At 38.8% G+C, this 144,179-nt stretch overlaps 5 protein-coding genes and 1 non-coding gene across 9 annotated transcripts; 3 read left to right on the forward strand and 3 right to left on the reverse strand.

Moving 5' to 3' along the window:
• Positions 1-4,300: 4,300 nt before the first annotated feature.
• LOC115731148 (autophagy-related protein 9) lies at positions 4,301-12,959 on the forward strand. Of its 2 annotated transcripts, none has more exons than XM_048280388.1 (11): positions 4,301-4,669; positions 5,087-5,169; positions 6,999-7,647; positions 7,742-8,062; positions 9,041-9,263; positions 9,996-10,175; positions 10,265-10,471; positions 10,848-10,925; positions 11,002-11,072; positions 11,240-11,350; positions 11,900-12,959. In XM_048280388.1, exons 3-11 carry the CDS (start codon positions 7,073-7,075, stop codon positions 12,744-12,746), a joined length of 2,613 nt encoding a protein of 870 aa, XP_048136345.1. In that variant the 5' UTR covers positions 4,301-4,669; positions 5,087-5,169; positions 6,999-7,072; the 3' UTR covers positions 12,747-12,959. The 2 variants fall into 2 exon arrangements, with proteins under 2 accessions (XP_048136345.1, XP_048136344.1); XM_048280387.1 differs by having other exon boundaries at positions 4,301-4,657.
• A 17,782-nt stretch (positions 12,960-30,741) lies between these two features.
• On the reverse strand, positions 30,742-37,358 carry LOC115730324 (putative lysine-specific demethylase JMJ16). The gene is made up of 8 exons (XM_048280968.1): positions 37,345-37,358; positions 36,931-37,167; positions 35,451-35,528; positions 34,819-35,310; positions 34,557-34,745; positions 34,163-34,297; positions 32,602-32,970; positions 30,742-31,798 (listed from the first exon to the last, which is right to left on the reverse strand). The coding sequence occupies exons 2-8, from the start codon at positions 37,165-37,167 to the stop codon at positions 30,971-30,973; spliced, it is 2,328 nt and encodes a 775-aa protein (XP_048136925.1). The 5' UTR covers positions 37,345-37,358; the 3' UTR covers positions 30,742-30,970.
• A 9,579-nt stretch (positions 37,359-46,937) lies between these two features.
• Positions 46,938-47,027, reverse strand: LOC115727502. The gene has a single exon (XR_004013691.1). It is a non-coding gene; the product is annotated as a small nucleolar RNA Z102/R77 (small nucleolar RNA).
• Positions 47,028-47,562: 535 nt separating this feature from the next.
• On the forward strand, positions 47,563-55,573 carry LOC115727500. Of its 3 annotated transcripts, XR_007198904.1 has the most exons (9): positions 47,563-47,701; positions 47,929-48,231; positions 48,608-48,813; positions 48,951-49,301; positions 49,406-49,606; positions 49,752-49,822; positions 52,356-52,495; positions 54,255-54,870; positions 55,508-55,573. XR_007198904.1 is itself a non-coding variant. In XM_048281225.1 (8 exons), exons 1-8 carry the CDS (start codon positions 47,662-47,664, stop codon positions 54,593-54,595), a joined length of 1,653 nt encoding a protein of 550 aa, XP_048137182.1. In that variant the 5' UTR covers positions 47,563-47,661; the 3' UTR covers positions 54,596-55,573. The 3 variants fall into 3 exon arrangements, 2 of the variants coding, with proteins under 2 accessions (XP_048137182.1, XP_048137183.1); XM_048281225.1 differs by having other exon boundaries at positions 54,255-55,573; XM_048281226.1 differs by having other exon boundaries at positions 48,617-48,813; positions 54,255-55,573.
• Positions 55,574-88,053: 32,480 nt separating this feature from the next.
• On the forward strand, positions 88,054-90,475 carry LOC115728230 (LOB domain-containing protein 29-like). Its single transcript, XM_030658570.2, has 3 exons — positions 88,054-88,417; positions 88,530-88,982; positions 90,180-90,475. The coding sequence occupies exons 1-2, from the start codon at positions 88,139-88,141 to the stop codon at positions 88,959-88,961; spliced, it is 711 nt and encodes a 236-aa protein (XP_030514430.1). The 5' UTR covers positions 88,054-88,138; the 3' UTR covers positions 88,962-88,982; positions 90,180-90,475.
• Positions 90,476-126,065: 35,590 nt separating this feature from the next.
• On the reverse strand, positions 126,066-127,932 carry LOC115731461 (cytochrome P450 94A2-like). Its single transcript, XM_030662129.2, has 2 exons — positions 127,102-127,932; positions 126,066-126,934 (listed from the first exon to the last, which is right to left on the reverse strand). The coding sequence occupies exons 1-2, from the start codon at positions 127,876-127,878 to the stop codon at positions 126,158-126,160; spliced, it is 1,554 nt and encodes a 517-aa protein (XP_030517989.1). The 5' UTR covers positions 127,879-127,932; the 3' UTR covers positions 126,066-126,157.
• Positions 127,933-144,179: the final 16,247 nt, after the last annotated feature.

Raw genomic sequence — 144,179 nt, forward strand, 5'->3', positions numbered from 1 at the left:
GAGGGAGTCACGTGGGGGTCCGTTGCAGGGGGGAAAGAGAAAAAGAGAGTGAGAGAGAGAGAGAGAGGAAAGAGAAAGAGAGAGAATGAGTTAACAGAGGGGAGGGGGGAAAAGAGAGTGTCACGTGGGGTGGGGGAGAGGGGACCGGCGGGAAAGAGAGGAGAGAGAGAAGAGTGATGTGAGTGGTTGGTGGTGATGTGAAGGCTGGTGGGGCCCCCTCAAATTCAATGCTTTGGCATTTTGTGAATAAAGGAGGGGCAAAAGGGTAATTTAATAAATCGGGACCGAGCAAATTTTTGGCGCTCCGAATTGAAGTCATTTTGATCTTTTCACCGTCTAGGCTCGGTCAAGAAAAGGCTCGGGCGCGAGGCAAAAAAATCCTAAATTGCGACGACTAAGATTTTCGAGACCTAATCGAAATCGAGCGGCAAATCGGGACTCGTCCAAAATTCGTCATTTACGTCCTTACGATTCAAATTTTGCATCGATTAAAATCCATTAATAGTCCTTTTTATTGAACCCGATCTCTGCACGGAGGGTCTAATTTCCAGGGCGTCACGGTTCGTCCCTTCGACTTGCTCGTGCAACCCCCACAACGGCACCAACATCTCCTACGCCAACACCACCTACACCATCTGCTCCGGCGACACCTTCTACCGCGTCTCCACTAGGGCCTTCGAGAACCTCACCTCGTACCGGTCGGTCGAGCTCGTGAACCCCGACCTGGTTCCCACGAACCTGACCATTGGGGTCAACGTGGTGTTCCCGATCTTCTACAAGTGCCCCAACGAGACCCGGGTCGGGGATGGGGTCAATTTCCTGGTCTCGTACGTGCTTGAGCCCAGCGACAACCTACGAAGCGTCACGACGAGATTTGGGATCCAAGAACAAAGCATAGTGGGCTATATGGCGACAACACCAAACCTACCGAGACAATCTTCCTGCCCGTCTCTAAGCTTCTAAATCTAACCCAGCCCATCATCTCCGCCTCCATACCATCGGCGAGAAAAGAAAGAACATGGCTTATCGGGGGGTTGTCAATCGGGGTCGAAGTCCTCCGGGCATTCTTGATTCTGGGGATCGCGCTCTAGCTCCACAGAGAAAGATCGAACAAGAAGAGGGGTCCGAGGCCGGGGGTGGCCAAACTGGAGGGAGATGGAGAGAAGAGGATGGCACACGGCGAGAAAGGGTCGAGGGAGATGAAGGTGAATCTGATGGAAGACGTGTCGAACCGCTTGGACAAGTACAAGGTGTTCGGGATCAACAAGCTCAAGGAAGCAATCGACGGGTTCAGTTCGAGGTGTCTCATCCAGGGTTCGGTGTACAAGGGTTATCTGGATGGCGAAGTGTTCGCGATCAAGAAGATGAAGTGGAACGCCTACGAGGAACTCCTTGTACTCGGTCTCAAGCCGCTCCGATCCGAGCAAACCCCCATTGGCGGCCAAGCCGTTGCTAGGAAGCTGCGAAAGGTTGCGAGACGAGGCGGGCATCATGATGGAGTCCAAGCCGTTGAGATCCTATGACTTGAGTCGGCGGTTCTCGATGTTGGTGAGGGCGGTGTTGAGCCAAGTCTGGACCTCCACTTTTGCTCTACCTGCGGCGAAGTGCATCGCCCGGCCGCGGCAACAGTTGGACGGTAAGGGCCAACATGCTCAGGGAGGTGGGCCTGCTCCTGGAGCCGTGGTGGCCAGCGGCGGCGCCGGAGGGAGGGGGATGCGTGACTTGCGGGTGCGGTGGTGATGGCGGTGTTGACTAGCGAGGGAGAAGGGGGGGGAAAGGATGAAGAAAAAGAAAGAAGATAAAAGTAAAAAACAAAAAAAAAATAGCAAAAGAAAGTAAAATGACAAAAATGCCCTTTGGTCGGGCCCTCTTTTGAAATGATTTAAGCACTTCAGTTTGTTGTTTGAAACAAAGTCTACTTCGGACTCTTATTTGAGAAAATGAGGATATTTCAGGCCTTTTTTTGAAATTTTCCCTTTTTATTATATGTATGAAATTAAATTATCACACCTTGGGAATACAAATAATTTTTAATAGGTTACATTAACAATTGACTCAAGGAAAAGACACAAAATAAGTCTACAGTTGAAGTATTTTTCCACGAAGATGATATGTCTTGTTTTTAACAAACGAACAAAGAAGTTCCGTGGAAGAAAAAGACGATGACTTTTTAGGAACCACTTTATAGGCGCGAAGATTTGCAAACTCAAATTTCTACCGTCCTATTTGAGATCAATTACTTAGGCACTCAGAATCAATTTTCATGTCACTTTTGTAGAAAAAAATCGGGGGATCCAACTTTTTCCCTGTAAAAATATTGAATTGGAGATTATCTTGCTAAATATGTCTCGAGTTTGAACTCACGATAAAAACCCGATTGGACACCTAGCCAAATGATTTTAATTAAGAAAATTTTGATTGGACTTTTGGTGGATGGAACATGTGAAGCAACAATAAATCCTTGTTGGAGTTGAATGCCTAATTTGAGTCGGCTAAAAGAGGTTTCTTGTGTTGGATACAAACATATATAGGAGGTGCATCATGGCTTTAGCCATTGGAGTAAGGGATAATTATAAAAAAAAGTCTTAAATTTATTGTACAAATAACAATTTAATCCTAAACCTTTTAATTTTATCAATTAGATCTCAACAATTTGATAACTTGTCAATGTAATCCTTTCGCCTAATTTTGATTGAAAATCGCTGTTGTGGAATGTCGATCTCCCTACCGACATGGCTGATGTTGACAATTTGAATTTATTTAAATTTTTGGAACTTTATTTGAATCTTGTTTTCATACTTTCTTTTTCTTTTATTTTTCCTTTTTCTACCAAGTCCGATGAGGGCCGGCTAGCGACCCTCGCAAGACTTGAAAGAAAAAAAAAGAAAGAAAGAAAGAAAATAAAGACAAGAAAAAAAATCCAAAAAAATTCATAAAAAGAAGTCAAAATATTTTTGAAAAATGAAAAAAGTGCCAATGTCCAAACCGCCCATGCTACATACAACCGGGATTCATGTCGGCGGTTTCTAGTCAAAATTAGTCTAAAAGACTATATTGTTAAAATGTTTAAGATTAAATAGAAACGTTTATAATAGAATTGGCAAACGCATAATAGATGTAAGATTTTTTTTTTGTAATTGTCCCCAAAATAGGACTACTATATATATTTTTTTTTTTGTGAGTTTTCAAAAAGGATGTGAAAGATTATAAGAGAACCCTTGTTGGTTTGCCTTTGCTATAATTTAGGATTAGTAAACACCTAAACCCTTGAGTGATTGTGAAACTCTATATTCTTAGTGAATTTCTTGGTGGTCGGTTCTCCTTTTGTAGTCGGTATTAAGTAAGTTTTATTAGCATTCAAATCGTACCACGTAAACCTCCGGTGTTTTTGAGCATTTCTCGCTGATTTCTCTAGTAATTTCTTCTTTAAGCTTTAACCTTGAAATACAAGATCCGTTAGCTTCCGCGTTATTCCGCAACATCCACCGTTTGTTTGTGAAATTAATACAATAGGACACCATTTTTCTTGATTATGTTAGGCCCGAAATTTGATTGTGTACTAAGTGTATCTCGAGATGACTTTGCACCGTGAAATAGCAGCCCTGGTTTTATAATTTCCAGTCCCAATCCGACGATAGCCCAAACGAGAACGCAGCAACCAAGTCGAGCCTCTTCGTTTTGAGGTTGCCTGTTTTTCCTCTTCAGCAGAAGGTAGAACGGTCCAGTTGAGCCCATTTGCACATCCCTATATTGAGGCCCACCTATGCCACGGAGGTCGCCTCTCGATCAAAGTACTTTTGCCGTTTTGCGCGACTATTTTTCCTTAACATTTGCGGTAACTCAGCTATTTCATTCAATATATTCGTAATTGCGAAATCGAGATTCACTAAATACATATATTTGTTACATGTACATCAATTTGAGGTTTTGTGATGGTCAAAATATTAGCTTGGGGTTAATTTATAATAAGTGTATAAATTTTGAATTTTTAGCCATTTTAACAATGGCATAAGGTGAAATATTTGCGCATTTTACAGTATATATATAAAAAAATAATCTACAACTCTCTTTAAATTATGTCGGGCCACAGGAAGTTGGAAACGAGAAGCAAAGGAAACAGAGAAACGACAGCAAAGAGGTTTCGTCTGACCCATCGTCACGTCTCCTTCTTCAATTAAAAGGCGGTCGATCGCTTCTAGGAGACGGAGAGGACACACGGACAAATGGGGAAGTAAAAACCCAAAACGTTCGAAACATAGGCAAATCCAAAAAAATAAAAAATAAAATAAAACCCCCCTTCCATCCTTTTGTTCCTCTGCTGCATCTTCTGATTTTTTCTCAGTTTAATTATTCGTCCGAAAAATTCCGCTTCGTTCCACGCAACCGTGCCTCTGCCCCCTTCCCCTTCGGTCTGTCTCGTCTTCTTCCTCCGTCTCCCTTCTTCTTCGATCAAATCCGATTCAGTTTCTTGCTTCGATCCCCCTCGAATCCAGCCTCAGTCCCCCTTTTGTCTGCCGTGTTTTTGATTGATTTGGACTTGCCTTTTTGCCGGTGATCTTCGAGGGGGTTTTCGGCTCTTGGGCATTCGCTAGAATCTCAGCTGAAACCGACCTCTGGGTTCGTCGACTTCGATTGACTGGGAAAGGACTAGTCTTTTGTGGGTTCACAGGTAATTTTTTTTTTTTTTTTGGCTTTTGTTGCCCTTTTTTTTTTTTTTTTTTTTTTTGCTTCGATATCTGAATCTATAGTCGGAAATATGGGAACCCTTTAGTTTATTTCAATCTTTCTTAGTTAAATCTGCGATTCTTATAAGCTATTTTCAGTATCTGATGTTTAGTTATGTGCGGCGTGTGCTGTATTTGACTCCTGTGTCGGCAGAGTTCACCTATGTTGTTGAATGGTCTTGTGTGTGTGGGTGCTTCAGACAGTTACATGGGATTCTGCTAAATTTTTCTGAGACTAAAGTTGTGGTTTATGTACTTGACTGATGTACCAAAGGTTATGCATGAATCTCTGGAGTTGCATCTATCCCAATGAATTGGTTTCAATCTGATAATTTGAATGTGCGTTTTTAATGGTTGGACAGGATGTGATTGTGTTCGAGGGTCCTGCTGTTGGAGGATATTGTGATTTCTTGTTCCATCAAATTTCTATTGCATGTTGGCCAAGGTTAGCTTAAAAAGAACCTTTTAGCTTTATAGCTCTTCCTTGTTGAGATGGGCTTTCCTCTACCCCCTTTGATTATCAAAGAAGTCGCAATTTCTTTTTGCGCTGCGTTATTTTGTTGGCCAGAAAGTAACTAATTCAATGTGCCTAAGTAAATTAACTGTGCCTCTGATCACTAGCACTATAGTTAAATATTCGTTTTTTTGTCTTGGAGATGCCTCAGCATCTTCCATGGCCTTTCATAACATTTTGATCTAGTTGAGAACTTTGGTATTGTCACTGCAATGCCAAAACATCGTCATATTGCAAACTGTTAGGCACACACCAATGAAGGCATGTAGGCGAGCGATTTTATGTCTCGTCATGAAATTAAGGATAGCAAATATTCCCAAAGCTGGCCAAAAGGTTTTATCTTTCTTTTTCTCAGAAAATAGGGACTGACATATTGTGTGCAGTCATTTGTAGATAGGCATTTACTGGATTTCTGTTCCTAAATCATGGTTTAGACTTTAGTGAAAGGACATCTTTTGGAAAAATGGAAATGTTTGCTTTTGACTGACTAATTAAGTGCCACGTCTCTGTATCTTTGGAAACTCTTACAGCGGGAACTAAAGATACACGGCTCTCTTACTTGATGGATTCCAGAGAAATGGAGGGAGAAAATCGAATGCCATTTTAGCAGAAAGAAAATAAAGAGAATTGGAACCTAACAGATATTTAGGAGATATTGTTCTGGGGTTTGTGATTCTCTGCCAATCGCCAATGATCATACCTGTTTTTGTTCTGGGAAAAACGAATACTCATGGTGACCAAGAAGCCTTTATGTTGTGCCATTTTATCTATAGAGACCAAAAATTTTGGTTAATATAAAGGGATTGAAAATTTTTATGTACAAGTTCTAGCATTTGCATAACGATAGATTTGCTTCCCTTTTGCTGAGATAATTCATCACAGCTCGTAGACCACTCAAGGGGCGAAATGCTGATGTCTAGCTTTTTCTACGCATTGGCAGAATAAACTCAAAAGTGAACTACCTCTAATTACAATACACATGAGAAAGCCTTTTCTGTTCTCATATGATCTTACTCACGTAGAAAAGCCCCTTGGGAGCCTAGTGCACTGTTGGACTATTTCACAGTTTTGTTGCAAAATTTGAGTGCCAAAGATTGATTTTTCCTTCTAAAATTTTCAGAATTGAGATCCTTGAGTAGGATCATTTTAACTTCATCGAAAAGCGGGTTGTAAGATCAGATCGAGGATTGTAAGATCCTTCTGAAAATTTCAAATTATTTTTCATTTTATACTTCTAACGATAGAAAATATATTTCATCCATTCACCTACATATCAACTCTAAATTAACTGCGAATGAAGCTCAAAGATAGAGATCTCATTTAAAAGAAGTCTAGGAGATGACGGACAAAAAGTAATATTCAAAAGCAGCACCAGTGGACATTCCATTGTAATTGTGTTCAGCCATGTTCTGCATGTTAAGAAATCGTGATACTGTGCAATTTACATTACTGGTGCATTCGCTCATCGTTTGAGAAAAGTAGAGGTTCTTTTAGTTGTTTGTTTTTCATCCCAAGTTATCCATCTTGTGTCATCCTTACATCCTTATAATTGTTAGCGATTTTCTTTTGTTAGTTTTAATTGTTTACCTTTCTCTCTTGTACGTTCTGTCATCCTTTCTCTCTTATACTCTCTGTCATGTTTTCTCTTTCAATTTTTGTCATCCTGCACTGATTGTTCTGGTTTAAGTTTGAACGACCATATGAGTTACTAATTGAACAACTGACATGTTTTTCTTTTTCTTGTTTCCTTTTTCTTTTAGACCCTTATCTCAACCATCTGATTCGTTTGGGGAATGGATTGGCTGTGTTTGCCTACTGGTAGTGCTTGTTAATAATGTTCGGTAGTCGAAAGGGCGGAAATGCTCTGGGCAGATTTAAATTGAAGTGGCAGCGTGAATCTTCTCTTACTACAGGCTTGCTTGAGGATGTGCCTCCTGAGATTGAATTGTCTGAATATGGAAGAGTGCCGAGTCCTGGCAGTGAGAGTCCATCAGCCCTTTTGAATGGAGAAAGTCGGAATTTGGAACCAATTACTGATTTAGACCTGTTTTTCGAGAGACTTTACAGTTACTACTGTGAAAAAGGCCTCTGGTGCATCATCATAAAATGGATAGTTGAGCTCTTGAGCTTGGGCTTTACGATATGTTTCTCAGGATTTTTCCTATTATTTGTCGATTGGAATGGACTTCGGAATGCCAAGTGTGGGATGGATGCTGTGGAATCCGGAATTAAGCCCTGTGATCTAGCTAAGGAAGCTCTGCACGAACACCCGTTAACTCCATTAACGGTTTCTAAAGCTGTAATTGTTGGATATCTAGGAATATTTTCCATCTATTGGATTTTCTGCTTTTTACGGTTTTTTGCTCAACTTAAAGACATCCTTGCGACCCGCCATTTCTATTATGACAGGTAAGTTCAGATTTATCTGGTCATATTCCTTTTCTTTATGTATGGCATGGTTGTATCACACAGTGAACAAGGTGTGACTGTCTCCATTCTGCAGCCTTCATGTCACGGACAATGAACTTCAGACCATCCCTTGGGCAACTATTCTTGAGAAAGTTGTCCAGTTGCAGAATTCTCAACAACTGTGCATTGTTAAGTATCTTTCTGCTCATGACATCGTGATGCGACTAATGCGGAAGGAGAACTACTTGATTGGAATGCTCAATAAAGGAGTCCTTTCTTTCCCAATCTCTATGTGGGTTCCGGGTGCAGGTCCGGTTGTCAAAATAGGCACGGGCCTTGTACAACATCGTCTTATCCTCACTAAGACCCTTGAATGGACCTTGAATTGGTGTATTCTCCAGAGCATGTTCGACAGGTATTCTGTTCATGCATGAAAATCTGATCAGGTTCTGGTTTACTTCTTCAGTGTGGTTTAAGGGCTTGTCTGTTTACACTTTTTAAATGCACCAAAATTAACAATATTATCCAAATTTCTAAAATTTATGGAAAGATTATATGTGAATCTACGTGCCAACATTTGCATATTCTGAAAATTTTGGGTTTTTTGGGCCATGAAAAAGTCAAAGTGCGTCCACCGCAAGATTTAAATTAAGTAAAAGGTAAAATGTAAAAGTCTATCCAAGACGCCCAAAACTGGACTGTCAATACTTTCAAAACATCTCTTGAGCCCAGAATTTGTGGATTCTTCAAAGCTTGACACCATGCATTTGCAAGGGTTATTATGAGATCGATAATTAGAAAGTGACAATCTTGATGGTACTTGTCCTTATTTATTGGTCATTTTGTTGTTTGGCTTTCTTTGAATATTGGATTGCTGTCCCTTTTGTGGTGATAGATCAGCAATTGGATTTTAATGCTTTGCACTTCGCTTATAAAGCTCTATTTCTTGATTCATCTCAGTTGGTTCTAATTTCGAAACAACCTTTTAGCCGTTTTTAAATGGTTGAAGCTGTCATCTGATAATCTCAGTTTTTAAATGGGCTTTGAATCTACTTATATGAATATCTTGGGCTAGACTATTTTTGAGTTGGCTAATCATGTTACTTTTCTTATGTCATTCACATGCATGCTTTCAAGCTTATATCAAAGTGTTATGATCGGTAGAATCCTTAAGCATAGTAGATCGATCTTAACTTTTTTGTAGTTCTTTTGTTGGGTATTACTATCCCCCTTTGTTTGCGTCAGGTGGAGGATTCTGGTGCTATTCATTTATTTCGTAATTGCCTAGTTGAATGATGTAATAAAATTGTTCTACTCCATGACGATTTGGAGCAATGTTGGCTGTCTACTGCCAGACTTGTGATCTTCTGAAATGAATGTATTTTTTATGCAGAAACTTTTGTGTTAAAAGGGACTTTATCTCTGCCCCTACGACACTAAAGAGGAGGCTGATGCTAGTTGGGCTTGTGATGCTCCTTCTTTCTCCTTTCCTTGTCATATTCATGCTGGTCTACCTCTTTCTGAGGCACGCTGAGCAGTTCTACAATCATCCAAGCACGGCATCATCACGGAGATGGTCAAATTTGTCTAAATGGATTTTTAGGGAGTACAATGAGGTATTTCTAAGATACTTGCGCTGTACAATTTAGTTCAGCTGGAGTTTTGGTGGAGAAAGAGATTTGTATAAGCTTGGATTGATTTTGTCTTATTTTAGTCTTCACTTAATTCCGAGCAAAGTGGAAAACTGTTTAGGAAATGTCCTGGTTTTCGCAACATCCTCTTACGTATTAAATAATAGAAGCTGACATTTCATCCATGGCTGCGGTAATTATGCACCCTCTCCATAGGCTTATAGCCTTTCACAGATGGAGTCAGAATTACTAGGAATTTAGTCAAATTGTGAGTTCTTAATGCAATTTTTCTATGCTTTTTTTTTTTATGTAAATGATCAAACGTTGTACGTGAAGTTCGAGGATTGGACAGAATCATAATAGTCAAATCCAAATTTCGTTGGGTAATTCGTGGTTCAGTTTGTTTCAGTGAGATAATCAGTGCGTATATAGAGATCTAGTATGTAAAAGTAGTGGCTAGGGGCCTTACGACCTTTCGCTCGGGGAAAGGGTTTTTCTATCTCTTGTTTGTTGAAGCAGCCTTTTTTAGAGCTTACAGAGCATCTAATAGAGAGAGACTTGTTCAATGCCGTAGTAAGATTCATATAGGCAAAAAACCTTAGTGGGATAAGATTAGTTTATGGGTATGTTAGTTGTACTATTTAGCCCCTTTTATGCTTTGTAATAACGTATTTACCTAAATGTGAAGGCTTCACAGTATTACTGTTTGTGTGTCAGGTTGACCATTTGTTCAAGCATCGGATAAATAGCAGCATAATACATGCTTCTGATTATCTAAGACAATTCCCATGTCCTATAATTTCGATCATCGCAAAATTTATTTCCTTTGTGTCTGGTGGATTTGCTGCTGTTCTCCTGATAATTGCATTTCTTGAAGAGTCTCTGCTGGAGGGCCATGTGAGACCTCTTACTCTGTTCTACTTCAGTTTTTTTTTTTTAATCAGTGTTATTTCCTTTATGCTTATTTTTCATCTTTCCATGCGCAGATATTTGGACGCAATTTATTATGGTATGCTGCTGTTTTTGGCACAATTACTGCTATTAGCCGTGCTGCAATTGCAGATGAGCTTCTGGTTCTTGATCCAGAGGGAACGATGGCTATGGTGGTCCAGCATACTCATTACATGCCAAAAAGATGGCGTGGAAAAGAAAATACCGAGGTAGTTAGGTTAGAGTTTGCAACCCTTTTCCAGGTAATCCTGAAAATGTCATTGCATTTGCTCCTTTGGTTACATAATTGACAGCATCTGAACAATGCAATGAGAAAAAGTGATGGATAATGTAGTGTTTGTTTTATTGAATTATTTGGGGAATTTCCCCAATTAACGGCTTCTTCTTCTTCTTTTTCTCCATCTTCTTCTTCATCTTTTTGCACTTTTTGAAAGTTTTAGGACTCAATTGCACTTTCCTGACAAGTTGTAGGACTTGATTGGACTTTTAAAAGTTTTAGGACCCTATTGTACTTTTGTGATTTTACACTTCCAATGTATTTATCCCTTCTATTTTTGAGTCCCATAATATTAGAAATTTCTTTGCGTCCCTGATGAGGGCCTTTCTTTTTGTGTGCAGTATACTGGAATGATGTTACTGGAAGAGATGGCTTCGATATTCCTAACTCCATATTTACTTCTGTTCATTGTCCCAAAGGTACCGGTTTCATTTTGGTTGCTCTCTCATGCTATTGTATGATCTCACGCTGGTAAACCTTCTTGAAATTTGGCAGCGCGTGGATGACATCTTGCAGTTTATTGCTGATTTCACAGTTCATGTTGAAGGTGTTGGTCACGTTTGCAGGTCACTACGTTCACTTCTATTTTTATGAAGCACAACTTAGCTGGTTTTTGCTTGTTTTTCGTTAAACCTGTACAGCAGTAAATATATTCCTAAGTTTGGCCATTGGCAATCTTCAAATTGGTTTGTCCTCTTGACTTTTTGTGTGCTTCTGCTTTATGTTCTGGCAGTTTTAGTGTGTTTGATTTTCAAAACCATGGAAATACCAATTATGGCTCGCCAGACAACGCGCCTCGCACTAAGAGGAGCTCTCAGGGTAAAATGGAGAAATCATTTTTGAGGTATGATGCTGATTTGTTGGTTGGGTCTCTTTTCACATTTATCTTGACATGAAAGTAGCTGTCCTTTCCAGACCCACCATACTAAATAAATACTGCTTATGGACATAGGCTGTCTAATGTTTCTTTTGGGTGATTCATCTGCAAGAAGGCAGAGTCTTTTGTGTGTAGAATCAATGGAAGCATTCCACTCGAGATGAAGTAGGAAGAATACTGCAGTTTATGATCAATACGAATGTATCATTGAGGGTGCTGGTTCAGAATGAGCTGATTTCCTAGTGAAACCTTAGAGATTGTAAGCATTGAGCATTGTGATATTGTAATTTGAAGGAGATAGTCCTCCTGCAGACGAATTTAGATCGAAATTAAGTAATGAAAATGATGGGCAGCATATCTTTGACACAAGGAAAGGCCATAACAAAGTTACTGAAGGAGTACCAGTTCTGGTTTAGTGGAAATAAAATATAATTTACATTAGATGGACGTGGATCAGCTGTATTTATTGTATCATATTGCTTCTCAGTTCTTGGGTTGACTCTATTATTTGTTCAGCTTCCAAAGCAGCTATCCTTCGTGGGAGCCTGATACCAAGGGGAAGCAGTTCATTTCGAATCTCAGAACCTTCAGGGACCGGATGTGGCGAGGAGAGGAGGCCCGACATGCTAATTCGCCTAACCGGACGTGGCGAGCGAACCCCTATGTCGGAATACATGGAGGAGACAGGAACAGCTTTGTCTCCAGGGAAATGCCGTACGCATTGACAGGTTATGGCTTCAATTTGGGCTGTCACTGGTTGATTGACGAAGACCAGAGGAACCATCCATATATTCTTGATTGCTATTACATCCTCCATCGGTGCAGCACAAGCTTTGCCGGGTTTGGCGAAGATGGCCCTGCAGTCACTTCTGAGGTGCGCTTGCAGATGCCTGGAGATATCTGGGCCCCGTTTAGCTTCGGGCGGCATGAGGGTAGACAGGAACACAGCTGGGAGCATCATGATTACGGAGGCCGATCAAATTCCCATCTCGGGGCGTCCACCTCCACTCCTCTATTTCGAGAAAGCGTGTTTAATCCTCATGACTCTGGAAACAACTCAGGGCCCAACGTTAGGAGTCACTGGTGGGCCAGAAGTGGCCCACACGATACTCAGGTTCAGGCGAGTTTTATAGATCCTCCCGATTTCCACCGTTATGTGCATGACAATCATCAGGATGGTTACTCAGACCGAAGTTTGGATCTGGAGGAAGGCTTGGACTGGAGGATACCTCGTAGGTTGGACCGCACGACTTACGGGGATGACTTCGAGGAAGCAGGAGATGTCAGTCTTCATTTTGATGACATTTATAGCAGACCTCCCGATACTCCACCGGGGAACTTAGAGCGGACGAGTTTTATGTGAAGCTTTTCCATACCCGGTGGGGGTAGTTATTCAACTGTGAATAGATGTGGGTTTCCACAATGTATTGACATTTACTTCGACGGCAGGAGTCTTCTATTCTTTGCTGTACATACCATTCTGAATTTCCTCCACTTGATTTTAGGAGAAGGTGGATGACTGTCCGAGGAGAAGGGAAAACCCATATCAGTTGACCGTATGAATATTTGATAGCTACTCATGATTTTAGATTTGTTCATATGAATCCATAATCGTATAAAGCAGGGAGATAGTCTCGCAATGGTGCTGCTGAGATGCGTACTCTGCGGATAATCCTTAAAAGACAATCTAGCGGTTGATGTCGAGGGAGGCTCTAACCTTTATATATGTCGATCATGATTATATGGGCTATTGCGTCTGTAGCAAAATGGTATCAACTATCATTGAGTAAGGTGAATAATCCTTCTCTTCATTATTTCAGTGTGTCTAGTTGGTTCAGTTCCAACTGAGCTAATCGTCTTCCTATTAGTGTTGGATTCAAGTTTCTCGCAGTAAATTTATGTCAAGTCCGAGTGCGGTTTCGCATCACTAGGAGCAATGTTTGTTAAGTAAGATCTCCACAGGATACACGCTTCAAGAATTCATTATCTTCTTGTTGGGAGAAGATATCAATCCATGGTTCAATTTTCTCAAGAGTAGTCCTCAAACTTGCACGTTGTACTCGTCTCTTATGTTCTGCGACTTGGTGAGTGTCGTACAGGGCATTAAACTGTGGGCGGTCATCCTCGGACATCTTGGCCTGAAGCCTCTTTGCCATGTAGTCTTCGGGGCGTACATTTGCAACGTTTCGTCTCTTTTTCGGGGTTCTTGCAGCTCCCCAATCTACAGACTCTTACTTTAGTAGCATGGACTGCTGCTCCTCATTTTTAGTAAAGTCGGCTGCTTCGAAGCTTGTGCTTCTCTTGGAACTCGTTGTCGAAAAGCGAAATCCCAACAAAGTGATCCTTGGGTGCATTTGGTTCAACCTTTTTTCAAGGGGCTTTGGGCATATAAAGCTTCTTGGGAAAAAGTTAGCCGTTTGGCAATTTTTTTGGACCGCTCTATTTCGGGTTTTTTTTCAAATTAATTTAAAAAAAAATATTTATAAAAATATTTTTTAAAAATAAATAATTACAAATTTGGGCCTCGCTCGGCGGTTGGACTGCCGAGCAAGGCCTATATCGGGCCTTGTTTTTTTTTAAAAAAAATTTCGTATTTTTTTAATTATTGATACTTATAATATTTATTTTATTTATATTTTTTTTTCTTGTGAAGCTTATCTTTATAACATAATTAGTAATAATTAATGTAAAAATTTATTAAGATCTATAATTAATAAATAATGTTGTAATGATGTAATTAATTTAAAATATTCATAAAATAAAATTGGTAAGATATATGAAAAAAATGAGATTTTCATAATATATACGGTGATGTGTCAAGAATCGACGGAACGGATCGACGACATCGGATTGGGCTCAAATTCGGTCGGCTGAAGTGAAACGGCGTTCTAATCAATTCGATCGACCGAATTTGAGCCCAATCTGATGTCATCGAACCAATCCGCCGGTTCTTGACATATCACCGTTTCGCCTTCCGGTTGGATTTATGCCTGTCTAATAAATGAATATATTATGAAAATCTTATTTTTTTTTTCATATATCTTACCAATTTTATTTTATGAATATTTTAAATTAATTACATAATTACAACATTATTTATTAATTATAGATCTTAATAAATGTTTACATTAATTATTACTAATTATGTTATAAAGATAAGCTTCACAAGAAAAAAAATTATAAATAAAATAAATATTATAAGTATCAATAATTAAAAACATACGAAATTTTTTTTTAAAAAAAAGGCCCGGTATGAGCCTTGCTCGGCGGTTGGGCTACCGAGCAGCTCTTGCTCGACATATCAACTGCCGAGCGAGGCCCAAATTTCCAATTATTTATTTTTTTAAAAATAATTTTGTAAATAATTTTTGTAAACAAATTAATTTGGAAAAAAACCCATCTATTTCCACCTCAGTTTTAACTTTCACACTCCCAAAAATAACTCTTTCTTCCTTTCCATTTATGCAGAATCTTGGACAACGAAACACTAGCTCCCACTTGCATTCACTTTTGTTTTCTCCTTCTTCTTTTCTTCACACTCAGGGTCATCCGCAACTAAAATCGACAAACTAGACAACACCTTACACCCAACCACAGCATGATGCAATCCCCATGGTAACCGTACCCACGTGACAATTTCTTCACTATCTCACTGACACTCAACATGTCCTTACAAATCGCACACACCAAGGTTTTGTCCTTGTATCTGATCTCCACAGTTGACAGCTCCAAAACCGCTGATTTTGTGGCCGGCATAGCTCCTCTTCTTCCATGGAAAAAGAACAATATAAGTGCCAAAAATTATGTACATCGCTAATTTTGGTACAGAAAGTTTTATCCAGATCATTTAAGTGTCAATGTTTTTGAAAAATGATTGTTTTAGTGTCATCTACAATATGCTTTGCCGAAAATCCGACATGGCCTTATTTTATTAATAAGTGAAGTCAACGTGAGTCGACGTAGAGTCAATTCAGCATCTAAAGCTTGGACGACGTCGTTGAGTCCCTTTCCCTTCAAATAAGAACCATAAATTGGCCAATTGAAGAGAACCCCAATTTCAAGCACTAACTACAGTTCTACACCCTATTTCAGTTTGCCTAAAAAAATTCACATTTTTATTTCGAAAAACTAAAATAACCGTCGCTTGGCTGATGTGGTTGCCATGTGGCGCTACATTAGTGCCACGAAGGAGTTGATCGGTCAACGTCTTCTCAAGGAAGATGGCCAACGGATGGCCGTCATTCCTCGACCCACTGGTCGACGACGAAACCACCACCTCTGGCCGTGATCTTTCCACCATTTGAATCTACAGAACCTAAGCTTCAACATATGTGAATTCTAGCCTGATCCAACGGTGAAACCTAAGCTAACTCGAGCTCCATTGCCTCGGCCATGGCGGAAGTTCAACTATTATTCTATGCAAAATCGAACTAAACCAAGCAATCAAGAAGCTTCTATGGAGTTCAGAGATACTTATCTAAGGTCCTGATCGGCTAGGCGGTCTCTGGTTTGAGCTTGCAAGCTTGCGGTAAGTTCATGGAGGTTCGGGGGTCAATACCGATTTATATGCAAAATCGTGGCAAAACAATTGTAGGATCGCAATCAATGTGAGCTTAGGGGAAGATCAAACTAAGTTTCAAGCCAAATGATGCAAAGAATTGAAGTCCACCATTAACGGAACTTCGAACTGACGAAAATGACATTCACCTTTCTAGAGATGCTCCGGCTGAACGAAGGGATCAGCAATGTTCCTTGGAGTCTTTGGAACCTCGGAGGTGAGATCCGGAGCTTCGATTTTGCCTAGAACATCACGGCCAAGCTCTGAAAATCTCGGCAAGATCAGGAGTCAATGGCGATCCAAAGAGAGTTTTTTTTTCTCTCTCTATTTTGTTACTCCTCTTGCATGAATAAGCCTCTCTCTTTTCATCAAAACCGCATTGAATCTGTTATAGAGGATTCAAATTTTTTTTGCGCTCAGGAGGTCTCCACCGACTTATTCTTGCACGTGTGGGTTACACGCAAAATTAGGTCCAATCGGTGCCGAAGCTTGTGGGGAATTCAGGCAACTCAGTTTGGTACTCCGGCGTGCACAAATTGGGTCCAAATTGGCTTGATCTTTGCTCGGGTCTATTTGGGCAACGTCGTGGCTAAGGATCTACTGGGCCGTCCTTCTTCCGAGGAGCTCTGGTCACGAAACTTGGCTTAATGGGATAAGAAGCCCGAGGGCTACAAAGCCCACCCCATGGCATCTCCGATTGTGGTGGATCAAGGCTCCAATTTGGCGTTCAATTCTCAACCTTCCATGGGTGTCCTACACGCGAAAATTCAAGGAGGACGAAGGTGGGGGGTGGTCCGATTTTTCGGGTCAAATCAGTCCCACCTAACTGACCCGGATATTCAAATTTCGCCTAATTGACTCGTAAAATGTCTAATTTTTTTCAAATTAAACATCAAAATTGAATTCTACTGGTTTCATCTAGAAATGACAAGCTTAGGCAAAATTGGTCCAGTTTAGGGCAAAACTCCAAATCTCAAGTTTGACCTGAATTAGAAAAATGGCAAATCAAGAACCCTAATGACCAAATTAGTCGACTTTGACCTACCAATGTGTTTAGGATGATAAAAACCATAAGGATATGGGTTTAGAACTGAAAAAAAATGGCTCGAGAGCGATCAATTGCACTTAATTCGAAAATCAGGGACAAATTTGAAAACATTTTAATCCCTTTTTCCCAAATTGCCCAATCTACAAAATAATTGGACTAAAATGCAATTAAAGGTGTTAGGGACAAATGTCGTTATGGGACCAAAGTGAAAATAAGACTATAAGGGACTCAATTTGAGATTTTTGTTCTTTTAGGGACTTGAATGCAAAATTTTGGAAATTAGGGTTCCTGATCGAATTTTTGAGATTTAAAGTCACCAAAATGCAATTAGAATTAAAAGAAGACTAATGATTTTTTTTTTTTTATCGGAAAGGTTATTTTTCCTATTTTTGGGGTATTTTTAATGAAAGAAATGCAAAAAAATCTGAAAAGTTTCAGAAAAATATATATTTTTGTTCAAAATTGGTTCCCTAGGCTTGCCCAAAGTCCCAAAAATTTATTTTCAAATTTTACAAATTTTTATTGACTTTTTATTTATTTTTCAAAATGCAAAGACTAAAAATCAAGTGTCAATAGCTAGCGAATCAAACCCTAACTCCAATTCTTCTCAAGGCCAAGAAGAAGGTGAGTGTTATTGTTATTGTGGATTATCGAGTTCAACAAGAACATCGTGGACTTAGTTGAATCCAAGGAGACGATTCAATGGATACTCCAAGTATAGAGAAGGCTCGAAGTGCAAATATTTTCAAATGGGCCGATGTGAAATTCTTTGTACGAGCAACGCGAGTAATATTGGAGCTTCTTGAAGGACGACATCAACCTCCACCTACATTAGTAGACGAGTCGCAGGATGTTGACTCAATGCAAGCCGAAAGGAACGCTTGAGGATCTTTGGCCAAGCATTTGAAGAAGGAAGTTTCAAGCATGAAAATTGAAAGAAAGTGTTCTCGACCATTGATTGTCTTGTTGTTCTATTGTGTAGCCAATTTTATGAGCAAATGTAAAGGGACTAATGAGAATAGGTTTCTCACTCTACCATAGTTGAAGATGAGTGAAATATGTACTTGTGAAGGATAATTTGTAGTTGTGTTATTGGTTTGATGCAATTATTGTATGGAACAATAGCTTGATACAATATGCGGTTGGAATTCATTGGTTGGGCACATTTACAAGTTCTGTTGCTTAGTTGTTGTGTATTGTCAACTTAGTTTGCTTTGTTTCTGAATAAGATGTTAGTTGTTGCTGATCTGCTATTGACTTGCTGGTTTGTTGCAATTTTTGCTACAAACACTGGTTAAATGAAAGAGTAGTGATTTGTTGAAAGTGATCAATTCGTGTCGGGTCGTGCTTAAAACATGAACACTTCGGTGCCAAGCTTTCGTCAAAATGATCACTTCAGTGTAACTCGTACTAACAATGCATTAGAACCACTCGTGGTGAGTTCTATTCTCAACATCAGTTTAGAGAGACCATAGAGCTTACCCAAACTTACCATGAGGCCAATGACCATTTTCATGAAAATATTTTTGGTTTTTCTTCTTTTTATGGATGTAAAACATTGAACTTTGTACTTACATGGGTGATTTAGAAGAAAGTATTTATAAAAATAAATTAACATGTAATAATGCAAAATTTGGAACACGTGGCATGTCTAAAATAAATAAGCAAATTCAAACCAACGATTACATTTTTGTAGATCGAGATGGAAAGGATTACCTTCTATTACACAAAATCTTCCGGTGCGTTATAGTTCCTCAAAGCTACAGGCGTCGAAAATGGCAAGCCATCAATGTGCTCGGGACTCGTCAAGATGATGCTCGACTAAAACTTTTTCTTCACTTTGGTTTGAACTCTCTTTTTCCTCTCTAAAAATCTTTCTAAAAACTCTTCAAAAACACCTCGAACTAACCAAAAAATATCTACTCTCCTCTCATCTTCCTCTAAAATTTCTTCTTTCCCTTCTCAAACTCTCTCATTTTTTTTTTAGAAAAATTTTCCCCTTCTTTTTTCCCCCCCTTTTTTTCCTTCCCTCTTTTCCTTTTTTTTTTCTCCTTTTTTTTTTCCCCCCTTTTTTTTTCTTTTCTTTTTCTTTTTCTTCCCCTTTTTTTTCTTCCTTTTTTCTTCCTCCTCTCTTTCTTTTTTTTTTTTTTTTCTTCTTTTTTTTTTTTTTTTTTTTTTTTTTTTAAAACCCAAAATTAAAAAAAAAACAAAAATTAAAAATAATTAAAAAAAATCAAATATTTTAAAATTTTATATTTTTTTTTTCTTCCCCTAAAAAAAAAAAAATTTAATTTTTTAAAAAAAAAAAAAAAAAAAAAAAAAAAAAAAAAAAAAAAATTTTTTTAATTTTTATAAAAAAAAAAAAAAAAAAAAAAAAAAAAAAAAAAAAAAAAAAAAAAAATAAATAAAAACCAAAAAAAAAAAAAAAAAAAAAAAAAAAAAACATCACTACACAACATAAGCACCACAAAACATCAACACCATACAATATCCCATCCATCACCAGCAACATCATAATAGCCCAACAGAAATATGAGAACTTGCAGCCAAAAACGACACAACAAAAAAATTGGTACTTTACAAACAAAAATATCCATCGGTCATGATTCCCCCATCGGTCAAGGTTCACCTCCCACCAAACATGTGAAATTATAAAAAAAAAATCAACAACAACCCCATTAGTGAAGCGTGTCATCCAAACAAAACAAATAAATGCTACATCTAGCACACTAAACTCGGTCAATTTGTATTCCCCCCTCCCCCTTTTTTCCTTTTGATGGCTTTTTGGCCTCACACTATTCATCTTCTCCTTGCAGATCAAAAAGCAGAAAAGACAACTCAAGTGACAATATTTGTCTACGGCACTCACTTTTATATCAAAATTTTTTTCGGATCACTTGAGTGTCAATTTCAACCACATATTGCCAAATTTGGTACTGAAAAATATTATTTCGGTGCCAACTTCGGTGAACCCGATCGAAAATCATACGTAGCAATTTTTTTATTACTTCACTAATCCTACGCAGCTCACCGAAGATCCTAGTATGCTTATAAAGCACAAACGTTGTCGTTTAGCCAATTTCCCAAAGTGACTTTCAATGCTATAAGTTGTATATTATGATCGTTTGAGTGTCAATTTTTTCTGAAAATGATCACTTAAGTGCCATAAGTTGTAAAATACGATAACTTAAGTGTCAATTTTTTTAAAAGCATTATTTCAATGCCAACTTCGATGAACCCGACCGAAAATTATACGTGGCAATTTTTTATTACTTCACTAATCCTACGCAGCTCGCTGAAGATCTTGGTTAGCTTCTAAAGCACAAACGTCGTTGTTTAGCCAATTTCTCAGAGTGACTTTCAGTGCCATAAGTTGTGAATTATGATCGTTTAAGTGTCAAGTTTTTTTGAAAATGATCACTTAAGTGCTGTGAGTTGTAAAATGTGATCACTTAAGTGCTATAACTTTAAGACATCTCAGCCACGTCGACCGAGCGACGTCATTCTCTTTGCACATGTGGAATTGATTTTTTATTTAAAAAAGCTATGTTACTAAATTGTTTGAATTAAAAATGGTATGTCACTAAATTATTTTAAATAGAAATGCCATGTATTTATTTTGACCGGAATCTCATGCCGTTAGCACTTAAGTGATTTTTTTTTCTACGATTTGACACTTAAGTGAGCCGGCGAAAAATTATGGTACCAAAGTGAGCGTCGTATGCAAATATTAGCACTTAAGATATCATTCTGCCCAAATCGGGGAGTTGCAGAGGAGATGGATAGATGCCAACGAGAAGTCGCATCGTCGGGGTCGCACGGCCTTAATTGTCTATTGCCTAGCTCATGCGATAGTCCTGAGAAGCATGCCTAAGGTTGGGCCAAAGTTTGAAGGCAAGATTGAGGAGAGACCGTGGTTGGTCACAAGGCTCCAGATTTGAGGGCGACGAACTTTGTTTAGCTTTGACCTGCTAGATTTGCTTCGACAAGGATCACCGGTCAAAGCTCGCCTTAGCATTGGTTGCCTCTAGTCGCTGCGAACACTTGCCGGTGGTTGCTGAGGAAAGCTTGCTCATTCCCTATCTTCTCTACCAATGCTCCGGCTACGTCGACTTGATAAGATGGGAACTAAAGCTATTCACGAGTTCAACATCGGTGGTGGGGGAGAGAGACAAACATGAAGTCTTTTTAAGAAGCGAGGGATGAGACTTGGAGGTTTACAAGTTGAAGGAAGGGGTCTCACATTAGTTGCTTAGTGAGGATAACAAGTAAGATGGCTTTTTAAGATGCCAAGGATGAAACACATAGGTTTACGTCTCTCGGCTATTTGGCTAAGATGAAGTGTAGTTTAAATTAATTTTTTTTAGTAGAAAAGCTCTTTAACATGTCCTACGTGCATTGACCGCGTGTCAGTATCAACACCGACTTGCACACCCCCCTAGCATGTTGGCTTCTTAGCTTATGACAATAATTAAAAGGGTGATTAAAGGAAGTTCCCCTTGACCAAGACCGGAAGAAAATGGCTGTGTCCTCAGCTCTAAGACAAGTAATTATCTTATCGAAAAAGCGATAATTGGTAATGGATTAGGAAACTAGGACCTTGCCAAAAAAAATAATCATATCTTTTGCTTAGGGTTAAAGTACACTATAAGTACCAAAATTTGTGTGCGATGCTCATTTTAGTGCCAATTTTTTTTAAAAATGCTCACTTCAGTACTAACTTCGATTTGAGCTGACGTGGTTCGTCGAAAATTAGACGGGGCCCATCTTTTTATTAATATTTGAGGTGACGTGGCTCGCGGGAGTTGGCACTAAAGCAAGCATTTTAAAAAAAATTTGACACTTCGGTGATCGTTTTGAAATTTTTGCATTAAAGTAAGCGCTATACACAATTTTTGACACTTGTAGTGTACTTAAGCCCTTTCTTTGGAGATGCATTCATAGGGGCCATTTCGACTTTAAGGAAAGGTTAGAGCAGTAGTGCATCTTGTGACCATTACAGGGAAGAGGAAGCAATTATCAATGGCTTGAGGGAGTGTATGAAAGCCGTGGAGTTGTGGCGTAAAGAAAAAATTCTAACCAAGCTCATAATGGATCGTCTCGAAAAATGTGGAAACATCGTGGAAGTGCGATAATCTATGTAGCATGGACGGTCCTTCGAGGGAAAATTTTGCATGTCGGATATGTGTCGATGTCCAACACGTCCGAACACATCCGGACATGGTCCTACACGCGGTCAACGCGTGTCCGAGCATCGACACGGGGTTAACCTCAGCGACACGTGAGGGACTCGCATGGCCATGAGTTAAGATGGTCAAATTCAGAAAGACCAAAATGTGACCTAATTTTCGTCCTCTCCAATCTATCTCTGCTCTTGTTGAGCATCTCCTTCGAGTCCTTTTTGTCTCTCGCTCTGTTGCCTTGCCTCCCCTCAATATCGCTTGCCACCTGGTGGCCACCTGTAGTCATGGCCACGAGCCGGAACCGGACGGTTCCGATTCATGAACCAGCGATTCCGGTTCGTGGCCATGGGGAAACCGAAACCTTAAGGGGCGGTTTCGGCTCATGGCCATGGGGGAACCAAAACCTTAAGGGGCGGTTCCAGTTTTGAACCGGTGGTTCTAGACCGGTTCACGGCCCAGTTCTAATTCAAAATCGAAAATGGAAGCCTCGATTCTGGTTCCGGTTACCGTTTTTAAATTTAATTTGTAAATAATGAATTATGAAATTATGAAATAATAAATTATCAAATACAAATTGTAATCAAATTGTAAATTGTAATCAAATTTATGGGGGAAAAAGGGATGGGGAAGGGGATTGAACTTAATGAATTATCATTAAGCGCTTAGATATCTTCTTGGAGATAGAAGAATCAAAACTCATGTAGTTCTTTTACCTTTGATAACCCCATACTTACCTCATCATCAATCGTTACTACCCGTTTCGATGCTGGTACCGGTGGCGGTGGTGTCTCCATCATCGAAGAATTCGGCTTCATTGCTGCGATTCATCTCTTGTTGTTGATATTGAGCCTTTGTCCAATCATTTATACAAGCTTGAGCCTCCACCAAATCTGGAGCTAATCTTGAACATCGATCGTCCAAAATGTTGCCTCCAGCGCTAAATGCTTGTTCAACCGCAACCGATGAATAAAGGGTTGCTAAAACATGTCTTGCAATGAGAGTAAGAATTGGGAATTGGGTTTAATGCCTCTTCCACCAATCTAAAATTGTGAAATCTATCCTGCCTTTGGATTCACTAAACTCAAAAGAAATGGTTAAATATGTCTCTATTTCAAAAATATTTTCTATTACTCCTTTTTATATTTTTTGCCCATTCATCATAGTTTGTGCCCTCTACAAATTTTACCTAGGTTCTCGATTTGTACGTTACTAGGTTGAGAAGATCCACTATCACATTGATTATATTTACTACAAAATTCATTATATAATTTTACTATTACATTTTTAACCACTGTTTGTATAGCTCTAATATTTACCATTTCAATTAAATGGAAAATTTCATAATACATAGTCAAATAATCACCTAAACCATCTAATTTGATAGGCGGATCAAAAACAGAAGCAACCAAATAAATAAGAGGAATTTCGGTATAATAATATGGCCATTTTGTTCGCATTACTATAATAGTCTAATCTAATTGATCATCTTTTTCATTTTCTTAAAAAACACTAGCAATATTAATACACTCTATTAAAAATAAATGCGTGGTAGGATAATAAACACCAGATAAAGTATAAGTTGCATCATTAAAAGCTTTTAAAAAATCTAATTGTTTTTTTTTCTTTTGCAAATATTCCACTCTAGTGGGTATAAATTAATTTGAGAAACATTATCCAAAATAAATGCACATAATAAATCTTTATATGCAAAAGATTGATTAAGCAACTCGATGAAGAATTTCAATGAGTTGGAGCATCTCTTGAAAACTTTTTTCCTTTTCTTCTATGCATTTTACAAAACATGCCCCATTCTTTCACAATATGGGGATGTTTCCATAAAAATTGAATTGCTATTTTTATTGGGTTGAGAAAAACATCAAGAGTTTTTAAACCATCTTGCACACATAAATTTAAAATGGCAAGTATATCTAATGTGAAAAAATTATCTATCAAAAGCGGGTTTACAAATCTTTTCTAACTTGGGAATTGAAGCGGTATTTGCCGCAACATTATCAAAATCAACTGAAAAAATTTATTAAACAAATAATATTCTTCTAAAACTTGCCTAATTATTTTATAAATATTATTTTCCATATGCCTATCATTAAAAACTTTAAATACAATAACTCTTTTTTGAATGTTCCAATCATCATCTATCCAATAACACGTAACACCCATATAAAAATGAGTTTGCCAAGGATCACTCCAAATATCTCTACCTAAATACACACGTCCATTAAAATTCATACAAAAGTTTTATAAATCTTTTTTTCCTCTTTTATAAAAATCAAAAACTTGGCATTTAAGTATATTTTTCGAAACAGGTTTTGCTTGTGGAGTACATGTAATTTGTATAAAATGATTAAAATAAAAATTTCACCAAAATTAAATGATAAACGTTCAACGGCAATACATCTAGCTAATTCTTCTTTTCATTATAATGAAATAAAGGAGGAGTGTTAGGATTAGCGTACCCGGAAATTTGTTGTTGCCTGATGTTAATTCTTGCTTCGGTTGGATGTTTCGCCCTAAGATGCCGTTTCAATGTTCCATAGCCTTGTTCACCTGTATATTTGTATGTTGCCCCACAATGTTTACAAGTTACCTCATACTTTTTAAGCCTAAATCAAATCTTTCCTTCTTTGTGAAGTGCTCCCATATGTCGGATGTAACCTCCCATTTCGGCGCCTTTGTTGTTGACATTTCTTCCATACCAATAGGAGGATGAATACTTTCTTGCGTTGGGACGTGCTTCATATTGGGAATAATGTTGATATTATCAACATTGAATCCCCAATCTGTAAAATCACGAGGATCATGAGAATAATTAGATTCCCACATCTTGTTCTTTCATATGTCACTAGTTCTGCTTCCACTTGCCCTTTTTTGAGAGAATTGAGCGAAAAATGGATTCAGAAAATTGAGAGAATTGAGCTAATTGAGAGAATTGAGAGAATTTGAGAGAAATTGTGAGAAAAAATGAAAGATGGAAAGGGGTATTTATAATAGTTAGATAGAATTTATAAATTAAATAAGAAAGAAAAAAAAAGGAGGGGAGGAGGAAGTATGACCGTTACCGTTGCAAGACAACGGTTACAATTTGGGGAAAGAGCCACGGTTCTTTCCCCTTTTTTATTTTATTTTTATTTTTTTTGGTATTGTATCGGCTAGTTTGCCGGTTCAATGAAATGGGGACCCGTAACCGGCCCCTATGGCATGGGTCGGTTCCAATTTGGAATCGGCAGGCCCGGTCAATGAACCGATTACGGGTTTGACCCAGGTTGGTTCCGGGCCCAAACCGGCCCGTGGCCTCCTCTAGCCACCAGCCTCCCCTCGGCTCTCCTCCTCGCTTGCCTTCCCTCGTCTCGCCACCTCAACTCGCCTCCTTCAAGCTCTCTAGCGTTTGCCGCTCGATCTCGCTCGCTGCCGACTACTCGATTGTGGTGTTGTATGTCCGCTCTGCTGCACACAAAACCAAGTAATTTCTTGGTTTTTTTGTTCACATTTCCTTTTGTACTAGTTGTGGGCCTAGGATATGAGGCTGAGTGTGGTGTTGTGGTGTTTTGGATCTTGGGCTTTTCGGTTATAGTGATCAATGGAAATGTCACAATTGGACAAGTCTACTTTGTCAGTCAATTCTCTAAGCTTAAGTTTTTCATTTATTGTTAAATGTTGAATTTAATAATGAAATGTGGATTGTGAATTGTTTATTTTTTTTCTCCAAGATTTATAGATTATTGGAATGAAATGTAATTGATTTTTCCAATTCGAAATGTTGATATTAACAAATGGTGAATTATTGTTTTTAGTGTAAATTCATTATAGAGTTTTTTTATTTATTTATTTATTTATAGAATCATAAAGATGAAAATTTATCATGCATATATAAAAAAAATTATATTTAATATACTACGTATCCCAACATGTCGGAATTCTCTATTTTTTTTTTTATAAATCACTTATCGGCATGTTGTGTCGTGTGCGTGCTACATAGGTGATAATGCCGATAAAACGATTCCTTCGAGGATTACGTACCTCATGGCAATCCAAAGCTTCTGGCTTCGGAGGAATAAGATGCTTAAAGCTTCTTCCATGTCATATCTCGAATCCATCAAGAATGGGGGAAATGACATGGCCGGCCTTCCGTACTAAAGTTGAAGCCTCAAACCGAACAAAATCCCAACGCTCAAAAGTCCCCATTGTATCACTCTCGCTCAATTGGCTGCTAACTGGGAAGCTTGGAAAAATTAGAATAAAAGGAGGGGTGAGCAACTACAGCTCGGTGAGTAGCACGTATATCTTCTAAGCATATCGAGCACCCACAATGCATATTTATAAACTATAATGAAACTCAATATCCCGATTCATTATATGAGTATGACTCCGAATATAAATTATTCACTTCCAACAAATATTTGTACACATGTGATCAAAATGAACAATGAATTACACAATAAAGAAAGTGGTCACGTGAGTGGTAAAATACTATAGTACTCATTATACTCGGATACCGCAGTTCGTATACATACAAGGCTAAATACATGTTATATCTTTCCACAAAACTATATACATACTAGAAATTCTCAATATAGCATATGTACTAGGTCAAAAACATGTTTTTATCTTTACAACAAACTAATTTCCTCAATAATATCAACACAAAATATCAATGGTTTATTCCATTGATTAATCTCATATATAATCGCACTTTGATGGTCCATTTTATTGACTAATCTAAAAAACACATGTCAATGGTCCATTCCATTGATCAATCTCATCAAAAACACATGTCAATGATCTATCCATTAACCAATCTCGTGCTCAAGAATCCAACCATGGTCATGCATAATGCCCGTGACAAAAGGCTACCAAGATTCCTCCTTTGGTAAGGCCTCTACTTATAATGCTGATGGCTCGGCCCACAAGGATATATCCTAAAATCGATATCCATACCCGCAAACCCTTCAATGGGTTCACAGCAATATTGAGCACCAACAAACTAACAACAACATCCTCCAAAATCATAAAGCCAAAGCAAATGTATATCATCAATTGGGTTCACAAACCAAGACTCATAATCCTTCCATAAACATAACTCATCCACTAGAAATACTTACGATAAAGCATTTCTCAAATCATTTTATAGAATCAGTCATATAATCTACCATAACGTTTTTCTTTCTTTTCACAAAACATTTCTCAAATCATCTTAGAACTCATTCCACAAACTAGTCCGCAAAGCGGTACACACACACACACACACACACACATATATATATATATATATATATTTCCTCGTAATATGTTGCATAACACATTTTCTAAAACATTCATAAATAGCCAAGTAGTAAATGCTCAATCCATATTTCTATGCAACAAAAATGCTACTTTATAACTCATAATTTATGTAATCCATATTGCTTTTGAAATATGAGTTTACAAACTCAAAGAAGAGATAGCACCATTCACTTGACACTTGATGGCGGTAAGTACATCACAAGTGCCACAACTTTTGTACGGCACTCACTTGAGTGCCGTAGCTTTCAAAAATCGATCACTTGAGTGTTACTCGCGGCAAAAATCATTCACTTAAATGCCACTTGTGGTAAATCGTCCGACGTGGACTTTTTATTATTATTTTATTTATTTTTTAATGACATGTGGATTTTTTTAAATTTTTTAAATATTTTTTGGAATTTTTTCTTATTTATTATTTATTATCATATTTTTGTTTTTTTTGGTTTTTTTGTTTAGGCCTTTTTCCCCTAGGCCGGTGAGGGTCATCGGAGACCCTCGCAGGCCACCATAAGGCGGCCTAGGGGCTGGGGCCGCCTTGCCCTGAGCCGGCGGGGCCGCGACAGCCATGGGTGATAACTATTGCGACCTCGCCGATCGTAGGCGAGGGCGCAAAGCCCCAGCTAGATCCGGGCGAGAGCCCCGTAACCCCGCCGGCCACTAGCAAGGGGGCCCTCGCGATGGCCATCATGGCCTCGGTGGCCGCCGGCGAGGGCCCTTGCCCGGATCCGGCGAGGGCCTTCACGCCCTTGCCTGCTGTCATCAAGGCCGCAACTATCATCACCCAAGGCCGTCATGGCCTAGCCGGCCCAGGGTGAGCTAGCCCCAACCCCTAGGCTGCTCGGTGGTGGCCGGCGAGGGTCACCAATGGCCCTCGCTGGCTAAAGGCGGAAAAACAGTAAAGAAACAGCAAAGTAACTCTAATTCACAATTTTCACAATTTTCGTGAACTCTTAAAGCTCAACAACTCAAAAATCAAATTTCGTAACTCTAATTTCACCAAACTTTGAATTGGAGCCCTGAAAACTTTACCAATTGGGAGAATGAGGGTGCAGAACCTTACCATGCGTTATGATCGAAACAAATCTAGCTTGGCAAGATCCCCATGGCGTGTAGTCCTCTCCTTTCTCCTTCCCTTCTTCCTATCTCTTCTTATTTTTTTCCCTTTTCTTTTCCGTCTTTCCTGTTTTCGTGCGACTCTCGGGCTCTTTATTGAGCTGAAGCTCCACTGTTCCCTTTTCTTTTTATTTGACCGAGACTTTTTTTTTTTTTTTTTTTTTAACCATTTGACCTTTGACTTGGTTAGACTCCGGAATATTACATTCCAGGCTGCAGGTTTTGTCGCCATCACGGACAGGAAGAAAAGAAGAAGAAGACGACCTCAGCAGTTACAGTACCGGTTGTAAGAAACCGCCTTCTGACCGTCGCGAATCGAATGTGGATGGTACCGTTGATGAAGATCGTGGAAGAGCTGGAAGTGGTGGTGCGATCTGCGATTGCCGCAGAAACTGGGTTTAGGGGGTCAAGCTTCTACGGCCCTTGCAGATGCTTCTGCGCCGAGGGATGGATTTAGAATTGCCTTAAGATTGTAATACAAGTTTGCTTCAGATAGAAACTGACTCGATTGTTCTCGCAATGTCCTGGAAGAATATCACTCGTCCCATGATCTTAAATATCCGAGTAGAACACAGCTTGAATTCTTAGGACACCGTAAGCCTAATTTAGGAAAGGTCCCCACATACGTGACCGCGGTTAAATGAGATTCCTAAGGATCAGATTGGAATCTTACACACATGCATACACTAAAAAAATATGTCTGGACGTGAAGCGGTTAAATATAATAGAGATCCTCTTTCTCGTTCTTGTCACGCTTAATAGATGGAAGCACCAGAGTTTCGGTTATCTTGCAATTTTCATGCAAGTTCTTTAGCATATTTCTCTTGATAAGTCATGAGTGTGTCACTTGAAGTTTGTTTCACGTGTAATACTAAAAGGAAATTCAGCTCACCCATGATGCTTATTTCAAATGCTGTCCGCATGACTTTGGCAAATTCCTTGCACATTTGTTGATTAGATGATTCAAAAGCAAAAGATTTCGTCTGCATAAACTTGAATAAATAAAATATCTTTACCTTTTTGTGAAGAAATAGAGCTGTATTAACTTTACCCTTTTTAAATCACTTATCAATTAGGAATTTGCCAAGTCAAAGTGTACCAAGCTCTTGGAGCTTGCTTGTCCATATAGAACCTTTTGATGATATACGTGTTTGCTTCTACCAAGATCTTCAAAACCTGGATGCTGCTCTACATACAATCTTTTCTTGATGCACCTATACAAGAATTCATTCTTTATATGCATTTGATATATTGTGAGTCATAGTAACGAGCATAGACAAGTAATAATCTGAAACATTTGGGTTTGACTTGTATTGCCAAAATCCCTTGGTAGGTTAGAATTAGGAGTGTTAATGATTCGGACTCTAGTGATACCCGATTCAAACCGAAACATTTGAGTATGTTTATCTTTCGACCTGAACCAAATCTGACCAGAACCGCAAATACGGTTTGGTCCTTATGTTATGTATATGACAAAACAAAAAAAAAAAAAAAACAGTTAATCCAACCTATCGTATACTTCGATCGATCATCACAAAATAGGCAAGAATCGAAAGACTTCACACATAAGCAACAACTAACCATGCACAAATCAACATCGAAGCCTCTTCAGCATCACAAGGCCCTAAACTCGCAGATTTCACACGAATTCCGACAAATTTCCTTCCCTTTTTCTCATACGCTCCCTCGGAAATTTCACTTCCTTCATAGCTCGGGCTTGGGCTCTGCATAGTTTGATGGAGAGAACGTATTGCCAGGAACAAGTCCCAACTCGCAGTTGTCTTTTTGTCGTTTAGATTGGCTCTGTTTCTCATTTTCAAGCATGTGAGGAAATGAGAAAGGTGTGGAAACTTTACATGTTTCGATTGGGTTGGGGTCTTTCGGGTTGTGACCCGAACCAAAACCACAACAATATTCGAATGACTGTCATTACCTTGCAACTTTCAGTTTGGGTCGAGTCGGTTCGGGCTTTTTCTTTTTTTTACAACCCTTGCGGGTATAGCCTTTCTTGGCATGAACTTCCTCAATCTTGATCACATCCAGAATTCCTGTGGGCGAATACCACAATCCAAGTATGATATCAACCTATTCTTCCAAAAAAGAAGAGTATGATATCAACCTTACATTTTGATGAACAGTGGACGTTACCAGAAATTCAGAATACACAATTAAATGTGGGATTATAAAGCATGAGTATTCCAGACAAACGAAGAAAAATGTAAGGCATAAGCATTCTTCAGGGATTATGGGGTGAAAATAAAAAACTTCAGAACAAAAAGCCTTGAGCATTCTATAATTACAGATTCGTACTTAGTCGCTGACTATAAACAAGATTAGCAGAAACATTTCTTACTAGACTTCGTTTGGCATGATCTACCAAAGATGTGTTAGTCATTGTCATCATCACTTAGCACAATGACATTGGGTGGTGAACAAGATTTAGCATCCTTTGCCATTAATTTCCCATGTGCTGGTCTGCCAAAAGAAGGTGATTTCTTCACAGTTGAAGTGGGACTGTCAACAATGCTTTGTTTGGTGGATGCCATCTCATTATTTGATTCTGCAGCTTTTACCACAGAATGGGATACAAAATTAGTTATCTCCACTTCAGAGTCTGAGGAGACTGATGCACTTTCAGATAGAACACCGATAATATGTCTGTGAGAATGCGATGAGCTTTCTGCTTTCCCAGGATCATTGTTTACTTCACCCCTCAATCCATCAGAAGACATATTTTTAATCAAACGTTCCTTCAGTTCAGCCTTGATGTGAGCTCCAGAGGTGATGCTTGCACTTGTGCTAACCTTTTGTCCCGAATCAGTTGGTTCAGCATCTGAGGTGGACTTGCTTGCAAGAACAGAATTCGCCGGTAGATCTTCAGTGGAAGACTTAAAATCAAGCCCAAAAACTTTGGCCCATTCGTACACGGCACTGAGATTCCCTTCCAAAGCTTCAACAAGGAGGTTCAGCTCACTAACTTCATAGCGGAACAGGAAAACTTTATCGGTCCAAGCACAAGAGCAAATTTGTGTAGCATGATCTAGACATGAATATTTGTCCCTCGAACATTTGCAGAAAACTGCAGAAAGATGCAAATCGAAGTGACATATGCTGCATTCTCTCTTACTAGAAGCATCAAAGTTCTGGCCCATTTTCTTTGACTGTGAAGAGTTGCAAAGATATTGTCTCCTTAGACTCTCCCATTTAATTCGTGACTAGGGAAAAGAAAGAAAAAGATAAATTAAAAGCTGATAAGCAAAATCAAAAGCACATTGTCTTTGCTAAAAAATAAATCAAGTGCACCATAGAAGTTAAGACAAAAGGAGTTGGTTACTTCCTAGACAAACAAATGCCCACACAACCCTTGAGAATTAATAATTTTTACATTCCACAGGTAGCTCTTAATTCTTGGTATGTGATGTTTTCTTCCAAGTTGACCTGTGTTCCTAATTCTTGGTAGGTAATTTTCTAATTTCAGTTGACTTCCCACGGTGCTATTAGCGCAATCTCAGGTAGTAAAGACTCCAGAGTAATGGCCCCATTAGCATTGGAGTGGCCCCATTAGCATTGTCTTCAATATTCCTCCTCATTCATAATACTTTCAAATAAGCTGGATATGCTTCAGTTTTGACGAAAAGCATCGAAGAGTATTTAGTGCTATTGAAATATTTTTTATTAGTTGAATAAGTTCAAGGTATTGTACTTAGAAATTTAGGTATGAAGTAGATTGTCTCTCTGTGTTTTTATATACAGAGCATCTATGCAATCGTAAACTATGCTAGTGGAATAAAGATATTGCCTTTTGGGTTTTGTCTTTCCCTCCCTCTTGTGATCCCCTAAATTTTCTTTATAGTCCACTTCCCTTATACAAGAGGGGTTGAACCACTCATTATTAGGAATTCGTACGAAGAATGATAACTTCTGGTCCATATCACAATCCATTTATTACATAATAATCAAGGCTAGCATAGTGAAATGAACCTTCAGACTTATGTAGCAACAATTCCAGTAACTATACCTTGAGTGCTTTGACAAGGATCCCATCTTTTCCACATGCATGTTTCCACCTCAAGTTATCTGCAGTCTCCTTTTTCAACAGTAAAAGCTCCCATTGTGCCCTCAAAGCTTCCCTAGCTCCTCCAAGCAACAGTTTATCATGGGAAATCATTGTCTTTCTCCTTTTCTCATGATAAAGTTCAACAACATTCTGTCCATGAGATAACCAATCAAAGGGAGCAACATTAACGAATTCCACACAGTTAAATCCACAGGCAAATCCTGATTTATATGCCCCCGGAAAAATAACAACAAACTCTCCTGGATTCTGAACACAACGGTAGACAGGTATACCCTGGCTTTTCAGCGTTGATGGGGATAAATGAGAAAACTGCATCCAATATTACAAATTTACACATCAATCAAACACTTTGTTAGGTTGTAGGATTGTAACTACACACATCTCTCCAACGTAGAACCAACATTTTGAAGAATGAAAGAAATGTTAAAGAAAATAGCAAAATATTCACTCTAACTTCCCACAAGCATAATTAGGATAAAAACTTTAACACCACAAAATGTTTTCCGAGAGTCACTTCACTATTTTTGTGAAGTTCTTTACAATTTCATGACAATATCAAAACGAGCAGCACATGAAATTTTTAATTGATAAGTCATTGTTCTGATGCTAAAAGGTTTTCAGAGTAGATGAAAGCATGTCACAACATTGAGAGAACATACATAGCGCAAAAGAAGTGGATGTGGAGGACTTAAAAAATAGATCAAAAAATAATAGCAAGATTCAAAAATCAAGAGAGCTTAAAACTCTTGAAGAGTAGATGAGATCTTCAACCCGATTTTGATGAACTGGTAAAAATATAGGAGCTAAGCAATCTTATTACAGTTGCTCATTCATAGGCGAAACTTTAGCCAAAAAGTCGAGAGGTATTGGGTGGAAATAGAACCACAGTATCTACAATATTAAGTACACAGTTACTTCCATAATAGGTCATTCAACTTTAGGTCACCGTGGAATTCAATTGCATGGCAGCAATCATCTTATTTTGCTCATTCAGAGGCAAAAGTTTAGCCAAAAAGTCAAGAGGTATTGGCCGGTGGTGGAAAGAGAAGAACAGTATCTACAATACAAATACCCAGTAACTTCCATGATAGGGCATTCAACTTCAGGTCATTTTTTCTTGTCACCATGGAATTCAATTGTAGGGCAGCGATCATCACCATACATTCGAAAATCATTGAATCGTCACCAATCTGTTGTGTAAGATAGCGATCACCACTCTTTGTGTTTTTTTTTTTTTTTAAAGTTATCTTTTTTAGGTATGAGGCAGATGAAGCGCCATTTGACAACAACAGCAGCACCACATATTGTCTACAAAGAAAATATCTGTAGGTGGACATGTCAGCATTTAGCTGGAAACTAAACCAAAGAGAGACCTAAGGGCATCAATTGAAAATCATTTCGATATTTATATTCACTGGACAGCGATATTAGTGACCCCAGTGATACTGGTTACCAAACATACGAAATAACCACCAATTTATAATACTTATTAGGTACTTACCATGTTCAACTCATGCCGATACTTCTCAACGACAGCTTCAAACTTAACACGATATCTGCCCGGGATGCAGTACCAAATTGTGCGAGCACCAATATGCGAATAGCATACCGAATATAAGCAGTGTGCTTCACAATTCTGCTTCCAACATTAGCAGCGAAGTCAGGCCATAAACAAATCATTAAAGAAATGGATAAATTAGCATGAAAGAGGAGTCAACAATAAGATTAGCTGAGAAAAAAACGTGCAAAACCAAGCAACACAAACCAAGAAAGCAATACCTATGACTAGAAAAATCCATATAAGTTTAGAAGCTATAATATAACTAAACAAGTATTGCATAAGCAAGAATGAACAAAAATGAATTAACATGCACTAAGATACTTTAAAATCTTACCCAGAGACGTGTTGCAAAGCACATACCCACATGTAGCTTAGGTGCCAAAATACTACATGTACTGAAGCTCTCGAAAGAAAGAAGTGAACCAGAGAGCCTTGGTAAATCATTCAGATTCCACCCTGAATTAAATGTAGAAGAGAATCCACTGCCAAAAGTTCTAGAATCCAAATCATCGCTGCATAACACCTACAAGAGCATAAGAGACCAGTTTGTGGCAAGCGAAACAAATAAGTTAACAGAATCACCATCTCCCCTTTACCTCAATTTCATCAGTAGGATTCTCACAGATCCGTCTATATTCACGCTCAATATTCTGCACACTATCATCTGACTTCACATTATAATCTTTTTTCAAGAAATAGTTTTCCTGAAAATCATCGGCATATTTCTTGAAGGTTTCAAGAGTATATTCTGGACCACGTTCCCAGTGAATGCCTTCAAGACCAAGGCACCCATCTTCACAAAGGTAAAAGTTGCATTTTTTCTGGACCCCATCATCAGAGGCCAATGTCAAGATATTTTGGTTTTTACAGTCTGCACTTCCATTACATTTAATTGTTTCCCTTAGCAAACAGGTATTTAGCAAATCAATTCGTTGCATTTGAGTCCTGAATGTTGCACTTCCCCATATGTTTTCCTCAGTTAATTGGCACGAAGGCTTCCAAGAGGGGGGAGGAACAACACGACAGATGCCATACGCTTCTGCTCTCTGGCGTAAGCTTGTCAGGTACTCAAGGGGGTCACCGAATTCCTGGCAATCAAATTCCAAAAAATCTAAATTGGCCTGAATTTCACATTGGGTTAAACAGGGGAACCTAGTGGTCCCCTAGACTATAATTGTTTACACAGACATTTCCTGTAATCAACCTAGAAGTTTATTATAAGGATTACCTTATCAGTTGGTTGAAAAACAGGAGTATCCTCAAGGATACAAGTTATTGCATTTTCAGAATTCCCTCCCGCTTGTACCTGTTCTAGAAAAGCAAGACAGGAAACTAAACTAGTTTCAGACTCTCCAAGTCAACTAGTGCAAAGTAAGCAAACATGCAGAAAAATAGCCAAACTCGTAAATGCATTCAATTGAAGAAACTAAAGGGTGAGATGAAAAGAATATGAAGACAGAAATCCATTGTTCTCAGAAGAAAACACCAAGCGAATTAGAGGGAATTTTTCTATCTGCGTGATTGAATTCGAATGTGCATCGACTCCCGAAAAGATCCACAACCTAGCATCATATCAACTTCTCTAGAGTCTGGCCTATTGAAAAGTCAATATTCAAATTTGAATGGTAACACTTTACTTGAAAATCACCTTCTGAGAGAAAGCAAACAGGTTCAAATATTCAGCGGCCTTAACTTCAAATGGAAGTCAGTAAACATCCAGAATCTGAAACCTGTAACAGATTACAGGTTTCCAAGAATGAAAAAGAACCAGCCAGAGCAAAGGCCTCAAGGCTGGTGCTACAGTTTCCTCATTTGAACCACACAAGTAGTGAACCTCTAGATTCACGTTGATCAAAATTACATGACAATTCATAGTCCATGAGGTTTTACAGTAGCTTATTCAGGTAAAATAGCAACAAGACAGCTTTACGGCAACCTTGCTTCATCGAGATATATGTGAACAACTTCTTTCCACACCAAGTACCTCTACTATTTTGAGACCAGTATAATTAGTCAAAGGTGAATGGTATGATGCCTCAACCGAAAGAAAGTCCTTGTTGGTTCACTTCGGAAATGGCTGATATACCATACTTCTATTTGGCAACATTTTTATATTACGAACAAGATTACTAAAGAAATAAGGTTTCAAAAAGCCCCGGAATCCCATTACCTAGCCAACGGAGGTAATCAAATTATTTTTCCCAACTTATCATCTATGTCACTTCTTCTGCCTCAGCAAATGAGCTCTTTCCGAGTTTCCATCATTGCTCATGCCCTCATTATGAGGGAAATCTCTCTCTCTCTCTCTCTCTCTCTCTCTCTCTCCTATCAAAAAAGAGAAATACACACTGACGCGCACGACATCCCAGAGAGGCTTACTTGCACGGCAAATTCTGCATATCAAGACGGCTAATTTGTTGTAATCACAGTAGTGTTCTGCGATTGCATCATCTACAGCCAGATACATACAAATTTATGTTGGGGAAGCCATTCCACTTTACTTGAATGTTACGCCAAGTACGAGTAGGCAATGACATGCTAAACTTACTTGAGCATTGCACTCCAGGTGCTTGACAAAATGTTCCAGTGGTCTACGAAAGTAAAACAGACTACAATGCGAAGGGGATCCGACCACGTGAAATGCGATTGCCCTATCCACACCCCGTTCCATTCCGAGCACAAGGCCTAAGGGGCAAACGAAAAGTTACCGCATCCGCATCGCGCTTTGCCGAGTCGGAATCTGATGCGCTGTAACCGGCTCCGCTTTCGCGGTGAAGCACCCAAGGCCTGCGATCGACGGAGAAGTCTGCGACGGCAGGCTCAGCATTCGCCTCTTCGACTCTCTTGAGAATGAAGGAGGTGAGAGACGCGAAACCCGGCGGAACGGACGGGTCCTTCGTTGTCCCTTCCTCTGCCACTTCGGGTTTCGGACGTTTCGTTCCCATCTGCCATTGATGCGGATCTCAATCTCAGACCCACAAGGAAAAAAAAACCAAAATTCACCACACGAACCAGCACAAATTCGCGAACTAGCTAAAATGTGTACTCAAAAACTTGAAAACAGTACAGACAGGAGCACAGCTCGCGATTACGAGCTTCCAAATGATGAAAGTGTGACATACCGCGAGTCCAGAGGCTTCCCCTGCCTGCTGGAGAAAGGGAGACTCTCAAAAGAAAAGTAGCAAAAAGAAGGCGCTAACGGAAATCACGGAGACGCCCCCGTTACCGTAACGGAAATGACGTGAAGTTCGCTATATGTATAAATAAATATATATATATATATATATATATTTTGTCAGACGCGAAAAATAATTTGAAAATTATTTTTTTTTTAAATTCGATAATAATTAATTAGTTAATGAATAATATTTTTATCATCGATAATGAAAATATTTTGAGTTCATTTATTTTTATAAGCAGTATAAGTGATCATTATATGAAAAATATTTTTCGAATCTATTATTTTTTTCACGAAACAAACGGAACCTAACTTTCTAAGTTTTGCATAAAATTAGAATTAATCCTAAACTAGATCAAGATCAATTCCTCACGTAATCAAGTGCAAACAATTTTATGTGTGAATCATTCATTTAGATTTGATCACGTCTTACTTGATTCACCAGGTTGGCGCAATTATATTATGAGTTGAGATTTTTTTTTTCTTCCTATTTGGAAGGATTTTCTCGTCATCAAAGGAAAACAAAAATCGAGAGGAGAGGGAAGATTGCATGGGCTAGGAAAAAGCACAACTGATATGTGGTTATAAGTAGAAAATGAAAAAGAAATAGAAGAACACCCCTTTCGAATTTTGCGATGGGTGCTCCATTTTAGGAAACTTGCGGTAGCCAGAGAAAGCGATCGCAGGAGCGGTCCTCATTATGTCTAAAGTGTCCAATGTGACAACCTGAAAATTTGAGTTGCTTGTTCACAAATATTATTGGACAATTATAAAGCGAAAATGAGACAAGGAATATTTTTGGATAATTATGGGCTGAAAATAAGGCGACAAGCCGACATGGTATAATTTATTTTGGACACGGTAAGGCTGAATACATGTGAAATTGGGACCGAGCAAGTACACGGGGACGAGGTGACAACGTGGGGGCTACATGGCCAAATTTGGTGGGGGCGGGTAAGGCGATTGGCCACGTGTCATCGCCCGACACATAGCAACCGCAGGTCACAACTTTCAACTATTTAAAATAGAAACAGGTCGGTGCTTGACTGTTTATGATCATTTGGCATGAAATTTGAAATTCGGCCAATGTAAGCACGATAAAGCGATCAAGCACAATAAAGCGACTGTACGATAAATCGGAAGCCGTTGTCAAGGTCTCGACTCTAAGCATGACACGTCATAAGCTAACTCTACTGTAAGTAGCCGATTAAGCACGACAAATCATAAGTCGTTGATTGTATGCTATTGACTACAAGCCGATTGGACTAAGGCGACTAAGCTATTACATATAGAAATTGATATCAGTTCATTCAGCGGCTTTTATTAGAAATCCTGTCGATACCCTGCCCGATCGCCGCCACATGCCACACGCCACACGCCGTCCACCGATCCGAGCCATATGCGGACCGCCCGTGACCCGCACCGCCCTAGCCGTCGTTGCCGTTGAAGTCGTGCACCGCCGTCCTTTGCCATTACCCATCGTCCGTTCATCATTTTGAAAATTGAGGGTATATATGGTAACGTTTACGTTCCTGGGAACATATTTGGAACAGAAACATTTTTTTGTGTTTCTGTTCCCGACTACGATTTTCGAGAACAGAAACACATTTGGCGAGTACAAAAAAAAAAAACACATTTTTCACCAAAAGGAATGATCTACAATCGGCGGCCGGCGGCAACGGGGGTCATGCGGCGGAGGCGGGCAGCGACCGGCGGCGGCAACCGGCGGCGGCGGCGGCGACCGCCGATGCCACCGCCTATTCTCGACTCGTGACGGGCGGCGGGGGCCGCTTCAACTCCTCGCCGACGATGGTGAGCGTTGATGGCTTACACAAGCTCGCCCTCAAGTTGTTTCTAAAAAGTGTTCCAAAACCCGGAAATAAGTTTTTTTTTTTTTCTCATTTTTGCTCCAAAAGTGTTTTTGTTTCTCAAAAGTGTTTTGGAACACTTTTGGAACAATTTTTTACCATACGCATTTCTGTTCCCAAAGTGTTATGGGAACACTTTATGAACGTAAACACTTTTTCTGAAGTGTTACCATACAAACCCTCCCGAATCCAAGCGAGTGGATTTCTAACCTTTATGGTTTGTTTGAATTGGCATTAGAATCATTCGTCAATAGTTTGAAAACTAGATTGTATTCTTGAAAATTTGCTTGATATGCTTGATTTACGCATCATTGGGTTTTTTGCAAAGAATACGATCATGGATACGAATGATTCATTCATTTTATAAAGCTTTTAAACACCGATGACAACAAGATTTCAATGTGTGTGCATGGCATGGCATTTCATGGTGAAACAAGTGAAACAATTGTCGTGAGGTTTATCCGACGTTATACCACCATGAGGTTTATCGGGCGATGCCCCGTGAGAGCTGGATGGAATTCGGGATGTCCTTTGACACTTTCCGTAGGTCGGGGATGCCTCCGCCCTTGTGAACTTGAGATGCCTCTAGAATGAGATACCAGGTGAGGTTTATCCCCGAGGACGGCACATCTGCATGAGGTTTATCTGCGAAGGAGCCGGAGACATTGCATATAAATTCACGAGATTTTGAAAAGAAACATGACTGGAAATGCACGAGATGTGTGCATTGAATTTATGAATTATTGAGATGGCATTCTGATTTCAATGCATACATTCCATTGTGTTAGACGTTCATTCGTGGGGCATTAGCTCACTGTTGTTAAATTGTGATTTCCCGGATACTAAGAATGCCACAAATTATTCATGCATCACTAGTTACGTGTTGTAGAGTCCCCCGGGAACGTATCTCATCCTGGGAGGATTATGTGGATATGGACCACTATGATGTGAAGTTAAGAAATTGAGTAGTACCCTAACAATCGAAGTAGGACTAATGTTTGCCCCAATCTTGTATTGTTTTGTAGCACTGTGTATGGTTGGTGAGGACGATGTATTTACGGGTCCTCTCCTGTTCGTAGAGGATGATGATGATGCTAGTGATGGGTAAGTAAGGAGAAGGAGTAGTTGTGGGAAACGTGATAGTTTGCTCATGTGTATAGCGGTGTCGTGGTTGTGAGCAGTTGATCATTTTTGGTTGTATATAGCTGTTGACTAGCTTGAATGGGTGTCTTTTGATTTCGCTTCCCAAATGTTTGATTATGATTGTAAACTAAATCAAACTCCTTGTAAATATATTTAATGAAACAAAGGGTTGACTTTTGTTGTATGTAATTTGGTTAGTGAACCAAGAATAGGCCATACCCTTGGATTAGGTATGCCTACTATTGGTGTTTGAAGTTTTATTATGCGCTTGTTATGTATAGTCGACTAATCGATTGAATAAAGCTTCTACATGTGCCAAATTTATTATGAAAGATTAAAACAGAGAACTTAAGTCTCAAGGCTATGACCTGTCCGGGACGTTACAGCCAAGCTTGGTATCAGAGTGGGATGCCTTTGGAGTGATAAGGTGCGCTCATGGGTGAAGTGTTTGGTAGGCACGTACGTTTAAAGTATATGTACATGTGATTATGATTGTTTGACCGGCAGTAACAAATGCTACTTATTCTTTTGGCAAGAGCGAATGCTACTTATTTTGATGACTAGAAATTGAAATTATTTCTCAGAGAAAGGTAACCCATTGAGTTCTACTGATCGTTATGCAGAAGAGTCGAAATTATGGTGAGACCAATTGAAACCCAAAGGATAACTAATGAGGCTGCATATAATGATCCTTGAGTGGAAGGAATTTTGCAAGCCCTCGATACTGTAGGAGACCTAATGCAAGAGCAAGCCCTACAAGCTACCGCAAATGCCGAGAAACATGGACGTTATATTCGGGAACTACTGGAAAGATTCTTGAAGTTGAACCAAGTTTGCTGGGTTAGGAAGACCAGACGAGACTGAAAAATGGGTTAAAGGTATGGAAAGAATCTTTAAAGTGTCGAACTACTGTGAGGCTAAAAAAGTTACTTTGGTTGAATACCAATTGGAGGAAAATATTTAACATTGGTGGGGAGCCATGAGGGCAACAATAGTTCCCCCCGATGTAGAAATTACTTGGAATATATTTTTGGAAGCATTTAATGGAAAATATTTCTTAGATGTTGCTCTTAAACATAAAATGGAAGAATTCATAAAGTAAGTTCAAGGAAGCATGTACGTGAACGAGTATGAGGCTAAGTTTTCGGAATTATCTAGGTATGCACCTAGATTGGTTGAGAATGGGAAAGACAATGCAAGATGATTCATTGATGGATTGAGGAATGATATCAAGAGCCAACTAGTACCTCTTGCTATAAGATATTATACTTCCCTATATGGACGAGCTTGATTGGTTAAGTAGGCATTAGCAAAAGAAGGGAAAGAAATAGAGTCATAGGATAGAATGAATTGTTATATTCCTCCAAATAATTTTCGGAATGACGGGAGACCCAACCGTTTTGGAATCGTTCATTTGTTCCATACAAAAGAAGTACTAATGTAGGGCCAAGAGCGAGGAACCTTGGACAATTTGGGGAATGGAGACCATACTCGAACCAATTTTGTCGTAATTGTGGTAAGGAACATGGGAATGCACCATGTCCAAGGTGGCAAAGATGTTATGAATGTGGACAAACAAGTCACAAGTGTCCAGACTGTCCCCTAAATGTCCAACTGCAAAGAAATAGTCAACCACAACAAATCTCAACTGCATCTTCTCAAGGGAGAATCAATCAACAACCACCAACTCAACAAGGGTTCATGCAGTTACCCAAGAAGAAGTAGAGATCTACGAGACAATAATTACATGTATGATCCCGCAAATAACTGCAAAGCCTATGCATTTTTTTATACGGGTGCAACACATTCATTTATTTCGTTAAGATTGGTATGGATGAGTAACTTAAGTACTAGATCTATGGAAGTACCTCTTAATGTTGTTACACCCTTGAAAGATGTTATCTTATCCATAATGATATGTGAGGATATCATAATAGAGATAACTAGACAAGAATTGACTGGAGATCTAGTGATCTTAGCTATGTATGATTTTGGTATCATCCTAGGTATGGATTGGTTTCATAGACAAAGAGCAAAGGTGGATTGTTATAGAAAGACAACACGGTCTAACCACAGGCTAATCTAGTTTTGAATTTATTGGAAATCATGCCAGTTGCACAAAAATATTGATATTGGTTTTAGAAGCCTATCAATTACTTTGGGCATAGATGTATGGGTTATTTGGCAGTTGTAAAGGACGAAGGAAAAGAAAGTGCGAAATTCAATGAGATACCCATTGTAAGAGAATTTCCCGATGTATTTTTAGATGAATTTTTTGGGATTATCTCTCAAGCATGAGATTGAATTTGTGATTGAACTAGCCCCGGGAACGGAACCAATCTCAAAAGCGCCATATAGAATGACATTGATAGAGCTAAAGGAATTAAAAGTTCAATTACAAGAATTGTTGGATAGAGGATTTATAAGACCAAGTGTATCACCATGGGGTGCACCGGTGTTATCCGTATATAATGGCATTGACAGAGCTAAAGGAATTAAAATCCTTCTCACTTTTGTGTGGACATACTTTAAAGCTCTCTCTATGCTCCCTTCTCCCTCTAGACCTCACCGGACGAAGAGCTCTCGGAACCCTACCCCCCCACCACCCCCCCTCTCTCTCTCTTAGCTTCTCACCTTTATCTGTTTGTGTCGTGCATCAACGAATGGCCTCCCCCTGTGTCGGACCCTTGAAGAGTCTTCTTATAGACTTGAGTTGATCTGTTTTAGCCTAAGAATCCCCGCAGAATATCACGCCCGATAATCCTCAACCCCCATGATTCGACCAGGTTGATATTCTTTTTGTTGGGATTTTGAACGTAAGAAAACCGCCCCTCCACATTCCTCGTGGTTATACCAAATTGCTTCTCATAATTCGTCCAAGTTCAGCACCCCACGTGGAAAGTTTTGACCATGTTGAATGATTAAAGAACCTTGCCGTATTTTCAATTTGTGAAGTTGAGAAACCACATTGCCTAAGTTCCTCTACGATCGGTCCAATTTAAATGCAAGTGCAATGTGAATATTTCATACGTAACTAAAAATGAGAATTTTTTTTATAGGGACTAAAGTTAGTCCCTAATTTTTATGCAAAAAAATTAAAATTAAAATTTAGGTGTCAACACCCTACCTAATCTTTTTTCTTTTATTTTGGGTTTGAGGATTGACGAATGTAAGGTTTGTCAAACATCATATTTACTACATTTGTTTTGATATTTTACTCTTGATCAAATTTATACTCTCGCTAATGATTTTTCATAGAAGAAGATGCATGGAACAACAAGGATAGTTGAAATACCTGGACCAATTGAAGAACCTACACGTGACGATGATGAAGAGCTTGCAAGCCCAGCTGAAGAACCAAGACAATGAGCTAGAAAGAGTGTAAGGATCATGAATCAAGTCAAAAAAGTCATCGAAAGAAAAAAAAATCTAGGGGGTGGTAGACATTGACTAAGTTGTTGATGCTGCTGCTATGTTATGTCTTTTTTTGTTGCTATTTCATATTTTTGGTGGGAGGTGAACCTTGAATGAAGGTGGAAAGCATGACTGATGGATGGTTTTTGCTTGTGAAGCATCAGTTGGCATGATTGATGGATATATTTGTTTGTGAATTATTAATTGAATGTCAATGGCAATGAAGGTTTTATCAATAGCTTATTTTTTTTTATTATTGTTTTGTTGTTCTGGACTGATGTGAGGTTGCTGGTGTTATGTCGCTAATGTGATGTTGATGGAGTTTTTGTCTATGCGGGTTGGGTTATACTTGCTCTAGGTAGCTGCTAGTGCATCTACGACTTCGAACAGCCCACCAACAGCACTTGCAACTGCCGCTGAAGTGCGAATTAAATTGGTTCATTAAGGGTTAAGGGCTCGAGTGGAGCAAAAGTGGGTTTGAGCGGCGGGATGATTGGAGCTCCAAGTTGTTGCTGCTATAGCAGGTTCGAATGGCACCGAATTGGTCATTATGTAACCATCACTAACACTAAAATGACCATTTTCACTAAAACTTGGCAATGAAGTGATTTTTTGACAAAAATTCGGCACTTAAATGATCACTTCAGTAAAAAATTGGCACTGAAATATTAAATTTTTAAGCACGATGGGCACTAAAGTGATTACCTTCAGCAAACCACTACTCTTTCATTTGACCAACGTTTGCAGCAAAAATTGCAGCAAATCAACAAATCACTAACAACTAACATCTCATTAAAAAACAAAGTAAAGGAAGTTAACAATGTACAACAACTAATCTCAATAAAACTTGAAAATATGCATACCCAATAAATTCCAACATCGATTTCAACTAAAAGTAGATAGCAAACTCTTTTTTCATACAACAATTAGGGAAACAATCAAACCAATTACACAACTATAAATTACCCTTCACAACTACATGTTTCATTCATCTTCAACTGTGGTAGACCGGGAAATCTATTCTCATCGGTCCCTTTACATTTGCTCATGAAATAAGCTACACAACAAAACAATAAGACAATCAACGCTCGAGAACAAATTTTTTCAATTTTCATGCTTGAAATTTCCTTCTTCAAATGGTTGGGCAAGACGCCTTATTTTTCAGCTTGCATTGACCGAACATCAACATCTTCCAACTCGTTCAGTAATGTAGGTAAAGGTTGATGTCGTCCTTCAAGAAGCTCCAATATCACTATAGTCGCTCGTTCGAAGAATTTCACATCGACCCATTTAAAATATTTGTATTTCAAGTTTTCTCTATACCGAGTGCATCTATTGAATAGTCTCTATAGATTTAACCGAGTTCAAGATATTCTTATTGAACTTGGTAACCACAATAACAATAACACTCACCTTCTTCGCTTTGAGAATAATGGAGGTTAAGGTTTGAGGCGCTATTGAAGTTGCTGGAGTTGATCGTGACGCCCTCCATTTTCAAGTTTGAGTTGTTATCTTTTTTTTTGGCAAACTGAAATTGTGGTTAGACTTTGAAAATGAGGATTTTCTTGAATCGACTAATTTAGGATTTGAGGCGCTGCTGAAGCCGTTCGCGACACCCTCCATCCACAAGTTTGAGCTGTGATTTCTTTGGGGGAACCGAAATTGGGGCTAGGTTTTGAAATTGGATATTTTTTTTTTATTGAAATCATTGATTAGGGTTCTTAATTGAATAACCATGTCCAAAACGACATCGTGAAAGCTTCAGCTGCTGACTAGACTTTTCGACGGCCACATGGACTTCATTTATTAATAAAACAAGGTCACGTCAGAATTCCGGCGGAGCAAAACGAAATTGTTATCGAAAATATTATTTTTCAAAAAACTTAGCGCTTAAGTGATCCGATTGAAACTTTTAGCACAAAAGTGATCTTCGTACGCAACTTTTGGCATCAATAGTGTCCAAATCGGACTTGGCACCAAAAATACTGTTTTTCAAAAAACTTAGTATTAAGTGATCCAATTGAAACTTTTTGGCAATGATCTTTGTACATAACTTTTGGTACCAACAGTATCCTTTTTCCCCTCGTTTGACATATTCATAAAGAATTAACCATCCTTCCTTTCCTTTTGGTAAAAAAACAATACTACTTGACAAATTAGAATTTAAATAGAAATCACCTTTCTAATTAGAAATGATCAATCTGGAAAAATCTTAATCTCTAGTAGGGCTAAGTATAACTGCTCCGTATCGAGCCGGCCATGCTCGCTTGAGCTCTCCTACCAATCAGTTTTGGGAAATCCTTATCACGAGACAAATCTTGTACAAGCCTGCCCCTTCGGATATTTGGTATTGTATGTAATTCCTTGGTAAAGATTTCATCTTGGCAAGGTAATATTTCATCTTTATTTATTTACTAAGATTTGTAGACACTGTAGCCAAAGTTCCACTTAGACCGTCTGGAAACCGAACAATACTGTACGGCCTAGAATCTTCAGTCAAGTAATCATTCAACACAAAATAATCTAATCAAAAGAGAGAATTAGTAGAAAAGCCAATGATTAGCATGGCAATGGAACATTTTAATATTTGAGCACCAGAGAATTAAGCTTGATAACAGCAAATTATCTTTTGCAGTTGCCAAATTTTAATATTTAGAACATATGTGTTCGAAAAAAAATTAATAATTTGCAAAATATATTTTTGTAAAAAATGTTGATTCAGTGAAAATGATTAGCCATAATAATTATTTCGAAAAGCATGTTTAAAATAATTAGCCTTAATTAAAACGATGCATTGATGTAATAATGTACATGCCATACTGGACAATGGACATGACATGTATATCCGCATAAAAATGAAACAGAAAAAATTCGAACAAATTAGTTTCGAAAAGGAAGTAAAACCTTCCAGGGCAACGGCCGCCGGCCGTAGCTTTCCGGCGAACGGTGGTGGCCGCATCCACCGCCCCGTGAAAGCGCACTTGGAAAAGCAAGCAACCAGATAATCAAATCTCCGCCATTCGAGTTGCAAATCTTTCCCAAAAACCAAAATAAAAAACATGAACTGGAAAAAATTGCAGGGAAGACGAGAGAGAAGGGAGACGAAGATGGAGAATGATCAGATAGAGCTAATACAAAGGTCGGACGCCATCATCCCGGCGAGTCAAACCAATAGGGAAACATCAAGATCATCACCTCATTCTCCACCAAATCCGAGCGACGCAAAAGTTAAAACCGAGATCGTGAAGAATCAAAAACGAAAACCATGGACGAAGAAGTTCGAAGAGAGAAAATAACTCGGGAAACGCCATGGATGACTGGCGATGAGTTCGTCGAAGCTTTGCGGAGGGTGACCCTCCGACTTCGGCTGGCTACTGAATCCGTGGAAGCAATGCACACGGGTGAGCGGAAAAACCCTAATTGCTGGCTCCTATTTATAGAGGGAAAAGCTCAGCGAACTGTTGATTGTGACGACGTCGCTTCAAGGAGGGAAGTCTGTCATGTGGTCCGCCGTCATGCGGTGTCGTTTCAAGTTGGTCCGACGCTTGAGGCGGAAATCGTCGCAATGGCTGATCGGGGACGACGTCGCTTCAAGGAGGGGGTCCTCCCATCTTACGGTGTCGTTTCAAGTGGGTCCGACCCTTTTCGGCTTTTACCACCAACACCATCGGACGCGGAAATTCTCGAATCCGCTCGGAATGGCGAAAATGCCCTCACCGTTCTTGCTGAATTCCCGAGATTATTCTAATTCCACCGGCTTCGAGCCGAAGCGGCGAAACCGCCATAGCCATTTAAAAAAGCTTCTCTCTGTGTCTCTCTCGTGCTCTCGATCGAGAATGGCTCGTCAATCCATAAGGCGTTTTCTCCAGAACATGCGTGAGTTCTCTGTCGATGTAAATTCCGCTGTTTATCTTTCGTAAATCCTAGAATCAGGAATTGATTTTCTTCCCCCTCATTTGCAAGTGTCTAGATTTGACGAGTTTGATTTTTTTCAGGTTAATACTGTCCCATGTAGGAGCCGTGTGTTTACGAATTCTATTCATCTGTGAATGAGCTCATATAGGGATTGGTTCCCGCTCTTGTTGTTCTGCCTAATCGTACAGGTCTCGCTAATGATGTGTTGAAGGGACAGGAGTCCCCTAGAAGTTTAGTGTTTGCTGTGCTTAGTAGACATCGGTCGCAAGTTTCGAAGGCCGAGGAGCTCGAACCCGATGAGGCGAAGAAGAATGGGGGTCGAGTTTCTCCGGAGTCCGAAGTGCAGAGGAAGATGCTTCATGGTTCTGGGATGAGCAGGCATAGCTCTGACGATGAGGATTTGGGCGATAGTAAATGGAAAATCGAACTAGCTTGGCTCCCGAAGGCTTTGGAGCCGGCGCTGCAGATGTGCAGGTGGGCTTTGCCGACAGGTATTTTAATTGCAATCTGTGTTCCTCCGCGGATAGTTTTACAACCTGGTGATAATGAGGAGTTTTGACAGTTTTACAACCTTCTCTTGTTACAATCACAATTGCTGGTTCATTTGCTACGAGTATAATGCCATGTTTACAACTTTATAGCAAGCTTTGGATGATGTGCATCCATTTCTGGTCACAGGAAAGGAGAAAGCTCTTTGTAACATTTCAGCTTGTTCAAATAAAGAGTTCATGTAATAGAGTATTAAGATGCATGTTCGGTGTCGCCTTTTCATTTAAGAGCAGAAGGTTTCTGGGCAGGGCCATATTGGTATCTATGCAATTCAGCATCTACCATGTGAAGTCATTGACATTGTAACTAAATTTCCAGGAAACGGAGGTCAAGGCGTAAGCTGTTCGCCACCAACTGCTAGGTCTGTTTCGGAGATCATTGCAAGCATCCAAAGGAGTAAAATGGGAGTCCAAGACTGGAGCCTAGGTGATCTTACTGTGGGCTTGTATCTTATTTATCTTCGTCAATCATCTGCAAATCCTTTCGAGGATATAAATGGCATTTTGATATCTTCTGATGCGATAGTAAGTATCAACCCGAGTTAGCTGCATATTGAGTAAATACATGTTTCTTTCATCTTCTGACTGAAAGTACAAATGAAGAGTTATGAGTTTCATATCCACTGAACTTTGTCTTTCATTTTGTGGATCCACTTTTTAAGGTCCAAGATCTCATGTATCACATTGAATTGGCAAAAGGTTGTTATAAGGATAGTGCTGCTGGTATTGCCAGAAACAGCATGCTTCGAGAAAGCGATGTGTTGAAATTTGTGAAGAACTCTAGCATCTTGAGGCCTGGTTACTACATAGGGATCGATTATCGCAAGAAACTTGTAATATTGGGAATTCGAGGTACACACTCTGTGTATGACCTGATCACTAATGTTGCCTCTTCAAGCCATGAAGAAGTCACATTTGAGGGGTACTCAACCCATTTCGGTACTGCTGAAGCTGCGCGTTGGTTTCTTGCTCATGAGATTGGAACCATCAAGCAGTGCTTAGATAAGCATGAGGTAATATTAGGTTCTTTTGTAACACAAAAAATATATGTCTTTTTAGAGTAATTTTCTGTTTCAGAGGTTTCATGACAAGTTTGTTTAACAAAGTTTATTGTCAGGGGTTTAGGTTAAGGCTAGTTGGTCATTCTCTTGGTGGTGCTATAGCTTCTTTACTTGCAATAATGCTGCGCAAGAAATCAAAAACGGAGTTGGGCTTCAGTCCAGAACTTGTTTCTGCTGTTGGATATGCAACACCGCCTTGTGTTTCCAGAGAACTAGCTGAAAGCTGCTCTGATTTTGTAACAAATGTCGTTATGCAGGTAGAAATACATTCTTTTTTGTGTTATCTTCTTATCTGGATAGCACAGCAGTTGGGTGGTGATAGTGGTGTTGATTTGCTGCAGTATTTTGGTGATTGACTTATTTGCAGCTCATCTTACTATTCTTACTTGAGATTATATACAGGATGACATAGTACCAAGATTAAGTGTCGCTTCATTGACAAGACTGAGAAATGAGATTCTTCAGACTGACTGGTGAGTGGAAGTTGCCCTGCAGAAGCTAATGTGACCTTTTTCTTATCATATTTGTGCAAGAAACAAGTAGCCTCCGCTTGTCAAGAAAATATTTCTGTATGTCAAATGTCCATTAACTTCAATAGAACAGCTCCTTGAAATCCTTAACAGTAAGGTTCTTCCCAAAGAAATAAACTAGCCACATATCTACTCTCGTGTCTCTCATACCAACCAACAGAAAAGTTTGGTTCCTCTTATTAACTGGCACCTAAGAAGTCACGTTTGTGACAAACTTATCTGTGAGTGGTTCATTTGGTGCTTATTGGCGATTTAATAATGAAGATTCTCTTCTTCTTTTGTTATTGTTATGAAATGATAACCGGGGACGTGGCAAGATTTGCTAAGTTGTTAATGGATCATCTTGATTAGCAATGATGCAATATAGTGTGGTCTGGAAAATGGAATCATCTTGATCTTCTTTTAAGATTGCATCTAATGTCCTCTTTCCATTGGGCATCGCCAAATGATTTTTCAAAGTTGTAACCCTTCTACTTATGATATAATAACAGTTCTGGTAATGACTCCGCAGTTAATTAGTTTGAGTCCTTGTGTCCAAAGACCACAGTGTATAATGTGATTGGAGAGTTGTAGTAGCAGGTAACCACATCCAAATATCAGCTAAAATAGATTATAAGTGCCAAAACTTGTGTACGGTGCTTACTTTAGTGCCAAAGCTTTTAAAACTATCACTTAAGTGCCAATTTTTTTTAAAAACTTTTACTTACAGTGCCAACTCCAATTGGAGCTGACATGGCTTGCCTGAAATCGGCCTTTTTTTATTAATATTTGAGCTGACGTGGCTTGGCGAAGTTGGCACTCAAGTGAGCATTTTTAAAAAAATTTGGCATTTAAGTGATCATTTTGAAAGTTTTGATGTTGAAGTGATCATTTTTCAAAAAATTTGGCACTTAAGTGATCGTTTTGGAAGTTTTGACAGTAAAGTGAGCGTCGTATACAAGTTTTGGCACTTTTAGTATACTTAAGCCTCCAAATATCTATAAGGGCTTGTGATGTTGAATTCTTCAGTAAATGGCAGAATCACCAGAGTGCAAGGACTAGCCCAAGTGGTTTATTAGCACTGACTAGTGACCTATGTGAGTTTTCAAGATAGGTCCAATTATAAACCAAATGCTTTTCCCTTTTGTCGACTAAATGTTGACATACATAGGTCCAATTATAAACCAAACGCTTTTCCCTTTTGTCGACTAAATGTTGACATTTTATTTTGGTCAATCCAAAATGGTGTCAATTTTGGTCAATCAAGTCTTAAGCTTGCAACTGATGGAATGTGGTGTTGGAAAATCACACAAGGCTCATCTTACAACAAGCCACACCACTTTTAGGCATAAAGAGTTAATCAGTGAACTTAATTGATTAAAATTGATAATGCTTATGACTCATTTGATGAAAATGTAATCGTAAAGATTCACTTGACCAATGGACAAAATGTTTGGGACTTCCCTTGTACATGTCCCTGAGTTTTCTTTTTGCTTCTTGGGATGTCACAGATAGGGTTCTGTCTTCATTCAGAACTACATAAGTTGCAATCTAGTGCTTATTCTTGCGTCAGTACAGACATTTAGTAGCTGTTGTCATGGGATGGTATTTTGCTTTAAAAGCCTTGATCAAGATGATGACGTTCTCCTCTTTCTTTGTTGCAATCTACTATTGATTTCAACACCAAGAGGCAGCTCTGTTTTGAAGTCGTTGAAATGCGTGCTTTCCAGAGTGAATTTGTTTCTAGTTGTTGTGGGTTAAAGGAATAATTCCGCAGGCTAAGTTCGTGCAAAGGACACATAACTACAGAAGATTCCTCCTCCATCCATTTCTGGGAGAATACGCGATGCAATTGAATCATAATCTTTCAGTTGATTCAATTAAATCCTAAATCCTTTTCAAAAAGTGCATTCGAGTCCTTTGAATGAGTGCCTCCTGAAATTGCCCACATGCCACTTAAAAGTTGCATACGCAATGTTCTTAAATTGCACTTTTGATTTTAAGTTTTAGGACTTAATTGCATCTTTGGATAATGGGTTTGGGACCATATTGAACCAACTGAAAGTTGTAGGACTCGATTGCACTTTTGGGTATAGGTTTTGGATTTTGATTGAATCAGTTGAAATGGTGAAGACTTGATTGCGTTCTTTACATAAGGTTTAAGACTTGCGATTCAATTTTTATTTCTGTTTCTATTATTCTCGTTTGCTCTTCATAGGAACCACTAGCTAAGTTACTATGTGCGACCGTTCTGTTTCCATTATTTTGCCGGAGATGTTTGCTATTGTATTGAGAAAACATGCAGATATTATAACCATTCCTCCTCATGAGGAAAATGAATTTCAATTTCAAGTTTTTCACTGTTCAGTTGTTCAATCCCATAGAATTCTCCTTTAATGAACCCTTTTCTTTTGGTTGCAAACAAAACCTACAGGATGTCTCAGAAGTGTATATGTGCTACTCTAATGTTTAACTTTGAACTTTATTTCTTCTGCAGGACTAGTACAATCGAAAAGGAAGACTGGAAAAGTATCATTGACCTGGTTTCCAATGCAAAACAGGTTGTCTCTTCAGTACAAGATGTGGCAAGGAAACTTGCTGATTATGCCAAATTCAGGACTAACAAAGAAAAATTGGGTGAGGCCTCTTACAGTATTGTGTTGCTGTATTTTTTAGCGAAAGTTATGTGATTGACTGGACCAGTGTTGCTATTTTCCTTCTGGGTGTGTGTATTGTAGTCTAAGCAGAAGGTGCCTTGTACTTATCTCTTGCTGAATAGACGGCTTACACTAGTGGGAGTCTGTGTTATTAAGTCAGAACTTGTAATTGAAAACCAACTTGATTTTATTTTATACTCCTTTAGAGGATATGCATAATGGGCTTCTGTTGCTTGTCTATCATAGAATTTGTATCTAGGTTCGGGGCCAAGTGTATTCCCAACTGTCATTTCTATCAACAGAGTTTGACTACAATTTTCTTCTGGGAGTGGTTCCTTTTTTTCAACTCTTATCCTGATTTCTAAGGGCTTGCATGGCAAGGATTCTAATCCCAAAAAGTGATTCTGATTAGAATTTATTTTTTCTAATTCTGTTCCCTGGCTGAGTTTTAGAGAATCAGAATGTGTTTGATAACTATACAAAATTTATGTTCCTAAAACATAAATGCATTTGGTAACTGCACAAAATTTCTATTCCCGAGGAGCAATTTCTCTTCCCAATTTTTGTCATTTAAGTCAAATAATTATGTAGTTACCTTATGAAATTTCATCCTGCATTTGGAATTAATTGAATATTAATTCATATTGATTCTCTTATATAACATATTGCATAAAATATTTTTTCGTGCTATTCTGTCTCATTTTCCCTTCATAACGAGTCATTTTACGCTTAAAAAAAGAGAGAGCATGTTGGGTTAGTGTGTTATTTCAGATTAGTTTAGTTATTTATCTTTTATTCTCGCTTGTCCAAATAGATTTTAGGCTCTCATAAGTAATTTTAGTGTGGTACGGTGATCCGTTGTTGAATGTGGCTATAATGAACAGATCAGTTATAGTATAGAACTTAAATAGAGATGTTGATTATATGTATTCTTAGCCTGTTTAATCCCTGCATTTAAAACCCCCCCAAAAAAAAAAAAAAAAAAGAGGTTTCTGAAAAGTGATATGTATATATATATTTTTTGCAGAATCAACTATTTTTTTATTCTTGTTTTTGCTCTAAAACTGTTCTCTGGAACATAATCATAATCAAAATTATTTATGTTACTAGACATGTTTTTTATTCTTTTTTGTTCTGAGGAACAAAATCAAAGAATTAGAATCATTGCCATGTAGGCCCTAAATCTTTGTCAAGATTTTCCATGGAAAAAATGCTATTATTCTTATCAGTTTTTAGTGGAACCTAATTATTAATGTACTTGCTCATCTTACCAATGTTAACTGAGTCCCTTCATGCAACATTGTGTGTGGATAGTATTTACTTGATGGTCCATAGGTTCCGTGCTTCTGGTGATGGCTGAACGATTTGACAGAACTATTATCTTGGATTTTAATTCCCTATCCTTTTATGAGCATTCATCCACAAGAGGACATGAGCTTGCCCTTCTGTGACTTGTATACCCTGGGATATCCATATACTGCTGCTTATCTGTTGGCCTTATCTGACAAACTTCATGCAACCCCCCAAACAAGACGGATGCCTTATGAATCAAATGCAACCTCGTGTTGCATCATCATTGGCCCATGTAGTTGTTCCTCCATACTCTTGTAATGTTAAATGCATGTTTGACAAATGGAACTATTGATCATTGAATTATTTCGACCTTCTGAGTGTCCCTTCCAGCAACAATAGCTTTCTCGTTTCTCTTGGATTTAACCATATTTTGATTTTGAAAACAGATCCATCCATCCGACAGGAATCCGCTATTGTTCCTAAAGTTCCCCCCAAGTCCAAACCCACAGCAAAGGGTGATGCTGTTATGGAGAAGGAGCAAACAATGCCTGAGGAGTTATTTGTGCCAGGTACTGTGTATTACCTGAAGAGAAATATGGACAGCAACTCAAATACTAGGATTGAGTACTTCACTCTATGGAGACGGCATCCTGGGGATCATTTTCAGAGGATAGTGCTCTCCAGCAATTTAATTTCGGACCACAAATGTGACAGCCATTATTGCGCATTAAGAGATGTACTCAAAGGTTTGCCAGCATCAAATATTGATGACGTCTTATTCCAATAATGATGCTGCGGAAGTCCCATCTTCTTTGAGGTTTATCAGCATGTAACCCCCCACATTCTTGTATACCCCTAACAAAAGGAGCTCCCACATCAGAATTTGAGTCGATCTCAGGTTTGTGATCATATGTGTTTCTTCACTGTCTGGGACAAAAGTGCTCGTGTTCTATACCAGCGTGGTTGTGCTAGTGAGGATGGATGCGGTTGAATTGATCATAAGCACGGTGCTCTTGCAAGAAGTCACACTTTGATGTGGGCCTCTTGCTTACTGGCGGACAGGTAAATTGTCAATGTAGCATGTTTAGTGTACTTTATGGGTAGTGAACATAATTTATGTTCACAGCACCAGTGAACGTATTGTACATAGTCTGTCTCACTCAACGTCGTGTTGTTGCTGCTAATATTTGGGTTGCGGGTGTGATCTTCTATTAATTGTCTGTCAGTTAAAATATCCGGACTCTATGTAAACATCAGCTGGCAGTACAGAGAATGTATCCACATATTCAACAAGAGAAAATTGGTTACACAATAAATTTTACTTTTACTATCTGATATCTTTGTTGGTTAGAACCACTGGATTTTAATTTGTTCTTATACCCATGTTAGTGCAATATTGATATTGTCGCTCTGCATACGTCCCCAGTGGAAAATATATGAAATACACTCGATATTGAGAAATATCGAAGCGGGATTATATAAATTCAGAGTCTCCACGGTGAGTACTTTTGTGCTAATATGGTTGTCATGGACACCTAGAGCATATATTGTTTAGTCAGGCTTATTGCTAAGCATGGCCTTTTGTTCGCATCATTGTAATTAGGCTAATGCCAGGTCATTTTGATGAGTTTTTATCCTGTTCTTAGGTTTAGAAGTATATGAGAATATTAACTGAAAAAGACGAATACATTTGAATCAGGGAAAGCTAGGAGCGAAGTAACATAGAAGACTGTGCAACCGAAAACATTGCTCGCCAAATCAAGGGGTAAAGATATTAGAGATCCTTGAGATTTTGTCAATTGTTCAATATTTGGGAACATTGTAAAAAATCCTAAATTTATTGCAATTTTTGTTGGGTTTTTAATTTTGACAATTGAGTTTATCTAACTAAATTAGCCTGAAATTGCAAATGCGGATAGATTTTAACATTTTTTTGAACTTTTTTATTAATTTTTCTATTTTCTTGCTTTGTTTTTTTTTCCTTTTCTTTTATTGTTTGCCTTTTCCTTCGATTGGACACCACTGGGCGTCATTGTTGGCCGGCCTCAGGCAAGGGCTACCTTGGCTAAATCAAGCGACCTCTACTGGCCATCGACAAGGCCTAGTGGTGATTGCAGGAGGGAGAAAAGGAAAAAGGAAAGGAAAACAAAATAAAAAATAAAGAAAGAAAACAAAAAATTAAAATAGAAAAATTAATAAAAAATTTCTAAAATTATTATAGATTGTCTAGGTCAGTGTCATCATGTCATGTAGGGCGGTTGACGTTCACGTAATTGATTTTTAGCCAAAATTGACCGAATTAACTCAATTGGAAAAATTAAAATGGTTGAGGATTGAATTGGTAAAAGTAACATAGGATTGGTATTTTTTGGACAATTTTGCTCAATTTCAAAAAATGAAGAAATTTGATAAAGAATCTGAGGGACGAAAAGTTCAAATATCGCTGCCAAGACTTTTAAGGGGTGGAACTTGGTGCAATAAGCAGACTTGAACATTTCTATTTGGGGAACTCGTGGGTGCCAACAAATCAATTCGTGAACAGATGACTAATGCACTTAATCTTCGATTAATTTAGCACCTTTTTTTTTTGTGGTGTATCTGTTACTGGAATGAATTTACCATTTGTCTCGTTAATCGATAATATCTCGTTAAGCTATCTCTCACGAGAAATAGGCCTCGAATCATCTTTTAAAGAAGAGTTAACTTCGACAGAATTCGAATTACTACAATGTTCCAACCATGACATCCATACAAAGATGGTGGCAAATAAATGCCGGCTCTCGTAACTTAAACCCCAAAGTGCTCCTTCGGGGCACAAATGTAAGGCACAATTTGCACATTTATTTTTGTCTAATTAGTGATGGTTTGGATCATTCTCTATGGACTGAACTAACTTCTGATTCACTTACATAGGATGCTGATCAAGCTATGTGGCCCTAGTTTCGTAGCCTTCCCAACCTAGTACTGCATGTATGCATCCCAATCCCAAATAGGATGCTGATCAGGCTATGTGGCCCTAGTTTCGTAGCCTTTCAACCTAGTACTACATATACGCATCCCAACCCCAAAAAACTTCTGTTAAGGTGTGTAAATTGATGGGCTTCTGTGATTGGAGCTTCATCATTCCTTGCCTATATTACGACTCATAATGGTTTAACTTCTTTAAGCTACTTTGCTTCACATAGTTCATGCTAGAATAGAGTCATAACACATCATAATCACAATAGTCAAAACTATGCCAAACCTAGGTCTTCTTATGGCATTTGAACTTATTTGATAAGCCAATGTACGTCCTTTAGATCCATTATCCAATGTATAAGGTAAGCATTCATCTTGCGATGATCGGCACCTATTGCCTTACTCAAGTGCCCTTCTCGGAACCCACTTTTCCATTTTCTACGCATCCATCAAAATAAAAATTCAACCATAGCTTTGGCCAGTGTTCTTGTTAGCATCTAATCATATAAGAAAAAGTACAAGTGAATATGGTTCTATGGTAAAACCAGAAACTGGAGAACCGAACTAGTGTAAACAAGGCATCATTAGGTTTTGGGTATACGGGGTAGATTCCGAGTTCTAGGTGCAACTAGGACCTGTAACATGGAACTTGCGTATGTGTTTTTCTTGTTATATGCTTTTGCATGATCATGCGGTATTTCATAGCGTTTGATGATAAGTGTGTAATCCGAAAACATTAGTCTAAACTTTTATTTCTGGCGATATTCATGACTGAGACTTTTACTTTGTCAATATTCATATCTTGTGTATCTCAATATGAGTTATGGTGAATGGATTGTAGCAATAAATAGTGGTCATTAGATGTGATAATTTACTACAATCGTTTAATTAAAAATACAGGTGAATCTGAATAGACCTTGGAACCGACAATAGAACTTGTGACATGGTAGATTTTAGGTTCTAAAAAATGAAAAATTAGTTCTAACGAGCATATTTTAATTTGGAATCTGAAATTTGCTCACACCTAAGAAAAGGATCGGTTTCTGTCGCCTTGGGAGTACAATGCAAAGCCGCTTAGCCAGCTCCGTCGTCACTTGTAGATGTATCACGCTTTTGCGTATGGGCTGCTCAAGTTGATTGATCCGACGTTGTCTCACTCATGAATCAATTGCTGGCTTCTTTCCATTTGTTGTGTCGTACAATAACTATGCACGTGTCGCTCTTCGATAAAGTAAAATGTAAATAGGAAATTAACCATTATGAGTCGTAATCTAGGTAAGGAATGATGAAGCTCTAGTCATAGAATTGACCCACCATTTTAACAGAATTTGGGATTGGGACGCGCATTTGTAATACTAGATTAGAAAGGCTACAAAACTAGGGGCCCATGAGCATGATCAGCATCCTATGTAAATGAATCAAAAGTTAGTTACAGTCCATAGAGACTTATCCAAGCCATCATTAATTAGACAAAGTTAAAAACGTAAATTGTGCTTTACAGTGTGCCCCTAAGGAGCTCTTTGGGGTTTAAATTAAGAGAACCAACATCAATTTCCCGCCATCATTGTATGGATGACATGGTAGGAATGTTGAATTAATTCGAACCCTGTTGAAGATGGCTCTTCTTTTAAAGATGATCCGGGACCTATTCCTCTCGAGGGAAAGGTTAACGAGATATTACCGATTAATCTATTATTACAATTGTAAAAGTTTGCAACTATACGAGAGTACTTAAAGAGTTAATTCAATAACAAAGATGGATCGGCTATCGGATCGATAATATTAAGTCAACTAACTCAAGCTTGCACGGGCCGGGTTGGAGAGGCATCACGAACACACTAAACTAGATTAGAGGCTTTTGGGCTGTGGGTAGGCTCTAAGCCCACTTACAATCTTGTAAATACTAATTAACACATCCGAAGTCTGTTTAAAAAACTAAATAAGTTTCTAACCCTATTCCGCAGTCAAAGTGAGTGAGACGTGTGAACTAGTCATTGACTCTCTACTACGTTAACTAAGGTCTCCATAAAAGATTGTCGTCATACATAGATGTCTTCTTTCTAATCTTTCATCCTCGTAAATGTCATTTTCTCTGGTCATATTGGCACCAGTGAGCTAATTTTTTTTTTCAATTGTTGGAGAGGTTTCCATGTTGGAGATTTCATTAGTTTGGGACTTCTCCCAAAGCCTTTGTGTAGATTGAAATTTTTTTTCTCTCTATTTTCCTTCAAATTTTCCTCCATCCAGGACTCAAATTGGCAGGTTAAAAGTTATGAACATCTACATGCAAACTTAATCGAATATACTATCTGTGATTTATATTTGCAATTCGCGAATTAGAGATATGGTTTGAAATAACTTTTGACGATCCCGTGTCCTCTATTTGGAAGCATGAATGTTTTGCATGAGGGACCTATGGATTTTCCCTACACATTGTCCTCTACAGTTGGCATTTTGATGGCATTGTTCGCTTCCTAAAATGCATGGCCAAGCCAAACGCATTCGAGATCATGAAATTAAATTCAGCTCATCTATCTTACTTGAAGACTCGATCAAAACCTTTTTATTGCGTGTTCCTCTAGTTTATCTCGTGTACTAATGCTAGGTGTATTCAAATCGATATGAAATCGGTTTACAAAGTAATGTGACAGATTATAAGGGGGTATTTGAACAAATGAGCCGCATTCGCGTTAGTAGAGTTTGTCGCATCACATAATGAAGCGGCATTTCAATTGGTCTTAGTATAATTAGGGAAAGCCTTTCAACATAAGTGGAGAGAGAGAGAGAGAGAGAGAGAGAGAGAGAGAGAGAGAGAGAGAGAGAGAGAGAGAGAGAGAGAGAGAGAGAGAGAGAGAGAGATCATTAGAGACAGGATTGTATTCTAGTGCCTGAGTGGGAGCTCATACAGAGTCAAGACCAAAGGAGGAACATGAGGAGACACTTCCGTCCCAAATCAAACGAAAGACTTGACCCCATTATGCGCATTGAGACAAGCCTTGTAGGGCCATTACTTTGCCAATGTTAATCGGATAGAGGAGAACGGTCTCGGTTCTTCCATTCAAGCTAAAGCTCTTGGCCAATATACGCCTCGTTGGCTTTTTCAAGTTGTCTTTACACGTTCAAAAGATATACCTTGTGATTCTTACCAGACGAGATGGATACGCGAGACATCCCTAGACCAATTAAGCATTCTCATTTCTAAAAGTGTATATTATAGTACCGTCCTTCAACACTGTCTTAGCTGGTTAATGATATCATGTCAACGTGTCATGCGATATAAACATTTCATAAATGCTCAACTTTTTCCTCCACACATGCGATACAAGAATTAGCCACTCATATCCTGGGCCATTTGAATAAGCAAAAGAAACCCTTCTTTTCTATATGCTCATTAGTTGCACCCACACGGTGACAAGTCCATAAACCCTAATTTTTTTTTCTTGAAATTTATTTGAAAATGACTACAGTATTGTCGTTTCTGTTCTTTGCAAGAAGATTATATACCATCCCCCCCCATATTGTGGTTTAGACTTTGAATGATTGCCCCCTGTTCAACCTACACGAGGAATAATCAATTCATATGATATTCGGTGTATATTTTAGGACATCAAGAGTAGATGACCTGTAAGCTACTTTGTTTTGAACTCTTGAAAACGAAGCATTCATGCTTTTGTCTCTTCGTCGTTAGGCAACAACATTGTCTTTGACATATGCATGTCTCGATCGAATTAAATAGGTGCCTTGAACGTCAAGAGTTTTGTTGCTAGATGTGTTGAACTTCAATAAATGGGGCCCTTTTTAGTCCTGTAACACACGTGGAATGGACAGGGACATTGATGAGATGCACGTTCTAGAGTTCTTTCAAATGGGTTTTAATCGTTGGCCGGTGGGTTTGCTTCTTGAAAGGAAAAACCCTTTTGTCTTTTCAAAGCTCCTTTGGGTTTGTTGTGACTAGAAGTGAAATATGTCGCTTATAAGCAAAAATAGATGAAAATCGATTATATTCTAACGGTTTTAGTTTTTAGACTTAGTTTGTCATTCTTGATTTTTGAAAAAAAAATGTGATTTGGAATACATAGTTCCGCATATACTATTAAGTTGAGTGTCGCACATCATTTAGAGCCGGATTAAAATTTTCGAAACATCTAACCATGGCGATGTGGTCATCGTGCTCAAATATCTCTCTCAAGGGTAGACAATTTTGTCCTATTTTTTTCAAAACCATTTTTCTAGAGACCCTATTCAAGTTTTAACACATTTAGTGGAGATTAATTTCGGAGATCTCGAGAGTATTCCTATGCCATCAAACATCAATATGACAATTTATGTCCTAGTCAGCTCTATATGCAAAGAAGTATGGGAAATGCAACCCCAAGAGTAAATGATGCCTACCCTAAATCATCAAGTGTGATTCATTCCTCTGATGAAGACGAAGTGTGGGTAAAAAACTTATGTTTTCCTATCCTAGATTGGGTCTCACCACATCCCACCCATTGCCAAAGTTTTAAAAAATGTAGGTTTCTTCTAGAATAAGAAACACTTACATTATATGAATGCAGAAGTAATCAAAGGAAAAAAGATTAAACCCTAGATATTTGGCAATCATCCATACACGTGCAATGGCCCCATCTGCAACTCCGGTGTCGGCTTGACCAGTCCTGAGGGCACACAAGTCAGCATCATTCTCCAACACCATCTTTTGTCCTCACAACCAAACTCTTCATCCTCTTCATTTCATATTCATTTGATTCTTCATTTTTTTTTCTTTGTTTTTTGCTTGCACTCCTCTCTCCCATTTGGAAACCCTAGAAAGAGACACATGCATGAGTAATTTGGGTCAATGTACCTGTCATTTTTCGTGTTAGGTCCTATGATTAGTGATTTTAGTCTATCAATTCGAGGATTTGTTTTCACTTTTCAGCTAGTCTTGGGCAGTTTTGTTTGGTTAGATGAATCAATTATTAGCTGAAAGAGACGAATTCGGGTAATTTTAGTCATTTAGTTTCTATTTCATATAATTCAAAATTTCTTCTCGTAGAAAACTTTATGAGTTTTGTTAGGGCGTGGGCTTAATTATATTATGCAAATCACCTTAAAGCTACACATGCAAGTTACTTCGTGCAAGATAGTATCCACAACAACACGAGTGCCTTTTGGATAGTAAAAACGCTCGCGTTTGCTCTATCTTTACCCATTATTGGCCAATTAACTCGACAAGATTGGCTCCTTAATTAAAATTAGATTCTCAGTGGGAGGAAACTTGATTCCATCATCGCTCTGATTAATGGGACATAAGCTATAAACATCATCTGCACGCAAACTTGATTAATATTTACATGTTCATAGTATTCATATTTGTAAGCCACCAATCAGAAAATTGGTCAGAGGTAAATATGATCCTATTAGAAAAGGTGCAGCCAAACGCATCCAACAAAAGAAGCGGCAACAAGAAAGGGAAATAATCTGAACAGTAAGGACTGGACAAATCATGTTAGAGTCAATGTAAAATTGAAGAAAAATTGGGAAGATAAATCTTTGTTAAATGCCACATTTACGAGGGAATAATCATAAAGGAAGAAGTGGCTTAAGGAAGAAGGGAGAATTATATTTTGTTTAGTAGGGACAACTACTTGTTTTGTTGCGAGTTTCCTAGTTCTCGCCGACAAGGATAAGGCCTTCTCTCATGTTTATTATGGATGACCGCTATTTCATCGCTTTCGACGATTCCAACAAGGCTACGGTGATAACTGCGCTGGGACCCGCTCGTGCGGCGGTTTGATTGGAATGTGATCAAGAACAAGTAAACGAGAAGCCACGAGAATGATTACGCCATCAACCAAGTTATTTGATAATTCACCGCCAAGGTAGCTGGTAATCACTTGTGTTAGACTCGGCCAGAATGTTCCGTCTACGTCGTGAGCAAATCTCTATGCTGTTCGTGATATCTTGTTTGGAGCAACTCGCTGTTTGCTATCATATTAATGGGCTATAGTGACCGGTTCGCAAATTTCGAAATTTTAGATCGCGGGTTGTGCAGATTAGCCATACCTCAATCCATATATTCTCCAACAAGTGTAATATTTTATGGTAACGCCCATAAGAGTCGTTAACTTTACAAGAGAAGCGAGTGACATGTTTTTTTCTTTCCAAAAAGCGGCGACCGACAAGACACAACCCCTTCGCATTTTCCGTATTCTACACATTTCTTTTCTACTGGTTTCGGAAAAGAAATTCTTCATATACAAAAAACATTGGATTTGCATAACCAAAAAAATTCCGGGGGATCATACAAACGCGGCACCTACATAAGATTAAACAATTTAATGGAGGTGATTATTGATTATACAAATTCAATTGTATCTATTTATTCTCTTCCATTGAAAATAATATTCAACCTTTGATGTTTTCAAGATAGGAAAGTTCACAAAAAACCCATCTGCGAAAAATCCTAGATCCAAGAGTTAAGAACTTTTTGAGGAAATAATTAAAAAATTTCACAAAAGACCACTTCTATATAGTTTAAAATTTGATCGTATTAGCCTAAATTATTTTTGGAATGATTTTGCTTACATTAGTACAATTTATTAAATGCTCAAAAGTCACTTTTACATTGTATATCCCGATTTTCCAAATATCAAATTATCACGTCACACGTCCTTAATTAGACACTTTCATTGGACAACACCTATTGAACTATTTATTCACAAAGCCATACAATCATCGCATCAGCTCCACATTATTATCAATTTGACGTTTTCGTTGATCGGCATTGGAAGTACCAAATAGATTATATTGAAAGTCAAATCAAATTGAAATTAAACTTAATCGTTTCCACAGTGATCAATGTGTCTAACCTTTCCTGAAAGCTGGTTTTTCTTTAAAATATTTTTGTATGCTGTTCTACCAAGCAAAAGTTGGGAAGAACTCCTAGGAGAAAGTCAAGAAATAATTAAGTAAAGGGTATATCATTAGAGATAGTTAATATATAGAATATGAAGATGGAGAGACCGAGCTCTAACGGTGGATTCCTTTTTCAGGTAGAAAATTTAAAGTGCGTTGGCTTCCATTTTATGCTCGTGCATTCATCATAAGATCTCCTGGCTTATACAAAGCAAATTCAAATTATTAGTCCGCATTTTCTTTCTATTTTGATATTACCTTTATCATTAGGTTTTACTTTGGAAAAAGCACGTCATAATTTTTTACAAAGTGTGACAAACACCTCCTAGTTATGGATCATCCAAGCCGTAGCTTACATTAACTTTAAGGAAACAACTCCACTCAACTTCAAGGTGTTACAGACTTATACTTCTAAATAGGGATAGAAGCAGGGCGGGTATATCAAGTACCCGATCTATTCAAATCCTAATGGAATGTAAACAGGTAGTGGGTTTGGAAAAGCAAGATAGAATTTAAAAGTTCAAGAACTAGATTGAACATTAGGCTAAAGTTTAGGGACCACATTAAATAAAATAAAAGTTCAGGGACTTTCCCAACTTATTTTAGGTTTGAAACCCTTTCCCTATTTGTTAAGCTTTGATTAGAAGCCAGCTAAAAAATGGATGCGCGCTACTAGCGCGGCTCGCTTCGCTTTTGTTGCGGAGTTTGCTGCTTTTCATTTTGTTAGGGGTACGTGTTTGTAGGGAAAGAGGGCGTTTCCACCGTGAAGGATTCAATCCAGCCACAAGTTCCCCCACGACAACCTTATTATGACTTCACCCCAACATTGCACATTGGGTCAAACTTCAAAGACCATTTGTATTATTATTGTTGACATCCGATTTTTAGTTAGTTTGTTTTCATAAAATTCATAAAAAAATTAGTAAAAAGTCAAAAAATTGCAAAATCAACTTTGGGAGCCTTGGCCAAATCTAAGGAACCATTTTTGAATAAAAAATAATTTTCATATTTTTTGTGTTTTTAATATTTTCTGAAAATAGGAAAATATTTAGAAAATAAAAAAATAGTATTCAAGGCCAAAAAAGTACAAAAAAAATATTTAATAATTTTATTTTAATTCCCTTTTCATTTTGGCCACATAAAATTTGAAAAATTTGATTTAGGGCCATAGGTTCCTTCATTAACCATAGTCTCAAATTATCCCAAAAATTACATTTTGAGTCATTTTATTCAAGATTTTCTACTTTTTAGAGTCATGACATTTGACTTTAGTTCCTCACATTTTATTATGACCCAAAAGTTTGAATAATTGCACAATTTGGCTAAAAGAACCTAAATGAACAATTATTTTTTAGTTTAGGTTTCACTTTAAATGCAATTAATCAAATTCTAGGATGATCTTGCAAATCCGGCTCCGATACCTTCTAGTTTTCATTACTCTAAATCTAATGGTGGGGTTAGTTTGGCTTGATCCAACCATTTAGAGTTTGTAATTTTGAAAATACAATTTTCGGGTCAGAGTCAATTTGAAATTTTTTCGTGAGTCGGGTATGTCGGGTCGCATTGAATCCAACCCAACGACCCGGACGATGATCATCTTCCCCATATGCCTTTTCAACGTAGGTTCAAGTGCCCAAGATAGGTTGAACTTTGACCCCAAAATCAACGACCTTCTTGGCCATGATCGGAGATGCTAATGGGTGAGCCTTTTAGCCCTCATCCTTTTGCGTCAAACGCACCAAGTCTTGCCGTCTTGGACTGCCGGAGCTATGACGGCTAGACAAGTATTTGCCGCGACAGTACCAAAAGTCAACTCTAACACTAACGGATCAAATTGGGCGTCAATTCATGCATGCCGGAGAGGCAAACCGAACCGATGGAATCCTCTTAGTCTCCGGCTCCATTTGGACCTAATTCCACGTGAGGTCACGTGCCATGTGAAGTCAGTGGACACCCTAAGCTCGCGCAAAATCCAGTTCAAATTGGATAAGTACTAATTCAACGTGTTTTCGCAAAAGGAGAGGTTCATTTGGTTCCACAAGTGAAACAGAAGAGAGAGAGAGAGAGAGAGAGAGAGAGAGAGAGAGAGAGAGAGAGAGGAGCTCTGGGCGTCCGCCATTGATGAGAACTCGAGTGAAGACTGCTCAGCTTCGTCGGAGCAAACCAGCAAGAGTTAAGGCTCGAACCACTTCGGGAAGCTTCCTCTCGGCTCCAGTAGGCGATCGGACCAGCCTGCATTGCCGGAGAACTCCAAAAATGGTGAGTCGCACATTCGAGCTCTTCACTATGCATCCATGGCGGAGCTCGCCTCCGACCATGATCTTTGAAATTATTGTGTGCATTTTAGTTCTTGAACATCTATGCACCCAACCTGTATGTTTGATTGCATTGATTTCGCATGAAAAGCCATGGCTGAGCTTTGAAAAACCTTGAGTCCGTCACGATCTCCATAGCCAAAAATAGATGTATCTAGGTCGATCGGGACCTCAAGTAAGTTTACTTAGACTCCATTGATGCTGTTTGACCGTTCATTTTAGTTCGATTCTTCATTTTTGCACGTTAATTTCCGCCATGGCCGTGCTCTATGCAAGCACCGTTTTAGTCCGGATTGTAGGATTCAATATTAGATTTAAAAATTCTCGAAAAATAGATAAAAAAATCAGAAAAATTAGAAAAATAATAAAAAAAATAAAAAACGTCACCGTTTTAGTCCGACCCAGGACTAATAGGGCCTGGGTTGGACGCCTAGTTCGCGTGGGTCGGGTCAACCCTGTCCGAAAAATATAAAAATATTAGAAAATCCGAAAAATCAATAAAAAATCATAAAAATTTCCAAAAAAAAAAAATAGAAAAGAAAGGAAAAATTTAGAAAAATTCGAAAAAACCATAAAAAAGGGAAATGACCATATAAAGCTGGCCAACCCCAATTTGTCTCAAATCTTTCCCGAATCATCCCCAAACTTAAATGGATCATTCTCTAAGCCTATAGGGCTACACTAGGTTTTCTATGCGATCAATTGATTGATGATTTCATCCATTTTATCCATACGTGTTTGACTCCTTGATCTATGCACTTCCTTTATTGATCGTGACTAATAGGATAAAAAATTTCTGTTTGCATGAAACCCAATAGATCATTAGAACCTACCTTACCCCCAAATACATCCGTATGGATTATTAGATTAGGAAATCACTCAACTTAGATACCAAAAGGGCATCGATAACATTCTTGACGTAACCAAGTCCCTGAACCCTTTTTTTTGGTTTTCGTGGAATCGAATGATATCTCCCGATCACTCGATAGGATTTCCGATCATACCCTCCAAAAAATGATTGGTGGCGACTCTGTTGGCATGCACACTACGAACATGTCACCTAACCGCACGAAGGTTGACCTCGATTTTAAAACCTCACCGGCACGATTTGGGTAATGGGCCGTGGGAGGGGCCTGTGTGCGAAATCCATCCATTGCGAGTTGGACGATGACGACCCATTAACCCTTGAAACTCATTCGGACCTTGAGTTGAAGGTCGCGACACATATGCATTTAGAGCACGTTACCGAAAGAAGTCTGAAGGCTTTAAGTGAAAGAAATTTGCAATGTAGTTATATTACTAACGAACTGAATGTATGCAAGTGCTGTTATTTAGATCAATGGAGGAAAGTATAGTTTAGTGTGATTGTCCAAAAAATCATGAAAACTATAGAATTACTTCACTTGGATGTTCATAGGTTGTTGAGGTTTTCTTCAAGGAAGAGTGCCAAATTTATGCTAGCACTTGTGGATGACTGCTTGAGGAGGACTTAGGTGTTTATGATTAGGCACAAGTTCGATGCTGTTGTTAGGATTAGCTAGTTGAGAGCTTTGATCGAAAAGGAGATTGGTAAAATGATCAAGCATATGTGGATTGACAGTAACATGATGTTTTGTTCAGAGTTGTTAAACGAATTTTGCATGCATGAAGGCATAGTGAGATACCGCATTAGTGCTAGTGAACTACAACAGGTTGTAGAGTTGATGAGCAAAGCGTTAATAAAGATGATCCATAAAATACTCTCTAGTGCTAGTATGGTTAGGAGATTCTTGACGGATGTTTTTAGTATGGCGAGCTATTTGATGAATAGATTATCATCTATTGTAATTAAATATCAAACCCCCGAAGAAGCCCTGGCTTGGATGTGGAAGACGTCCGTAGCGCCTGAGTCCATTGGGAACGTGGGAGACTAGTAGCGAAGTTTGGAATTCTTAGTGATGCGATTGTGACTTGGCTCAAACATCGAGCCAAGGTGGAGATTGTTGAAATTATGTATCAAATTTGAGCCCGAAGCAAGAATCTGAATTTTGAGGATAAAGTGGAAAGCAAAATCTTGCATATCCGAAATTTCCTTTTAAGTATTGGCATTGTTTTATGATATTTTAGTGTAGGGACTCCAAAGTGGAATTATCGTGAAAAGAAGGTTTCGGAAAGTCCATCGTGGATTTTGTTGCCAATGGTGTCAAAAAGAGAAGAAATTTTTTATCATTCTAATATATGCTATCTTAATGCATTGAAGTCATAGGCAAGATTTTTTGAAAGTCCAACATGGACTTGAAAACTAAGTTTCGGTCAACTTGGGCCCATATGTATGTATGTATGTAAGTATGTATGTATGTATGAAGGTTTTCTTTTATGTAGCATTGTTCTAAGTGCTTGGCAAAAGGTTTTTTTTAGCAGTGAAGATTCTCGTGGAATTACATCTACTATTCAAGTGTCGAAATTGATTAAATCTTGTGTTAAGATTTGTGTCATTTCTTTTGTAAGATTGAGAAATTATTTTGCGAGGAATCGTGGAGCTAAATACTTGTGGGATATTTGATGTAATTAGGGTCAAGGAAACACTAAAAGTATTTGAGTGGCTCGAGCATGGTTTATAATCTCCGTTGGATCACTTGTTCTACAGTGAAATTTGTTGTTGCTCTCTCCGTGGGCATAGATTTCTAAGACCGAACCACATAAATCTGATGTCCAACTTTTTTTTTCTTTTTCTATCTATTTTATTATTCGATCGCTTGTTTTATGCAACACTTTGTATGTTAAAATATGAGTTGTGGTATGTAAATTGTATCGGTAAATGGTCATCGGATGTGATATTCACTACGGTAGTTCAATTAAGATAATAAATGAAACTTGATAGACCTTGGAACTGATCTTGAAACATATGATATGGTAGGTTTCAGGTTTCATAATATCCATGGTAGGTTTCAGATTTCAAAAATTGGAGAACCATTTTCGATAGGTAGGTTCCAAGTGAAACTTGGATTTAAAAGTCCAATAATTACATGATGGGGAGATCCAGGAGAAAGGTCAAAAGTTAAGCATGTTGGTTATTAAGTTGTGCCTTTTCTTATCCCACATACGAAAGATGGGAGTATATCGGTCGATTTGTAAGTGTAGAGTCTGCTAGTTTTACAAATGAAAATAATAGGTTAAGTAGGTTGGACCCTATAATACCCTCATGTGGGTGCGGGAATAATTGCGCAATTAGTAGGCACACTTAGCACTTGGCATACTTGCGCACACGTGGACTAGTTTTGTCATTAATCGGAGACTTTTATTTTTATTTATTAAAATTCGAATTTATAATTATAAAGTAACCATCATTGTGACTCTTCACAATATAGTTATGACTATTTTATTATTAATTAATTTCAAATTTTATTTTACCTAACAATTGTTAGGTGCTCTTACAACATTTGGAAGGTTGCAATTTTCCGGACATGACAGTTTAAACATATGAAGAGTATATGTTCAAATTTACAATTTTCGAGACACGAGTTGTACTCTTTTCAAACGAAAATTTAGGTTTTTTTTTTTTTTTCGGAATAACATGTCTATTTACAAAAGAGGTCGATATTATACATTCAACATTTCTGTTTAATAATTTACTTATTACAATTCCATTTTCGTTTTCTTTTGAATAGATATACACTCTTCTTTCCAATTGTTTCTCTTTTGAAAGTTTTTGGAGAAATATCGAAATTGCTATCTAACATTCTCATTTCGAGACTTTGTTGTATCCTGGAGAATGTTTTCTTGTAACTATCGGAAACATTGTAGGGCAAATAATTATTTAAAGAAAGTGCTATCACGCCTCAAAGTCGGGTTCTATTTCTTTCCATTTTGTATATTATTTTCCCAACGATTTTATGAAATTATTTGGTAACAATGGAGTTAGTGTCCATCAAAGTTATGAATCAAGACATGGTGAAATTGGATCGGTTTGATGTCAATAATTTCACTTGTTGAAGAGACAAGATAATGTTTCTCCTCACTGCCTTGAAGATTTCCTACAATATATATCCCAATTTGATGCCTATGGGGGATCCAATGCCTACCATTGAAGGAGGACAGCCAGGTGCAAAAACCATTGAAAGGGTCAATAAGGAGAGGAAGAAACATGAAGATGATGAATTTCTCTATCAAGGGCATATTCTGAACACACACAATGCGATCGATTATATGATTTAGAAAGCATAGCTATCGCAGAGAATCTTTCCACGAAATCAAATAATTCCAACACAATCAAGTCTATCCTTTCCTCCCGACCACCTAAAACCAACTTACACCCGGGACAACCTACCGCAAACACTGTACTATCCTTTAATGGTATAGAAATCTTAAGGATTGTTTTCAACTATTTCGGACTCAACCCAACTAATTTTGCGAGCTGCCCAGCAACAAACGAATGTGTGGCTTTCGGATCAAACAACGCATAAGCTACATGATCATGCAAGAAGACTGGACCTGTAACGGTCAGTGAGTTCTTCGCCTCTTCCCCGGTGATAGCATACCCCTTCCTTGCACTTGGGGTCGGTTCAGGTTGCTCCGCGGCGTATTCCCTCGCGGTTGTTCTTCTTAGCGAGGCGGCACTTGCACTTCCATTTGCCTATGCGGGCAATCTCTCATTTGGTGATTATGCTGACCACACTCAAAGCAAACTCCTCCTCTAAAAGAGCTAGGGCTGTTCCATGCCTTCGACGACATAATAGGCACATTTAGGCGACATTGGACATCGGCTTCCCCATAACATTCCTCCGGTTGGGCATAATGATGTGCTTTCCTCCAGTCATCGGCCTCTTCCCAAACCGATGATCAATCTTACTAGAAGGCACAAACCGTGATCCAAATGCAACTACCCTTTCGGTCATGTTCCTTTCCACTAGTTGGGCCCTCTCATACAGCTCATTATAATCCATAAGATTTAGCGGCATCAGCAGGTCCTTAATTTTGGGCTTTAGTCCATTCCGAAATCTCCTTGCCCTATCCATAGGGTCTTCCACCATCCTTGGTGCATATCTCGACAGCTCGACGAACTTCGCCTCATATGAATCCACAGACATCCGGTTTTGTCAAAGACATAGAAACTCAGCCATCTTCTGCTCTCACGTACAGTCTAAAAAGTACTTTCAAGTAAAGCTTTCATGAAGGCATCCCATACCCGGACCGTACTTTCTGGAAAAATCCTTCCTCCAGAGGTTTCCCACTAAGTGCTAGCGTTACCTTGCAGTTGGTAAACAGCTAGCATCACTTTATCCTCCTCATAGTAGCTCGGTGAGGCAAAGGCCTTCTCTAACTCCTTGATCCAAGAGGTTGTGACCTTTGGATCACCGACTCCCGAAAACTTCGGCGGTCTAAGCTTCAAGAATTGCTCACCAACTTATGTATCTATTGACCACCATTCCAATTTCTAGCTAACGGGTCTTCAAGCGGAGCGGCGGCAGATACAACAGCTAAGGTTCCTCACTTGCTGCCCTACAATATCTCCTAAGGCTTCCAACGCTTGCAGAATCTCATCCACTCTAGGATCCTCCTGAACTGCCCTTCCTTTAGGCATCATCGCATTACGGTTACTCATCATGTAGGCACATTTCGGAGCCCTACTCACCCAAAACAACTCGTAATAAGACCTCAAGGCAACATCCTAAAACTTAGTTAACAAACACAAGCACGGGGTTTCAATCCTACTAACTATCCTAAAGCCCAGCGCACGTTATCACTCCAGCCTATGACTAGATGGTTTAGATTCAGGCAAACCTTGCTTTGATACCACTCTTGGGTCGGGGCTATCACTCTCCAATCCCCGAGCACATAGCAACCCTACCAAACTCCTCAAATCATAATAGCGACGTCCCAGGCACGTTGTCGACCCATTCTTTTTATCTTTTGATTAAGTGCATGCGGAACGTGCTACTTCCCAGGACAACAATTTAAACAGTAGAGATAGAACACTAAGCAACGACAACAATCAACATCAGCAAAAGATCATTTTTATTTCTATAACTTTATTAACCTTGAGAAGCAAAAATATCTACACGCCTACTTTTTAGAGCTGCTTCCTATAGCCATAAAAAAGATACTAGGTTGAGTACGGTCAATACTACAACTGTCAAACTACTCTAACGGGAAGGGGCCAACGTCACCCTTCTCAACTCCCACAAAAAGGTCTTATCGACCACATCTACTTAGAGGTAATAGCCAGCTGGGGTAATAGGGTCCTCATCCAGATCGGTCTCCGAGTCATCCACTTTCCTATCCGGGGTGTCGATGTTCATGGGATTTTAGGCTTAGGTCTTCGGGATCATAGTCGGGGGTCCATCAAACCCGCGAATTGGCTTGAAGAGGAGATCCTCGTGACGGATAAATTAGGCCTTAAAGCGATGAGGTACTAGATATCTCAATCCCTTCTCACCCTAGAGAATCGTCATGTCACACCCCGATCCCCGGGCACGCGACAACCCTACCAAATCGCCATGGTCACAAAGGATAACGTCCTAGGCACATTATTGCCCACTCGTTTTTATCTTTTATTACGTAAGTGATAACGTACAACTCCCAAACAACAAATCGAACAATAGGGATAGTTAAACAGACAACCACATCAAATTAAATCACGACAGTTCAGCAAAAATACCTTGTATTTAACTATCTTTGTTAACCTAAAGAAGTGAAATATCTACAAGCCCATTTTTCAGACCACTTTCTACAACTCTCAAAGATACTAGGTTGGAAATGACACGACTCTCAATAACTCCAAGAGGATCCATGCCACTTTCGGTTCTTCGCTACTAAGGGCCCGAAAAGGGTTAACAACAATGGAATTAGATATGAATCTCAATGAGTCAACACCTAAGCTCCCGCTAGGGCGTTGATTCGCTCGTAACATCCCATAACACAAGCATGACATCTCAACACATAAATCTCAACCACATGTAAGCTTATCCGCCAAAAGCCACACATAATGTGATGCAGACACAACATGACAGTCATTTCATCCAATCAAAGGTAAAGTATTACATAAGCTTGCATGCACAGGACACCACACGGAGTCTATTTATTATCGGATATGACCCTTAGATCCAGTACACTAGTTAGTTGGTGCCCTCCTAGTAGGACCAGGTATCATCCTTTACTTTCGGCGATGGCTTCTGATAATCCATGTGACTCCACTCGATCAACCAGAAAACAATGATTGTTGATATGGTACGGAACTAATAGGAATCCTTATAAAGGCTTCGGTTTTTCACAAGTTGGGACTAGCAAACGAACAGCCAGAAGACAATAAGCGATGCGTATCCAACAATCAGAAGATAATGATTGTCAAGACCGACCAATCGGAAAACAATGATTGTCGAAATTCCCAATTATGTGACCATTCAAGCACTTTGACATCTAGCTAGTTCATTTTCTTTGAATTTAGTCGAATGCTTATACACACATGCTCAAAGACTTGGCCCCAAGGTTGTTTTCATGCTAAAACATGCAATTCGAACTCACACGTGATTACATGAATATGCAATTTTTATCGACTCACATTTCAAGCAATACAAGACAATTAGCCTCCAATCAAGCACCTTTAACAATCAACAATCAACCAATGCATTTAAATCAACAATTTAAGAGATGATTAATTAAACGAAGATAGTCGATTCCACTATCAACTCCAATTTCAAACGACGATCAATCGTACACTCATCTCTAACAATCACGGTCAACAATTCTAATTTCCAATTAGACACAGACGACCTAGCTAATCTAACTAACTTAACTAATTACCGTCATTTAGCCTAAATCAAGTTTCTAACTAATTCGACTGTAATTGAACTACTTAAACACCCTAACTAGCTGATTAACTAGCCCTAAGCGTAATTATCACTCTAATCAGGATTTAGGAGTTTAACTCACTATTTAAACGACATTTTGATGATGACTAGGCGCGTTGGTGACGACCACGACAACGGCGGGTTCTTGAGTACAATACCAATCAAAGTGGCATCAGCTCGGTGGTGGTTAGCAGATGAGGGTACAAGACTCATGACTGGATCTAAACGGAAGAGGTGACTGGCGTCCATATGAGCAAAGGGTGAAGAGGGGTTCTCGGGTTTAGGTTTTGCAAGGTTGGGTAATCGTACGGTTGGAGTCGTGGTTGGGATTGTTGTCGGCGTGTCGCGGGGCTGGCGGCGGACCAAGGAAAGAGAGACAATGGGTAGAGGGAAGGGCGTCGGGCATAGGGGCAGCGATTGCGGGCTCTCGGACCGGTGGCTAGTGGCGCGCGGGACCGGCGGACGGAGGGTAGAGGTTGAGCAACTTGTAGGTCGACGAGCTTGCGACTAACAACGACGACGAGGACAAGCAACCTATCGTAGCTCGGTGAGGCGGCGGGTTACCGGTGATGGTCGTGAACGGGGGGAGGTGGAAGTAGATAGCATCGTCGGGGGTTCTTGGGTTAGCGTTGGGGCTGCTCGTGGGTTCGAATCGCGGGAGAGCTCGAGTCACTAGTTAAGGTGGTCCGGCGGCGACGTGGCAGCTATGGCTAAGGGTGGCGGAGGCGTTGAGTGGCTGAATAGAGGAGGGGGAGGTTGCGAGGGTACTCGGGGCTGTGGGTTCGGGTCGGTTGGGTGCCGGGGCCCGAATAGTGGTTCCAGTGGTGGCCGAGGACGGCGGCCGAGCAGCGAAGGAGTCGTGTTGGTGTAGGTGGCTGGTATGGGTGGTGGTTGGGGTAGCTCACGGTCCGAGTCGCTGGTTTGGCGACACGGTAGCAGCTTTGGTTGGCGACACTCTCGAATTTGGGAGCATGAGGCCGATAGGGCGTGTGGGACCGGCTGCAAGCAACGGCTTGCGATGAGCTCGGATCTCGATCAACTTAGCTAGCTAGTGGTCGGTAGAGGCGAGGATAGGTGCGATAGGTTGATGGCGACGACTAACGGAGGTTGAGGGCGTTGGGTGAGTAGTGGGAGGATGTGAGTTGCAAGTGGTCGGGTCTCGTAGGTTCGAGGTGTAGCGGATGGCTTGGGTCGACAATCGAGTGGCGCGGCTATAGGCTGGACGGAGGTAGGTGGACGGAGTGGTAGTGGTCGATGGTCAAGCGGCACGAGCAAAGGGGTGGGAAGCCGAACAACAGAAAACAAGAAGAAAACGAAGAAGAATGAGAAGAACAAGAGAGGGGAGGGGGGTTTGTCGCGAACAACGGGAGAGAGAGAGAGAGAGAGAGAGAGAGAGAGAGAGAGAGAGAGGTGGGTGGTTCTAAAATCGAGGGCAAATTTAGTAATCTTGCAACTAGGGTTCGGTTAGGGCTAGACTCAAACGCGGAGGGTCTCAATAGTACGACTCGGCGACTTGACTATCTAGCTCAACTTTCTTTGACCAACGTCTTAGAACAATCCAAATATCGTCTATTAAATCCTCAGAAATCCCATTTTATTCACTAGAACGAAATCTATGGGTAAAATCCATCGAATTTATTTTTCTTACGGACTCCAAAATTGCAGGATGTCACGGGTCCCATGGTGCTCCTAGACGCGGTCCGATCCTTGGATTGGATGGTAAGTGACAACAACGGACTGGTTTAGTGGTACCCCGAACCTAACTAGGCGAGTCTCCATCAATGAGGTCCTAAAAAATAATTAACAACAACGAGTGAGATATCAAATCTCTATTAGTCAATGCCCGAGTCCGAGCGGGGCATTAATTCGCTCAGGACGGCCTAAATGCGTAGGACATATCGATAATAGATCAGTAGCGTGCAACTCTCACAATGCTCTAACTATTACATGATCGGGCGCAACTCAACAGTCAACCATCAATCACATGCAATCTTACCCCGACTTGGTTCACACATTATGCAGTACTCAATATGAGAAGTCGGTATCGTTTGTTATATTATTATAGGTCGAGTTATATTCTTAATTAAGTATAATATAAGTTAGTAATATGTTAATTAGTAACGGAACACATGATAGATACTTCACCTACATAGGTTTAAAAGTGATGTTTCTTCTTACGAAATTTAGGGTTACTTTTTAGAGAGCTCATGAAGCGGGAATAAACACAAGACATAATAGTGCCAAGTAACTATAGAATTTTTTGTTGAAACTAAATGTTAGCATATGTGCGGTATATCTGATTTTATTATTTAAAGTAACAAGTTTAAAACTACAGCTACTTGTAACTTTTATAAATTTTGAGATACTTGCACTAAACAAAAGTTTAACTCGAAATAGACTTTTATGCATGTTTATTAATCTTATGAAAATTTTTGCCTATATTTTCTTTTGTTAAAATTTTATTTAGAAACTTTTTTTTTTACGAACAAAGTGGGGGATTGTTGATTTTTTTTTTTTTGTAAAAAAATAAATAAAGTGATGCCTTTCCTTGTCCCACACAAGAAAGATGGAAGTGTAACAGTGTATGGATCAATTTACAAGTGTGAAAGTCCTCCACTCTCACAAATGAAGACATGGGCTAAGTATGATGGACCCTATAATACTCGTGTTTGGGTGCGCGATTATTAGGCGCACTTACCACTTAACACATGGAACAGATTTGGTAGTAATCAATAATTATTTTTTATTTATCAAAATTCAAATTTATAATTAGAAAATAACTGTTGTGTCCTATTAAAACAGTGTCATTCTTTACAATATGTCTATGGTAATTCTATCAATGAATTTCAAAATTTTTATTTTTCCTAACAAGTATTAGACATGACAACTGTCGGACAATCTTTGAAAGGTTGCAATTTAGACATGATAGTTTTTGGACATGAAAAGTTGTCTCCAAATATATAGTTATGCCGGGTATAAAGAGTTGTGTTCGAATTTATAGTTTTTAAACATGAAGTTGTATTTTTTTTTAGACATAAAAAGTTGTGTTCTTTTCGCAATAAAATGTCTATTCACAAAGGCGTTTGCTATTGTATATTCAACGTTTCTGTTTAATAGTTCACTTGCTACAACAACCATTTTCGTTTTCAAAGAGATATACAGTTTTTTTTTTTTTCCAATTGTTTCCCTTTTTCAGAGTTCTTAGAAAAATCGTAATTACTATATGATATTCTTATTCCGAGACTTTGTTGTATCTCGAGGGATTTTAACTAATAACCATTAACAACTTTGTGGGAGCAAATAATACCTTAAAAAGAGTATTATCACATGAAGTCTGATTCCATTTCCTCACACTGCGCATATATTTTCCCCAACAGAGCCCACATACTTTGTCGGACTTATGGGTCAATAAAAGCATGTTGATGTAGCTCTGATAACATATCGAGAAATGCATTAAAAACTCCAATACCTTCACGATGGAGGATCCAAGAGGATGCTCAAAACCCAAGCGTTAGTTTGTCAAACTTCACTTGAAAGATTAAATCATCGCGTTATAAGCCAATGTATATATCAATTGTTTCTTCTTACTCTAACAATGTAACGTGAAATCTTTATTTCACACTTATTCACCTGCACTCAACATTCTCTCCCTCATTTGTGGCCTTTAACAAATGACTCACTCAATTAACCGTACGAATCGTCTAGCCAGTTGATCATCACACAACCTCTATGGCTCAAAGGTATATTTTCTTATACATAGTAAAGAAAACTCCTTACTAATTCTTGCTCCAAGGAATATGAGGTAGTTTCTAATCTCTCAATTGTTTTAATCATATTTTCTTATGCATAGTATAATTTCTAATCACATATGGGCTAGTTTAGGATTTTTTGTGGTAAAAAAATAAGTTTGGGGTAAATTTGTCACATGTATACCTATTTGGGATTTTTATGGTAAAAATTGTTTGGATAGTTTGAAATTTTTTGTGACAAAAAAGTTAGTTTGAGGTAAATTTGCCACAAAGGTACAAGTTTGGGATTTTCGTGACATTAACCCTTGTTTTATTGTTAAGTACTGTCAAATTCACCCTTCTCTACATAGATATTCCTAATCATGGGAGACAGGGTTACTTGTTAATTAATTAAAAAAAACTCATTATGGGGCTTAAGCATGACTGACAAACTAGATGTTATTGAAAATGGAGGATGAAGTATTCATGTACGTACATTTCCTTGCAGAAGGAAATATATTACAGTTTGTAGTACTTTAAGAAGGGCAAAAAGGTTCAGGTGTTCACCTTTTGGTGAAATTCTTTAATGACAGTGTTGGAAGCTAGATATAAAGTCGCACACATGCTAAGTTGATGGTGTTGTCTTTTTAGATTAGTTGAACCCATCTTTTCACATTATTGTCCAAAGGTTTGATTATTTTAACAATCCCCAGGTAATAAACATGCCTTTTTGTCTCCGAGACCACTCCTACCCCTTTTTTCTGCCTCAAGTGGCCAACAAGTACACATGACTTCCGACCCAAAAAAAAAAAAAAAAGAACACATGATTAAAAAGCCATATGGACATCCTCTCATGAGTTGGGCAGTTGTCATCACGGCGACATTTTGAGATACATTCCATCCTTGTTGATTGGTAATTAGGTAAGATTGAGTGTTCGCTTTAGTGTAGTATAAATTTATAATCACGTTTGTAATCTGTGTCCATACTTGTTTCCTTTTTTTCATAGCTCGGGATCCAACCGTAATTAGCCGGTTACCTAAAAGGGGACCAATACAACAACCTATTGTAAAGACCCCAACTTAAATCTTGGGAAAATTGTCCAAAAAAATCCTAAATTTATTATATTTTTGTCAATTCAAATTTAAACCTTTTAATTATCTGAATTGAGTCCTAAAACTTTAATGTTTGGTCAATTGAGTTCACCATGTCAATTTTGTTCAAAAATATCTTATGTGGATATCGACCATTCCAACGTGGCATGGCCAATGCTGAAATGGATAATTTTTATTAATACTTTAACATATTTTTCCAAAATTTTATTTTATTTATCTTTCTTTCTTTTTTTTTCTTCCCTTCTTCCTTTAGCTAGTCGCCAGTAAGCGGCTAGAGGAATGGGCCAGTGAGGGTCGAGAAGGTTCACTCAATGACCTCCATCGAAGCTCACCCATACCGGACACTTGGGAGGGCTAGCCTTGCCCACCCCTAGTAAGGCTTGACCTGCTGCTATTGGGTGAGGTCGACCTCGCTAGCTTTGATGAGGGCGAGCCTCACGAAGGGTGGGTGAGGCTTGCCATCGCACGACTAGTGAGGTGGACCTCGCTAGTAGCCAGCAAGGGCGAGCCTTGCCCAGCCATGCAAGGTCAATTTCACTAAGATGGCGAGGGCGAGCCTCACTAGGGGCGAGAGAGGTTGACCTCACTAACTAGTCGTCGGCCATCATCGAGGCTCGGCGACCAGCTAGAGGAAGAACGAAAAAAAAAAAATGAAAATAAAAAAGGGATATAGAAAAGGATAAATAAATCAATCAATCAATAAAATTCAATTTTTAAAAAAAAGGTTATTAAAAATTATTTACGTCAGCATTGGCCTCGTCATGTAGGATGGTTAGCGTCCATGTTGGCGATTTCTAGCCAAAATTAGACGGATGGACCCAATTGGCAAAGCATGAAAATGTTTAAGCCTCAATTTGCACAATTAAAAATTTTTGAACTGAATTGATAAAAGTGCAATAAATTTAGGATTTTTTGGATAATTTTCCCCACAAATATGAGTTCTTCAGGATAGGAAAAGAGTCCACAACTATTGGATCCTCTAGCCGAAAGCTTGAAAACCATCGTCATTTGGTCAATCCCAAGGTGGGTCATGGATGTCTGTTTGTATTGCTATACAAATTTGTTTCACGTTGTATCATATACAAGTTCTCTTTTTGTAATTCATAAGGCCCGTCCTATAATTAGCTAGATACATTAGGTAAAATTTCAGTCTTTTATTTATAATATCATGTTGCTTTTTTCAGACAAACTATCACATGCATTTGGGGCACGAACCCTAGATTGATCCCAACTGTTAGTATCTGGTGCATCCCATGCTAAATATGTTGGATCTCAAACTTATGGGTTGGTTTAAAGGTTAAGAACAATCGTATATACAAATGGTAGACCCGTCAAACAAATGGAACAGTTCGAAAATGATTCGAACCAAATTGATCAATTTAACTTGATTTGACCTATTTTCATGCAATATAAATCTAGTGACTCATAGCCGACTCGATATATACCCAACATATACCAAATCCGATCCATATTATTAAAACGCTTTCATATCTAACCAAATATAAAAAAAAAAAAAAAACTCATAGACAAGATGAGTTCAAATGCGGAATGGTGAACATGAGATCGAATGAGGGCAAGAGGGAGTGAAGAGAGTCATAAATGTGAATTGAGTCTAAATAAGTGATAAACTCATTTAACATCCATATTATTTTGAGCTTTACCATTGTAAATATATTTATTGAATATAATAAACTCATATAACAATTCAACCCATCAAATATAGGTTAAGAAATGTATTTATAACCCATTTTCACTAGTCCAGCATATTGATTATAGGTACCACGTAAGTTGAACTCTCTACATCATGAGATGAGAATAGTATTTAGGTTGAGCTGCCCATTCAAACTCTTTTTACTTCGTTTTATTAACTCCATTATTTTAGTCATAGGTATATTCATATTCTCCATATTAGATGGTAAGTTTACATCTTTAATTTACCTCGATGGAGAGGACAGGTCAACGCATTAAATATTAACAGGTGAGATATGTCATCCTCAATTTTTTTTTTTGTTTAGTATCTTTATTTACATTCGTTTTTCTTTTCCTTTCTTTCTGTTTTTACTCTTCCTTGGCCTTTTCATACTTCCATCACACAATTAGCGCTTGCACCTCTGCCACTCCACCGCAGAAATTTACACCTTGGCCAACACTAACACCATTGGTGCACGCCTGCTCACCGGGGCTCATGTTCTCTCTCTCTCTCTCTCTCTCTCTCTCTCTCAGAGTTGACCATGGATCAGAGGTCGCCTGAGGCAGGCATCCTCCGTGCGAGCCGCATCCTGGAGGCCACGATCTCCATTGTCTCGAGAGAGAGAGAGAGAGAGAGCCACGTGAGCAGAGGGCTGAGGATAGTGACGGTGTCGCGGCTGTCGGTGTTTACCTCACACGAGGTGACGACAGGTGCAAGAGGTTGCAGCGGGCGGGTTGGTGGTGCCTGATATAAAAGGGAGAGACATGAGCTAGATTTCGGATTAGGGATCAGGGTGTGTGATTTTTGTTAAAGACGAGGATGTTTTAGCAAGATCAGTTGTTTTTGTGACATGGTTTACTCTAAATATTGGTTCTTGATATATCAATAACTGAGAGGGAATTAATATAAGATGTCAATTTATCCCACAAATATAGTGGATCTAAATCTTTAGTGACTATAGGTTTACTACCTAAAGTAGTATTCTCGCCATAAAAAAAAAAAAAAAAAGCGATACCATAAAATTGATTGGTGTAAATTTTATTGGGGTTAATATCATGAAAACCCCAAACTAGTACACATATAACAAATTTATCCATAAACTAATTTTTTGATCACGAAAAATTCAAACTATACACATGTGATAAATCTACCCTCCGTTAGCTTTCATCAAATATCACCGTCAAATTTGTTGATGTGGATGAAATATGTGACTTGGTATGGTGACGTGGACTAAGTCTATGTGGAAATCCCATAAGGTTAATACATGAAAAACTTCCAAATTGATACACTTGTGACAAATTTATCCCAAACGAGTACATTAGAGATCAATTTATCCCAAATTGGTATACCTATAACGAATTTACCTTAAACTAATTTTTTCAATCACAAAAAGTCCCAAACTTGTAAACTTGTGATAAATTTACCCCAAAATGATTTTTACAATCACAAAAAACCAAACTAGTACACGCGTGACATATTTATCCTCCGTCAATACTCCGGAATAGGGCCGTGCTGTGATGTGCAATTGAGTTTATTATACAAATTTCTCTAACAATCTTTAGGGTAGTGTGACTTGCACTTTCTTTTTTGAACTTTTCGATCCTCTATTGCTTTTTTCATTCCTTTGGCTAAGAGATCAAACAAAATGAAAGAGAGGGAGGTTCTCAAAAACATAGAAGAAACATAGAGTCTCGAACGGGACATGGAATGGAAGACTCTTGTTTTCCTACCTTGACAAGATGAAACCTACGACATAAACCCAAGATTCGCAACCAAGCAAGGTGGAAGTGACGACGGGAAGAAGTAGGGTTTGTCGAGAGGAAATGTCCAAAAAAAAAATTCAGGAGTACAAAAAAGAAAGTACAAGGCGCATTGCCCTAAAAGACTTTAAAGGCGAAGTTAGATAAATCCGGACAATAAACTCTATTGCACATCACAACTTGGCCCTATTTTGAAATATTAACGGAGGATAAATGTGTTATGCGTATACCAACTTGGAATTTTCTGTGATAAAAAAAATTAGTTTGGGGTAAATTTATCACAAGTGTACAAATTTGAGTTTTTTGTGACCGCAAAAATTAGTTTGGGCCAAATTTATCATAAATGTACTAATTTGAGTAAATTTGTCGCCGATGTATGAGTTTGGGATAAATTTATTATTAATATACCAGTTTCAAGTAAATTTGTCACAAATATACTAGTTGGGGTTTTTCGTGGTATTAATCTCATGGGATTTTCTTGTAGACTTATTCCATGTCACCGTATCAAGTCACATGTGTCATCCACGTCAACAATTTAATGGTGAAATTTGACGGAAGCCGATAGATGGTAGATTTATCACATGTGTACCAATTTGAAGTTTTTAGTAATAAAAAAATTGATTTGGGATAAATTTCTCATGGGTCTTTCAATTTGCAATTTTTCGTGATATTAACTCATTTTAATAATAAGATACACCTAACATTTTGATGATAATTCCCGAGTCATTTGGATAGAAATACATGGAGGCAATGCATGGTCATGATTGTGAATAAATCCAGCTAATCATAACCATCAGCGACATGCTTTTGCACTAGTTAGCTGAGGTTCAACTAAGATGGAAATTACAAGAAGAATGGAAAAGAGGAGTTAACCCTACTGTCATATTTCAAAACTAACTGGTCCGTTTCTCCACCTCAATATTTTTTCAAGGAAACCTCTAAAATTCTTTGTTAAGTTTCCTTGGAAAAATTAGAATTGAAAAGCTTCAGTTGGTGTGATTTCCTCAAATCCCAATACACGAGATCCTTAAATATGAAGAAAGTACGCACAACAATTTAGTACTGTCACTAAATGTTAGCAAAAGTGACAAACCCGTTTGTAACCACAAGAGATAAGTAGTTATAATTAGAGTGAAGCTATTTATCTAAGTGAGAGATGATATAATGTGCCAGGAACTCATTATAAATACTTAGGTGAAGTTCATAATTTAGAGATTGGATTTACTATGCCGTGAGAATAAAGCGTGATAACGACTATTGGAGCATCCACTAGTGGGATTGTTATAGAAGAAAGAGGTTCTACACTTTTAACAAGGCGGTATGGTACTGTTGGCATATCTGGTTGAATTCAGCCTATTTTGACTGCTTAAGCTTGAAGAGAGGAGTAGGCTCACACAAACAAATATAAATAAAACTCGTTTGGAAATTTTCTTTCCTTTAACTCTTTAATTTCTGTTGTTTGTATTGCTAAGTCATTTTGCGCACATAAGCGAAATTTTTGTTGGTGTTAATTCTACAAAATTGGTGTGCATTTTTTTTTTAAAAAAGCAAGAATTCACCCCTCTTGTTTTCTTATTTAGGTGTAACAGTTGTTTCCCCATAACTTGACCAAAGTGACTTCACCGAGTAGAAATTGAACATGGGATTTCATGCTTCTTGGAGCGCAAGATCCTAATCGTTTCACCAATCAATCAAAGTCGATTCTAATTCATCTATGTTTTGGCACTTCTGTTACTTTATGCTAATATGGGCTTCTAACATCACCCAACTTGTTAGATTGCATGTGTGAATTGTATTATAAAAGTACCACATCGGAGAATGGATGTGATGCAGTTAATACATCTTTATTGGCATAAAACTCATTGACTTAACTTTTGAGTGAAGGTGGATCTAACTAGATATGTTAAGAGGCTTGGACTTGGGCTCCCTCTTGGCGATCTCCCTAGGTGAATGTATCAAACTTTTGCTCTCCGCTCCCATCTAATGATATCAAAGCTAATGGTAGATTAGTAGGCCCCAAACTGTTTTGCTGTTTGGCAAATATCTCAAAGAAGAAATTTGGTGACCAATGCGGTTTACGGGCGGTGGACGTTACAGTGTAAGAACATGGGCATGATGGCAAACTTCATGGTTTAGTTTGGAGAAAGAGACCAAGAATGAAATCAAACGTTAATAGAGATTTAAGTTGAGATATCTTGATGCGGAAGGGTATTTGAATTAAGGGAGAGCAAATCTAACGTTGGGGGAAGATTGTTAGCATATACGTATTAGTTATGTTAAAGAAGTTCCACATCAAAAAAATGGTGTGGTGTAAAGTAATTGATACTTTTAATTGGCTTAAACTTTTAAGTGAATATATGTCTATTTGGATATGTTGACGAGCTTGGATTTGGATTTCCTCTTGGCGATGTTCCTAGATAAATGTTTCAGATTTCTACTCTCACCTCCTAACACAACCGAGCAATTGTTATTCCTGTATACTTGTATGATGGACTAAATATAAGGTTAACAAGATTGTTAGCCAAAAGTGATTCTAGTCTCCATGATTAGATGACTTCCAAACACTATTATAGTACCGAGGAACCTGCTTTTCACAGGTCATTACTCATAATCTCCTCATTAATTTCTCACAAATAAACCAAAAGCTGCCTTAGCATTTTGTTCCCCCTCGCTTGTAAGAGCTAGCTAGCCCTCACTAGTTTTTCTTTGGGGCTTGAACAATCAAATTATATCTTAGGAGCTGCAAGGAGGAACTGATAGGACGTGTGTGTTTAAGTTGGGGTGTCATTATTATTGGGGTTGAACGTGGGGCCAAATTCACATTGGGCCAAGGTCTACATGTTGGTGCCTATGTGTGACACAATAGTGATCAAGGATTATACTAGTGATTAGTTAATCCCAATAGTAGCCGTATTGCTAGACAAGCCTTGACCTACTAGCCCTAAAACATTTCAAAGTGCACAAGAAAACAAACTCTCTCTCTCTCTCTCTCTCTCTCTACCTTGTCACTATCTTTTGTGCCATTCATTTTTCAGATGCTCCCGTTATTTTTTATTTTTTTCTTTTCTATTTTCTTGTCTTGATAACCTTTTTAATTTGCGCTTTAAATTACTCTCATTTGAATACAACCGTGGAACGGAAAGCCAACATATAGTACCAACATCGCAGTGGCATGGCCAAAAAACCCTATATTTTGATTGGCTCTCACTTAGAAAGCTGTATGGGAATCATCTAGCAGAAAGTTCTATTTCCCCTTATAAATACAGTCATTACTCATCTTAAGATTTTGGCGATTATACGACCTACCCATTAAACAAATGTGGCTCTTTCCGCTGAAATAATTTGCCTTTGACACATATCAGTACCAATTTGCATTATAAATTGCTCAGATTCTCATCGATGTTTACTATAATGATTGAACCAAATATGAATGGCACTGATTCAATTGTTTATAGGATTTGTTCTTTGCTTAACTTTAGTGCACACGAGTGGGTTCTTGGTTAGATCAGCGATACACATCGTATGGGAACAGCCCCACGCAATCAAAAACGCACGAACAGGTGTACCTGCTGCTCGAGAGAGTCCCACCTTCACATGCCATCAACCATGCAACACTCACCCAGATACATCCAACCAAGAATTTTCATGTCCACGCCATGCTTTATGTCAAGAATTATTCTTCATTAGATCATGTCCACTCGAGGTGTTCATTATTGTGGCGGGACCATTGTCGGGTGCACATCCGGAGTTTGAGCTGATGGACATAGTAGAAGAAGTTAACTGCCAAGAAGTCGCACTAAACTAAAACATGAGATGGGTTTCCTGAGTAGGGGTGGGCATGGTTTCAGGATAGAATCAGGAACCGAAAAAATCGAACCGGTGGGAACCGATCCGGTTCTAGGTTTCAAGGTATGTTAGGCAGGTTCTAGGTTTCAAAAATTTGATAACCTATTTCGATGGGTAGATTTTAGTAGAACCTGAAATTGGGAATAATTTTTTGTTTTTGTTTTTCTTGGTATAAATTTTCACGTGATCCTGCAGTATTCCATTGTTTGATGATGACTGTGTAATCTGGAACTTCTAGTCTAAGTTTTTATTTTCGGCGATATTTATAACTGAGACTTTTATTTTATTAATGTTTCATATTCTTCGTATAACTAAATATGAGTTGTAGTCAGTGGAGTATAGCAGCAAGTAGTTATCATTAAAGGTGATGATTCACCATAATCGTTTAATTAAGAATACATGCGAAACTTAGATAGACTTTGAAATCGACCTTGGATCTTGTGATAGGATAGGTTCCAAGTTCTCACAAGTTTCAAAGTATGCAGACAAGGTATGTTCGGGTTTTAGGGTATGCAAAGGTAGGTTTTGGATTCTAAAAAATGAGAAATTTGTTCCGACAAGTAGAGGTGGAACTTGTATGAAACCTCATGGAATCTGGAACTCCACTCATCCCTATTATTGAGGTGTACCTTAAAAAGGGTTATGACAGAGTAAAAGGGATACGAGAAATCAAACTCGGAACCGCTAAATAACTCTAGTTTTAGATTCAAGTTGAGTGCAAAACTATTATTGCTAAAACCTTAAAATGTCGGAAAACGGTGATATTTCCTATATTGACACATACATTCATGATACCAAAGCGGGTATTTTCTATGGATCGCATGAAGAATTTACTTGATATCTACACACGCATAAGACTTTCATTTATTCTTTTTCAAATTCACTTAGTGGCTTCTGAACTCAAATTAAACAAGGATGAGAAAAACAAATGTTCATTTCGTCAAACGACTAATGGAGCTGTCAGAAACCGGCCAAGCCCAAGGACGGCCATTGGAAAAATATCAAAAGAAAAGTAAGATTAAAAATAAATCGAATAATGGAAATGGCGAGGGGCCTCAAACTTTGTGACCAGAAAACGCGAGAAGATGCAATTAAGGACAATTAATTGAGAACTCCAACGTCTTTGCTTTCATGAAGATTCCATTTCATTAGTCCGACATTTATTTTTGGGACGTGCGATGGATTTTGTAGAAACTACCCTGTAAAGCTCGCATGCTTTAGTAGGTTGCAAAGTGAGTATTCAACAACATAATATAAATCTCTACATTTTGGAAATGGTTGTATCTACTCCCATCACTGGCCGGACGAAATTTCCTCCAGTCATGTGTCTTATTAATAGATTATATGTAAACTTAAGTAAATAAAAAGGAGGGTGATGTCTGTGTCTGTAACCCACCATTTAGAAAACTGGCCGAAAGAAATCCCTTCAGACCAAGAATGGTGGACAACATGACTCAATAATTACCTCGGAACCAACAAGCTTCTAATTAGTAAATGTAGGATGAAAAGAACTTTTTAGTTTGTGCTCGGATTATCGTGTATGATGTAATAAAAAAACCTCGATCCATACATCTAATAAATTCAAGAGGAATTATTGTCCCAAACACAATACTATTCCAAAATTGTCCTACGTCTACAATTTTTCACACGTGATATCGATCGGCAACGTTTATGGAGAAATTCTTTTCACCTCAATGAACCTAGTTCAAATATATGTTACAGCAAGCAACTGCCGGTAAAATGAAGCTTCACGCAAATGGACAAGAAACATGAAAAAATGTGCTCCAGCTCCATAGTCGATGAACCCAATCATCAAGCAGAATGGGCAATTGGGTTCGGTTTATGTTTGGCTCTTTTGTCGTTTAAGGCTGCGCCTATACGCAATTTCATATGGCAGGCAGATTCATGGTATAATAAAAATTAGGACGGAGGAGGATGAAAGGGATTTTCTATTTCTTAATGACAGTAAAGTGCTAAATAAATGAAATTTGCAGCCCATTAAGACGACAAAAGGATATTTTTTATTCATTAAAATATACTCCCCTCCCTCTTCCTCAAGTGTTTATAAACTATGGCGATCAATGCCTCCTTCCCAAAAGCTGGAGAGCTTATAGCTAGCGAAGAAAAAAAAAATCAGTGATTCCCTTCCCCCACAAAAAAAAACCCACTGCAAAGAATTAATCAAGGATCAACCATGACTGGTTCTGGCTCTCCTTGTGGTGCTTGTAAGTTCTTGAGGAGGAAATGCGTGAGAGGCTGCGTGTTTGCCCCGTATTTCTGCCACGAGCAAGGTGCGACGCACTTTGCGGCCATTCACAAGGTCTTTGGTGCAAGCAATGTGTCGAAGCTCCTCGCAAACCTCCCTGTGAGCGATCGGTGTGAAGCTGCTGTGACCATCTCATACGAGGCTCAGGCGCGGCTCCAAGACCCCATTTACGGATGCATCTCGCACATCTTCGCGCTTCAACAACAGGTTGCTCATATAATGCGGTGATATGCATATAATTGCGATGCCCACTCTGATTTGATGAGCGAAAACCCTAGTTTGAGGGAGTTCATGATTTGCTTGATTACAACCCTTGCAGGTTTTCAATTTGCAAGCACAATTGGCTTCTCTCAAGGAGCAAGCTGCTGAAAGCCTTTGCACCCCATCTTCCACGAGAGTGAGCCTTAACGAGAAATATTCTGGAAACAAGGTCATCTCAAACGAAGTCCTCGACTTGCAAAGTTGGTTGCACATGGCAAATCCAAATAATTTGCCTCATCAGTTCAGTTTACAGAACATGAGCAATGTGAACACAATGCCTCACTATGAAAACGGGTCGATGGATTCAAGCTCTGCAGTGAATAAATATGACAATTCGCTTGTCCTAGAGGAGAACATCTCCTTTGGGAGCTTTGAGGAGGCTTCCGGCGGTTCGATCTCTTCTGTGGATATGCAAGCAAGCAACAGGCAGTGGAGTTTCCGGGACGCTGACGACCTCCACTCCTTCGCGTTTGGTTACATTCACCATTAGCGAGGCATCATCGAGCATTTGGTGAGAGATGAAACTGAGTCGAAGATGATCACCATTTGTTCAACTTTTGAGATGCTACTTTGCTATAAGCTGAGAAAAAAACCCTAGAAATGTTCATGCACAGTTAGAAACCCTAATTAAAGCCATCTACTGTTGTTTGTTCTTATTCCAACATAATCCAGCAATATTCAGTGGAATAAAAGGTAAGGTAAATTTTCTAAAACAAAAGCAGATTCATCATCTGGGTTGATTAGCATGGTTTTATGATTTTTCTTTTTCCTAATTAAATGATCCACTGAGGACCTAAATTCTTGACCTAGGAAAGAAACAGATGCATAGGTTAACTTTTTCTGTGAGACTTTCCCTTTCCTACAACCCTGAAAGTTTTAAGAATGATCAAGTTTAATCTCATTAGGTCTTCTTTGGAACTTAATGAAAAGAGGTACCTACTATACCCTGAAGATTCAAAGGTCAGAGACCTTGAGAAAAGGTGATTTTCAAGGCCTATCTAGCACGAAAACTCTCTGGATATAATTTTAAAAAATTGGGATAATTTGCACTTTGCTATATATCTTACTCAAGTCCGCCTATATAGTATGCCGGTGTCATCAGATTGATCAAATTCCCCTTTAACATGACAGAGAACAGCATGTCATTGAGGCCACAACATATTGGAAAAGGTGGTTCAGATAAGCAATATGAGGGAAAAAAATTCATGGATATCTGTATTTCTGGTTGCTTTCTCTGACGGATGGGTGTAATAACTAGCGGCATCAGTTTCCAGAATATTAGACATTGGTCTACAAGAGTAGATAAGCTATCTTGATCATGAAAGCACCGGTTTATCTTTTAATGTCTTGTTTCTAGAGTTCGAAGAAAGCAAATACTGGTGCATGTTTGAGCTTTTTGTTACCATTGAGGGCCAGTAACATCTGAATTTCCTAGTAGAGTAGAGGAAACATTGTGATAAGCCACTCTTTTTCAGACGTGGTTGTCAATATACATACATGTATGTTTGTGCGTGTATTTAATAGAGTGGTTAGTATGGCTATAGGTGATCTTTTTCATAACATGTAACTAGTGCAATGTGGTGCATTTATTCTTCCAAAGACATAAAACTTCAATTCATCCAGTGAATTGTCATTTGCATGACGCTCAATGGTCAATTTGGTTTATTGTGAAGCGCAAAACAATTTCTAAAACTTCTTTCTTTTTCAGGTGTGCCCTCATACTTTTCCGAACTAATATCCTTGTGAAGGAGATCTAATGATTTTCTGGACTGAAAGCTTCTCCACCCATCTGGAAGTCCGCTGGTTTGGTTAGGTAACTAGATATTAATAGAACATATGGTTACGGTGATCATAGTAGCAGCTTCAGATTGCACATAACAATCATGCCTTGTGTTTCTCGAGCATTCATGACCAAATAATACAAGGTCGAATGCCCCCTGGATGCAAGAGACACCAGATTGATGTACCATTTGCTGTACTATATTATACACCATCATCAGAATTATTATCTTGTCTTGGATTGTGCTATTGTCTCCCTTGCTTCTGATCTCGAGGATCGATAAGAAACAAGACTTGCAAATTGCCTGTCATGTTAGCTGCTTGAATTGGTTACTATGATTCAGAACAAACCCCCACCCCCCAAAACCCCCCCCAAAAAAATTATTTTACCATGAAGATGTATCTTACACAGAGAACCAATGGTAGATTCTTTAGACTTGCAGAAGTTCATTTGAGCTGAAAGATTCTTCAATGTCGATTTGGGATGATATTGCCATCTTGGAATTTTGATTTCTGGGCACGAATCACGAAATGTTATCGGATTATACGATCGGGTATGTATATGTGCTTCTAGGGAGGCCCTAACGTGTGCTAGATCGGCCTGTAACGCTTTAGGAAGCGAAACTCTATGACCAAAAATTACATTTCAAAATATGTCATCATTATTCTTTACCGTTTATTTCTTCTACTCATATAATGGTGCAAAAGTTTGGTGTCCCGACTAATGGTGCAAAACCACCAACTGATGAACAAAGCGTGAGTCTTGGAGCTGAGATTCTGGTTCTGCTGCTTTCTTAGTTCTGAGATGGAGGAGGGTAGAGAAAGCTTGGTTTCAGAGCTTCAATGGAGGTTGCGAGCAAAATTTCATGGTGGAGAGAGCAGAGGAATGAAAGAAGATAGATGAAAGGAAAAAAAGGGAAAGAAAAAAGTCCGAAAAATTAAAGATGATGCGGACTTGGACGTAATCTACATGTGCAATTGTTACTTTCGACTTTGACGGTAACATAGGACGGAAAGTTAACGGGACCAAATTTGGTTACTTGGCATTTCTATGGGGATGCAATTTGATATTGATGTTTTTTTTTTTTTTTTAGAGAATTGGGTTTATATTGTTGCAAAAGTCTATACTATAAGATATTAACATAGACAGACCGTCACACATGATGGAATATGAAGGATTTTTTTTTTTTTTTGACATATTGGAAAAGGTAATTTTTTTTCCCAGCCCTGTGGATCATACTTCTGAGTATGTTATCTTTTACATGCTGCCTCAATTTTTTGGCCAAAGCTGGAGGCACATTGAATTCTGCATGAGCTATTCTGGTATGTGTATATACATAGTCTCTTTTACTTTCTGTTGGATTCAAAGAGTTTATTGGGAGGACAACAATGATCCACCTGCAAAACTATCAACTCCTAGAGGAGATGAAAATGCTCCTTGACCTATAGCGCGCACGACTGCGGGTTGGTCAAGTGGACCGAAATTTGATTTGCAAGCCGAAGATCTCAGGTTTGGTTCTCCAAGTCTATCCTTAGTCTTTAGAAAATTGGTTAATCAGTGAAAGACGGGCTTGGGTTGAAGTGTATCGCCCGTCTTACGCTTCCCCACTTGTATCTCGTGAAACTGCAGTGACGGGCTCACCTAGCTGGTAGTTCTTCTTTATCAGCGCATTGAACCGGATATTTCAGCATCGGTTGCGCTTGGTTCGACCTGGTTCAAACCCCTTTTTTCTGCTTTCATAATCTAGTAAGAGAATTTCACTTTAGGATAGATAGAAAAACACTGATTATCTTCACTAATCCGACCAAGATAACAAATGAAGCAAGTTGTTCACAGGGGATGAGTTATTTAGATGCTGATAAGGTTACAACACCATCAACATTTAAATAGTACTTTTTCATTTTGCTCCTATTCATAATTTATAGGTTCTAAACATGAAAGTATGTAAACTTTGCTTTGTGCCCCATTACTCGTATATCCCTATATCGAGGTTACATCGTGAAAAAATCCGTCTTTTCACACGGAAACTAATGACAACGAGAATTTCTTGATAGTGCCGATCCATTCATAAGTTATGTTTCGTCTGTGGCTACAAATTAGTTGTTTGATAAGAATTATGTCGACATGCACAGTTTGTCATGAGAGGAATGTAATAAATTATGGAACAATTGACTTCTTTGGATATCTCTATGAAACATGATGGATACTTTCAATAAAATAAACATCTAGGGTAAAAGTCAAAATTGCAAAAGCTGCAATGTTTCTTTACCTCTATCTTCATCGAATAACCACGGTTAAATTTTTCAATGTCTCTCACAGTATCTAAATCTACCAAGTTGCTTCTGCTCAAAATAACTCCATCCTTTGTAAAATCCAAATTAAATTCCCAATATACATTTGTATTTAAGCATCCGTACATTGAACTTACCATGAGCATGTACTAACTTTCAATTTTTTTTTTCACTCGTGCAATGGCCCATGTACGTCAAGCCTTGATTGAAACCAATTCCTAGGCCATCTTTTAAACAAGCCCGTGGTTGTTGAACCAACCCAATTACATAGCTCATAAACCCACTGACCAACAGCCAACCCAACGAAACCCATTAGCTTAGCTTCATTTAAGTTACATTTACGACTTGGTTCGCCTAGGGATCTTGCGTATTACTAGCACAAGAATAGAAACTCGACGTGATTCGTGAAGAAACCAATTCGTAGGTGCCTTTATTTCACGAAAATTGAACGATTTAGAATACATTTAACTAAAAATAATAGCTTGTATCACTTATAAAAATGAAAAAAAAATTCATCTTTCACAAAAATGTCTATACATAAATTGTTGTTGATATTGAAAATCTTTCATTAACTAATTATTTCAAGTGACACAAACAATCATTTTTCAGAAAAATATTTTTCGAATCCATCATTTTGTTTAAAAAACAAACGACGCTTTAAGCACATGCAAAAGGGATGTGCCATAATAAGGCAGCAAATTGGCCCAAATTGAGAAATTATGTTTTAATTTCACAAAACCATAGCTCTAATTTCAGCAAATCCATTCCAACTTCCATGAAAATTCCAATTAGTTGCTGAAATTCGCGACAGCGAGCAAGAGCAGGAGTGGCTCACGCAATTAACTTCTCACCTTAGTTCGATCTTAAGATTCTCTTTCTTCCAAGCACTAGGATATTCCATCCAACCTTCACTATTTCCGCACCTTTAGACTACGTTTGGTTGTTTGGATATAAGTCGGAATAGGATATGTTTTATCCTATCATATATCTCGTAGCTGTCCATGATAGGATAAACGGGGATATAGTCAAGATAAAAATATCCTAAGGGAGGGAATGAGATAGATTAGGATAGGATTTCTTAAGAAAGTAGATACGAGAAGAATCAAGTTTTTCTCACAGCCCACGCCTCTCCTTTGTGTGGGGTCACCTCTCCGGCGAGGGGCCACCTCTCCCCGTGGCGAAGACCGTCAAGTGTGACCGTCTCTCCGATGGCCCCAGGCTAGGGTCTTCGATTGCAAAGCCGGGTATCTCCGCAACCTTACTTTTAACTAATTGTTTTGCATGATATGAGTTCATGTTCCTCGTTTTTAAACACTTGAACCTTTTCAACATTTGGAAGGGGTCTTGACATATTATGAAGAACTCGAGGTTGATCATCGACTTTCAAGGTAGCTCTCTTGGACGCCTTGCATGAGTGCATCTTCAACTTGTGGAAAGATGTTAAATAATTAGATTATTTAGCACTTGTTTACTCACTTGACAAAACAACAAGCAAGGCTAGCGGATTATTATCAAAAGATTCAACTCTAAATTAAGACCCCCGATTCTACGGGATCCGCTTTGTCGATATTGTGCCCAAATTTAGATGGCGTAAACCTTTACTCAACAATAGCTTACTCATCATAGCTTATCACCGAATAATTTCTAAATCATCCCGATGTTTTAGCAAAATAGAGTCAATCTTAGCACACCGTGCCTTTGTTTATTTGACTTTAAATCCGCAATGTATCAAATAATAGATATGATATGATAAAATCATTGGATTTCTTATCCTATCCTATTTAGTCTTATCTTAACTAGAAATCCGAACGACCAAACGCGGCTTTAAGTTCTATTATGAAGACTGTACAGATTGAGAGTGACATGAGACAATATAGGCTATCTTTGGAAAAAAATTGAAAAAATTAGGAATAAATTAGCAAAACTATAATATGTTTAAAGCTTTTTGGACAATATTCCCAACTGTCTTTACCGAGGGATGAATACAGAAGTCTAGTCACATTGGAAATACGTGTAACATCCTTCAAATCTCATGAACCGGAGGTGTGGCACTCAAATCAAATTGAAAAGTTATGACATTCAAGTGAAATTTTTTAAAAGCCATGAAACTTAAATGATCAATTGAAAAGTTATGACACTCAAATGGTCTGTAGAGGGACTTATTCCTTTGCGTAAGATAAATATGTCCGATCCCGTCAATATATTTAATTTGATCTACTTTCACTCAAAAGTTTAAGTTCAATAAGTTATGAGCCAACTTAGATATAGTAACTGCTCAACACCATGCCAATTCTTTAATGTAAGACTTGTTTAGCACAATTCACATGTGCATGCTAATACCTGTTAAGAGGGTTAAATAAAGAACACATAAGAGGGGAAGTAGGTAATCCTAGAAGATTTGAACGACAGGTGTCAGATGCAGAAAAGTTAAGAGGCAGATGCATTCCTTCCGGAGAGAATTCCACCATAAATCTATGGTTGCCAATCAACTCCTCGTACGAATGATTTCCGGGCATTCACAGCTAGAGCTAAAAATGGTTGTTGAACATGACCTTGCCGTCCGACGATCCATAAGCATTAAATAGATGGATGGTATATCGCCACGTGTCAGGAGGACATCCGCCGTGAATAATTGACCCTTGTTATGAGGACATTGGGTTGACATGAAGTCCCTTGAAAAAAAAATGTGAGAAGTAAGTCGGATCAAGCCTTTCTTAATGAGCCTCGACCCCAACCCATCAGGACAAAACTGCCTAAATCATCCCAAATGGAGGGGACCAATTCGCGATCTTGCCACTAATTCAGAGTTAACCTCGAAAAAGTCGGCACATGGGGCCACGCTAGCAAATTTGCCAAAACTAAACAATTTAGTTATTCTGCAAAGTATCAAATGCATTATGTGACATCGGCATAAAAGAAAAGGGCATTATGTGACCAAATTATGCGTTTCCAATGATAAGCGTCTTTGAAATGACATTCCAAATGCCTTTTCCATTCATTTCACTTGAAAGCTTTCTGAAACTTCCCTTCTGAAAACAGATTTTGATTTGGTGTCAGGATTTCCAAATCCACGATCAAACTCTCTGACTGGTCCCATGTACATCCACAAAATTTTTGGACAGGAGCATCGACCTTGGAACCGGAAACATGTTCTCGAATTATCGTTTATTTTTTCAGTCCAATATCGTGATAATGATTGGGGCTTTGACCTCCCACCTGCAGTTGCATCACCATGTTGAGTGGCTGTGTGCATTCTGTGATTTCTGTCTCGAACACTTCCTTTGTTTTTTTCAAGACGATTATAATTTTCTGGAAGAAATGTTTTCCAATCATTGGTGCCTAACAAATATAAACGTTGCCCTTGTTTGATAATAGTTGAGTTTACATTATTAGATAAATTTTCCTTCTTTTTAAGAATGAACGGCAATATCTTACTTTTTTTTTTTTGTAATAGACACTTGAATATTAAGGTTGATTTATAAGGAAAATACTAAAGAGATGTGATCAACTCTTATTAGTTAATGAGTATTGTATAGAAGGTTTAACCCAAAAGTTGAAACTAATAAATGGAGAGAGGGTACATATGTCTGCATTTTTAATGCCCAATCAAACTTGTAATCAAGCGATGTGGAATAATGTTTAAGAGATTTCCTCACATGCTAGATAGATTAGAACCTAAGCATGTGGAATTGAAGAATCAGGAGCTACACTATGCAAAATTAACCTAGGTCATGAGGATGTAGAAGCCTAACTCTAGCACATATCAAAATGCCCATTTTAAAAGTAGAGACTACTAGTTGAAGTGAGATATATTATTAAAATGTAAACTACCCCTAACATGTAGCCAGATTTGGTTCAAGCATGGAAATTAATAGTAGGAAAAATATATAACGGGCTTGCAAAATTTAAAATTGGGACCTCTTACTCTAATACTTTGTATAATTTTGGAGGTTCGAGAATTACATATTTGAAAGTTTAAATTATATATCCCGTCTTTATATAATGATTCAATCTTTACATGTCCTAACAAGACTTATTATGTTAGACAATCCAACCCACTAGTTAAATAGAATGGGATGGTATTGCAACAAATACAACTCATTCGTATCATATTGGATGCAAATTTATTGCATTATCCACTGCACCAACTTTACGGACCTGTCCACATAAGCATACACGTCAACATTACTGACTAATAAGTACTGTTGAACCCATGTCGACTAGTATTTTGATAAATTTAAGAAAGTAAGAAAGGAAATGTGACATCCCAAATTTTCACTAGACTAAAAATAATTAGAAAGTAAAATAAATCTTCTTGACATGTTCTTTAAGGAACCATTAGAAGAGGCTATTTCATAACTTTTCGAGAAAAATATTTGAAATCTTTGCACTAGTTTCGACAAAAACATTTGTACAAGATTCGAGAAAGATATTTCTAAATCTTTGCATGAAGAGAAAGGTATTTGCATAGTTTTCGAAAAAGATATTTCTAAATCTTTACATAGTTTACTAGAAAGATATTTTGAGAGCACAATTTTCAAGAAAGTTATTTATAAATCAAAGCACGGTTTTCAAGGCTAGTGGCTTGGGAAAGAAGCCAAAAGAGGTTATAAATAGCCAAGGACCCTTTACCATTTTCTTCACCCCTTCTCATTTCACGCCTCCCTCTCTATTCTCTCTCTCATACGCCTACTCTTTCTCTCTCCCCTCCCGCATGCCACCTCTCTCTCTCTCTCTCTCTCTCTCTCACCCCATCGAATTGCCGCTTATTGCCGCCACCACCACCTTATGCCGCCTCGTGTCGCCTTGTTTTCTTGTTGCACGACGAAGGACATCGTAGTTTGGGTAATAGGTAAATGGGATTACTAGATCTAATACAGTAGCGTCCATTTGTTACTTAAACGAAGTATTGCATTAGATTGACATGAATTATGTGCATTTTGTGTGCGATAAGTGTGTTATTGCATTAAGCTACGATGATATTTTCTTGCATTAAAATGATTTAATGCACATGCTTATAAGAATGTGTTTGTGCAGATCATCCGAGGAACGACGTATTGCCCGGATAGGCAAACGTTCCCTTAAAGTCTCAAGGATTAGTGTTGTGGGTATATTGAGCCGTCGTTCCTATGAAGATGATTATGCAAGACGTTCACCTTTTGGTGACGTTAAACCCACAAGTGAGCATTCCCCGGGATACGTTTTACTAACTATGGCCCAAATAGGCAAATATTTATGGCCCAGATAAGCAAATGTTTATGGCCCGGATAAGCACAAAAATTGGCTAGTCAGAAGTGGCTGTTTGATGTGACTTGCATGAATTGATGTGTTCATGGCATTTGAACAAAATTTATATGGTGGACTCCATGCATTTGATGATCTACAATGAAAGTTCATGCTCATATTTACAATAGATCACAAGATAACTTTGTTGAGTATAAAACTAGCATTCCTGCTTTAGGCCTAGTAGTTTTATTTACTAGGTTGTTCACTCATTTCTTTATTTTTCAAGAAACTAAGAAGGATCCACCTCACACCTTGCTATTTGGATTGCCGGCTCACATGGAATATTCTTAACTAGAAGTTGTGAATATAGCAACTAGTGTCTAATAGTAGGTGGAGGAATGCTCATGGGTCCTCCACACAATTTTGATGGGTCATCGGGTTTCCAAGGCGGAGTGACGCCTTAGGAAAGTACCCAAGTCTGAATGAGTAAGAAGTTCTAATAGTTTAGAGAGAGTAAGGAGAAACCGAGTAGCAATAGTCGAGATGACCTCCCTAACCTTTGATTGTACATTTTTAAGGGAAGATAATGAATATTGTAAGATATACTTGGTACATATCTAAGTAGGTTTGTAAATATCTTGATAGCTAGTATGTTTGTTTATATAGGTAGCCTACAATCACGTTTTCGTAAATAAAGAATAAAGGTTGGCAGAAAATAATAAATAAATTAGAAAAAATGTATAATAATAGTGCAAAGGTCTTGGGGTCGTTACATCTCCATTTAAGTGGTATCGAAGCAAATGTTAGTTTGGAGTGATAAGGAGTTTTTAAATTGGAATGATAAGAAGGCCTATGCTTGAGTCTTAGAATGATGTGTCAAAATCTGAGGAAAGCTCTAGGAAAATCCATATGGAAACGGCAATACCAAGCGGGTGGATTATTTTTAAGTTGTTTGCATTTATTTGCATGAGCCAATGATTGTTGGATTTGGTTGCTTGATTGATTCGATTTGTTTATAAATTAATAGTCACGGTATTATAATGGATTTAACTAGACTTGAGTTGTCTTGGATCTAGTTTAGGTGAGGATCAAGAAAGATCATTGTGGATTTGAAATGATCGATCCTTACAAGTTGGAATCAATGATCGACTAATGGTTCTATGAGGTTAAATTTAAATTTAGAACCGATGATTTGGACATTGATTCATACATAGTCCGAGCTATGAGTTTATACATGCATTGCACGTGTTTGTTGTATTAAAACAACTAAGTTTTGAAAACTTGCATGTACTACACATGTCATTATCATATATTTATCGAACTTGATAAACCGTGAAGCTTGGTATGGGACGAGCTAAATGAGATACCTAACAAACACAAGACTTGGTATGGGACTTGTCGAGCGGGACTCTCCTTTGCAAGTGTGTAACTTGGGATCAAACCAAGCAAAGGCTAAGTGAAGTGCAATGAACCAATCCGATGAGGGTGGGGAGTGATCACCGAGGCAAGAAGGTTCGGACAAAGAGCGACTCTTGGTAGGCTTCTAGGATATAGATAAAGCCAAGTATGAACCAAGTCATACAATGAAAAAGGTGAGTATATGTATTTTGCTAAGTCCAAACGGTTTTCAAGAAATCTCGAGTTCAATTAGATTTTAAGGAAATTCGGAGCTAATTTCAAACCCAAAATATTTTTATGGTTCAAGCTATAATTTTCGAAAATTAAGACATCTTTGAGTCCTAAGTCGAATCGATTCCAAAAGTATCTATAGTCCTTCGATTGTGACAATTTCAAGTTAAAGTAATTTATGTTTTGAACTAAGTTGTTTCCAAAGGTTAAAGTACTTTATACTTTTGAGCTGAACTACTTTTGACATTCAAAATGCTTTATGAGTCAAGTGTTTTTAATGATTGAGTTATTTTCAAGGTAGGATTTTCCCTTTGAAAGGTTGGAACATTTCTCAAAATACGAAAAGTTATCAAACTAAGCATTTTCGAAAATTCAAAGCATTGTCAAAAGTAGGAAACATTCTAGTTTTCAATTAAATTGCTTATACAATTGGTAGTTTGCAAACTAAATTATTTTGTACTTTATGAACAAAATGATTTTCAAAAGTGGAGTTGCATCATTTCAAATGTTCGAAATGGCTTTAAGGTTTGAAATTAAATTGAGTAAAAGAAGCATTGCGAGAATTTTAGAAAGTTATATTGGTAATCTGCTATCTCCCGATTGGATGGAATTGTTATTTTGAATAATGGCGGTAGAGGAAGTTACGAAAGTTCTAAATGGTTGTAAGTATGATAACAACGATTGAGACAAAAGTAAAGACGAATGAAGTGGTCTTGTTTTATAATTTTGATTCTCTAAGGATAACGAAAGTATAGGTAGAAAATTATTTATCAGAGTAGTGCAGTGGAGGCGTGGTGAAACAGGTTAGAGAAGCAAAGAAATAAGTATCTACATTGATTAAGGACCCATGTATGTTCCAATTTTGAGGATGAAATTTCTTAAGAGGGGGGAGTTGTAGACATCCCGAATTTTCACTATAGTAGAAATAATTAGAAAGTAAAATAAATATTCTTGACATGTTCTTTAAGAAACCTTTAGAAGAGGCTATTTCGTAACTTTTCGATAAAGATATTTGCATGATTTTCGAGAAAGATATTTGTACATTTTTTGAGAAAGATATTTCTAAATCTTTGTATGATTTTGGAGAAAGATATTTGTATAGTTTTCGAGAAAAATATTTCTAAATCTTTGCATGGTTTATGAGAAAGATATTTTGAGAGTACATTTTTAAAGAAAGATATTTATAAATCAAAGCACGATATTCAAAGCCGGTGGCTTGGGAATGAAGCCAAAAGAGGCTATAAATAGCCAAGGACCCCTTACCATTTTCTTCACCCCTTCTCATTCACGCCTCCCTCTCAATTTTCTCTCTCACATGCCTACTCTCTCTCTCTCTCTCTCTCTCTCCCCTCTTGCACACCAACCTCTCTCTCCATCACCCCATCGAATCGCCGCATATCGCCGCTACCGCATTACGCCGCCTTGTGTTGCCTTGTCTTCTTGTTGTATGACGAAGGACATCGTAGTTCTTTTCCAGGCCAAAAGAACCTTTCGAGTCCATAAACATGTTCATTCGAAAAGAGTTTTCAGGATCCTTCAAAACCCTGAATATGCGTGAACACATGGCCTAGAAGTCGAAAGATGGCCCTTCGACTATGACGGATGGCGGCTCGACTCCGACGCGCCAATTATCATCCCGAACAGGAGACGATAATGCCACCTCCATGACATGGCCACCGCCCATCCATTTTCTGTCTGACACCACCTGCTCCATCGGACAAGGCCATGTGCTCCATCAGAAATCTAAGAAGAAGACGTCGTGTGTTTACCTACTCTCCTCCCCATCTCGATTAGAAAATGATGACCAATGAGATGAAATTCAAATTTTTTGATTCCATTTTTGATGCAAGAATTTCTTTGAAAGTGGAGTGATAGTGCATTTCCGCTGAAAACTTTCGAAACATCTCCTTCTTGAATGAAAATGATCCCGACTTTGGCCAAATCCGAGCTATTATGATGGTGGTCCCAAAAGAAGAAGATGAAGAAGTGGAATTTGTCAATCTTAAAACCCCTTGCTTGTCATTCCTCATCAAGCACATACTTTACCTTTGATCCACTATCCATTACCACCATAGGTTTATCCCGACCAAATATTGGATAGATCCAGCGCTCACTTGCGAAGTTAATCAACAAGTGGAGAGAGGCCCCGCCCTAAATCTAAGAAGAAGACGTCGTGTGTTTACCTACTCTCCTGCTCCACTTTGTAAGAATAGGCAAACAGTTTCCTCTGAAGTCAATGTTGGTTGCGCGTGCTTGTACGAGATCTAATGCGGTAACATCCGTTTGTTACTTAAACAAAGTATTGCATTAGATTGACATGAATTGTATGCATTTTGTGTACGATAAATGTGTTATTGCATTGAGACATGACGATACTTTTTTTACATTAAAATGATTTGATGCATGCGCCTGCAAAAATGTGTTTGTGCAGACCATTCGAGGAACGACGTATGGCCCGGATAGGCAAACATTCCCTTAAAGTCTCAAGGGTTCATATTGTGGGTATATTGAGTCGTCTTTACAATGAAGGTGATTATGCGAGATGTTCACCTTTTGGTTACGTTAAACCCATAAGTGAGCATTCCCGAGATACGTCTTACTAACTATGGCTCGGATAGGTAAATATTTATGGGCCAGATAAGCACAAAAATTGGCTAGCCAAAAATGGCTGTTTGATGTAACTTGCATGGATTGATGTGTTCATGGTATTTAAACAAAAGTTATGTCGTGGACTCCATACATTTGAGGATCTACAATGAAGATTCATGCTCATGTTTATAATAGATCACATGATAGCTTTGTTGAGTAAAAAGTTGACATTTCCGCTTTAGGCCTAGTAATTTCATTTAATGGGTTGTTCGCTCATCCCTTTATTTTTCAGGAAACTAATATGGATCTACCTCACACCTTGCTGTTTGGATTGCCGGCTCACATGAAATATTCTCAGCCGGAAGTTGTGAATGTAGAAACTAGTGTCGAAGAGTAGGTGAAGGAATGCTCATGGGTCCTTTGTACAATTTTGATGGGCCATCGGGTTTCTAAGGCAAAGTGACGCCTTTGGAGAGTACCCGAGTCTGAATGAGGAAGAAGTTCTAATAGTTTAAAGAGAGTAAGGAGATACCGAGTAACAATAATTGAGATGACCTCCCTAACATTTGAATATACATTTTTAAGGGGTTAAGTACACCCGAAGTGCCATAAGTTGTGTACGGCGCTCACTTTAGTGCTAAAACTTTCAAATCGATCACTTTAATGCTAAGTTTTTGTAACTTTGATCACTTCAGTGCCAAAACTTTCAAAACGATCACTTAAGTGTCAACTTTTTTTAAAAAAGATCATTTAAGTGCCAATGTTGTTAAAAAAACGATCACTTTAATGTCAAATTCACCGAGCCACGTCATCTCAAATATTAATAAAAAATACCACGTGTCAAATTTTCAGCAAGCTACGTTAGCTCTAGCACTAAAGTGATCGTTTTTAAAAGAAGTTGGTACTTAAGTAATCGAAGTTACTAAAACTTGGCACTAAAGTGATCGATTTGAAAGTTTTGGCTAAGGTCCAATTGTATTGCTTTTTAGGGAAGGTAATGAATATTGTAAGGTATACTTGGTACATATCTAAGTAGATTTGTAAATATCTTGGTAGCTGGTATGTTTGTTTATATAGGTAGCCTACGGTCATGTTTTCGCAAATAAAGAATAAATGTTGGTAAAAAATAATAAATAAATTAGAAAAGAGGTATAATAACGAGGTAAAGTCCTTGGGGTCGTTACACGAAAGTTTTAGATGTTCAGAATCTTATGATGCATGGAATCATGGTACTGTTCTCAATTTTAATAACTTGAAAAATCTGTATTATTGGGTTTGGCTGCTGATTCATTAGGTACTTTCTTCAGAAAAAAGTGCAGAATGAGTCTTTATTAATGCTTTTAGGTTAGTTAATTGAGCTTTTAAAGTTCTATTTTGGTCTGATAAGTTCTTCGCATTTGGAAAAATTTGCAATCAAGTCCTAAGCTCGCAATTGGTAGGCTTTCAATGCCAAAAATCCTACCTCCCAACCATGCGGCCTTTTTCTCATCCACGTCGCTCAATTCTAAGGGTCACGTAGAATTTCTGTGGTCGAATATCCATGGATGGGATGCTCAAGATTTGGTTACATCTTTTTTCAAACGTTAAGTACTCGACCGGCCAGAAGAAAATGTTAAGGACCCAATCGACCAAATGTTAAGGACTGATTTAATAGTTGCTCACTTTTCGCTCCTTCATTTTTTCATAGGAGTTCGACAAAAATTGGTGCAGACTTCGGATAGTGCCTGCGCCACTGCTTAAAGTTGCCGTTTCTTCTGGCGGCAAACGCAAGGAAAGAGAGGGCGTAATGATAATATAGTGGACGACAATGGAGGCGAGAAAGCCAACACAAGTTGACATAATGTATGATAAAAGAGAATGCCAAATTCTCTGGTGTTGCTCAGCTCCATGTGGGTGGCGTGAATTATATTTCCCTTTTATTTATCTCTTCAAATTTGGTCCATGTTTTGTGCTTCCTCTTTACGAGATCCACGTGAATGCGCAATCCTTGCTCTCCGAATCCATCAAGGAACAATCATTCAGATATTCTTGAAAAGAATTCATTCTATCATTTTCAGCAATCCTTTTTCCAAGGCAAAAATACACTTTGAGTGTCAATATTTGTATATGGTACTCACTTTTATGCTAATATTTTTTTGGATCACTTAAGTGCCAATTTTTTTGACAAACGATTATTGAAGTGCCAATTTCGGTGAGGTCGCTTGAATTTTTTACCATTGGCACTAAAGTGATCTTTTTAGATCACTTTAAGTGCCAATTTGGATTATTTAAGTGCCAACTTCGGTGAGGTCACCGCAATTTCTCGTCTTGGCACTAAAGTGATCGTTTTTTCTCCAATTGGGCACTTAAGTATTTCAAGAAAAAATAGTGGCACCAAAGTGCCATACATAAATATTAGCACTTAAGATGTCCTTAAGCCCTTTTTCCGAACTTCTCCCAACGGTAAAGTAATTCATTGAAATCCCTGAAAACTATCCATGGCAGGCCATTAAAGGAGCTGACATCTCTCATTTCCTCCCATTGCCGTGACCTTCTTTGAAAATTCGTTGAAGCATGCAGATAAGTAATGCGCATCTTTTGCCCACTTTCCACCTCCTCACATATTGTATGGGTAAGAACAAGGCACGTGAATTCATTTTCACTAAATGGTAAGTTCTGGGGTTACAAAGATTGAAGGCACTTAATCTGTCACCAAGTATGGTAATTAAGATTTTGATGATTAGGTTATCATTGGAGGAGTTTTCATTAGAAAACTAGTTCATTGTTTTCTATTATGTCGCAAACTGGAGTAAAAATCAACTAAGGATGCGTATATCATCTGTTTGACTCCCACCAACTATATGCAAATTACTCCAGATGACAGCAACATGCATAAATCAAAGGCCATGATTCAATACTATTTATAGGGCTTACATGGTGTTTTATAAGCCTCTAAATACCCTGATCTCCACCTCCGTATGTTCGGATTACTAGTGCTTCTATGTTAAGTAAATGATAAGTCATTGAGTACTTATCTCGACGAAAAAGTCAACTGCCTATCTGATTTTAGTTCCTTGGGTTTGCTTCATTTCAAACATATTTTATTGGCATCCAAGCAAAATCTGTAAATAAAAAATTAGTCATTGTGAAAGAATTGCTCGAAGGGTACTTATTTAACATAGGCCCTGTTTGGTTCAGCATTCCAAATGAGCTTTGGCACTTCAAAGTCCCTTGGCCAAATGCAAATGTTGTTTGATTCATTTTTTGACTCACTTTGGGGAGATACAATTGCATCTCAAATGCTCTCCAAATCACTTAGCCCAACATGTACATCTAAAGGTACCTAATGACTTTTGCAATACTCATCTAATTTTTTTATTATTTTAATTTTGTCACCTCCAATTGCCCCGACCTCCACCTCCGTATGTCCGGATTACTAGTGCTACTTTTTTCAAAATGAAAAACAATTTTACAAAGTTCATTTTTCACCAAACAACATTTACGTCAAAGTTGTTTTCCAAATGTGTTTTTAAAATACACTTTACCAAACACTATTTTACATTTTCAAAAAAGACCTTAATTCCCAAAAGTATTTGCATTTTCTCAAAGACTTGCTCGAAGGGTACTTAACCAAACAGGGCATAATTAACAAGGGAATGCTCTTATGTAGCAACAAAATATTAGACTAGTCAAACAGACGGATCGGGTCAGGTTTGGAAGTTGAAAATGATTTGATCGAAATTAATCCCCTTTAACATGTTTTTCCACATTTCCATGCAATATAAATCTAGCGAGCCATACTCAACACATGCTCGACCCGACTTATGTTGCTAAAACACTTTCATACTAAACCTAATCTATGAAATTTTGTTTCTTATAATTTTTTTATAAATGTATATTTATAAATGTATACTAAAACACCTTCATGCAATACAAATCTAATGAATAATTTTTTTATACAAAAATTAAAAGAAATTATGAATCATTTATTTATTTTTCTTTCTTTTTTTTTTCCTTCTAAGTCTAGAGAGGGTCCCCACCTGAACTTCGTTGGCCGCGGTCTAAGGTCGAGCCCTTGCCTAGACCTAGTGAGGGCCGCAAAGCCCTCACCTAGTAGCCGTTAGGCAATAATTGCGGGTCTCCCCCGCGCCGAAGGGCTTTGTGCCCCTCGCCTCGCCTCGCATAAATATGGACTTGTCCTCACATTTCCAACTCCACCAGAGCATGGGATGCTTTATTTACTACTAGAAAGACTAGTGAAAAGATTCTTTATTCTTCATATAGGTTAGGAATGGTTAATTCTCAACACATTTAAGATTCATTAGGTTGTTAGCCAACCCATCTATGAGCCAGTTAAGCCTATTTTTAAAATTTAACACAACTCATTTATGACATGCGTCATCAAATATAGATAAAAATATGGGTTTTAAACCCATTTTTCCACCTTTAAATACACAAAATCGAAAAGTCAATGCATATAGAATTGAAGCTTTTCCTTTGTTGAGTGAGCTAAAATACATAAACAGTGGTTGCAACAAATAAGTAGATACAAGTTTTTTGAAGGTGTAAAAATGTAATAATAATGCTCGAGAGGTAAGGATCAAAGTATGTGTGATGCCCCCGAATTTCGACGTTTGTAAGATAACCGAATTCAATTTAAGGATTAAATGTGAATTCCAGTTTGTTGTATGAAATTGGATTTTAAGAATTTAAGTAACAATGGTTAGATTTCGCCTGTGACGTCGGTCGGTTTAGTTTAGGCTCCGATAGGTTAGACGTTGTGCAATAGGCTTAGAACCCTTCGCGCTCGAGCCAAACCCCGACCGAACCCTAGTGCGAAAAGGCTAAAATGCCCTCCATTAGTTGAGCAAAATGTCCAACTAGTCTTAGAATGCCGAATAACCTTTTTACCCCTACCTTTATCCACTATAAGCCAAAAATATTCAAAATTGACTTGACCCCTTGTCAATTCACACCTTTTCCCCTCTAGTCACATCTCACCTAACCCATTAACTCACTCTCTTTTCCCTCTTCTTTCTCTCTCTTCTCTCTCCCTCCCTCTCGCTCACTCACGCGATCTCTCTTCTCTTCCCTTTCGATTCTTACGAGCAGCCCCTCGATGCCACCACCATCCTCCATCCATCTCGCCCAGCCACCGCCACTCACCGCTCGATCCTCGTCGTTGCCGTCGTCCACCTCGCGGCCAAGCTCCCTTAAGCCCCGACGCCGCCTCACCCTCTCGACCCCAAACTCTCTACCTTCGCCCACCTCTCTCTTGGCCTCCCCCTGTTTAGCCTTGCTCCGCCACTCCACTAGCCCCCAGCACGCCTCGTAGTCGTTGACGCCGTTATCTGCCAGCTCCGAGCTACTGGTTGCACGCCCCAACGCCGTCCGTTGTCACCCCTAGAAGCCTCGCAACACCCCGAGTTCCTAAGCCTCCACCTTCCCCGGTCCCGTGTTGTGCGCCACCCTCAACCGTGGCTCCGCTGAACCCAAGCTCATGTCGTCCGTGCTCTACCGCATCGTAGCTTTTTAGCCTCTACCTTCGCTGGTCCCGAGACCCGAGCAACCACCCTCCACCGAAGACCCATGAGCCTTGTCGTTGCCCACCATGTGTCATGCCTCGTCGAGTCGTGACTAAGAGCCCTCGAGAGTCCCAGAGCCGCGAGTCCCATGTGCCGAGCCGAGCCGCCGCCGTAGTTGTCGCTCTTGAATCATTAGCGTGAGTTAATTCCTAACTCACGATTAGGCTTTTAATTATGCTTAGTATTAGCTTAATTAGTGTAATAGGATGTTTAGGTAGATTAATTATGGTCGGTTTAGTTAGAAACTCGGTTTAGATTAAATGACCACAATTAAATAAGTCGGATCGGATAGTTCAGTGGACTGTGGTTAGTTGGAGGTTAGACTAAATTGATTAACTAGTTGTTGTTGTTTGATCGAGACCGAGCGATAAGTTAGAGCCGAGTAAGCAATTGGCTGTTTGATGAAACCGGGATTATTAATCACAGTCGGATTAATTAAATGTGTTTAATCAATCCTTTTGGTCGATTGCTTGATAGGATGCATTGGTTGGCTGCCGAGTGTTGTGGGTGAACTTATGAGTGTCAAAGCACCCAGTGTTAGATGCAAAGTCTGATTTATAAACCGTGCATTCATATGACCACGTGTAGAACCAAATTGCATATTTTAGCAAGAAAGCGGCCTTGAGCCGAGTCTTTGAGCACGACCGTATGAACATTCGACTAATTAGAAAGATAAGAATTTACTGGTTAATTGTCGAATGTGCCCGAGTGGTCATATAATGGGTTTCTTGCCAAGATCGTGTAATGCCAATCGCAATCACAAGAATTGTTAGATGCACGTCAATCTATACCGCTGGGTTGATTAGATGCCCGTCACAGCTTGTGACGAACCGACGCTTCTTACAAGAATGCCTACTATGTCGTGATGTACCGATCGGCGTCATATTGGCTTAGCAGTTACCATCGTTAAAATAATGGGATGATGTCTGGTCCCGCCAGTAAAGTACCAACAACCTAGTGTGCTATGCACCAATTGCCTAGTATGCATGGACCAACTACTTGGTGTGCTAAGCTAAATAGCCATAATAAATGGACTGCGTGTAGTGTCCTATGAAAGCAAGTTGATGTAATGCCTTGCCAATGGTTGTTTGATGTGATTGTCATGTCGTATCAAGCATTATATTATGTGTAGCTCATGCTGGTAAGTTACATGTGGTTGATATTATATGTCATGACTCTATGCTAGCTGGTAGGATGTCCTAAGCAAATCAACTCCGTAACCGAGCTTTGGCATTAACTTACCGAGATTTATTCTCACCCCATCGTAGTTAAACATTTTCAAGTCCAAGGTAATGGAGATGCGTCCGATCGGGTTCGGGGAACCATGTCACCGGACCTTTGATATTGAGTCACATCCGGTTCCAAACATAGGTCGGGTCTAGGAGCATCGCGTTACTACTATATAGGCGAAGGAAGGGTTCGAGCCCTTAGTGCCGCACTACTTTAAAGCCTAGTATCTTTGTCATGGTGATACTCTATATAGGCCGCTCCATGATTTTGAGGGCCCTTCTACTACGACCCCGCGGACCAAGTCTAGGGCCAGATGGACATCGATTCCCCTGATGGGGAAGTTGTGGACCTTGATGATGACCCGGACGAGGACCCGGGTTCCCCCGTCTATTTGGCATGATGTGAGCCATAGAGTATACTTTTGTTGGATCTTTTGGAGATGTTGAGGACGAGGGAGTTATAGCCCCTCTTTTGGAGTAAATGAGAAGTTAACCCTTCTTGGCCTAGCTACTTTTTTTTTTATGGTCTTAGGGAGCCACCCCGAAGAATGGGGTTGTTTTTACTGTATAGCTTTGTAGGGTTAACGATCATCTACTTTTATTAATGATTTGAAAATGTCTTTCGGTGATTGACTATTGTTGTGTTTCTTGCTTTACTATCCCCATTTATTTCATTGTATGGGAGTAAATCATTTCCGCGTGCGTAATGAAAGATAAAATTTAATGGGTCGGTAACATACTTGGGGCATTATCCTTCTTAACCCGAGGCTGTTTGGTAGGGATGTCGCGGGCCCGGGGATCGGGCGTAACAGTATGTAAAGTGATGTTGTAACCTTTGTTTGGTGCTACTTGATAGCTCACTCATTAAAATATGACAAAACGAATGTCACACCCCTAATTCTTGGGTATGCAACAACCCTACTAAATCGCTTCAAGTCGTAAAGGAAAACGTTCTAGGCGCATCATCGACCCATTCTTTTTATCTTTTTATTTAGCGCATGCAGAACATACTACCCCCAAACATCAAATTAGACAGTAGGATAGTACAACAAACAATCACATTATAACTCAGCAAAAGACTATTTTCATTCATATATGATTAACCCTAAGAAGTACGTATATACATAAACCTTACCTCATAGCCACTTCATATAACCATAAAAAAATATCAAGTTTAGTTTGTGGTTAATGGTATCCCAAAACTATTCCATTAAGATTCACGTCCACTTTCGGCTTTCCACGCCTAAAGGCCCGAAAAACGGTTAACAATAACGAGTGAGATATAAAATTTTCGAGAGTCAATGCCTAAGTCCAAGTAGGGCATTGATTCACTCATGACGCCCTAAACATGCAAACAACTGTCGATAACGGATCAATAGCGCGCAACTAACGTTACGCTCTAACTACCACATGACCAGGCACAAATCTCGATAGTGTATCATTTAACCACATGCATAATTGGCCCAACTTGGTCCACACACTACATGCATTACAGTCTCACATGCAAAATGCATCACACAGGTTTTGATTATTAGTAGTCACTCGGCCACAGTACACTAGGCAGGTGGTGCTCTTCCGACATGATCGAACTTCGTTCCATTCCTTCGGTGACCGTGATCGATAAGCCATGTAGTTCCAAACTCCCGTTGACATGGATATATCGGGCATTTCTATAGGGAGCGTCGGTCTACAATTTGCCTTGACGGGCATTCGACTAGCCGAGTGATTCCAAACTCCCACCGGCAAGAACTGTTGTGCCACTGATAACTCATGTAATTCTGAACTCCCGCCGGCATGATCATATCGGGCATCTAATAAGTCGTGTGATTCCGAACTCTTGTCGGCATGATCATATTAGGAATCCAATAAGTCGTGTAATTCCAAACTCTCATCGGTATGATCATATCAGGCATTCATTATGTGATCACACAAGCACGCCAAACAATCAAGCCGGTTTTCATCTTTGCATTTAGCCAAATGCTTATACGGTCATGCTTAAAAACTTGGCCCAATGCCATTTTCATGCTCCAATATGCAATTGAACTTTCATACGTAATCACATAAATATGTTTTATCCACTAGACTTTGCATCTCAATCGGGGTAATTAATTGTCTTATCCATATAGTCAAACACGCCTAAGGCATACAGCAATCATCAAGCAATCATCCAGGAATAATTAATTAATAATTAATTAATCTTTCTACTAAGGTTAATTAGCTTAATTGCAATTAATTAACCCAATTATAATTAATTAAGTCCACCTTCATTAATTAATCCTACTATAGTTAATTAGTTCAGCCTCAATTAATTATCCCGACCATGACTAATTAAAGTCACTCGAGTTAATTAACTAACCATGATTACTCAAAATGTAACTATGGTTAACTAAAAGTAACTATAGTTAAATTAAAGAAACTATAGTTAGTTAACCCAACTAGGATCAATTAACTAGAACAACTACGCTTAACCCAATTAATCCATTATTAAGCTCACTAATCTATAATTAACACTAATTAATCTATCCCTACGCGCAATTAACAACCTAATAAGAGATTAGGGGTTAACTCACAAACTAATCTACATTTGGTGACAACTTGGGCGGATGGGCCATAGTGACTACGAGAGTCGGTTCGAGTTGGGTCGGGTCAACTTGAGGGTTTCGAGCCCTGGTTGGGTTCATGGGCGAAGGATCTTGGGCGGGGTTTCTCGAAGGACGGTAGCTGGATGGTGGTTCACGGGTTCGGGTGGCAAACAACACTACTCTCGGGTCCTTTGGCCCCTAAGTCTCTCTAACGACACGGATCGGCTTGTACGGAGTTACACCTTACCGACGGCAAGCGGCGGCAGCGGCTCACCGCTAGTCGCGTGTAATGGAGGTGTGAGTTGGCTCAAGTTGCGGGGCTCGGCGGCTCAACGGTAGGATGATGGCTAGGGTGGGTCGCGGGTCTGATGGGGTGGTTAGGTGTTAGGACTCAACGAGCTCGTAGGTCTTAGGGTGAGAGGGACGGCGAGGCTGGGTGACCTCTGGTGGTGGCGACGGCGAAGGGGCCGCGATGGCTAGCTTGAGGTTTGTGATTGAGTTCGGGCGAAGGAGGATCGGCAAGTTGGAGTTCTTAGGCTCGGATCTTGCAAGTTTTAAAGCTGTGGAACACGGTTGGGGCTGGTCGGTCAAGCTTCCTGGATTTAGCTAGCAGTTACCGGGGTAGCGGGTTGATAGTAGCAGCTCGGTTGGGCGACCGGTTGAATGGGGTGGCTACCGGTTTTGGGGGAAAGTCGATGGGAGCTAGGGTCGCGAGGCTGGCATGCTCGGGCGGGTGGATGGTGGCGGTAACGCATCTGTCGAGACGAACTTTATATGTTTGGACATCGACGGTGTGAGGGGATGGTGGTCGGCGTCAAACGTACACAAAAGGGGGGAGGGGCTAGCGTTAGGGAAATAGAAAAGGATGGCGAGGAAAGAGAGAGAGGAGAAAGGAAAAAAAAGAAAAAGAAAAAAGAAAAGAAAATGAGAGAGAAGATGAAGTGATAAGGGGCGGTTGATGTAGCTTGGCTAGGGTTCCACCTAGTCAAATCGACATTTTAAAATTTCATCCTATAGTATATAATATCTAGGGGCAAACTAGTCATTTGATAAATGGATACCAATAAGTCATTTGGCTCATCCAACTGAGGGCAATTTGGTATTTTCACATCTAGGGTTTGGTCAAGGTTAGGTTCAAACGCGAAGGGTCTCAATATTACGACTCGACTACCTAGGCTTGACTTTCTTTGACCGACGCTTCAGAGCAATCTAATTACTATCTCTTAAATCCTCAAAAATCCAATTTTATTTTCCAGATTGGAATTCGTGATTTAAAATTTATAGAATTCAGTTTTCTTACATACGTTGAAATTTTAGGACGTCACAACTCTCCCCTCCTTAGGAAATTTCGTCCTCGAAATTACACCACCGTCACACTTCCTCAAAAAGAAAATGGTATGAATTCTTCATAACTTTTTCACTTTTCCACATTGCACCCTCATTTTCATGGTGTTGCAAAATCACTTTAACCAAAGAGATCGTCTTGTTTTGAAGCACTTGCTCTTTCTTATCCACAATCTTCACCGAACGTTCTACATAAGAGATTTGTTCGTCCGCTTTAGTCTCCTCAAAACTCAACATATGAGCTGGATCGGGCTTATATTTCCTCAACATCGATACATGGAAGACGTCATGCACCTAAACAAACCTTGGCGGCAATGCAAGATGATACGTCAGATTTCCAATCCGCTCCAAAATCTCAAACGGTTCAACATATCTCGGGCTTAGCTTTCCTTTTTTGCCAAATCGAGATGTCCTTCACATAAGCAACACTTTCAAAAACACATGATCTCCCACCTTAAACTTCAAGGGCCTACGCCTCCTTTTGGCGTAACTTTTATGGCGGCTCTAAGCTATTTTAAACCTTTCTCTGATGACCTTGAGAGCTTCCACTAACTATTGTGTCAACTCGGGGCCGGTGATCTTTCTTTCACCAACTTTGTTCTAACACATTGGCATCCCGCAAGGTCAACCATATGGCGCCTCGAAAGGTGCCATCTTGATATTTTGCTGACAGCTGTTATTGTGGCAACTTAACCACACGAAGTTGCTTCTCCAACTTCCTTTGAAATCCAAGACACGGGCATACGACAAACCCTCAAACATCTGAATTATCCTTTCAAATTGGCCATTTGTTTGTGGATGATAAGCCATACCGAATTGCGGGTTCATTCCCAATGCAGTCTGCAGACTTTTCCAAAAGGTAGCAGTGAACTTGGGATCACGATCCGAAGTGATCGTCATTAGCACTCCATGAAGTCACACTACATGGCGCACATGCACCTCTGCATATCTGTCCAAGGAGAAATCTTTTCACATTGCAATAAAATGCATTGACTTCGTCAATCTATCCACCACAATCCAAATCGAATCATTGCCTCTCCAACTCATTGGCAATCCCATCACAAAGTCTATTGATAAGCTCTCACTTTCGTTTTGGAACCTCAAGTAGCTGCAACAATCCACCAGGTTTACAATATTGCGCTTTGACTTGTTGGTACGTTAAACACTTAGTCAAGCGCTTGGCTAAGTCGGTCTTCATACCATTCCTCCAATAATACTGCCTCAAATTATGGTACATCTTCGTGCTACCTAGGTGAATACTAAAGTTGTTGCGATCGGCTTCCTACAAGATTTCCTCCTTATAAAAAACAAGACCCTTATGGTCATTGTCTCGTTCAACCTTATAGCTTACTATGCTTTCGATGCGTACTCTTACTACTTATTTTCCTTAATTGTCACATCTCGCAATCTTAATCTTATTCTAGATCATTACTAATGTTAGGAACTCACAAATTCTTCTAGTAAACTTTACTATGATATTCACTCAAACTTACCATTGCCAAACTTTCACGTTCGTTCCACAACTCTTCGTTCCATATACCTGTCTGTGATTTCGTTGCTTACAGTCCTATTGTAGTACACATCCCACCACAACATTGTTGGATCGCTAGTCATCTAGCTCGTGTGGGTCTCAAAGTATTCCAAGGCTACCCTGGTCACACATAGGGGCCCTCTTCGACCTACACTTAGAGATACAACTCGACATTCACCAACATCACAAGGCATAGAAACATCACTTATGTGCGGCATCTCGATTCATTCACCATCTTTCATCTATCACTTAAGATGCTATGCTATGCACTATCAGAAATATTTTTCACTTTGAGAACCAACTTTAATGCAATAAACACGTGCAAAGCATGATCGTCCTCACCACTCTTCACACACACCACTCGCTTTCACATCAATCTTTATCAATCTGAATTTTCTAACTCCACAAGTGACCATCACATCTCAAAGATCAATTGCCTAACATTGATCTATCACTTCATGCCCGATCGTTGTCCGGATAAAACTCATGTGCATTCAATCACACTAGCCTTTAGTCCAAACGTTCGTCATTTACTTTCTTGCGAACCTTTTCTCATCAATTAGGGCTGTCTGTAAAAATCAATATCTTAAACTATCAAAGTACCACATAAATTCAGACCTATACTCCACAATTATCAATCACCACAATTTCATATCTACAATCGTTCCAAACAGGCTAACTACCAAACTCCAACGATTCAAATCTAAATCTTCACCTTTCGATTTTAGCATCCAACCCAACTGTCGATCACTATACTATATCATCAAGTTTGGGCATTAACAATACAGATTCACAATCATATAGTCCAACTAGCCCTTGGCCCATAAGAGAATCACTAAACCTCAAACACATTCCACAGCTCAAATCCATACTTAAAACTTCCCGATTCTCGTTTGCTTCCTTGCGAATCTCAATCATATCATCACTCGGGGCCATTATTGAAAGTCGATAACTAAAAAATTAGAATACAACACAAATTCAAACTTATATTTAAGTACATATCCATAATTCAAATCTATCTTTTCCTCATGGCTGCATACAACCAATTTACATCCCTTGCGGTTGTCCTCCTTGTAGCAGCGGCGCTTGCACTCCCCCTTGTTTTTGTGTTCAATCCCTCACTTGGTGGCCAAGCTGACCACATCCATAGCAAGCTCCTACCCTAAAATGGCACGGGGCTATTCCATGCTTCCTATTACGGGTTCGCACATACCATTGGGGTGGTACGCCGGCTTACACATAGGGTTCCTTTGGTTGGGTGGAATGGGACGCTTTCTTTCTATCATTGACCTCTTCCCAAACCGACGGCTTTCTATTGTAGAGGGCGTAAAACGTGATGTCGATGCTGCTGCCCTTTCGGCTATGTTCCTTTCCACAAGCCGAGCCCTTTCATACAGCTCATTATAGTCTTTGAGGTTCAACGGTACTAATAGATCCTTGATCTTGGGTTTCAAACCATCTCGGAACCTTCTCGCTCTATCCACAAGATCCTCCACCATCCTAGGTGCATACCTTGACAACTTAACGAACTTCGCCTCATACCGATCCATAGACATATGGTTCTGATGTAAACGTAGAAACTCGGTCATCTTCTGTTCTCCCGCACGGTTTGAGAAGTATTTCCTATTAAAAGCTTCCACAAAGGTATCATACCTCGGGACCGTACCTTCTAGAAAGATCCTTCCTCGAGAGGCTTCCCACCAAGTGCTAGCATTACCCCGCAATTGGTAAATAGCTAGTGTCGCTTTGTCTTCCTCCGAACGTCACAACAAGTCAAAGGCCTTCTCTAACTCCTTAATTCACAAGGTTGCAACCTTTGGATCACCCGCTCCCGAAAATTTCAACGGCTTAAGCTCCATAAATTGCTTTACCAATTTATGAATCGGTTGATCTCTATTCCCATTTTCAGCCAACGGGTCCTCAAGTGGACCGACAACGGTGGCAGCAATAGCAGTTTCTTGATTGCTCACTTGCTGCCCCGACTATGTTTCCTAAGGCTTCCGATGCCTGCAGAATCCCATTCATTCCGGAATCCTCTTGAGTTACCCTTCGTCTAGGCACCCTCACATTACAACCGCTCATCTTGCAAGTATCTCACGGAGCCCTACCCTCCCCAAAGCAACACGTAATGAGGACTCGGGACTACGGTTTGTAACGCAAGCAATAAACACATACATAGAGTTTTCAATCATATTAATTATCCCAAAACCCAGCGCACCTTGTCACTCTATGTGATGACCAAGTGGTTCAGGCTAACTTTACTTTGATACCACAAAAGAGGGGGATGTCGCGCCCCGATCCCGGGGTATGCAACAACCCTATCAAATCGCCTCAAGTCATAAAGGACGATGTCCCAGGCATATCATCGACCCATTCTTTTTATCTTTTTATTTAGCGCATGCGAAACATGCTACTCCTAAATGTCAAATTAGAAAACAAGGATTGTAGAGTAGACGACCACATCACAACTCAGCAAAATACTATTTTCATTTATATATGGTTAACCCTAGGAAGTACGTATATACATACAACTAAAAAAAAAAAAATACCAGGTTTAATTTGGGATTAACACTACTCTCAAAACTACTCCATTAAGATCCACGTCCACTTTTAGTTTTCCACGCCTAAGGGCCCGAAAAAGGTTAATAATAATGGGTGAGATATAAAATCTCCATGAGTCAACGCCTAAGTTCAAGTAGGGCATTGATCACTCAGGATGACTTAAACATGCAACCAATTGTCAATAACATATCAATAGCATGCGACAAAAGTCACACTCTAACTACCACATGACCAGGTACAAATCTCGATAGTGTATCATCAACCACATGTACAATTGCCCCACCTTGGTCCACACACTACATGGCATCACACATGACATTTAAATAATCAATCGGACTAAGGCACACAACTAGCACACCCATCACGGTCTTGCATGTAAAATGCATCACACGGGTTTCAATTATTAACGGTCACTCGACTACAGTACACTAGGTAATTGGTGCTCTTCCGGCATGATCGAACTTTGTTTCATTCCTTCGGCGATGGCGACCGATAAGCCATGTAGTTTCGAACTCCTGTCGACATGGACATATCATGTATTCTTGTAGGGAGCGTCAGTCCACAACTTGTCGCGACCGGCATCCGACTAGTTGTGTGATTCCGAACTCCCACTAGCACGATCATATCGGGCATCCAACAAGTCGTGTGATTCCAAACTCCCGCCGGCACAATCATATTAGGCATCCAATAAGTCGTGTGATTCCGAACTCCTGTCGGCACGATCATATTAGGCATTCATCATGTGATCACACAAACACACTGGACAATCAAGCCAGATTTCATCTTTTCATTTAGTCCAATGCTTATACGGACGTGCTTTAAAACTCGGCCCAAGGTCCTTTTCATGCTCAAATATACAATTGAATTTTCACACGTGATCACATAAATACGTTTTATCCACCGGACTTTACATCTCAATCGGGGTGATTAATTGTCTTATACATATAGTCAGACACAACCAAGGCATACATTAGTCATCAGCCAATCACCTAATAATAATTATATTAGGCATCCAATAAGTCGTGTGATTCCGAACTCCTGTCGGCACGATCATATTTGGCATTCATCATGTGATCACACAAACACACCAGACAATCAAGCCAGATTTCATCTTTTCATTTAGTCCAATGCTTATACGGACGTGCTTTAAAACTCGGCCCAAGGTCCTTTTCATGCTCAAATATACAATTGAATTTTCACACGTGATCACATAAATACGTTTTATCCACCGGACTTTACATCTCAATCGGGGTGATTAATTGTCTTATACATATAGTCAGACACAACCAAGGCATACATTAGTCATCAGCCAATCACCTAATAATAATTATATTAGGCATCCAATAAGTCGTGTGATTCCGAACTCCCGTCGGCACGATCATATTAGGCATTCATCATGTGATCACACAAACACACGGACAATCAAGCCGATTTCATCTTTTCATTTAGTCCAATGCTTATACGGACGTGCTTTAAAAACTCGGCCCAAGGTCCTTTTCATGCTCAAATATACAATTGAATTTTCACACGTGATCACATAAATACGTTTTATCCACCGGACTTTACATCTCAATCGGGGTGATTAATTGTCTTATACATATAGTCAGACACAACCAAGGCATACATTAGTCATCGGCCAATCACCTAATAATAATTATATTAGGCATCCAATAAGTCGTGTGATTCCGAACTCCTGTCGGCACGATCATATTAGGCATTCATCATGTGATCACACAAACACACCGGACAATCAAGCCGGATTTCATCTTTTCATTTAGTCCAATGCTTATACGGACGTGCTTTAAAACTCGGCCCAAGGTCCTTTTCATGCTCAAATATACAATTGAATTTTCACACGTGATCACATAAATACGTTTTATCCACCGGACTTTACATCTCAATCGGGGTGATTAATTGTCTTATACATATAGTCAGACACAACCAAGGCATACATTAGTCATCGCCCAATCACCTAATAATAATTAATTAATTATTCGACTTAGGTTAATTAGCTTAATTGTAATTAATTAAGCAATTATAATTAATTAAGTCCACCTTAATTAATTAATTTGACTATAGTTAATTAGTCCAGTGATAATCAATTAATTCATCCTCGGTTGATTATCCCGACCATGATTAATTAAAGTAACTAGGGTTAATTAACTAACCATGATTAATCAAAAAGTAACTGTCGTTAACTAAAAGTAACTATAGTTGTTAACCTAACTAGGGTTAATGAACTAGCCCGACCATGGTTAACCCAATTAATCCATCATTAAGCTCGCTAATTCATAATTAACACTAATTAATATATCCCTAAGCGCAATTAATGGCCTAATTAGAGATTAGGGATTAACTCATAAACTAATCGACGTTTGGTGAGGACTCGAGCACGGATGGCTCACGACGACTATGAGGGTCGGTTCGGGTTGGGTCATGTTGAGGGTTTCGGGCCGGGTCGGGTTCATGGGCGAGAGGATCTCAGGTTGGGGTTTCTCGATGGCTGGCGGCTAGATGATGGCTCGTGAGCTCCGATGGCGGATGGCATGGCTCTCAAGTCCTCGGCCTCCCGGGTCTCTCGGGCGACACGAGTCGTCTTGTACGGCGTTACGGCTCATGGGTGGCGAGTAGTAGCAGCGGCTCATGGCTAGTCGTGGGTGACTGAGGTATGGATTGGCTCGGTGATGGCTCGGGTTGTAGGGCTCGGTAGCTCAACGACGGGATGATAGCTGGGGATGCGTCGCGGGTCCAACGGGGTGGCTAAGTATCGAGGTATCGGGGAGCTCGTGGGTTTGTGGGTCTCGGGGTGAGAGGGACGGCGGAGCCGAGTAAGCTTGGGTGGTGGCAAATGCCGGGGCGACGGTAAAGAGGCGGCGGTGGGCGGCTCGCTGCTTGCGATTGAGCTTAGGTGAAACCGGATCGGCGACCTAGGGTTCTTGGGCTGGGATCTTGCAAGTCACGATGACTACGAGGCTCGGTTCAGGTTGGGTCGGCTTGAGGGTTTCAGGCCCGGGTCGGGTTCATGGGCGGAGGATCTCAGGCTGGGGTTTCTCGATGGCCGGCGACTAGACAGTGGCTCACGAGCTCCGATGGTGGATGGCATGGCTCTCGAGTCCTCGGCCTCCCGGGTCTCTTGGGCGACACGAGTCGTCTTGTACGGCGTTACGACTCATGGGTGGCGGGTAGTAGCAGTAGCTCATGGCTAGTCGCGAGTGACGGAGGTATGGGTTGGCTTAGTGATGGCTCGGGTTGTAGGGCTCGGTGGCTCAATGACGGGATGATAGCCGGGGATGGGTCGCGGGTCCAACGGGGTGGCTAGGTATCGGGGTATTGGGGAGCTCGTGGGTTTGTGGGTCTTGGGGTGAGAGGGACGGCAGAGTTAAGTAAGCTTGGGTGGTGGCAAATGCCGGGCGACGGCAAAGAGGTGGCGGTGGGCGGCTCACGGCTCACGATTGAGCTTAGGCGAAACCGGATCGGCAACCTAGGGTTCTTGGGCTGGGATCTTGCAAGTCCCAGGGTTGTGGAGCATTGCTAGGGCTGGTCGGTTAGGCTTTTGGGATTTAGCTGGCAATTGCCGGGGTTGCGGGTCAACAGCAACAACACGGCTGGGCGACTAGTTGAATGGGGGTGGCTATTGATTTTAGGGGAAAGTTGACGGGAGCTAGGGTCTCGGGGTTGGCGGGTTCGAGCCGGTGGCTGGTGGTGTGGCGTGATGGTCGGGACGAGCTCGGCATGGCGGGACGACGGCGATGTGATGGGGTGGTGGCTAGTGGCCCGCTTCAGGTGTGTAGGGGGAGGGGGCACCGGAGGAGAGAGAGAGAGAGAGAGAGAGAGAGAGAGAGAGAGAGAGAGAGAGAGAGAGAGAGAGAGAGAGAGAGAGAGAGGATGAGGTGATAAGGGGCGGCGGTTGATGTGACTTGGCTGGGGACCCACCTGGTCAAATCAACACTTTAAAGTTTTATCATGTATTATATAATATCTAGGGGCTAAACGGTCATTTGATAAATGGGTTCCGGTAGGTCATTTGGCTCAATCGATTAAGGGCAATTTGGTATTTTCACATCTAGGATTTGGTCGGGGTTAGGCTCGAACATGAAGGGTCTCAGTACTACGACTCAACGATTGCACTACCTAGGCTTGACTTTTTCTAACCGACGTTGCAGAACAATCCAATTATTATCTCTTCAATCCTCAAAAATCCAATTTTATTTGCCAAACTGGAATTCATGATTTAAAATTTATCAAATCCAGTTTTCTTACGGACGTCGAAATTCTAGGACATCACAGCGAGGATTAGGAAGCCCTCACTAGCCACTAGGCAAGTGCCCCATACATAGATCTAGTAAACGAAAAGAATAAAAAGAAAATAAGAAAAAAGAATACTAGAATTTTAAATTTATATTCATCTATCAAAAACATCGGCGTCGGCTTCAGCTGTGCCACGTACGCAGCCGATGCCAACTTTACAAGCCACCTTTTTGGCCAGAAATATTACAAATTGTCAAATTGTCAAAAGTTTTAGGACTAAATTGGTCAAATTGAAAACTTTATGACTGAAATGACTGCATTTTGTAATAGTTTTAGGACCTTTTAGACAATTTTCCTAGGAGTGTGAGGATTTAAATCTTCATGTTTCTATTTTTTATTTTAATTTTTTGCAAATAAGAATTTGAATCATTCACCTGTGCTATAATGCCTTGTCATACAAACCTTTTTCCCACCAAAAAAAAAAAAAAAGCTGCTTTCTTAACGGAATGGTTGATATCAATACCGTCTCCTTGTACTCAGGAGCTAACTCTGCTCTCAAACATTGAAAAAAATTGCATTGTCTTTTTGCATTAACAACAACGGGTCACATAAAACCTTATTTTTGAGTTATTTACTTTCAATTTACTATCCAATGGATTTCGTTCTTTCGATTATTGAGGTTAATGAGGGAAAAAATGCCATTCAATTCGTGACATAATTATTAAACTAAATATCCCAAAGTTAGGAAGAAGGTCACAGTTTAGATTGAGTGGCACACTAACCACTTGTCTTGGAGTGGAAGGACACAAAAAGAGAAGTCAAACTTAGGTGTTGACTTCGACCAAAAAAACAAACTTAGGTGTTGACAAGAGGGTTTATCTTATTGGCATTGACCTTACGTTAATTGAAATATGAATTAATTCGATAATTACTTCATTTTGGGTCGCATCAATTTTTCTTTTCCAAGTCGCAGCAAAATTGGGATGTACATTTCTATGGCGTCATTTTTATTGCATTGCTAAGTATAACGTAAATTATGTCAAGTCTACCCGCCAAATCAATTTTTTCTTCATAGAAAGGTCACCAAATATGAGATTTTAGTCGATGATCCACTTGTCAGCTTGTCTTTATAACTAACACATTTGCAATGGGAGGATTACCAAAAAAAATCCTAAACCGATTACAATTGTTTCAATTCAATAATAAACTTATTTTTTTGCCAATTTAGTTCTAAACCTTTTGCAATTGTATTAATTCAGTCCATTTGGCTGGCTAGTACTAACGTGGCAAATTTTTAGTAAGTTTCCAAATTTTTAATTTTGTAATAATTTTTTCTGTGTTTTTTCTTTTCATTTTTTTGGTTTTGGATCAGTAGGTGGTTGTCGGTCCAACCAAAAAAAAAAAAAAAAATACAAACTTATTGAAAATAAAAAAAATAAAAATTGTTAAAATATCATTAAAATTATCACAACAGTACTAACCGACCAAATGGACAAAATTGACATAATTGTAAAATTTTTATAACTAAATTAATAAAAAAAAAAAAGTTTAAAACTGAATCGACACAATTGCAATAAATTTAAGACCTTTTTGATAATTTTCTCCATTTGCAATGGTTCTCACTCATTCTCACCTTAAGAAAATGCAGTAATGTGCAGAATTTAACTTCCACTTTCAATTTCCTTTTCCATTCCGTTTCATTCCAATTTTCCAAGTTGGCTTAAGAAAGGGAATGAGCTTTCCATTCCTATTCCAATGGTTTCATTCCCAAGTACCGTACAATGCAAACATGCCCTACCGGCAATGCTAGATGCATTAAGAAAGCTTACGAAATTGCCTTTACAGAGTGATGTGACAGGTCCCGCTTATTGACGTGCTCAATTGGAACTTGCCACACGACTAACGAGGTTTTAGGAAGATTTTCTTTCGACATAAAAAAGTTAGTCCGGTCCATGTCTTTAAAATGTTTGCAAACGTTTGGTTTTCAATTCGGGGATGCGTTTAGTTCACTTCAAATTTCATGATAAAATAAATTATTATTCATGAAAATCATCTTCAAAGAAAATGGTCGGTTTACATTGTTTGAACGTTTAGGAAAGTGGTTTCCTTTTGTAGAAGAGAAAGTTATTTTTCTCAAATTTGTACTTGGTATTTTCAATCTGTGAAAAAAATTTTTCATACCTCAAATAGTTTTCCTTATTTCAAATATCAAAAAGTCGAAAAAAATTTCCTTTACAAAAGCCCACGTTAAAGTTTTTAAAAAGAAAAAAAATTGGGGATGGCTCACCTTTCGTGTAGGTAACGTAAGAGGAAGTTTGGTTCTTGTCTGAGTCTGGAGTCATTATCTGGCTTTTCAAGGACCAGAACGCGTGGTCCCATGGCCTGTAAAGCGTCGTGTCTGAGCGAAAAGTTCATATTTGCAAGATTATTGATATAATTATGAGTGATTAATTAATATGAAATGTAATTTCTTGTAAAACTAAATTCTCCGAAGATATGGTGCTCAAAATATCATACGATACTAAGATTAGAAAAAAGAATATTTTATTTTTTAGTTAACAGTGAATATATTCTTCGTTGATCGTTTGTATAATCAATACAATAAACTAATTTTAGGGCAATTTCCAAGTTTTTGTTTTTCAGTGAAACAAACCCACCCATGCATGACTGAGATGGTGAGAGTGAGCTTTTTCCTTATTAGGTTCTGGGTTCGAAACTCCAAACTCGATTTCGTGATTTAAGTGGGGGGCCCTGGCGGTGGGTTGCTGGGCTAGTCCCTCTTGAGGTATAGTCGCGGAACGCAGGCATAAGTCGTTGCGGCCGTGCTAATCCTCGGTTTTATATATATTCTAACTAATAGAAGTAAGTAAACTGAATTTCCAATATCTTTTCACTGATGTTTTTCCACTTGTTCTATTATAATTGGTAAGATTACTTCATTGTAATACAATTGAGAAGGGATCAATTTCTGCTACAATATAAGCTTCCGGTTTCAATCATCTCACTGTAGACTGGAGCCTATTTAGATTTTGCCAATCAAATAAGATAAGGCTCACACCATTTTCACCCCCTCTAATAGCTTTGAACACACCCAAAATTTATATGGTCAAAATTAGTCCTCTCCAAAATCTCATTAATGCTAAGATCGATGAAAAAAGAAAGAATATACCTTTAATATATCATTTTAGTATTTTTTTTATCAAAATCTACTAAACTGTCATTTCTTCTTCTTTTGTGTTCAAATCAGAGAAATCCACGTGTTGGTTGCTTTTTTACGAGAATTATCTGGAATTCGAGTATTTTAAAAGATTCAATAACTGAGATTCTTATTTAAAAGAATGTTGCAATGCTTCTCTAATACTTTGAAAATAAACTTTCCACGTATAATCTACAAGAAAAATGATTCCAAAATCTGTCAAAGATGACTAGAAAAACATATCGATAACCTCTGTTGTCGATAACTTTGCAATACAGTATGCACCTGCATTTTCCTCATTATAGATATGATTGAGCAAATAACATGCCCTCCTTATCGCAGAAAGTTTTTGACTATGAGCAATCAACGAGAAAATGTTAGAATATTAAATAATAAAACATGCTTTTGTTTAATGGTTTAGATTTTTTTAACAGTTGACAGTAGAATAATAAAAGTTTACATGGTATTAGATCATGATATTTTCAGTACAAATATTTCCAAGAACCTTGTATGCCTCCATTATTACATATTTCTGCGTGAGTTTTTCTAGAATAACAGTCTCTAGTCTACTGTGAGAATAATAGCATATTGTGAGGCATAAATTCTTGAAAGAGTGGACAACACAATAATTTATGATTATATGCTATTTATTTTTTGTGGCCCAAAATAAAATGTTATTCTCGCAAAAGATTAAGGACAACCACTTAATCATTTCTCATTTTGCGCTTAGTATTAGGCCAAAGTCTAGTTTGCACATAAGAAAGAGTGTTGGAATATTTAAATATCAAAACCCCATGCATCTCACAAATTAAGCTTTTAAAAAAGTTGATAGTAGTCCCACAAAATATCTGATCATATGATACATTGAGTAAATCAATTGTTATATTAATTGAATAACTGTCAAGCTGCCATAGAGTGGAATCCCACTCATATTTGCACGAATATATCATTCGGGAAAATTGCAGGTGGTCAATAAATACCACAAAATGACGGCAACATGATTGTTTCGAGGAAAATAAGAAATTTCATTTATTAAGTGCTTCATGATACGTTTGAGTGGACAATGTGATATTCCAAAAGCATGTAAATAATATGTTGATGCCCACCTTTCGCTCTGTGGGATCTTTAGTTTTCCATTCGTGATCTCATGATTCGAACGAAGACCTGTCTTTCCCACACATGAAATAAATTACGTTATGCTTTAGTGAAGCCATATTGCGTATTGATGATATCACAATCTTTACTCGTGAACAATAATTTATTTTTTTCATTTCAAACAATGTATAATTACGAATGAAACAACAACAACAATAATAATACTATTATTATTATAAGTAATAGTAATGTATGGAGGAAACTATTAGACATGACATGACGATGGGAAATGCTTTTGCACCTAGGTGAGAAACCCCAAAGCGTGGCGATAATTTTGAAATACAGCCTATAACACTAATTTTATATGATACGGATTATAAGTAATTCATTTGTTACATAAATCACGATGATATATCGTTATTGATATGGATAGTTATGATCCAAAACATTAATCGATTATCTAAATTTATAGTGATAAATGTAGGTTGTGGACACTTACCAAAATAAATAAAAAATGTAGGTTGTGGATTATATCGTTACGCAATTCATGTATTTGAAGTAAATCCTAAAAGTGATTATGGGGTTGGAGATTCCTTTTGGATTTGTCATTAGAGTGCGTAGACACCCTACTCTCTTTTTTTTGTTGGCGGAACACCCTAACCTAATTAGACATGCTTCCTAAGGTACTTTCTATGTCGAAAAAAAAAAACAAAGTACATTTTCAAACATGCTCATAGGAATCGCACTTTCCATTATCATAACGCAATTATTACACACCAAGCCACAAAACCTCCATGCACGAATCCCTTGTGGAGGTTTCCTACAATAATCCACTTCTCTCCTGAATCCTCACCGGGAACCCATCCTTCATCTTTGACGTCAAGTCGGCCCAGTATGCTGGCTCGGCCCCCTTCTCCATTGCCGGCACCACCCTGAACCTCCCGGTCACGGCGGCGACCACCCTCTTCATCTGGAGGAACGCCATCTCCTTCCCCAAGCAAATCCTAGGCCCCGCTTGGAACACCGGGTACTCGTACGAGTCCCGCCCCACAAAGCCCCATTTCCCTCCTCCACCCCCTTCCACCAGCCACCTTTCCGGCCTAAACTCAGGCCAGTCTGAGCCCCACAGCTCCGGCAGCCTCCCCATTGCATAAGGATGGTACACCACCCTTGTCCCCTTCTTCACCCACGTCCCGTCAGGCAAAATGTCGTCGACGGTGGCTTCCTTGGTGTCGACGGGAACAGGAGGGTACAGCCTCATGCTCTCACACAGCGAGGCGTGCGTGTACACCATGTCCTTGGTCTCCTCATAGACGGCCGACAGTGTCCCGGTCATCTCTGCAATCTCATCGAGTATCTCTCTCTCCACTCGCGGGTTCTGTGAGACGAGCCAGAAGAACCACGTCAACGCGGCCGAAGTGGTGTCCCGGCCAGCGTGGATGAAACTGATGACAATGTCGATCACAAAGTCCTCGTCGGAGTGGCCCGACATCAAGAACCGAGACAGGATGTCGAGCTCGAGCTCGACCTCTTGCGAGCGACCCTCTCTTATCTTCTCTTTCTTCTCTCTTATGAGGTCTCTCGCAAAGCCTCGCACCTGAAACATAGTATACGCATCAGTCATACAGTCATCCCACGGATCAATGACAATCGAAGAAGTGAGAAGTGAGATTTCTTTAGCATTCAAATGCAAAAGCTGTCATGACTTCACTCATATTGCTATAAGTTGGTCACATCATGTCAGCGATGTATGAGGTACCGTACCTGAGAAACTGCCTTCTTCAGACGCTTCTCCGAACCCACGCAGAGAAACCTCTTGAGCTTCCATATGATGGGCAAGATCGAATTCAGCCTTCCACTGCTGATCATGACTGCTTCTTCGAATGCTTCAGCGAACTGGGCTTGCGGAAGGGAGGGAAGAAGATACGCTGGGTCGTACCCGAAAGCGATCTTGCATATGTTGTCGAACGTGAACCGCTGTAGGATGTCCTGCAGGTCGAGCACGGCGCCGGTCTTGGCAGCAGAGGCAAGGATGGGGACGAGGCGTCCCAACAGCTCGGCGTCCACCACATGCTCGACGAACTTGCGCAGGGACTTGCGGTTGAACTCATGGCTCGAGACCTGCCGCTGGAACTTCCAGGCATCGCCATTGATGTTGAATATGCCGTCGCCGAGGAAGTCGCGGAGGCTGCAGCGGAGGAGCTCTCCCTTCGGGTAGATGCAGAAGTGGGTCTTGAGGATATGCCGAACGCTGGAGGGGTTGGCGGTGAAGACCTGGCGCTGGCCGAAGAAGCGGTTGAGGACGAAGGTGGCGGACGGGGAGAGCTTGATCATGTCGGAGAGCCACTCGACACGCCGCTCACGGTTCGCGTAGATCGCAAAATAAGAGCCAATGATCGGATACGATTTTGGGGGGAGATTGTTAGCGGGTGATGATGGTATTTTCTTCTTGTGATGAGTGATGGAATTCTTGCTGGTGAAGAGGATTGAGAAGAGAGAGAGGATGAGGAGGAAGAAGGAGAAGAGCAGCTCGGCGAACATGGTTGTTGCTTGTCTTGACGTCTCAATCTCTCTTGTTAGTTCAATGCAGTAGACTGAGACTGGGGAGCGAGCTATAAATACACGAAGATATATGAACTAAAAACAAAATAGTGCGAACTTCTAGTCTAATGGCAACGCTTATCACGTGATTTTTCTTTTGGTACTGGACTAGTTGACGATTAGTTTGCATCGGAGGTGCTAAACAGGTAGGTCGGGTATGGTGCCCGACCCATACTAGTCCATTTTCATGTAGTACAAATCTAGTGATTTATACCCAACTCAATCCATACAAAAAAATAAAAATAAAAATAATCATACCCAACCAGACCAGTCCATTATTACTCAAGCACTTTTATATTTAATTAAATCATGGAATATTTACTTATTATAATTTCTATATTTAGCTAAATGGATTGTAAATGGGTTTAAAGATAAACCCATTTACAACCCACATATAATTAGGCTTAAAATTCACATTAATAACCCATATGGGTTTTCAACCTACATTGACATCTCTAGTTTATATCACTAAAAATGCTCATGTTATCCTCTGTTTGGGGTTGGAAGATCCACCAAACTCCATCTCTGATTGGTGTATTATGGACATCACTCGTTTTTGCTGTTAGTTAAATTTAGGGTTTTGTTAGCATAATAGTTTTGGGTGACTTGAAGAATAATAGTATATTGTGAGCCAAAAGTTCTTAAAAGAATGGACCCCATAATAAGTTTTAATTAATTATTTTTTTCTCAAAATAAACTGTTAATCTTATAATCACCCAAAACTGTTACATAATCAATTCTCTTAAATTTATAAATTGGCAATGCCTATGACTCGTAACATGCCAATAAAAGACATGGAGGGATAAAAAAAATTGGTTTTTAGAAATTGAGGAAAGTATAAGTCTTTCGAAATTGAATCACATTTTTTGTCATCCCTAGTCGGAGGATTTCACCAAACAATCTTTTACAGGTCGGTTTCAAGTACGGACGTAGATATATTTATCTTTATCTTTATTATAGACAACCCATCAATTAAGAGTATAGTTGAAGAAGATTTCCTGCAACAACAATAGAGGATATTACAGCTTGCTTGATTATATGTACATCATCCTCATTGGGGATAGGAGTCTCTTATAAAATTCTTGCCTGGACCACATCCATTATAGATGTGGAATTAGTGTAAATCAATCGTGTTGCGTAATTCATGTGAAGGAATCTTTTCAAGCAATGTTTTTTCTTTTTGTTTTTTATTTCGCATGACTTTTCAAGAGTAATCATCTAGGATACACAAAATTACATTAAAATCAAGCTATTAAAACCCATCTCTCTTGACAGTTTTGAAGATGGTCCGATTCAAATTGATCCATTTAACGATCTACCCGATCTAATCTGAATCCGTGCAAGACATAACTTTGGCTCATTCTTAGCAAACTTTCTTATTGGGTTATTGTCTCTAAAGAATGTGTGACTCCATAAACCGCCTCGCGAAGGAGCTTGGGGGTTCGGTAATGCAAAGGGGCGTAAAGGTGGAGGTGAGGTGAAGGCTGGTGTTGTCCGGTTGACTAACAATGCCCTTGCTCTCATGAATAGGATTGCATTCAGGCATGCCGGACATGGTAACCGGGGTTTAATTGTTAGCTTTCCGTTAATATCTTTTTTCCCTATCATGTTAAAAAATATGTTGTCAGACTGCAAATTATTTCTATGCTATTTTTAGGCAAACTTAGAGTTTATTTGGTAGTACCACAACTTTATTGGTGATGTTGCTAGCAGTATCACCTAGAGGGAGATGAATATGTGATTTTAAAGCACTTGATAAAATAATGTGATATTTAAACTATCAAGTTCTTAACTAAATTAGAGTCCGAAAAGAATCAGATTTACAAGTATGCAATGGACTATCAAATGCAGTAAGTAAGAGTTAAGAGATAGAAGAGTTTGCACACAAAGTTTATAGTGGTTCCACTTATTGCAAGTCTACGTTCACTCTCAGCGCTAACAGCCTACCGGCTAGATTCGACTAATCAATCAATGAAAGATTACAAAATAGGGTGACGATACTCGAGTTGGTGGATCACATTTTTTCACTACCAATCGCACACTCAATGTCTCTAAAGGATTACAATTTAAATACGCACATATGACAAGTATGAAGCTCCCTTGAACTTTGGAATTATTGATTCTAATCTCTTTTCTTTCCTCGGTACAATGATCACCTTTCATAATCCTCCACTTTCAATCTAATTGTCGGACAGTCTTCGGTGGATCGGTTTCCAATCAACTCGTTGCACGATATTATACAAAGAAACTTGAGTAGCTGTTGAAGTATAAAACATAGAATCTCCGTTGATTTGGTTGCCCGTATAAACAAATGTTGGGTTCTCAAAAGTGGAGTTCTTCATTTAAAAAAAGAAGCTTGTCTTGAGAATAATTGAAGCAGAAGAACATCTTGAGTGCCAATATTTGTGATCGACGCTCACTTTAGTATCAATATTTTTTTTTGGATCACTTAAGTGCCAGGTTTTTTGAAAAATGATTATTTCAGTGACAAGTTCGACGTGGCTTGCCAGAAATCATACATGACACATACATGGCACGCCAAGAATCCCAATCAGCAATAAAAAAAAAGTCAAAACTCAATAAAAAATTCCACCTAATAAGCTAAAAACTGAAAATAATTAAAAAATATCTAAAAAATCAGAACTTCAGCATTTGTAATTGCAAAATTTACTAAATAACAAAAAAAAGGTAAAAACAAAATCAAGATGAGCTGCAGCGGCGATTGTTTGCATAGCCTTCGTCGTCGCCGCCCCGCCGTCGCCGACAATGGCCGGCGATGGGTGGGGACTAGCCAGGCCTGGGAGAGGGCCGTCGACCCTCACCCAAGTTGGCCGAGGGTCGGCGACCCTCTCCCGGGCCTAGCTGCGAGCCGCCAATGGTGGTCGACCTCGGCGGGGGTGAGGGCTGCGACCCTCGCGCAGATCTAGGTGAGGGTTGTTGGCCCTCACTAGCCCTCGACGGGGCAACCCCCGCTCCTCCATCCATTGACTGGGGTCGCCAACCCCAGCTGACCAGCCCCCACTTGTTATCGGCCATTGCCGACGACACCGGGACCGCGGCGGTAGCGAGGGTTGAAGCCCTTGCCCAATTTTTTTTTTTAGGTTATAAAGTTTTTTTAAAATTTAATTTAAAATTTTAAAATATTTTAGCTTATTTTGTAAAATGATATTACACGTGGTGTCCATGTAGACTATTTTTTTTAAAAAAATTGCCACGAGGATGTCATGTGGATTGATTTTTTTTTAAATTCTACATAATATTAAAAATTTAATTAAAAAGGCCACGTGTACTATTTGGCCGGACTTGGCACTTAAGTGATCGTTTTTGGCTAGAATTGACACTTAAGCGATCATTTTTCTCCGATTTTGGCACTTAAGTGATCCAAAATAAAATATTGGCACTAAAGTGGGCGCTATACACAAATATTGGCACTCCAGGTGTTTTTTCGCAGAATAATTGATAATCAATCAAAATGTCTAGCATAAATATTTGTGTTGCAAGATCATTTTTGAGATTGAGGATCAATCATCTCTTTCTATAATGTGAATTCAAGCCAGATTACTACTCGTTTAAACAATTCATCCGCTTCTGAATTGTTTTTGTGAATAGATGATATTGCTCGAATCTAAATACTCGGTATATTGCGTCCGAATCTCAACATGAGTCCGAGTCTATTAGTTAGTGAACTTCGTATGAGTCCGAAAGTTGCGTCTAAAGTTCTTCTCAAAAATTGAATCATACCCATTTCGGGATCCGAGTTTGCAACGCAGTTTAGAAGTCTAATCCAATTCCATATTCTTGTAAGAACTTTAGAGTCTATGGTCAAGATAAACTTTTGTAAGTAGGTATCACTTGCTTAACAAACATTTCTATGCATTTATTAGGTTCTATTAAAACTGTAGATTGTTTTGTTGACTTCAAAATCAAGTAGGATGTTTTCTCAATAATCTCTCCATATTTTGTGATGATAAAACTATTTATGCAGATAATGATGAAACATAATGAATTAATGTATTTGCTTTGATATGATTCAGTACCCGATAGATTGAACTGTACATAAATTGAACTTTGTGATTGTTATCTATTCTTCAGAGAGATGATCTGCAAATAACTTCTTCCCCTTTTTGTAAACATCACAAGATAATTTGTAATGGAGAAGCAAGAACATAATTAGATTAAAACCAACATAAGTTCAATAACAAAATCACTCAACAGTTACTTTTAAAACAACAGCAGAACTAACAAAATGAATGAACTAAAGTGATGTTTAGTTTGTTGAAGGTGGTGGTGGTGCAGAAGTAGATGGTGCAAATGGTGTAGGTTCAAATGGTGTCGAGTTCAACCCGGTACGTAATGAAAGGATCCGGCTAAAAACTTTATTTATAGAGTTATAGAGTTTTTAGCCACACCTTCTCAACAAGGACTAAGCTCAACTTAGCCCACTTTAGCCAGCTCAATATTAAACTAATTAAGATTCTTTATATCTTTCTTTATTGAACTAATCTTGTAAAACGGTAGTGACAACATCAATTAATGTAACCCACATAAGAAAACTCTTCTATTCTCCCTCTTGGGCTATATTAATTAAAATTGTACTACATGCACACAACTTTCTAGATACTATTTTTAATAGTCAATCCGATCCCATAAAGTCTCAAACACCAAATCATGGCAAGAATCGCATCAAAAGACATAAAGCCATCTATGGTCATGGGTGCTTTTAATTCTACCGATATGAATTCAACATGATAATATGGCAAATGAATAACACCTCATACAATGTAGAGATACTTTATGTGTCAATCCCCTTTATTAGTCATATTCTCTCTTCTTATGTGCTACAAAATCTGATGCGCCACAAAAGAATATGATTATGATTCCAATGAACCCACTTAAAGCTAATAACTAAATACTCGTAGCCTTTACTCAAGGTTTACATATACCTTGAGATTTTCACCAGAAACATATATTCAACATCGATGCATTCATAAACACTTTATTGAATGCAAAAGAGTTCATACATGACTATATCTTACAAAATGTAATAAAACACAAATGTAAACTTTATTAAAGCAAAACCAAAATAGCTTACACTAAACAACTACATCTATGATGCTTCTAACCTCATGCTAATGACATGTCGCTCAATTATGTAAAGGTAAAGACCTTTAGTTAGTAGGTCTACAACCATATCATATGTGGAAATATGCTCTACTATAATATTACCATTCTGAATTGTTTCGTTAATGGTTAAAAAATGTGACCGCTGGATGCTTGATCCCTTGAGACCTCTGTTGTTGTTAATAAACAACAGTGTAGAGTTATTACTATAATACAATTGTATGTGTGACATTCGGATTTTTTCATATATCCAGATATATTAGTGATAGTAATTATCTAAGGGTCGTAGTTTTTTGAAGGGCAATACTGTGTGATCTAGATGTTGATGTAGTCTAGTCTTGACTATACTATTGTATCTACAAATTTTATTTTTTTATTTTCCTTAAATGAGAGTTGTAGGATGGTCGATGGTGAGGTGAAAGTAGACAAGTGTGGATGGATAGAATGAGGAAAAAGATAGAACTTCAATGGTTGCTCTTCTAGACCTCTAAGAAAGTTGAAAGGGCTTCAAATCTTCTAGATTTATGATATTAATGCCTAAGTCATTCCCCTACATCATCCTACATGATATCATCATGATTAATTATTGCTAAGTATTAAATTCCTTACTTGGAAATTAAGAAAGTTCATAAACATCTCATCCCTTAGCCTATGTTATTAAGCCACTTGCCCCCTAATTATTACTATAGGGCCGCATAATACTATTTTGATCCTATGTCCTAAACCTAGCTATCTGTAGAGAGGCCATATGAAATCATCCATTGAACCACTTGTCCCTTCATTAAATGTTCTAATCATGAGGTTAAAGCATATAAATTGGGCCCCAACCTCATTAACTCTCACCACCAGCCTCTCGTAAATTTCTCTCTCTAACATTTAGTTTCAAGGTTCCACTTTGTCACTCTCTATCGAAATTACATTGCCGCATCTCCTTAAGGTAAGTGAAAGCTCTAGGAGCTAAATTAAAATAATCTACTTAGTACTCTTGATTTGGTTTGACAATTTTTAATGATGAGTGTGTTTGGTATTCAAAATTAGTAGATTGAGTTGTTATGGTTCCACATGTTTTGCAAATGGGTAAGTTAAATCCTAAGACTTTTCCTAGTATATTGATGCAAAGAATAAGAAGTCATTTATCCTTATTGGGAGTTCTCGATCCTCATTCGGTTGTCAATTTCCCTTCTATTTCTAAAAGAATGTTAAGCTAGCGGTGCTCCTTTTAATATCATGTGGTCATGTGTGAATGGAAAGAGGTAAGTGCATATTATTACATGCATACATGCTGTGTAGAAAAAGCTATTATGTTTGGTGATGAATTGAGCAAGTGATGATAAGCACATAATGATGAATTTAAACATGACCATGTGCATTATCACTGCATGATAACATTAAAGAACTATTCCACCATCTATATAATGGTGGTGATGATGCCTAGGTTGTCAAGATACCCTAAGAGTGTTTGGGATGCCTTAGGAGTCGAGATGCCCCTTATGCCGGGGATGCTGCGAAGTTTCGATGTCTAGTGTTAGGATGCCCCTTGTGTCGGAATGCTGTGGAATTATGATGCCTAGTGAGTTAGGATGCCCCATGTGCCGGGATGCCCTAGGAGTGTTTAGAATGAAGATAGAGTAATGAACCCAATGCATGCTCATGTACATACATTCATTTGCATAAATAAGCTACAAATGATACTAATACATTATGAAATAACCTTTCATCTATCTGCTTCAAACGATTGTTGTTAGACATGTGTGATAGTGGCTCATCAAGGTAAGTCAATACAAGAAGGACAAAATGGATGATCGTTCATTTGTACATTATTATAAATGTTTATTGACTGCTAAAAACCAAGTCAAGTGGTAAGATGATTTCTTATTTTAGACCTGAAGATTTCATTTACTGGGTTTTAGCTCATTCCCTTAAATTTTTAAAACTATAGGATGGACACTCCACCACTACTGCGCTTCGAAATACTCATACTTTGAGTTTTATCTTAATGACATGATTGATATAAGTACCAAAATCATACTAAGTAATAGTAAAGTTATTATATGGGTTAATGTGGGGCTAGGAGAAAGGATTCCCCACCAATATATCGCTTGGTACCTGAATGTTGATGGTGATCTAATTGGACCACTTAGAGGGTTCAACGGACCTCCGAGCTTTGTCGACAATAGAGCGCCAATAAGTAGAGCTATCGGTGTGTAGCTTATAGTGTGAATTTTGTAGAGGGAGTGCTTTTGGTTAACGAGGTGGTGTCGATAGTGGAGATATGAATGCCTTGACCCTTCCTAGGACTATGGGCCATTTCTTGATTTTATCAGTTATTTGTAATAAACTACTAAGTTAGTATAGAATGAAGCATATGTGTATTATCTTACTTGCGCGATTTTCATCGTGAATGTTGTTGGGGAAAAACTTTGTTACGCTTTAGCATGCATTTAAATATAAGAAAGATAAAATTATAGAAAACATGTGTCGCGCTTGATGTTCAAGGGTGTCATAGTATGGGCCTATCAATAAAGTCTAATACAATCAATTTCCTAATGAGGTTCCGGAGCCAAATTGCCCGAGTGGTAGCAAAAAAGCACGCTATAAACTTCTCTTGCATGGTAGAGGATCATGTAGATTTCTATTTCTCGCTTTTCCATGATATTGCACCTCTTGCTAACATAAAGATGTATCATGTTGTCGATTTCTTGTTATACTGATAGCTAGCAAAGTTTACATCCAAATACCTTAGTAGCTACAAATCCTAAAGCTATTTGTAAAGCGGCATATATTCTCTAGTTCTCTTTAAGTACCTCGAAACCTTTTTGATAGCAACCTAGTGATTGTGTCATGGATTTGACTGATATCTGCTTAGAAGTTTTGTTGTAAATTAATCTCTTGTACAAACTTGAGCAAACATATTACTTCCAAGTGCACTAGCATAAGGTACATCATTTATTTAGGCTTTTTCAATATCTGAATGAGGACACTATGAAAGATTTAGTTTGTCACCTTTATTGATAGGAGCAATTATTGAATTGCAATGCTACATACTGAATCTTTCTAAAATACGATCAACATATGCCCTCCGAAATAAACCCAATACACGATGAGAACAATTTATGTGGATCTCAATGCCAATGACGAAAGATGCCTTATCAAGGTCCTTCATACCAAAATTCTTTGATAACATCCGCTTCGTCTCATGAGGTAATGCAAGATTATCGCTTGCAAGCAAGAAATCATATACATGAAGTACTAGGAAAATAAAATTCCTCATATTGACCTTGCAGTATATACACTGATCTACTTTGATCTCTATAAAACCAAATGAAGTAACAATACTATGAAACTTCAAATTCCACTGTCTTAAAGCTTGCTTGAAGCCATAAATAGACTTTCTTGGCCTAAACACAAGATTACCAAAATTTGTTGCAAAACCTTTGAGTGGCATCATATAGACTTCCTCATCAAAGTCTCCATTTAGAAATACAGTTTTAACATTCATCTGGTGTAATTCCATATCAAAATGGGTTAGTAATGCCATGATTACTATGACAAAGTTTTTAAAAGAGACTGGAGAAAATGTTGCTTTACGGTCTACTCCTTCTCTTTGAGTAAAACTTTTGGTTACCAATCCGGCCTTAAACTTCTCAATCTTTCCTTTGGAGTCCATTTTTGTTTTATACATCCATTTACAACCAATGACTATCGGGCATCTCAACAAACTCCTAAATAATATTATGTTTATAGGCTGCATTTTGTCTTTCATTGCATCCAACCACAAATCGGACCGAGGATAAGAAACACCATCTATATAAGTCACCGGATAAACTATACGGTTGATACTGTAGTTATACTCTCATAAATAGACTATATAGTCCATTGGAATAGCTAATCATATTTGCTTGATAGATCTTACGTGACATTCCGAATTTCCGACCATTTTGAGGTCTATGAATGAGAAATGCTCTATCAATGTATTTCAGTTATATTCCACTCGGATATGATCAATCTTGAGTTATCTTACCAAAAAGGGGAAGGTTAACGGGCGACAAGGTACGTGGACCTAGGAAACTCAATCAGGAATTGGCCTTTTTGACCATAAGGATTTCGGAGGGGATGTTTAGAGCCAATACAGGTCGATCTAAGAATGATTATGGAATCCATTGCTAGTATTGTACGATTTGCGAAATTTTCCTAAATTGATTTCTGAAGATTGAGACCTATGGAGCTAGTGATAAACCCTTGCAATTACATGACAACCAAAATAGCCATGACTAGAGTATGCCTAAGAGTGATGAAAATCATTGATTCGATACGTGTAATGTCACTACAAAAGCCACCCGTCGGTTTGGGATAAACTGGAGTTACATTGGATAGAAAATGAATCAGAAAATGGAATCTTAAAATTGGGAAAATGGAAATGAAGAATTCCAACATTAGATATACATTGTATGTCCCCTCATCGAGATTAATTCAAGTTGGAAAAGAATCGAATTTTCAATCGACGAAAGTGAAATGACCGTTTTGCCCGTCAAGCATTATTCTTATTTTAAGTTCATCAAAGGGAATTTTGGTCATTTTCATCTTGCTTCAGCCAAAAATGTGAAGATAAGAAGGGTCAATGCTAGTCAATACACTTGTGGATAATTATTGACATGAGACAAGTGTCATTAGAGAGCATGGTTAGCATTAATGTGACATTGACCTTACTATTCACATAATTGAATTTTTTTTATTATATAAAACCAAGTCTTCTTCAGCCTTCCTCCTTCTTCAAATTCATGAGCACTTCATCTCCATGCTCCATTTCCATAATCTCCTTCATCTTCAAGGTTTTTCAGCAAAACCAGAAAACTGTTTCAGCGGTCCACTTTTTGGCCGTTCCGTTCGATCCGTACAATGGCACACTCTGGTGGTCTTTTGGCAGCCCCTGACCACCCACTTGAACTTCAACGTGTTCTTGACAACCTCCAATTGGAAACATGTCATTTGAAGCTCCCAGTTGGAAGAACCAAGCTGAGGAAGAAAACTGGACAGAATTGGAGCTAGCTGAGGGTAAGTGGCTGTTCTCCCTCTTAGAAACTTATTTTGATGTCAAATTTTTGGTGGTAACTTCTAGACTTATAGGGCAGAGTATGGATGATTTAGGAACACTGAGTGATTAAGGAAAAATTCGAGTTATAATGGTTGGATTAAAGTGTTTCTGCTGGACATATACTGGACAATTTGTGCACTTTGTTTGGTTAAGTTGATTGGGGGCTCAAAATGAGTGGTTATGCTGCCAAATTTTCAGTGGACCCCTAAGAAATATAGAATAAGGTTTCCACAAGTTTAATTAATGTTAAATTGGAGATTTGAATTGGATTTTGGGTGAGACAACACAGGACCGGTTTGCCCTGTTTTTGCCCTATTGTACCAAAGCTGTTCATGGGTTGTACAAGGAATATTTTGTCTTGGAATTAGAATATGAGACATCCTAAGACATTGTGGAAGGTGTTATGAGGGAGTATATGAATTAAATTAAAGTTTGGAAGTGAATTCATGGCTAATTTGTGCTTGAAACTCAAGGAAACAAGCTGTTCTATTTTGGACAGAATATACCATGGACTTGAGGGACTACAAATGGTGTCGTCTTGCTGTGATTTTGTCATTTGGATGTTTTAGGATGTTACTTTGAGTGCTATTAACGTTTCAGCTCAATTAGATCGAAAATTAATGGAGTTTTGCTATGGTTTATATAGATATGATGTAGAAATCTATTTAGCCAAGCTTTTGCGATTGTGAGGAGACTTTTTTAAGTTGCTTTTGGAACCAATGGTAAGTGTTCCTGAAACCTTTTTTTGATCATTAAGATGCTTCTAAATGAGATGACTTATACTACGAATAGCCGTAAAATGTGAAGTGTAACTTAATTGGCATATGAGTGAAAGAGGGAAATAGATTGTCCCGAGTCTTGAACCATGTAGGGTCGATACCCCGAGTCTTGGTTATGCGGGGAATAATTTGTGTAATATTTTAGGTCTTGACATGCGGGGAATAAAAAAAAATATACATGGGCCTTGGTCATGCGGAGTACATGTGAAAGGAAATGTCTTGAGTCTTGATCATGCGGGAAAATGAAATATCCTAGGTCTTGATCATGCTAGAAAATGACCAATATAGGTTGACACGAACTTTGGTATTGATAGCCTAGAACATTTTGCGCAGATATGTTGTTATCTTGAGAACTGTAATGAGATGAGAATCTCATGTGTGAGATACGAATGAATAGTTGCTAATACATCAAGCTTGATCATTCCTATACTACTGATTTGATTATACATGTTGTTATGACTTAAGTCTACTATATCGGTACTTGAGTTACTTGATCTTGGCCTCTATCTATGTCAGCTTATGTGAGATATGGTATGATATATATATGACATTGTACTGTGTAAAGAGGCTTGTTTTGTATCTTGTCATCTGTATGCTTTGTTGCATAACTCGGAAGGGCTAGTGGTCTAGTATAGAATTTGGGTTTACTTGCTGAGATGTGAATATCATCCCGTAGCGGGACCTTTGTTTTTAGACCCCAGGTTATAGAAATGCTGCCAGTGTAATTGGGAGATCCGAAAGAGATGACAAGCGTATGGGATGAATTCTCGGCTAACTTAGGAATAGTTTTTGTAAGAAAATGTACTATAGTTTGGGTAGATGTAGGTGGAGAAGATCCGCAATCGTATCGTTATGAAGCGTGGTTCCGTAAGATAGGGAACAATAGTTTGTTTGGGCCTCTGCAGCCATCCAATGTACCTTGTGATGTAGTTCCGGGATGGTGCCACCCGTCCCGTCAAGATGTCGAGGGTGTGGTTCAAGTATCAACAAGCTGCTTCTAAGAACATAACGGAGAAGACCCCGATGGCGGAGGAGGATCACGAGGTGATCATGATATCTAATTCGGAGAAGGATGAGTCGGAGGACGAGATGCTGGAAACGAGCTTTGATACTTTCTTTGAGTACGTTCCGACGGGAGACGAGGCTGAGGACGTGATTATTAGTTCCTCCGAGTAGTCTGGTTGCTCTTGATAAGTTTCTTTTGGGGTAGATTCGGAGGAATCTGGATGTTCGGTTTTTGGGTTGGCTCATATTGTACATGTTCTTCTACTAGTACGCATGTGACCACCGTCTTTGTATATATTTGTTGTTGTATGTTACTGCCCTTTTTGTTCATATCTTTTATTGTCGGGGTTGGAGTATTCCTTCCGCATGCGCATTTCATTTTATGTGTTCGCCGTAGATGTAGTATCCTGGGTTTAACTTATACGGCTTGGGCGGGTGTGCGTTCTCAAAGGACGGCGGGATACATCTTCTATTGGAGCTTCTTCAACCTCATCATGTTCCGGTAGGGCTTTAGAAACTTCATCAGGAATTGTCTCAATAACAGAATCCCGAGCCCCAACAAGCTCAATTTTTTATGTGAGAGGCTGCACAATCGACTATATAGGCAGAGAAAACGACGCAATAATCCCCACCGTACTATTATCCTTAATAGTATGTGAGAAGCTATCTTCTTTGACCACATCAAACTTTAGAAACTTTGCTGTTTGTGATTCCACATTTCTTATGCCCTTATTAGGATCATAAAATTGATATCCCTCCAAATGATTTGGGTAAGATACAAAAAATCACCGTGTAATTTTAGAGTTCAACTTACTTAATGTTGGATTATGTAACCTCACTTCTATAGGGCATCCCCAAACCTTCAAATGATTGAGGCTAGGTTTAGGTCCAGTCAATATCTCAAATGGAGTAAATGGAATAGCTTTTCTAGGAACACGATTTGGAATATAAAGAGATGTTTTTAAAGCTTCACCCAATAGAAAATCAGGTAAATTGGTTCTACTAAGCATACTCCTCATCTTATCCATAAGAGTGTGATTTCGCCTTTCGAACACACTATTTTTTTCAAGGCTCCCAGGCACCGTAAACCGAGCTACTTGTCTCGAATCCTCCAAATATTTGGCGAATGGCCCTTTAAGTTTCCAGCATTGCTATGCTGCCACAATACTCTCCACCCCGATTAGATTTGACTACTTTTATGACTTTTCCTAGCTATTTCTCGACTTTAGTCAGAAAAATCTCGAACTTATCAAGAGGCTTATACTTTTCCTTAATCAAGTACGGATAATTATATAGGGAATAATCGTCAATAAATATGATGAGATAAAAATTTCTATACAAGGATACCTTATAGGATCCATTAACATCAAAGTGAATGACATCCAATATATTAGAACTACGGACTGTAATTTTCTTCATTATCTTAGTTATCTTATCCTATAACAGTCTTTGTAAGTTTCTTGCTCACTTTTAAGAGTAGGCGGGATATCGGCCTTTATCGGCCTTTCCACTTTTTACCTATAGATTTTGTCAAGTCATTTATGCTACAACGCATAAGGCTCTTCTTTAGGTAGAGGTCTCCTGGAAACAATTTTTTAGTTATATAAGCAACGTTATATCATTGGGAACACAATATGTACAATCCATTTGATACATTGTAACACGTATGCCTATTTGTATTAAAAAACATAGAAGTAATATTTTTTCTTATTTAAAAAAAGTAGCCTCACATGTCCAAATATGATATATAAACTAAGTTTCATCTAAAGGAAGATACATAAAATGTGTTCCTTAATATCAAATTAAAATTAGAATCTAGAATTAAAATGACATCTCCCATGAACTCGACGTCGCCTTTATTGTTGTTTTTGCTTGTAAGCTTGGATTCTTCCTTATTTGGCTTCCTTCGATTTATGAATCCATGTATAGTAAGCGCAACATGACTAATTGTACTGCTATCTAGTCACCATGAACATGATGGGGCTTTTGATAATTAGATTTACAAACTAGTGCCAAAGAATCATTATCTGTGTGCTCATGCTTAGATAACCAAGTTTTATATTTGTCACAGTCTTTCTTCGTGACTTTTCTTCTTACAAAAGATGCATTGGTTACCATCCTTCTTGAATGATGCATTCTTATGACTCAAATTGTCAAAATGACCAACGGTTTGATGAGTTCCTTTATGAACACTATTTTTGAACTTATTACTCTACAGGTCTACCATCCTTAAGATGTGATCTCTAACCCTACTAAAACCATCATACCTAATGTTGAAGAGTTATTACATATGTATCCAATTCTCAGCATGAGATGAGACATGGATCCTAATCTCCAAAGCTTCCATCATTTATGTAGCAGTGCGGTCAGCTGGCAAACCACTTTGTAAGTGTTCTTTAATGGATCGCTTTATAGCTAACAAGCAAACCCAATTGTTCTTTTTCTAAGCAGCACATAGTGCTTTCTAGGGCTCCACACTAGTGATGGAGAGATTTGTCGATTTATCATCAATAAGAGCAATAAGAACATTCACCGGCTTCATTGCAAGCAGAAAATCTCCATTCCATTTTTTAAATTTGAACTATTTGTCACTAAAATCACATTTAATTTTAGTTTGGAAGACATGGGCTTTTTGTAACAAAATCGCATGTGGTGCCAATTATATTGCTCTAGATACATTTTAAGCCTTATGCATGCCATCAAAGAATCACGCTCTCCATATTTTATATGTGGTCATATACATGTGAGCTAGCATATATATTTCCGAAACCAAATGAAAATACCAGAAAAAATGAAAAAATCCCTTAAAAAATACACATATGTAGGGTTTTGTACACATTTTTCCATTCTTTAAAGTATCAAATATGTAAAATAAATATATCACCTTGTGGAGCATGAAGATACGAGCACGCAAGTACCAAGAACGCCCCAGTCAAAGATTGCATCTGCCCTTAAGTGCAGCACAAATGCGCGGCGCATGAATCCCACACATGGCGTCCTTCATTCGGCTATAACGGCGGTCCTTCTGGTTCAACCGAGTTAACTAATCAACAGTTATACGGTTAGTGGGTCGATTCAATAGGCAACAGGCCAGGTCAGGTCAACGGATTAGTCAATAGTCAATAGGGTCAGGTTGGATCACTAGTTACTAACGTCAGCCTTACATATGCGTTGCACCTGCTGGTCGATGTTTGCACGTGGTTGCCACATGCTCAAAACCCCATATGCGCATGGGGACGTGTGCTGTGTTCTTCGGTGGCAATCCACCCATGGTTTTGCTCGTCTCAATGAACACAATCCGAATACGTGGTTAAAATCAATTTTCACTAGACAAAAAATTTCGAAAATAGGCCAAACCATGATTTCTAGTTCTAGATTGTGGAGGCTTTGATACCACATGTAAGCCGTGAAAAACTTTAGAATGGCACCTTAAGAACATCATAGCTAGAATCTTGAAACACCGTAACGGAAAAAAGAAATTTGCTCACTTGATTTGGAATCCATCGTTCTTGATATAAAATAGCGACGATTCAAGGCTCAAGTTCTTCTCCTCTACTGTCCTCTCAATCACTGGCTTCAATGAGATTGCCCCTTGCGTATTGCTCTCTGCGATTTCTCCTTATGTGAGGATATTTGTGTGTCGGGGTTAGACAAGTGACTTGAGTTTTATTTATAAAGTTTCTAGCCAAACTCTCATCACGGATTTGAGCTCAACTTGGCCCACACTAACTAGCCCCATATTAGACTAATTAAGTATCTTTATATCTTTTCTTTGTTAGAACAATTCTGCAAAGCCCACGTCATAAAACTCTTATACATATGGCTAAAGTATGAGAGCTGATTCATCTTGTGATCAATGGCTTTGGAGAAATTCTCAATCTTCCTCCCAATAGCATCAACCTCAACAACTGCAAGTCTACAAGCCTCGGATCTGCTACCACTTCATTTCTCAGATTCATCAGCCAGACATTCGTCGAGTCCTTTAGCTTCTGCATTTATTCAAGAAACTCACCCCGAAAATTTCCGATGTAATTATTGATGTCACCTTGTCTTTTTGACACTCGATTTACTAATTTAATTGTAAATATGGACACGTGAATCCACAAATCCGCATACTTCAACCCTACGGACAAATCGAACCACACCAGATTGAATGGACATGTCTATCTTCGGGAGAAAACCAATAGTTGCAGTCCAGCTCGAGTGAAACCCCAAAAGTTTCAAAAAGCTTGAGGGTCCAGTCG

This window comes from Rhodamnia argentea, chromosome 6, assembly GCF_020921035.1.
Source record: "Rhodamnia argentea isolate NSW1041297 chromosome 6, ASM2092103v1, whole genome shotgun sequence".
NCBI classification, from domain to species: domain Eukaryota; kingdom Viridiplantae; phylum Streptophyta; class Magnoliopsida; order Myrtales; family Myrtaceae; genus Rhodamnia; species Rhodamnia argentea.

What these genes read in the sequence shown, in the direction of transcription:
- LOC115731461 (XM_030662129.2), bottom strand. Translation starts at nt 127,878, where the DNA reads ATGTTCGCCGAGCTGCTCTTCTCCTTCTTCCTCCTCATCCTCTCTCTC. An exon ending in TGAAGAAGGCAGTTTCTCAG is followed by an intron (nt 126,935 to 127,101) that starts GTACGGTACCTC and finishes ACTATGTTTCAG; the next exon opens with GTGCGAGGCTTTGCGAGAGA.
- LOC115731148 (XM_048280388.1), top strand. Translation starts at nt 7,073, where the DNA reads ATGTTCGGTAGTCGAAAGGGCGGAAATGCTCTGGGCAGATTTAAATTG. An exon ending in CGCCATTTCTATTATGACAG is followed by an intron (nt 7,648 to 7,741) that starts GTAAGTTCAGAT and finishes TCCATTCTGCAG; the next exon opens with CCTTCATGTCACGGACAATG. An exon ending in ATGGAGAAATCATTTTTGAG is followed by an intron (nt 11,351 to 11,899) that starts GTATGATGCTGA and finishes TTATTTGTTCAG; the next exon opens with CTTCCAAAGCAGCTATCCTT.
- LOC115730324 (XM_048280968.1), bottom strand. Translation starts at nt 37,167, where the DNA reads ATGGGAACGAAACGTCCGAAACCCGAAGTGGCAGAGGAAGGGACAACG. An exon ending in TTTTTCAACCAACTGATAAG is followed by an intron (nt 35,311 to 35,450) that starts GTAATCCTTATA and finishes TTTGATTGCCAG; the next exon opens with GAATTCGGTGACCCCCTTGA. An exon ending in TCCTTGTCAAAGCACTCAAG is followed by an intron (nt 31,799 to 32,601) that starts GTATAGTTACTG and finishes TCTTTTCCCTAG; the next exon opens with TCACGAATTAAATGGGAGAG.
- LOC115728230 (XM_030658570.2), top strand. Translation starts at nt 88,139, where the DNA reads ATGACTGGTTCTGGCTCTCCTTGTGGTGCTTGTAAGTTCTTGAGGAGG. An exon ending in TCTTCGCGCTTCAACAACAG is followed by an intron (nt 88,418 to 88,529) that starts GTTGCTCATATA and finishes CAACCCTTGCAG; the next exon opens with GTTTTCAATTTGCAAGCACA.
- LOC115727500 (XM_048281225.1), top strand. Translation starts at nt 47,662, where the DNA reads ATGGCTCGTCAATCCATAAGGCGTTTTCTCCAGAACATGC. An exon ending in AGTGCTTAGATAAGCATGAG is followed by an intron (nt 49,302 to 49,405) that starts GTAATATTAGGT and finishes GTTTATTGTCAG; the next exon opens with GGGTTTAGGTTAAGGCTAGT. An exon ending in GAGATTCTTCAGACTGACTG is followed by an intron (nt 49,823 to 52,355) that starts GTGAGTGGAAGT and finishes TTTCTTCTGCAG; the next exon opens with GACTAGTACAATCGAAAAGG.